Source organism: Camelus bactrianus, chromosome 12, assembly GCF_048773025.1.
Source record: "Camelus bactrianus isolate YW-2024 breed Bactrian camel chromosome 12, ASM4877302v1, whole genome shotgun sequence".
Lineage (NCBI taxonomy): Eukaryota > Metazoa > Chordata > Mammalia > Artiodactyla > Camelidae > Camelus > Camelus bactrianus.
The window spans coordinates 24682176-24826354 of record NC_133550.1 but is presented as its reverse complement, the minus strand read 5'-3'; the positions used below and the strand labels follow the sequence as shown (position 1 = coordinate 24826354).

The 144179-nt window shown below is 41.5% G+C and overlaps 1 protein-coding gene and 1 pseudogene across 15 annotated transcripts; one reads left to right on the top strand and one right to left on the bottom strand.

Annotated features, from left to right (window-relative positions):
- The first annotated feature begins 81270 nt into the window (after window positions 1-81270).
- Window positions 81271-112856, top strand: LOC105081366 (transport and Golgi organization protein 1 homolog). Of its 15 annotated transcripts, none has more exons than XM_074375052.1 (17): window positions 81271-81615; window positions 84398-84520; window positions 84949-85077; window positions 86283-86424; window positions 88212-88352; window positions 95702-95833; window positions 96711-96732; window positions 98222-98310; window positions 98765-98842; window positions 100715-100787; window positions 102839-102965; window positions 104365-104463; window positions 105164-105224; window positions 105337-105372; window positions 105448-105515; window positions 105637-105731; window positions 108522-112856. In XM_074375052.1, the coding sequence occupies exons 9-17, from the start codon at window positions 98813-98815 to the stop codon at window positions 108761-108763; spliced, it is 831 nt and encodes a 276-aa protein (XP_074231153.1). In that variant the 5' UTR covers window positions 81271-81615; window positions 84398-84520; window positions 84949-85077; window positions 86283-86424; window positions 88212-88352; window positions 95702-95833; window positions 96711-96732; window positions 98222-98310; window positions 98765-98812; the 3' UTR covers window positions 108764-112856. The 15 variants fall into 15 exon arrangements, 14 of the variants coding, with proteins under 14 accessions (XP_074231153.1, XP_074231157.1, XP_074231155.1 ...); XM_074375056.1 differs by having other exon boundaries at window positions 105337-105515; window positions 108600-108641; window positions 110226-112856; XM_074375054.1 differs by having other exon boundaries at window positions 105337-105515; window positions 108522-108641; window positions 110226-112856.
- A 12889-nt stretch (window positions 112857-125745) lies between these two features.
- LOC105081368 (calponin-2-like) lies at window positions 125746-131188 on the bottom strand (annotated as a pseudogene).
- Between the last annotated feature and the right edge of the window lie 12991 nt (window positions 131189-144179).

Sequence of the window (144179 nt, the reverse complement as noted above, 5' to 3'; positions counted from 1 at the left end):
AGAGGATGATTCTTGAGCAAATCTGATGAATGTCTACCAGTTTAAGAAAGGGCACTTCAGGAAACGGGCATGGAGATACGAGACAGTATGGCATGGGCTAAAAGCTGTAAGTAATTTAAGCAAGGGATGGTGGTGACATGAATTAAAGCAATTGTAATACAGATGCAGAGGAGGGGATCCATTCAGGAAACAGGGACCTAGGACCAGCATCCTTGATGATGATGAAACTGGGGAGAAAGGGGAGAGGGGAAAGGAGCAGGTTTGGAGTGGGATGGGGAAGAAAATGAGTTCCAGTTTCAGCATGCAGAGTTTAGATATCTGCGGAAGTCACTACAAGCAGTAGACAGTTCGATACTTAAGCCTATGTGTGCAGCTGGCAGTTTGATACAACCTAGGCTCTTACCTTCAGAGAGGGAAATCTAAGACCAGAAGAGCACATGAGATTGCTGAGGAGAGCACATGCAGAAGAAGCAGCAAAGAACCAAGAACACAGCTCAGGGTCGCAGAGAAGAGGCAAAGGAGGAGGAGCCCAGGAGGACTGTCAAAGGGAGCAGGAAGAAGTTGCATAACCAGGAGTGAGTAGCTGATGAAAGTCAAGGACAAAGAGTTTGAAAGAAAGAAATCAAGAGTGAAAATTGCAGGAGAGTAGTCCAAGGTTAAGGACAGCAAAATAATCACTGGGTTTGGCAAGACGAGTGCCATCGGGCTGACTCTCACTTGGGCAGGGAGGATTCCGAGGGGTGATGGGGTGAAGCTCAACTTGCAGAGAACTGATGCATGAAAAGCAGGTGAGGAAGAGGAGACAGTGAGTGTGGGACGACCCTTAAAGAAGCCGAATGAGAGGCGAAGAAAATAAGGAGGGTAACCTTGGAGGTGAGCAGGGAAAAGAAATGATGGTATCATGGTCACAGGAAAAATAAGAAGATAGCAGAGTTATGAGCACGTTGGCAACTGGGGAAAAGAAGCCACTAAAACAAACCAAAAAAAAGGAAAACAAAGGGTTGCTCCTAAAAAATGAGCTCCTTGGTGCCTTGGATTGTGTCTTTTTCTTTTCTTCTCCCTGAGTCTCAGCACAGTGCCTGGCACACAAGTATCCAAGGTCTGCTGAATGAATACATAGTGAGTAAATGATGAAGCAACATCCCAGAGGAAACCAGCAGAAAGTCCTCAAGGGACTCATGTGAAAACTGACCTTGAACATGAAAAAAGACACCACATCCTCTGAAACAGAAAGATCTGAAGGAAGAATAGATTTCTACATCAGAGCTTTTTCACATTGGCAGATTAATTTGTGGACTGGCAAATGCAAATGTTTCAAATCTGCTAACTGAGTTACTGCTTTATTTACTGTTTCAGCACCTCCTGCATTGGACATTTTCACAAAGGCAAAAATTTATTCTTTCTGGCCTTCTGAGCTATATTTCTATCATACTACTCCTTCAAAGACATTAAGACCCTTAAGAATATAAAACTGGACTTTTTAAGCTTATTTTTTTAAGATAATGAAGCAGTTTGGGATTTACAACAAAGCTGAGGGAAAGGGAGAGACTTCCCATATATCCCTTGCTCTCACCCACATACAGCCTCTCCCATTATCAGCATCACCCACCAGGATGGTGCATTTTTTACCAAGGATGAACCTACACTGATACATCATATTCACGAGTCCATAGTTTATTTTAGGGTTCACTCTTGGTGTTGTACTTTCTATGAGTTGGAACACGTATCCATCATTGTAATGTCTTACAGATTATTTTCAGCTAAAAATCCTCTGTGATCTGCCTATTAATCCCTCCCTATCTCCAACCCTGGCAACCACTGGTCTTTTTTATTGTCTCCATAGTTTTCCAAAATGCCATATACTGGGAATCATAGAGCGTGTAGCTTTTTCAGATTGACTTCTTTCACTTGGAAATACGCATTTGCATTTCCTCCATGTCTTTTCATGGTTTGACATCTTGACTTCTAATTCTTGGCAACACTAAATGCAGTGTCTGGTATATTGAAGGTATTCAATAAATGCTTGTTGAATTTATTAGCATAAAATTATTAGAGTCAGAGGCAATGTACTTGTATTTGTTTCAAAATGCTGGGTAAAATTGACTTTATTCTATATGGTTAAGGTTTAAAGAACTTCAAACATTAAGACTATTTTTAGGTTTGACAGTCGGGAAGATATTCATCAAAATAGCTGAGATATGACTACCTGACAAATTAGACCCACATTTGCCTTCAAAATGGTCACTAAATGAACTGAAAATGCTCTTTTTATTATTATTTTTATTGAAGTACAGTCAGTTACAACGTATCAATTTCTGGTGTTCAGCACAATGTCCCAGTCATGCATATACAAGAAAAAAAAGAGGACACTAATGAAAATGGTTCCTGAAAACACATCCATCCTGGTCCTCTTTCAAGTGCTCCACTGTTAGCATTCAGGCCATGGTACCAAGAAGGAAAATGTTTTCAACTTTCTCAAACCCCTTACCGTTCCCAGGTCATGCCATTCCTCCCTGCCCTTCCATCTCTGCCTGGAACTCTCTTCCATCTGTATTCACCTGGCTCACTTCTACTCATCCTCCAAGATCCAGTTCAAATGCCAATTCAGTTATAAAGCCTTTCCCAGCCCTGTGTTTCACAGTTATTAATACTTTATTATGACACTAACCTGCTGTATTGTAGTTATTAATGAGATGAGTTCAGCCAGGCATACCTTCTCATGTTTATGTCCCCAACACCTGTTACACACTGTGGCTTGGTTCCAAGATGGAAGCCGTGGAGGTGGTGAAAAGTGGTTGAGTTCAGGTTATATTTTGAACACAGAGCCAATGGGATTTGGTGATATTAACTGGATGTAGTATGTAAAAGGCGGCGGGCCAAGGCTGGCACTAAGACTTTTGCCCTGAGCAACTGGAAGTATGAAGTTTCCCTTATCTGATATGGAGAAGACTATGGGAGGAGAAGGCATTCCATTTTAACCTCAGATGCCTGAAGTACGGGTCAGGCCACTCAAGATAGCTGTCCTCTTGCTCTCTGCACGTCCCCTGCTGACCAGCCCGGGCTTCATTCACATGGTTATCCAATCCTCTTAATTATCTGACTTAATTAGTTCCTGATAACTGGTGAGCCCACCTGACATCAATTCCCCCTCTAAATGGTAGCCTTCTTCTCCCCCGAGTGGTAAGTAGCGAAGACCACTGCCATGTGCTGCCACACACGGAGGGGTGTCGTTCCAGGACCCTTTATGTAAGGCCACCCTGTCCAATAAACCACTGATGTCTCTGTCACTGTTTCCAGACTCTTCCTTTGATCTCGAGGCAAGGCAACTACAAGGCAAGGTGTGGCCCGACACCTGAGAAGCCCCCAACTGAAGAGGCTGCGGAAGCAACTGGCTACATAAAGTGGAGTCTCAAGGGGAAGGTCTGCGGCATATAAACTTGGGAATCATTGGTATATAAATGCTATTTAAAGCCAGGAGAGTAGATGAAATCTCCAAGGGATGAGTATAAAAAAAACAAAGAAGAGGTCCAAGGAATGCCAACTTGGGAATGCCAACTCCAACACGGGCACTCCAACATCCACAAGGAACGACGAGTACAGGAGGAGGGGAAACTGGGGGAGCTGGGAATGCAGTGCTCGCTGTCCTGAAAGCTAAATGGAGAAACTGTTTCAAGAAGGAGAGAGTGATCACAGTCAAGGAGGTTCCTTGGATTTGAGTGGAGGTCACTGGCAACTTTGATAGAAAGGTTCTGGCAGAACAGTGGGAGTAAACAGGCAGTGGAGGAAGGACAAATGAAAACAGGAGAAGAGGCCTCAGGGACAGCACGTGTGGACAACTCTTTAAAGGAGTTTTGCTGTTCAGGGGAGCAGAGAAAGGACACCGTAGCTAACGGGGAATCACCAAAGGTTTTGTTTGGTTTTGACTGTTGTTTTTAAGATGGGAGCAGTTACAGATTGTTTCCTGTTAGTAAGAATGATCTACGAGAGAGGGGGAAATGGGTGATGCATCAGAAAGAACCTGACTGAGGTTCTGACTAATTACTGGATAAATAAGAAGCAATGTCTTCGAGGAACCGAGGATTGATGGGATTTAGGAGACAAGCAGAGGGACTGGCAAAAACAGGAGGAATACAGTAACTTAACAGGAGAAAGAGCAGAAAGGTGCAGGTTGGCAGGGGACATTCACTTCTAATTTCTCCTAATTACTTAGTAAAATAGGAAGCAGAGTCATCAGATGCAAGTGAAGAGCTGAAGGAGGTGACGGAAGCGTGAGAGGGGAGAAATGTGAACATAATTGTCTAGAACAGTGTTTCTTAAACTTTTTTTAAGCACAAAGTACATTTTATAACCTAACCCAGCACACATGTGTGTGTATATATATATATATATATATATATATATATATACATACACACAGCAGTTTCCCCTTATCCTCAGTTTCACTTACCCTGCTTACCCAAGGTCAGCTGTGGTCTGAAAATATTTAAATGGAAAATTCCAGAAATAAACAATTTGTAAGTTTTAAATTATGTGCCGTCCTGTGTCAGGTGATGAAATTTTGTACCATCCTGCTCCCTCCCGCCTGGGGCGAGAATCATCCCTTTGTCCACCTCGCCTGCTAGTCACTTAGCCTTCTCTGCTATCAGATCAACTGTTTCAGTAACAGTGCTTCAGTTCAAGTCACCCTTACTTTACTTAATAACATCCCCAAAGCACAAGAGCAGCGGAGCTGGCAATTCGGATGTGCCAAAGAGAAGCCATAAAGTGCTTCCTCTGAGTGAAAAGGTGAAAGTACTCGGTTTAATGAAGAAAAGTAAAATTGTAAAAGTAAAAATGCTGAGGTTGCCAAGATCTGAGAGAAGAACACATCTATCTGCGAAGCTGTGAAGAAGGAAAAGGAAATTTGGCTAGTTTTGCTGTTGCACCTCAAACTGCTTGGTAAGTGCTTAAAATGGAAAAGGCACTCAATTTGTACAAGATATTCTGAGAGGGAGAGGTCACATTCACATAACTTTTATTACAGCATATTGTTATAACTGTTCTATTTTATTGTTAGTGTTGTTAATTTCTCACTGCACCTAATTTATAAATTAAACTTTATCATCGTTATGCATGCGTGGAAAAAAACATGGTAAATATAGGGTTTGGTACTATCCATGGTGTCAGGCATTCACTGGGGGTCTTGGAGCACATTCCCACAATAAGGGAGGGACTACTGGATCCAAATAACTGAAACGAGAGTTTCATGAAATAATATTTACCCTAATTGCATGCTGTGAACTCCAGTCAGTTCGACTCTGCTCTCACCTGTCTAGTTCTTTTAATGCACGACTTGAAAAACAAGGACCTAGAAAACTGGAAGAAGGACTAGAGAGATGAAGGAGAGGTGCCAGGCAGCAAGGACGGTCCACTTGAGGTTTGTGGTGATAAATTTTACATGAGCCCAGTAGTCATGGTTGGGGGTTTTTATCCAGTCACGTTCAGCTGCAAGGAGGCAGCCAGGGAGCAGAATCAGCTTTAACTAGGATTGGGGTTTTCCTGGCACCTGTGATGAAGGATGAAGTAAGGGCATCTAGGTGGGTTATTATAATGTCAAAGTGTGGACTCCAGGCTGTAATATGCAGTTAAGACGGAGAGTGAGAGAAGGAAAGGTGGCCAGTCAAAGGACTAAAGGTCTGGTGGGAACAGGGCATCAGAGAGAGTGAGCTAGAGAAACAGGATGTGGTGGTGGGAAAGTGGGTGCCTGAAACTGAGATAAAGGTAGGAAAGTAGCTTTTGGTTTTAAATGCAAGGGCAAGGGTATGACCGTGGGAGGGAATGAGGTGAGGAAAAGAATAAGATCCCTGGAGAAAAGGAGGTTAAGGAACCAAGAGTAGAGAGCGTTGAAAGGATCATTTATCTGGATACTGAAATAACCAAAAACTGTCACAGGAATTTTAAGAAGAAAATGGCAGTGAGCCAGGAGCTAAAAATATTAGAGAGATGAGGAGGAGGGACCGGAAAGAGCTGACTACAGTAAGCAGAGGTTGTGGAATGGTCTGATGGCAAGGACCTCAAAGCTGGGTTTTTGGGAGCTGGAAGGGAGCATGGTCAGAGGTGGCACAGAAGAGCTGCCCCTCCAGGGCAGGGGTAAGGAGAGTGCGGAGGGAGAGCAGCATGAGAGAGAGGATCAGAAGGCATAGTCCTCACGCAAGAGCCAAGTTTCCACTGAGCAAAAACATAAAAAGAATGACATCCACGTTTTGCAGATGACAGTTCTTGAGTTTGGGAGCACAGGGAAGGTCCCCAAAGTGGAAAGAGGAGAGGAATGGGCCTGGTTAGCAGATGTACGGGGTCATACGAGCATCCAGAAACAGACTTAAGAAAGAAAACTTTAAAAGCAATGACACTCTGCCATTTGCAATAACATGGATGGACCTAGAGAATATTATGCTTAGGGAAATAAGTCAGAGAAAGACAAATACTGTATTTTATCACTTATGTGCAGAATCTAAAAAAATAATACAAATGAATGTATACAGCAAAACAGAAACAGACTCGGATATAGAAAATAAACTAGTCGTTACCAGCGGGGAGAGGGAACGGGGGGGGCAAGAAAGGAGTAGAGGATTACGAGGTACAAACTACTATGTATAAAACAAATAAGCAACAGGGATATATTGTACAGCACAGGGAATGGTGGCCATTATCTTGTAATGACTTTTTTTTTGAAGTACAGTCAGTTACAATGTCTCAATTTCTGGTGTACAGCACAATGTCCCAGTCATGCGTACACATACATATATTCCATATATTCATTTTCAAATTCTTTTTCATTAAAGGTTATCTTGTAATGACTTTTAACGTAGTGCAACCTGTTAAAATACTGAATCACTCTGCTGTACACCTGAAACTAACATTGTAAATCAACTATACTTCGATAAAAAAGAAAACTAAATAAAGCTAATAATTTAATTCAAATACACTGCGTTTACACGAATGCTGGGCCTTTTAACTAAGCAATAGGGAAAACTTCTTTGATTATGCTTTCCTTTAGAAGATGTCAGCGTAGTCAACATTCATATTTCATTCTTTAACCACCATTTGACCTCTCATTTTCTTTCAGATTTTTCTCATTCTTTAACATTCTTAGCTTTTTTAACTCAGAAATAAATGCAATAAATTTAACAATCAAGTTGAATTTCCTAGAGAAGACAAACTTTTCACCTGACATTAACTCAAGAACCAAATGATTTAAATTTTCTATTAGAAAGTTGTTAATCAAACACAAATAAATTCCGAACTAAAAAGGCTGAAGTTGGTGCCAATTAATATACTTCAAAGAAAATCTAAACTTATTAAGAGTTCCTGCGGAACCATCTAAAATTCACCCAAGGACATGGAAGCATTCATCAAACAATTTTTCAATTCTTGCTTTTTTTGCCCTATGCTGCCATCAAATTACAACATAGGCTCCACCCACTGGACAGTTTATGTTACTGTAATAATACCCTTTAACATTGGCCAATAGAGGTTTTTGTTCATTCACTATTATTATTCATTAGTAAATTTATTGCTTGTCTTCTATAGACCCTTTTCAAGTGTAATCGTAATAAACTACTATAATAATAGTAAACACAAAAATGTAATAGTAATAAATTCAATAGTAAAGACCAAAATTTTCTGTCTTCATGAAGCTTATATTTTAGTGTATAAGCATAACATTTCTTATTTTGTTCACTACAATAAAATACAGGAATCTGTGTAATAGGTATCCTGGATAAGGCTGAATGGTAAGACTTTGGAAACTTGATGAATAAAAGCCAAAAAAAAAAAAAAAAAGTCTTTCAATTAAAAGTTACCAACTTTTTTTTTCTGGAGGGAAAAAACATAAATTCACCTTTAAGGCAGTGTGTTCTCTATGGCAATAAAAATTCATATCCTGTGTATTCACTGTCCCCCTGCATTCTTTTTATACAGTTTTATGAATCTGCTATATGTCCATCATTTACAAATTTTTAGTTGTTCTCACTTTGCAAGAATGACATCATGCTGTATGTGGCAGAGGGATGGCCTCCTTTTTCATTTCATATTATATTGCTAAAACTCTTCACAGTGCAAGTGTACACAGTTCATTTACCCACTCTTCCACTGTCAGGCATTTCCAGGCCTTTCCTATTGTAAATAGTACTTCTGTCATCACACGGCCCACGTCCCCAGGTGCATGTGTGTTAGAGATTGGCTTAGCCATATTCCTAGAGTGGAACTCCTGGGTCATGGACTATGCAAATGTTCAACATTTTGAGATCATGATAAGCTGTTGTTTAGAGTGACAGCAACAAATTACACTCCCTCCAGAAATTTATTATGGACCATTTAAAGCTAAATCCTAACACTTGATGTTTCCAAATTTTTCAATTTGGGGCAGTTGAATGAATGGATACAAAATGGTGCCTCATTGTGTGGTCTTGACCAGCACCATGAATGACGTCAAATGTGTCATCACAGCTTTACTGGCCACAAGTCCATGTTTGCCCATGTCCACCCCCCCCCCCACAATTCGTATGTTGTGTCATTTATACTTTTCTTTTTATTTGTAGCAGTTCCTGGTGGACTCTTTTAGTTCTTTTTTAAAGCAATTTAATCTTACAGGGAAGTTGAGAGAACAATACAAAGCGTGTTTTTGTATCCTCTTCACCCATTCCACAGCTGGTAACACTCGATCACATGTGCCTCATCGTTCCCATTCTCTTGTCTCCCCCTCTCTCTTCCTGCGTGTGTGTGTGATAGTTTTCTCTGAACCATTTCAGAGAGCAAGTTTGAAACATGACACCCCATTATTCACCAATACTGTAGTATGTATTTCCTAAAAACAAAGATAGTCTCCTACATAGCCAAATATAATCATGGAAATCAAGAGAGCAGCACTGATGTATTACTACTGCACGCTCCGTTCAAATTTTGCAAACTGTCCCAACAGTTTCTTCCCTGGTCCTGGATTCCTGGGTGTAATCCAGGATCACATGGTCTGTCATTGTTGTGTCTCTGGAGTCTCCAATCCGGAAGAGTTCCTTGGCCTTTTGTCTTGCATGACCTTGACACTTTTGAAAAATACAGGCCAGTTACTTTGTAGGAAGTCTCTTGTTTTGGGGTTTCCTCATTAATACCTTTTTATGTCATGCATTCTTGCCCAGAATACCGCAGAAGTGATTCTGTGTCCCCAGAACATCCTTTATGGAGACACACAATGCTGATTTATCTCACTACTGGTAAATTAGCTTTTGTTAACTGGATAATTTGGTGTCTGCCCAAGTTCTCTACCATAAAGCTATGCAATAAGTATTTTAAGCTTATTAATTAGCACCTAATTAATTAGCATTTGGGGGTAGTTTAATCCTATGTAAATGTCTACCCGGTGTCCAACCCCATGCAGCTATCTCACTGTCTTAATCATAGCTTCACACTGAGTTCTGATACCTGGTACTTCAGAAATATCTGGGCCATTTTTCACCCTTTTGTCTTCCATATAAATTGTGAAAACAGCCTAGCAATTTCCATGATTTTGACTGCACTTGTTTGAATCTATAATTCAAGTTCGGGAGAACTGGTATCTTTATGGATTTGTCTTTCTTCCCATAAACATGATACATCTCTCCATTTATTCAGTTTCTTATTTATATCCCTAAACAAAGTTTTACAATTTTCTTTATGGTGGTCTTCTTGGAGAAATTCCTAGGGCAATTGAACAACTGGTTTCAAGAGATGTAGAGCTGAGACTTGGGACAGAAAGAAAGGTATGAAAGCGTAATCTTAGCCTTGGACTGAAATTGAATCTAGACTGAACTGGGCTTGGTTCAATCAACTTGAAGTGGATATTGTAGTTGCATCTACACATAATGAGTGTCTGAGATTGATGGTGAAATGTGTCTGACTTTAGTTACTTTGAATGGAGTTGGAGCCTCCACCACTTCCTCCCCCTCTCTTCTCCTGCCCTGTGACAGTGTTCAGCCTTCCCTCTGGAGAAGTCAGTAGCAGCGAGAGTGATTAAAGACACTGTTACGATCCAGGAGTAACCTGAGAAAGAAGAAGAACCTGGGGTCAGGATTCCATTACCATAAGTGAGGACTGTTGTTCTATGGGAGAGAACAGCAGCCCTGAGCAATGAGGACTGTGGAAGGAGACCACGAGGAGGAGCGCGGGAGGAGATATTCAGAAACCCAGGCGACATCCAGGAGGGAAGACCTAGGAGTAGGTACTCAGAAAGTGATGGACCACTGTTCCACAAACATCCCGCAGTCACCAGCATCCCCCCCACCCGTTGTACACTACAGCCAGAGGGGCGTCCCAGTCAGCAGGCAGCCATCCAGAAGGAGATCATAAGGCAAAACCCCCTGGTTTCTGACATCAAAGCCAGAGTGGCAAAATAGGATTTACGCAAGATGGAGAGACGGAGCCTTGCTAGTGAGTTGTAAACCCAGCAGTGGCCAGCCTGTGCGGTTTAACAGCCCAACGAGCTGCAAGAGCACAGCACCTAAGAGAGCACAGTCCTGCACGGGCCAGCACACGTGGTGCCTCATGACCTGGCTTGACTCAGGCATCACATTCAGAACCCTGGGGGAGTCAATGGGCACGTGGTCTCATGACACCCTCAGAGTGGGTCATCAGGAGTTTGCAGTCATTATTCCTGGCAAGAATTGTTCAGTAAAATTTAACGACTCAGCCATAAAAAATAAATAAAATAATGCCACTGGCAGCAACATGGATAGACCTGGAGATTGTCATTCTAAGTGAAGTAAGCCAGAAAGAGAAAAATAGCATATGATACCACCTATATCATAATCTAAAATAAAGACAAGTGAACTTATTTACAAAACAGAAACAGACACACAGACATAGACAACAAACTTATGTTTACCAATGGGGGAAGGCGGTGGGAAGGGATAGCCTGGGAGTTTGAGATTTGCAGACACTAACTACTATATATAAAACAGATAAACAACAAGGCCCTACTGTATAGTGCTGGGAACTATATCCAGTATCTTGTGGTAACCTATAATGAAAAAGAATATGAAAACAAATACATGTATGTATATGTACGACTGAACTATTATGCTGTACACCAGAAATTCACACAACATTGTAAACTGACTATACTTCAATTAAAATAAAAAAAAAAGATTTAACGAGCAGCTGCAAAAAAGATAACAAAGGTGTTGTCCTAGGCAAACCAAAATGCCTCACCAGGACTCGTGCCCTTTACGGAGAGCCATGAAGAGTCCCCATGCGCAGGGCCCAGCTTTCTCCAGAAAACAGTGCTGGTGATGCTCGCTCCCACAATTAAACTATCAAAGCTCAAAAATAATTCCTTTAGTGTGAAATTTTGAAAGTGTCGGTTTCTCACTATAGCCCTTAAGACACAGTAATGCATGCTTGTAATGTAAATTTTAATCAGTGTAACTTCCTGGTGAGCTTTTCAACGTAATTTAGCTGCAAAATGTACTCCCAGGTAACTAAATATATCGACCAATTATACAAGCCAATTACAGGCGGCTGCCTAAATTGATGATTTGGCTTTAGAGTGGTGCTTGGGTCATTTTCTGTGACAGAAATTAGATGCAGAACTAGTTTTCCATGGAGACAAGTTCACGATAGCTCTCCTATACAGCGCTGCCACAGTTACAATTCCATTTCGCTGGTAACTAACTTTGTGACCTGTGGAAGAACACAATATAATGTGTTTAGATTTAGAAACTGTCAGATATGTTTTTATTTAATTTAAGCTTCTCAAAAACAGCTGTCATAGGAAGGAATCAGTTAGAACAACTCTCCCAGCTGTCAGAAGTTAAACCAAGAGATCATAATGGGTGGAGGGGGGGGATAATTCAAGGCAAGAAAGGAAAAAATGGAAACGAAATCCCAGTGAATTCAGTCTGAGTAGTAAGAGATCTGAAATGACTGACAATAGGTCCATCTGATGAAATATTTCTACCTTCTAGTCTAGTCATATTTTATGACATTTTAACTATTATTTAAGCTACGTTTTACAAAATGTGACATCCATGAATGCAAAGAAATTAAGATCTGTATTTATAAACACATAAGAATGTATACACTTAACAGTTTTTGTCTCTTTGGACTGTGGTGAGAAAGTTCAGAATATTTCGCAGACAGTAATCTGACTTGAGACTCTTGTCTTTAGTTTAATAAATCCAGCTAATGACCTTGTAACTGCCCTCCTGCCGACCCCCACAAAGGCATTTAAAACATTTCAGGGCATATAAAATGTACTGTACTGAACCTGGATAAGTCTAGATAAACAAAGACTGCATCCTTTTCATTTATCTGAAAGCATTTTCCTTCCTAGTAGGAGGTGTATAATTTTGATTTCATTTATTCCATTTTCAAAGGCTTCCATTTGCTCCTCCCTGGAACAAACAAACCCAGCATACACATGCCCTGCGGACCTCTACCTTCCCTTGTACCCAGCACATTCTTTCTTCCACATGTGCCCTCTTGTGCAGCGAGGAAGGGCAGGGACAACCTGGGAGCAAAACCCAGCCTGCCGCCTCCCAGCCACGCAAGTTCCTCTCGGGAGAGCCATCTCAGAGTGCTTTGGTGGGTTTGAAATAATATGTGTACTGTGTTTCCTAATAATACTCAGAATACTCACAATAATACTCAGAAAACTGAGCAATAACACTCATAATAATACTCAGAGTGTTGTAACTACTCATCACACGAGGGCTGTCTTCCATGAACAGATGCCGCCTCTCCCCCGCTACATTTGTTTCCTTCGCTAACTAAACAATTTGGCCACTCCTTCTGACATGCTGCTTTCATAACCCATTGACAGCTACTATGTGGCAAAATGAGCCATGAGGATCTTCGGTTTATTTTGAAGTTAGGAATTCTCTTTAATTTGCTTCTGATGTGACCTGAATTTTAATGCCGCCTCATTATGTGAAATGAGCACATGAAGGAAAAGGCATCTAGGAGGTCCCTGTAGGAGCACAGCCCTGAGATGCAGGGGCAGGGACTGGGAGAGGGGCCCTGGGGAGGGGAATGCCTGGGGGCCCTCAGGGGCTCTGACAGGGAAGAGCCCAGTCCCGTGACCAGAAGGAGGACTTGGGGGTCAGACAGTCTTGGGCTCCTTTCCTCGCTGTGCTCTCCCCACGCTTGACCCTGCCAGGTCACCTTCCTTCTCCAAGCCTCAGTCGTCTCACCCATAGACCTGATTAATAACGCCTCCCCCGTGGGGTCACTGTGAGGACTGGACGGGATAATACATACATCACACATTTAGCTGAGAGCAAACACTCAATAAAAGCTGGCGGCAGCAGTAGCAGTTGTGGTCTTCATTTCTAAGATGCTGAAGGATACAAGCCGTATTTTTTGTTTGCTTTGCTCAGTTCTTCCACTGAAACGTAGGTGATGGTGAGAATGGTGACATGCTGTCTGTGGGAGGCAGGCAAAGCCTGTATTCCGCACTGTGTGTTTGACACTGATGGACAGTACTCAGTTCTACGAGCAGGCAAGGGAAAACAAGCAGGATGGCTAAAGCACGTAAGACGTGCTGAACAAAGATGCTGAGGAAGCAGGTGGCCTGTGAGACATGAGCAGAATTCACAAGGTGTGTGTTTAAGAACAGATAACTAGCCATCAGGAAGATGTGCTAAAGAGAGAATGAATGAAACATATGGTCTTTAAACAGACGGAACACTCGGAGTGGTTACTTATGTAGGGAAAATGATGGAAGGACCAAATCATAAAGTACAAATCTGGTCCCCTTCAGATGGACACACATCATCTCTCAGCTGACCAGCCACTGGAGCCGCACTCCAACTTTGCCTGCGCTCTGCCCAGGAGAGATCTGACAGCTGTCCAGCAAACTAACTGGTGAGCTCCAGCTGTGGCCAGGCATCCTTGCCTCCATGTCAACAGACATGTGTTGTCTCCAGACACTTTGAGCTTGCTAAGTCCCCTTGTTATAACTCAGTTCTGGTCTTTGCAACCACATCACCATTAGGGAAAAACTGATGCAACAGAGAGAGCATGGGAAGAGGGAAAAGGGAGAGAGGGAGGAGGGAAGGAAAGAGAGAGGACCTAGAAACAGTTGTGTAACACAGGATTCAGGGCTGTGGTCCTTCGGCTCCATCCTAAGTATGTCAACCTCCCCTCTACCTCTTTTCCTTTGCTACTCAATGTATGTTTTCTGTCCATCCAATAAACCACGTGATAGTAGACTCTTAACTTAGCCTGTGGGACTTTCTGTTCTATGACCTCTGGATGGCTTGCCTGGCGTGTACTTGAAGGCCACCACTGCATCAGGGCAATTTCCCATAGGATATATTTTCCCTTGGCACCACAATTTCTTTTGAGAAAAGAGCTGGTTGATATTCTTCTACAAGCCCATCAAATTGGTATTATTTTGCACCAGAGAGCAATAAAAGCTTCCCCCACCTCCACATTTTTCTGGGAAAAGCTGATCTGATCCCTTGTCAATGTCTGAAGAACTAGTAATTTTGCACGAAATTGCCGCCTTTCCTTCCAGGAGACTGTTTCCGGCTACATTCCCTGCTGTTATCTGATCCCCTTTTATTTTATCATCATGGAGTTTTGGATTCTGTGGGGTTTTTTTTTTTTCTAACTAATTGTCAGCACTCCAGGTGTCGCTATTACCCTGACTAGGCTGGAGACACAGCCACGCCAGGAAAAGCAGCAGAAACCCAAGCTCACACGGACAGTGGCCACAGCCAGCACCAAAATCACCCCCTTCCAGCTACATTCTTTTTTCTTTTCCTTTCTTTCCTTTCCTCCCTTCCTCCCTCTCTCCTTTCCTTCCTCTTTTCCTTTTCTCTCTCTTTCTTCTTTCTCAGCTTCTTTCATTTTTTACCCACAGCCTACTTTTCCCATCTCAGGAACCACACACGAGTCCATTTGGGGCTCTACTCTGAATTATTTCTCTGCTCTAAAAATTAAGGTTTTGTTCACTATACCCAACTTGCCTCCTGGGCGTCCCAGAAAATGAGATCTCCCCTGGGAGAGTCCTCAGTCCTTTGTGCACAGAAGCCCCTGGCCGACCCCCATTACTAATGAGCCAGGTATGTTAATACTCATCTGAATCCCACTGATAGACAAGTCTTACACTCAAGCACCAGCCTCTTGCTACATGTACATGAAATGATGCCGTAACACCCAGGGCAAGCCTTGTGAAACGGTACATCTATTTGGGGGAGGAATCAGGGGACTTTTCATCATCTTCCCTCTGTGTCTTCTGTGGTCCTTCTCCCGGCCCCTGCAGACGCTGCGCACCATCTGTGCTTCCTTCAAATGAGCCTGAAAGTGTCAGGTTCTTCAGGGTGAAATATCTGCAGATGTTGAAAAGCAAATAAAAAGAAAAGAAAAAGAGAAACCCTTCTCTTGCTAATACTACCAGGCAGAAAAGTGCGAGGGAGGAAGCCCCATTACTCCACAACTAAGCTGAAGTGTAAAGAACCAATGTTTTTGTTTCTTGCATAAATGCAAAGCCATAGAATCAAGCTTTAGACTTCCTTTCATCCCCTGCATCGCCAAGCAAGCAAGCAACCCATCAACAAGCAAACAAACTGGCCCACAATCCAGGGCATTTGCTGGCTCAGGAAACTGAAAAGTCCACCGGAAGGCAGGCAGTGGACCTGGTTTCATCAGGGCTCTGGCTCCGTTCTCGCCAGCCTCCCTGAGTCCCCTCCCTTCTTCACCCTGACTTCATCTTCAGACCAGCTCTCTCGTAGTGCCTAGACGGCTGCCTGCAGAACCAGAACTGCCTGTTTCCTTGTCCACACTGGGAAGAGTAAGACTGTCGCTCAGGACGTAAGTGCTGAGCTTCACACAGACTGGACCACCCTCTGGCCAGGATGAAAATCATGCACTGACTGGCTTACATCCCAGGGATCTCTCGACCAGGCCCTGTGGCGCGGAAGATGAGATGACCCTGCCAGTGACAAGCAGCTGGAGGGAGGTGTCCGTTGCGCCAAAACTGCGGGGCTGCTTCACAACAGAGAAAACAGTGGTCTCCCGGAGCAAAACTGGTACCGTTAGAAGGATGGAAGAAAGAGAACTGATGCTGCACAGACACCAAAGCATGTGGACTGTGCCCACAACGTGGAATCCTCCGCAGCATATAGTGCTCCATATATCCCAGATGAATGTATTGTTTTATGAGATTTTATCAACTAATTTCCTCTAAGTCCACTATTTGCTTACTGACAGTTAATGTGACTGAAAGTCGCTCATCTCCTGTTGCCTCATGGCAGCATTCAACATTTTAAGATGATAAGATGGAGTCATTTCAGAAAGACCAACACAATTCTGCCTGCTGCTCCTTAAATGCAAACTGTTGATGATGATTATTTAATGTTTCAGTTTAACTGCTGGCTGTTGGACTCAGACATGCCATTCGCTTAAGCACAAGGTGTTTCGGCAGTCTCGTCTTCAATATCTTTCTTGCTTCACCTGATTTTCCCACTGTGTTCCTATTAGAGTTAATTTCTTGCTGTGACGCAGCCTTCCAAAATTCAAGTCCACTTCTGACTGTTTTCCACATTTCAAGCATACTTTTCTGACAGGATCAAGCAGAATCAGAACTTGGTGGGTGTGGCTTTGTATTGTTTTATTATCATTCAACAAATCTTCCCCAGCACCTTTTCCCCTCTGGGGGCTCTGGTGTAGCTTTGGCCAGCTCCCAGTCAGAGGGGCTCAGTATTTTCATCTGCAGTGTTACCTTCTGCTGAGTGGAATGCATGGCTAGGACAAAAGACCTGCAACTTGAATGCTACTTTCTTGACTAATTCATTATGTTTACCCAGAGGAAAACATTTTCCAGAGAGCACTCTGCTAACCTTTAGGGTGTGGTTGTGCTTCAGTAGGAAAAGGAGTGTGAGTTTACAATTGGATACATGGCTAGAACCAGCTTTCTCTAAGGTAACCAAAGGTTTATGGTTGCCCTTGCAACCAAGACCTGCCTGAGCACTGACTCCTGACTGGAGCTGTCTGCACATCTCAGTTTCTTAAGGGAGCTGAGGTGAGGGGGTAGAAGATGAAGTGAGTGTGTTAAAATGTACCCAGGTTTTGATCAGGGGGTGGAAGGTAAAAGAAACAGAGACAATCACCTTTGAGAGAGGAGGCAAGTGCAGGCTACTCACAGCCCCAAGAGGAGGGGCATGCCAGGCAGCACAGGGCCACGTGGGCCAACACCACAGTCAGTCAAGAGGCAGAAGGAGCGACGGGAAAGCATGGCCCACCACTGTCCTTTCTACAGGAAGGAAGGGGTGGGCAAGGCAGGGTAGGCAAGTTTGGATGGTTTAATCATTTCAATGGGCTCTGGCCTGTAGAGTGGTCTCCAGTGGTGGGAACCGGCCCTGAGGTGGTTTAGGGCAGGGGAAACACTGGCTGGGTGTGAGCCAGTCACAGGAAGGGGATGGTTGGTGATACGGCCTTTGGACTGACTGGCTTGTGTGCGGAAGTCTCACAGGCAGGTTGTTCACTCTATCTGTAGGAATTAGCTAGCCCTGCAAGGGGGCAGTCTCTCCGGGATTAGCAAGACCCCAAGATGTTACAGCATCATAACATACAAAAAACAAAGACCATGATTAACACAACGAGGTGAAGGGAGAAGACGTTAACACTCGCGTGGATCATGTGAGAACCAGGGCCAGCATCGCACACGCGGATCATGGGACAAATGTGTCCTGGCTCACTGCTGGGCCTTCATAACATCCTTCCCATCAGCCTGGCTGTTCACCACCGCCCTGCACTCTGTCTTCTGCAGCAGGCCCTTCTCACAAAGTATGTCTCTTCACACCCAACCTAAAGCTCATGCGTGTGGAGGTTTTTCCAAAGTGGTCTGACCTGGAAAGCAATGGGTCTCGTGAAGGTAACTTCGCTGTCTTCCTCCATCTTTCTGCAGTTGTACTGGACTGAGATAAACGAGAGCAAAAAAGCCTCATCAGCCACTGACGAGCACGAGGAAACTCTCTCTGCCCCAGTGATGTGAATGGAATAAAATGGGGATACTCAGCCCTCTCCCTCATCCTTGTTTTCCATCACCAGGTCCTGTGGATTTTAGCCTATAAATATTGTTTTAAATCGGCCTCCTGCTCCCCATCACCCCTGCTGCCCCAGCCCTAGGTTGGGTCTTCATTATCTTTCACCTAGACTAGAGCGCTAACCTCGTAAGTGGTCTTCCTGCCTCTAGTCTTGTTTCCCTCAAATGCACTCTCCACACAGCTGAAGAAATTGTTTAAAATGTCAATCCAGCTATGGACTCCCATGGCTAAACCCCTTCAATGGCTCCCTTGTCTGAAGCAGAAGTTCTTAGACTCTTCAATTTGCAGGATAATTTTTTTAATATTAGAAATTTCCATGAAGATGCCAAATTTACATTTAGCTAAGGAAGGACAACTTAAAAAAAAAACCCATCTTCTACAAGCTACTATATATAAAGTAGATAAACAACAAGGTCCTACTGTATAGCACAGGGAACTATATCCAATATTTGGCAATAACCTGTAATGAAAAAGAATATGTACGTATATGCATAACTGAATCACTTTGCTGTACACGAGAAACTAACACAACACTGTAAATCGACTGTACTTCAATAAAAAAATAAATTTAAAAAACATCTTCTATCAAAACCCTTTCATAAAAGAGAAGCTCATTTAGAACTACACACATTTGTGCACCCAGTGTGGTCTCAGAAACATTGTCAGTATCTTCCATCAAGTAAGTATAACTTTGTGAAACACCGTCTGCACATCCCCAAAGAAGTAGAACTGCTGCCTCCCATTGGCTGCAGTCTACATGGTATACCAGGCCTCTGGTGAGCTGGCCCCTGGCTGCTGTTCTAGCCTCATCTTTCCCAGGCCAAGCTCCAGCAGCTCCTCATCGCTCAGAGCTCACCGCCCTGGCCCAGCACCCCTGGGCCGTGTCCCACCTTCCCCTTGCTCAAGCTGCCTCTGTGGACTGTGCCTGGACTGCAGCCTCCCACAGCTGTGTGTCCTGCAGCACTCAGAAAAAGAGCTCCATCCTCCACAACCACTTTCTCATTCCTTACACACTCGTGTCCCCATCGCTAGAGATGAGTTTAAATAAGCCAGTAATGCCCTGTGCAAATCAGTCACCTTTATCCTTAGCACACCCATCTACATGGTGCCCTGCAAGTCACCTGCCTGTTCGCCTCTTCCTTCCACTAGGTGGCAGTTCTCCGGGCCAGTAGTCAGGGCTGGTGTGCTTTTATTTTTCTGTCAACAGCATCTAGCACAGTGACTAGACCCAACAAGGGCATTCAAAAATGTGCACTGACTGAAGAGGCACATGAATAGATAGCTATGTTTCAGAGGAATATGTGATGACAAGAAATCTAATCATGCAGCCATTTTTAGTTCTTCAGAAGAAAGATCATGTACAAATTAAGTTTTATTGGGCATTTACTTTGGCCTTCTTTAGGTAGGTGGAATCCCCTCACCAAATTAGGACAACCATCTTGGTTCCCCCCTTACACACATCTTATTTTATTAGTTCAAAAGGTCAGTCAATTATCTGCCCATTCCCTAATCCACACATATCTTGCCACTTGGAAACATCTGAGGATGGGGAAGTTGTGCATATTGTTGTAAGACTATCACAGCCAAAAAAAAAAAGAGACAGATGCTAAACATGTATTTTGTTGCAGTGATAACGCACGCCTTAGTGTAATGCTTATTCCCTGAAGACAGTGTCTTTAAAAATAATTAGCTGGCCACAGGATAATTATGATACCCTTGGTGGTAGTAGCTGTTAACACATGCATGGGCTGTTTTAACTGTTAAAACATCCCATGTTAAAGCACTGCTGGGAATCAGCTTGAGTCTGGCTCGCAGCTCCAATGTGAAACTAGGGGTTTCCAACCCTGCAAAGGTGTCAGAGTGAGCCAACTGCACCTAAAGAGTATTTAACCTTAGTTTTTCTAGTTCTTAGTTGCTCAATTTCCTCACAAATATGAGGGTGCATGTGGGTAAATGACTGAAAATGAGGGCTCTGGAATCAGGTTGAGTTTTAAACCTGTATCCTTCATTTGCTGGCCAAGTGACCTTGAGAAATTTACTTAAACTGTATCTTCTTCGGAAGTCTTATCTAGAAAATGAGGACAAATTAGTACATAATTCGTAAGGTTGTTATAGGATTAAATTATATAATCTATCTAGAGTGCTTGGCTCTCAAATATATTGCTTTTTCACTTTCTCTTTTTTCCTGCCTCTCCATGTGGAACTCCAGCCCCGTGAATCCTACCTACCAGAAACAAATGTTCTGAAATTGCCCAGTTTCTTCCCTCTGCTCCAGCTCCCTGATAATGTACCCCGTCCCCTCATCACAGCCTCCCACCAGGCAGCATTGCCATAGCTTCCAGGCACCGTCACTCACCAGTGTCACACTGGAGCCCCTTTGGTGCCGAAGCTGATTTGGGAGAATGACAAGAAGGACCAAGACATTAGTCGTGGCACCCTATGGCCTAACAGAGATTTGTGACCCAGCTCTTTCAGATTTCACTGGTGATACAGCATCACCACCACTCCAGTCCCACTGCATCCCATTGAGGCCCTAAAGACTAAGAAACCAATGACACACAGCGCACAAAATTACCCCTCACTTCTGCCTTTCTAGGTCGAGCTAGAGGACCAAAAGGAAGACTCGCTTCCAGGAGATTCTCTAGTCCCTCAAAAAAAAAAAAAAAAAAAAAAGGACATCTGGAAACTACAAATTTTCTGGACATACCCAACAAGCCTGAACCCAACTGCTGGTGAACACAGACAGCTTCACTCGAGAGGGGGCTCTTCCCCTTGATAGAAGGACACCCCACGCCAAACTCCCTCAAAGTACTAAGCAGCTCCTTCTTTTCAAAGAATTATAGTAATGACATACTGGAAGCGTCTAAGTTGGTAGTTTGGAAATCAAATTCACTTTCCCAACGGAACAGTGATGGAAGAGCAGATTACCACCTCTCGTATTCTGAGTCCTCAGTGAGTGCTCCAACCGTCTGGGCCAGGCTTCTTGGTGGAAAGGGAGGCAGAAGAGCAAGTGGAAGAGAAGGTAAGAAATCCAGCCTCCCAGCCTGTGAGTATTATTCCTTCCGGGAGAACCCCAGCCCTGGACCGCTTGCGGATTTCCTTCCACCGCCTTGTTTCTGGCTCAGTCTAGTCCCCTCCACTCACTGCACAGCCCCCACCTGTCTCAGCATCTCCCCTCCTCCAGGGGGAGAACAAGTGCAGCTCCATTCTCAGGTTTCCCACAGCTTTTTACTGTTACTCATATTGAGGAAACTGGGGGAAAAGGTAAAGGTTCAGTGTGCTTTTAAAGATCACAGTCCAGTTTGCCACTGACATTCCCCCGAGAGTCAGGGAACACAGGTCTAAATCCTTTTCTCATAAAGACAACTCTGTCATTATTATTTTTCTCACAAACTTTGTCCACCTCCCTCTGGACCTTCATTAGCCTGGCCTTTCCAAGCTCCTTTTTTTTTTTTTTAACCTAAATAGAAATATAAGATAAGACTAAGATAAAGGAAAATTAATCTTAAATTTCAGAGGAAAATCTCAAACAATGATTCTACGCGTATCTTCCTTTATCACAGTATTTCCTTACAGAAGTTATAGGAGCCCTGTGAGACAGTGCCAAACAAGGTCTCTGGCAGAGGTGAAAGGCAGCGCTGTAAGTGGAGCTTGATGAGTTTGGTGTTACTATTTATTATTTCTGCTGCAGCTACAACTGTCAGCAATGATGGTGATGATGGTAATATTTCCCATTGCCCTCGCTGTCACTGCCTATGCTTCCAGGACTGCTGGTGCCTGGCTGCTGCCAGTGTTGCTGCTGTCACTGGCGTCACCTCCAGAGATACCAGGTTGGCAGGCACGTCCACTACACCCAAGGTCCCCTAGTTTGGGGGCACTGCCACTGTGATGGGCTTGTGAGGGAGATGGGCGAGGGGAGTGGGGAAGGACCCAGGGTCAGGGGTGTCTCCTCTGTATCCGGAGTTGTCAGGATCACAGGCACTGCTGCCATGGCCAGGGATGCTGGAGTCTCAGGCACCACGGTGGCTGAGGAACCAGGGTTGTGAGCCTGGCCAGCACAATTGCCTGGTTCCCTGTGGCCACGGGTGCTGCTGTGGCTAGGAGCTCAAAGCCACATGTGCCTCCTCCTCTGCTGCTGGTAGTTCTCTGGTTCCATGGCTGGGGGCCAGGAGTGCAGACACTGCCTCCACTGTTCCCCCAGTTCTGCCTCCTCTAGAGCTCCAACCCACTTATCTTCAGAGGTACAGGTATGTGGGTCTCTCTGGCATCCTGGTGTGCTGGAATACCTTGGTTGAGGAACCTTTGTTGAGTTATGAATGTTTAACTAGCTGTGGACTGAATCAGAGAGACAGAGGGAGTGTGTCTTGCTGCCATGATGCCGGTGGTCCCTACATCTACCATGTTTCAACCACTAATCCGACAAGAAGTTTTACAAGCTCATGTCGCTTAGTCCTTACTGTAATACTATTAACTATGAATCTGTAAGGGCAAAAATGGGCCTAAAGAAGTTAAACAACTTTTTCAAGGCCACACAGCTTGTAAGCAGTGAAACTGGGATTTAAATCCACATCTCTGATTCCAAAGCCCCTATTTTTTCATCCACAAAAAAGAGGTTTAATTGGATAATCTCTGCGGTTCCTAGAGATCAAAATTTCAGGGAATCTAGGGGTGGAATAAAGGATTATCTCTGCAGGCCTGGGTTGTCCAAATCCTGCACATTCCAGAGAAAAGTTTCCTTCCTAAGAGATAATCTCTAAGACTTTGGAATATCCTGCCCAAGAAGCATATCCCTGTTTGTCTGGGGCCTTGGGCCACTCCAGATAGTTTATGCTAACAATGTTATTTATAGTGGGCCATGTGCCATGTGGTATCCACTTGACCTCTGGAGGGGCTGGAGACCAAGTAAATAAGGTCACCCACGGGGGCCATCAGCCAGGCCAATGTGACCAACCTCCAATAAAAATGACGGAACGGACACCAGGTTTGGTTGGGCTTCCCTGGCAGAAAACACTCCATGTGTGCTGTGACATGTCACTGCAGAGAGAATTAAACACTGTCTGTGTGACTCTGCTTTGGAGAGGTCATTCAGACACTCACGTCTGGCCTCTCCTGGACTCTGCATTATGAGTCTTTCACATTTGCTACTTTCCCTCTGTATGCCTTTGCTGTAACAAACCATACGGGTGAGTACGACAGCCCTTCTGAGTTCTGTGAGTCCTTCTAGCTAATTATTTAACCTGAAAGTGGTCTTAGGGATCACCAACCATATCATCACTATTCTCAATTATTTGTTGTCAACTCAGTACTACTGCTTTTCTGCAATCCAGAGGAGAACCCAAGAGTGACATTTCTCAAAGTTACTTTCCTCCTTATGATAATGAGGGTTTGCCAATGTGAGACATTTTCATTCAACTTGGAGAGCAGAAGAGAAAGAGAGCCATTATTTGGCAGAAGTACTTGCAGTCAGACGCACAGACCAGGGGTCAGCAAACTTATACTGTGAAGGGCTGGATAGTAAATATTTTCATCTTTGTAGGCCATACATTTTCTGTCACAAGTACTAAACTCTGCCATTGCAATGCAAAAGTAGCCATAAACAATATATAAACAAGTGGGTGTAGCTGTGTTCCAATAAACCTTTACTTAAGGACATTGAAATTGAATCCTATATAATCATCACATGACACAAAATATTCTGCTTTGGGCTTTTTTTTTTTTTTTTTGACGATTTAAAAGAATAAATCTATTCTTAGCCCACACACTGTACAAAAACAGGTTTTTCCCATCACCATAGTTTGCCAACCCCTCACCTAGGGAGTCAGCAGACACAGGATTCACAGTGGTGTCTTAGTGAGTTCTTAAGACTCACCACTTCAGTGTTTCAAGGATGGGACTCTCAGAAATGGCTTTTCTGATTCTGATCCCCTAGCCTTTCAGATGATGTGTAGTTCTTTAATTTCCTCTTTTAAAACCCTTCATGCTTGAAATATACAAAATGAATTCTGCTTTAATGACCAAACTCTGGCTCTTAGAACATTTAGTACTGGCTCAGTTTCAGTAAAACAGAACCTCAAAGAAGAGAATCTGGGATGTGTTCCAAGATCTGAATGGATTTAAAGGAAGTAATAACCTCACTGCTAGTACGAAGTAAGACTTCTTGGTGCCTAGCATGGAGTGGCAAAATGATTCCTTAAATTTTCACTCCTAGTTGCCTGGAATTAAGTGTCTAAGGAAAACTAAGTGTTGAAAGACTTCATGACTACGCAACAGACTGTTCTAGTGGGAACTCTGACAACAAGGACTATGGAGTTGAGTACATAACACTGTAACTTACAGAAGGCAAGCTTCTAAATTCTCAAGAAGTCAAAGAACCAAAGAGCCTTTATGATTGTCCTGAAAGAATCTTTTATTTCCTGTAGCTACAGGGTTGAGATATTTGAAAATCAGAACCAAAACGTGATCCTATAGTTGGCTGGATAACAAAGAAAGTTGAACTCATAGTGAACTTTGTCGAGCCTCTTTTGTAAGAGTGTTGACTGGAGGGGAAAAGGGCCATGAGAACTGGGATAGGGCACTTGGGGAGCTTCCGAAGGAGAGAAGAGGCCGTTACTCTCTACCGGCAGTTGCAGGCAGACACTGAGCAGACGGCAGATGAGAAGCACCCAGCAGTGCCTCTCCCGCCCTCGAGAACCACCCACTTCGACGGTGCTCACTGAGATTGTTGGCAATGGGCTTCTCGACCTGCCCTTGATCCCATCTGACAAGCAGGGAACCTCTAATTCCCTATATTCTGATACAAAGAGCAACTTCTGTTTGCTTGAATGAACACTGACTAATATCAAGATTAAACATCAGTTATCCAAAATATTAGAAAATCTGTTATTATGCCATTTCTCAGCAATGCTAAACAAGACGACGGTGCAAACATGAAAACATAAGCGATGTTCCAAAGACAGGTAGGAGCTTGGGGATGTCGGTGAGTGTTCCCAGTCATGGGTACCATATAACACGTCAGGACCCATGTATGTTTCCCAGACAGATACTGAGCAAGGAAATTTTCTCTGAATTAAGAGATTTTGAGTCTTTTTATTATTGTAGCTCAAGATTCTGTCTCAATGCCTAGCACACCTGAGCATTGAATAAATAAAACTTATTTAGCATTGGGATTTGCCTGAGCAGAATGAATCCCTCCCTGCCCAGTTGTTATTACCACTTTAATAGTCAACAATTAATATTATCAGCAATACTCAACAATATAGCACTATTATGTTAAGAGTCCCAAAGTTGGCCTGTCTCACAAAGATCTTCAGATGGGGTCATGGATTTGTTGATTTTGTTTGTTCTAAAGCAAACCAACTTTCACCTCCTATTTGCAAATTTGCATCTTTCTAAACAAGGGAATTTTAGAACTTGGATGTATTCAATGAAACTATGACTTGTTTTCCAAAACTTATGTGAATGTATTTTAGAATAAGAACACCCTATTTCTACTGCCAAGATTATTTTCCTTGCTTTAAACATAATATGCTGTGATTTCAACCTAAATAGATTTTTAAGGAAAGCATACTTTCCCACAGAATTTAGCTTTCTGTCTGAAAATCTCTGAAGAGACTTCTATTGAATATTTTAAAATTACAACTGTAAAACTGCTGTATGAAGGATATTTCTGTAACATATTTTGGGTTATAAAGTTATTTTACACACATATAATAAAAGCCTCTCCTTCTGGCATGTTTCTTCATCTAGTGGGTAATATTTAGGGGGCTTTTGATGCTAATAAAGTTCAAGAAAGAATACATAAAAGAAGAATACTTTATCAATCAATGTTTTGGACATATAAATATAAACATTTTATGGAAATTAACTAGCAAACTTATGAACTACTGGCCAATAGAGCACTTAGAAAATGTTCGATAAATTAATGGAAAAAGCAGTATCAATGTAACATGTCTGAAAAGTAAATAAATAAAACCAAAACCCAAATTTTATCTGTTTATTTCTTTCTGAAGGCAGCACTGACCATTTCATCTCAACATTCTGGATTTACTTCCATTGACAGTAGGGACTTTGAGCATAGGGACCTGAGTTCAGTGTAAGCAAAGCCTTCAACTAGTATTCTTTCAATGAATGTAGCATGAATGGGTAGATAATTTTTTTACATTTTATTTTACCTTTTTTTCTTCCTCAATTTTATTTGTCAATTATACCTCAATAAAACTGAAAAATAAAATAAAATATAGATTTCCTTGTGGGGGAAAAAAAAACCTTTCAAAGGCTTGTTTCCTTATGACTGACCTCTGCCTACATCTTCAGTCTCATTTTGTGTCACCACCCCCTCATTCATAATCACTCTCCTGCTGTGCTGCTGAGGAAGATGAGAGAGAGATTCAGGATCCAGTCTGAGGACATTTGATAGCTTTAAGGCTATGGCCTGGCCAGACAGGAAGAACTGAGAGGAAGCAGGCAATAAATAGATTAATTAAATTCAATCAACTGGTGAAGTAACCTAGAATGGGATTTTCAAACTCAAATCAGACAGAATTAGATAATGTTCAGAGTGAATCTGGGACATCGTATTCTGAGAACACATTGCCTGGAGGGCATGGAATTGAAAAGAAAAAAATCTCACAGTGGTCAGTAGCAAGGAGAGAATCAAACCTTAGACCAAGACAAAATTCTCCAGCCAATCAGAAGCCTCAGTTGCTGGGATTTTTTTGCCTCAATTTGCTTGAGAGGATAAGCTCCATATTCTTGGAATAAGGGCCACCATATGCAATTTTACTGGGTGTGCACCACCCACTCTGGAGTCTACCTCTTACATAGTAGTTGTGAATGTTGCCCCACAGTTGTTCAGGGAACCACCTAGGCAGCCATTAGTAGCAGTCTTCATGAGTAAGTATATTTTACCTCCAAATAGAATATTAAAACTTTTTGTGTTAGGTTCAAGAATAAAAATTTGTAATCAGTGGTTTGGTCTTGGTATCGTTACTATTTAAAGCATTTGTAACACTGAAGAGAATTTGGCATATTAGAAGATTTAAAGATTAGATCTGCAAATCAGTAGGAAACATCTAGCTCGGGAAAGTCTGAGAAAAGTTTTAATACAGAGACCACTAAAAGGTGTAAACAGTACTCTGAAGTTTGTGACAGTGGCAATTACCTCTCAAGGCCGGAAGGACAGGAAGAGGGGGTCATTACCAGAACCCAGAGGCAGAGAGGACTGTATCGTATTGTGATCTTAAGCTCAATCATTCTGTTGGTCCCTCCTGACTTCCATTCCATCAGCCCTTTCAAGGATTTTATTCCCTGTGTTATATCTCTTTTCACTTAAAATACCGAGATTGGTGACTATTCCCTGCACTACAACTGGACTGGCACAGATACCCCATGCAGTTGCGGGGACTGGACTTTCAAGGACAGAAATGTGGAATTGGTTATCTGATCTGATTGGACTGCAGACAGGGATTATCTAAAGACTGGAAAATGAGGCACTTGTAGTTTATGCATTAGCAAAATGACAGCTTAAATTATCACCTGTGATGGCTTAGAATGGAGTACCTGTTGCAGGCAAAGCTTTATGAGACTGCTTAGCAGTTCAAGTGGGAGTGGGTAATACAACAACTGTCCTGAAGAGCTTGGAAATTTTTCACTTTTATTTTAAAACATGGTCAGAAAACCAGTAGTCTCCTTTGATTGGTCTAAACAAATCTCCTATACCTTTAAACCATAAGGCTCATGTACCTGAAAATCAGAATATGACCCTGAAGAGCACAGAATTAAGATATAAGTTTAATTCAGAGGGAAAAAAATCTAACCTTACACCTAAAGGAACTAGAAAAAGAAAAACAAATGAAGCCCAAGGCCAGTAGAAGAAAGGAAATAATAAAGATCAGAAAATAAATGAAATAGAGACTAAAAAGACAACAGAAAAAAATGAGTAAAACAAAGAGCTGCTTCTTTGAAAAGATAAAATTGACAAACTTTTAACTAAACTCACTAATAAAAAAAGAGATAAGGCTCCAATAAAATCAGAAACAAAAAAAGGAGAAATAACAAGGGATAGCACAGAAATACAAAGGATTATAGCAGAGTATTATTAGCGGCCAGATGCCAACAAATTGAACAACCCAGAAGAAATGGACAAATTCTTAGAATCATATAACCTTCTAAGACTGAATCAGGAAGAAAGAGAAAATCTGAACAGACCAGCCTGTGGTGAGGAGATTGAAGCAGCTATCAAAAATCCTCCCAATAAACCACAGTCCAGGACCAGGTGACTTTACAGGTGATTTCTACCAAACAAAGAAGATTTAATACCTAACCTTCTCAAACTCTTCCAAAAAACTGAAGAGGAAGGAAGGCTACCTAACTTATCTTAAGAGGCCAGCATAACCCTGATACCAAAACCCGACCAAACAATACATACAACAAAAATCATTGGCCAATATCTCTGATGAACACAGATATAAAAATTCTCAATAGAATATCAGCAAAGTGAATAGAACAATACATTAAAAGAATTACATACCATCATCGCGTAGGATTTATTCCAGGGATGCAAAGATGGTTCAACATCTGCAAACCAATCAGTGTGATGCATTATATGAACAAAAAGAGGTATAAAAATCATATGATCGCCTCAATAGATGCATAAAAAACATGTGACAAGATTCAACACCCCCTTATTATAAAAATTCTCAATAAAATGGGTACAGAAGAAATGTACCTCGACATAAGACCATGTATGACAAAATCACATCCAATATCATACTCAGCGGTGAAAAACTGAAAGCTATCTCTCTAAAAGAAGGAACAAGACTCTCACCTGTTATTCCACATAGCATTGGAAGTCCTAGCCAGAGGAATTAGGCAAGAAAAGGGAGTGAAAGACATCATATTGGAAAGGAAGAAGTAAAACTATTATGATTTGCAGATGACATGATTTTATATATAGGAAACCCTAAGACACCACCAAAAAACTATTAGAAATAATGATCAAATATAGTAAAGTTTCAGGGTACAAAATCACATACAAAAATCTGTTGTGTTTCTATACGCTAACAATGAGCTAGCAGAAAGAAAATTTTAAAATCTTTTCAATTACAATTACAACAAAAGGAACAAAATACCTAGGAATAAATATAATCAAGGAGGTGAAAGGACCTATACACAGAAAATTACAAGACATTGTTGAAAGAAACTGAAGAAGACACAAATAAATGGAAAACTATTCCATACTCAGGGGTTGGAAAAATGGACATTGTTAAAATGTCATATTACCTAAAGAAATCTACAGATTCAATGCAATCCCTATCAAAATCCCACTGACATTTTTCTCAGAAATATAACCCCAAAAATCTAAAATTTATATGGAACCACAAAAGACCCTAAATGGCCAAAGCAATCCAGAGACAAAAGAACAAAGCTCGAAGTATCACATTCCCTGATTCCAGATTACACCAAAGTGACTGCAATCAGAACAGCGTGGTGTTGCCAGAAGAACAGACACACACAGATCAACAGAACAGAAGTGAAAGCCCAGAAATAAACCCACACATACATGGACAATTAATTTACAACACAGGAACAAAGAACAGATGATGGAGAAAGAATAATTTCTTCAACAAATGATGTTGGGAAAATGGGGCAGCCACACTCCCAAAAACGAAACCAGAGCACCTGCCTCATGACAAACACAAAAACGGATTAAACTCAACTCAAAATGGATTAAAGACTTGAAGACCTGAAACCATAAAACTCCTACATAAAACATAGGCAGTGCATCACTTAACATCAGTCTTAGCAATATCTTTCTGGATATCTCTCCTTAGGCAAAAGAAACAAAAGCAAAAATAAACAAATGGGACTATGTCAACCTAAAAAGCTGCTGCACAGCAAAGGAAACCTTAACAGATTGAAAGGACAACCTACTAAATGGGAGAAGATATTTGCAAATTGTGTATCCAATAAGGGGTTAATATCCAAAAGATATAAAGAAACTCATACAACTCAACAACAATAGTAAAAGAACAAATAACCCAAGTGAAAAATGGACCAAGTACTGGAATAGACATTTTTCTGAAGACATAGAGATGACCAACAGGCACGTGAAAAGATGTTCAACATCACTAATTATTAGAGAAATGTAAGTCAAAACCACAGTAAGATATCAGCTCATGCCTGTCAGAACCGTTATTACCAAAAAGGCAAGAAATAACAAGTGCTGGCAAGGATGTGGAGAAAATTAGAAGACAAACCCAAAATTTGGGCAAGACTAAACTAAAACCCTAGGGATGCACACTCAGGTACTAAAGCTCTATAGAAACACAAAGATGTGATTACTATAAAAATCAGCATAGCAGATGCTTTCATGGGGAGGCCGGGGTTGTGATCAGAATGAGGAACATGGATTTACTGAATGAGTGTCTGGGACAGTGATGTCCTGACCTGAAATGGTGATTAGAAAGGTGCTTACTTTATAATAATTGTTTAAGCTATAAATGTATTCTGTGCAATTTTGGGCATTTGTGTTTTATTCTACAATTTCAAAAACTTAATAATAAGATAGACATATGGTCATTGACATGGGAAGAGTCATTTATTCAGCCAGTAACTCTTCATTGATCTCACTCTCTGAGCTAGGCACAAATTCTCTGCCTTCTTGGAGCTTACTTTCTAGTGACAGACGTAAACAGGTAAGTAGATAACATGAAGGCTAAGTCCTGTGGGAAAAATGACGCAGATAAGGAGGCTGGAGCGTGATGGAGGCTAATGTTTTAGAGAAAGAAAGTCACCTGGGACTCCCATCTGAGTGGCATTTGAGCAGAGATCTGATGGAGAAAGGAGAGTTGTCAGAGGTGGAAGAATATTCCAAGGCAATGGGGACAGCACGGCTCTGAGCGGGAGTGTGATGAGCAGGGAGGCCAGTGCAGTTAGACAAGAGCAAATGAGGGGAAAAGACAGGAGGTGAGGTCCAGAGATTCCCTGAGGCCAGATCTTATGTGGCCTTAAGGATAACTTTTTAGTTCTGAATGCAGATTTCAAAGCAGTACAAATCCATTTTTAGAGGTATGGTGCAATCCATTTTTAAAGTGTATACTTACTTATATGAAACAAAACATTAAAAAAAATAACATCACCATCTCAACTTCATTATTGCTGATTCCCCTTCTAGTAAATTGACAGATGAGTGGCATTAACATAGCACAAGCTTCTTGTGCACAGAAAAAGGATGACTACATTTTAGGCTACCAACGGCATCTGCTAAGATGTCCAAGCAATCCCCCAGCTAGCTCCAGCATGCAGAGAACAGGGCCACCTTCAGACCACTCCCTAAATCCAGTGTCTTTAGCCATGGACTTTTTTTGAAAGCTAACTCTGCCGGAAAAATACCTTGGTTGGGGCTAATTCATTTCTCTTATCTGTATATTCAGTGGAACCACATGTAAATTATAACAGATGAGATTTGGGGTAAAAACTAGAAGATCTTGATGAAATATGGTATAAAACATAAGGAGAGAAATTACTAAAGCAGCTTTTGCAATAATTTCTTTTAAGTTTTAAGAGTAAAATTGACCTCAGGCAATTTAGCCATTTAACAATTGTCAGTTTTCCTTTGATGACTCTTGATGCCTTCAAAGATTAGAAGCAAGTGAGACCTATAGGTCTCCTTCATGACCTCGCTACCAGGTATACCAGGGTGAAAACAAAATTTGGACCAAGTTCTACTCCACATACAAACATTTTTTGCCAGATTCTTATACCCTCTTCACACAGAAGCTAAGATTCCTCTATAGTATCTTCTAGCCAACCACATATCTCATACACCATCAATTCTCCAACGAAACGTTATTTCATATATTTCTTTTGCTAATTAACAAACTCTAATGCAGATTTAGATGGTAGCAATTGAAGTGCTCTAAAGTCAGTCATTTCTCTAATGTGGATTCCTGGATAGTCTTTCAAATGCTAATTAACCACTCATGGAGTGTGGGCTTCTGATTAAATACTTCCCATATTCTAATCACTCCCATGCTGTAGGTTAAACTGGCACACACTTTGGCATTACTCTGACTTACACACTGAAGCATTTTTAAATGAATTACCATTGATTTAACAGAACCTAGCCCAGGCTGATTCTGCTTGGGAAAAGGAAGACTGAGTATTTTGACATCTTGTGGTCTCCCTCTTCTTGGCCAATGATTCTTGAACGCTTTACAGTATATACTTAGGCTGCTTTCAGAGAGAGATTTATACTGTCGTTATATGCAGTGTACTAAAAATAGCAGTTTTTAGGTTTGGCCACCAGAGGTCAGTAAACCTCTGCTTATTCAATATTTCCCATTTGACATCTTTTTTTAGAACAAAGAGAGCTATGAATTAATTTACATTCTGCATGGGAAAGTTTATCTCAATCTTTGAAGAATTAAAAGAAATAACAATTTTCCAAAGAAATCGAAAAAGTCCTTGACCCACAGGCAGAAAAGACTCTTTCTTTCCCACTTTATCCGCCATCTTATGTATAGCTCAAAATGAAAGATTCTGCTTAAATTCTGAGTAATCCTGGATTTAAAGCACAGATTCAACTATCATCATTTCCATTTGCAGGGGGGAAAAAAGAGGAAAATTCAAATTAAAGCTTTTAAGAGAATGTAGATTTCTAAGCTAAAATGTAGTTCCTATTATTTGTATACTTAAGTTCTCAACTTTTAATTATTTTTAACTTCACAGTGATTTTGAAGTATGTAGGGAGGTATTATTATCTCAGTTTTACAGGCTAAGAAAATAATACACAGCAGTGTAACCAGCCTGAGGTCCAAAATCTGGTGTATAACCCAGAACTCTCAATATATTTACCTTCTCTAAACCCCAATCACAGACTACCTTATATCTTTATTACCCCACACATGTGCTTATTTATGTCTTTCTCCACAGTGACAATGACATTGTAAGCTCCTTTGGGGCAGGAATCCAGCCCCTTCTCAATCACCCCACGATGACTTGAAAGTTAATCAAGAAACTGAATTTGTTAACTAAATAACTAAACTGAATTTGCCTGGTCTCTGTGTCTTCCCATAAACTCTGTAGGACACACACACACAACGGTGGGCAACGGCTCCAAACTGGAGATATCCCTGGTTGTGTTGTAAGTCCGAATAACATCAGAGAAACCATGTATTCAATTCTAGACATAGCAGGTATTTTTATTCACTAGGGCAGATCTTCAAACTAATTGACTTTGTATCCCAGCAGTAAAAATATATAGGCACACAAACCTAATATACAGATACACATATTTATAAATTATAAGTATAAATTATAATTATAAATATATAATTATATGTTATAATAAATATAAACTATACAAATTATAAATATGCATGTATGTTAATATTTATTTACATTTTAAAACATACTCAAATACAAAAATAAATATTATGAAACAAAGATGAAATAAAAATATGTTTAGGTGATTGTATATTTTATTTCCTTTATAAGGGCACAAAAATATTTTTTGGTCTCTCTAAATATTATTATAATAATTTTATAATACCAATATGATTTGAACTCTTACCTCCATGATTATAATTATTTATAAATTACAATATTTAGGAACATTTCAAAACACACAAACAAGAATAGAATTTTTAAATGACTGAAAGACATGATAAAATACTTTAAATGATTCCACATCTTTTTAGCATCCTCAAAACAACTTTATGTTCTCACATTCTTTTTTCCCTCAGAATACTGCAATTCAAAGGTTTGAGTTTATCTGGGTACTTGGTTTTAACAGTTAAAGAAGTAACCCCATAAAAACATGCTTTTGCATCCATTCATATGTTAAATAATGTGCTTAATAATTTTGCATTTTACTATGTAAGATTATATTATCATGTTTTTTTATCTCATAATGTGAAAAAAAGTTCACACTAATAGAAACCATCTGCACTACCATTTTCTCATAGATGACTTATGCTTGCACAGAAGTATTACCTCAGTTTCTTTGAAAGAATCTCTTTAATCCGCTGGTCCTTTGGGGCAGATTAACTTCCTTAAGTGATATAAAATCACTCCTAACTCCCCTGTAGTGTCATGTGTCACAACGCACTCAAAGGGAAGGAAGGGGTGAGACAGCCACTTGTGTGTGAGCCTCTTCCTGTGGACACCTACTGTACTCTAAAGGTACCTCACCGTCCTCCAGTTTGTGACCCTAAGACATGTGAACTGAATCAAGTGACCATCAATCTATACACTGAGTATTCTGAAAGCTTAAATTCCTTCTTACAATTTTAGGAAAACCCGAGGTAGAAAGTCACTGTATTTGTTTTCTATTGCTGAATAACAACAGTACCACACACCTAGTGGCTTAAAACAACATGCACTGATTATCTCACACTTTCTGAGATAGGAGTCTGGGCATGGCTTAGCTTAGGGTCCCCTGGTTGGGGTCCTCCAAGGCTGCAACCAAGTTATTGGTCAGGGCTGGGTTCTCATCTGGAGGTTTGGCTGTGGGAGGATCCTCCTCCCCACTCACATGGTTGTCAGCATTCTGGGTCCCTGTGATTGTAGGACTGAGAGCTGCCGGGCTTTGCTGGCTGTTGGCCAGAGGCTGCTCTCAGGTCCTAGGGCCTGCCCAGAGTTTCATGCCACATGGGTTCCTCAACATGGCTACTTCCTTCCTCACAGCCAGCTAGGGAGAGAGAGAACCCAGCAAGACCAGAGCCACAGATTTATGCAAAGCAATCACATGATCACTAACTCATAATCATGCACCTCCATCACCTTTGCCCCAACATTTAGAAGCAAGTCACAGGTGCCCCCCAAACTCAAGAGGAGACGAAAGACACAAGAGAGTGGATACTGACCAGGAGGTGGGGATCATAGGACCACCTTCAGAGTCTGCCTTGCCACCTCACTATTTACTGTCAAAGGGGGAAAGATGCAAAAATAAATGCTGAAAATACCTAGTTCTTTTAACGAGCTTAAGCGTCATATCTACATCTCCTCAAAACAGTTACCAACTGAAGCAACTTTCAATTATATACACCTTAAAAGGCTAGCGTTTCACAGTGTTTTCAGAGTAGGGTCTTCTGTTGGCATCTGAGCACAACCCTCTATGTTCTCTGTGCTGTATTTCCTGGAACCCTTACCAACAGGATTCTGAGTTAAAGCTCATCAATGGGAGGCATTCAGTTAAGGTTTGGCAGGCAGAAGGGAGGCAGAACCATCCTTACTGCCATGCAGGCTGGGCAGATATTGTGACCATGAGGCTTCGCAGCAGCCTCCAAGCATTTTCTTTGTGCTCCTGGCAGAGAAGACCGTCCCAAGTTCTTTCCTGCAATTCCTGCAACCTCCTCACTCTCTGAAAGATCCTGACACACCTGAGCTTTAATGTCAGCATTCCTTACCTTCTCTTCTGCTGTCCTTTTTGTAACATCTAATCACCTGAATTCACACCCTTCCTCCTTGAATCTACACAGTAACTTCTGTTTTCCTGACTGAACCGTGACTCTACAAAGGGTTCAAGACCCTTTTGAAGGACCATCATGTCGAATCCTGCTTGACTTCCTCTCTGACCCAGACATAAATATTGTCATCAGTTTAGTGTTTGTCCTGCTAGATCACAGACAGACAGACAGACACACACACACACACACACCCACAAATATCTGGTAAAATTTTGTATGTTTTTCTAACACATTACTGTATTGTATTGTGAATGTTCTGGTCATCTATTGGTGGTAACAAGCCACACAAAAACTTACTAGTGGAAAACAACTAACATTTATTATTCTCCTAATTCTGTGAGTCAGAAATTAGGGCAGGGCATAGCAGGGATGGCTACCCTTGCTTCACATGTCTGGGGCCTCAGCCAGGGTGGCTCAAAAGGCTAGGGATGGCTGGGACGGCTTGACTGGGCCACATGTGCAGCCCCTTGGTTTTTCTCTACACGCCATCTGCTGGGACTGTGATGTCCAAGATGGCAGCTTCACATACGTACATCTGTTGCCTCGGATGAGATGGCTAGAATGGGTGAAATAGTGAGGGCTGGGGCATCTTCCCCGCTCCACACACACCATTTTCATGACAACTGCACTTCTTACACAGCAGATGACTTCTCCCAGGGCAAGCATTATATTAACTAGGTCCAAAAGGCCCAGGAGGGAGCTGCATAGCTTCTTACAACGTAACCCCAGAAGTCCCAGAATCACCTCTGCCATTTTCTACTGGTTAAGCAAGTTACTAAGACTAACCCAGATTCAAAGGGAGGGCAGGAAGAGACACAGTGTCTTGCTGGAGGAATGGCCTGTGCACACAGAGGGAAGAATTGATGGCACTACCTTGGATACAAGTTCCCACAGTGCATTCTGTAACTAGGTTCTCACTCAGTACCAAGTCTTGGCAAGCTACCCAAGTTAGTCCATATAGATCTATTTCATTTTTTCCAAGTGCTGCATAACATTGACTAAGACTATATGCAATTTATTTAGATTTTATAGACATTTACAGACATTTGATGGTTTCCATTTTTTTAATTTTAAAATTATTCCTGAATATACTTATTCTTGTTTATATGCCAGTATTTCTCAGGTTAACACTGAGAGGTGAAATTACACTTTCAGCATCGTAAAGTATAAACATGCAATAGATACAATCAACTTGCCCCCCTAAACTGGCTCATCTAGTCTGTACTCCCCCCATAAATGTCTGACGGTACCACTTCCTTGCAGTCACTTTATACTATCAATTTTTTAAAATATGGGCCAATTTGATAGATGAAAAGTGATATCTCTTATTCATTTTTATTGTTCTGATATGATGAGTGCCTAATCACCACTGGGTTTGTTCTTCTATTGTGATTTGCCTGTCCGTTTCTTTGGCCCATTCTTCCACTGTGATTTCTCTTACTTCTAGCTATTTATAGAAAATTATGTCTAATCTGGATTCTCATCCTCCCTCTCTTACCCATTCAGAGAAGGCTGTAATGGAAGTCAGGACCCTGGCGACATGACTGGAGCTCAAAAGAAGAAGAAGCTCAGAGCTCTGAAGCTCAGGGTCTTGAGTCACTGCATCGACTCCATCATTTAGCCGGGAGTTGTATTCCAGAATCCCAGATTCTCCAGGCGAAATCCCTTCCTTCAAATTACAGATTATACCTTTGACAGTGTATCTTAAAGTGTGGTTCTCAACAGATGTTCTCAAAATCACCTGGGTGCCTGTGAAAAAGATTCCTGAGCAATGCCCCAGGTCAGCGTCACCAGAAGTTCATGGAAGAGCTCCCAGGAATCTGCATTTTTAACTAGCTACTTACTGCAAGTCACCACTAATGTTTGAAGAGCACTGCTTTAAGCCCAGGTCAGAAAGTTATTCTAAGAGTGGAGGGGAGGGAGAGGTAGCATACTACGCCACCTCCTGGTTTGCTATGGGAAGGAGAAAGACAACCACATTATCCTGGAATCTCAGAGAACACCTAACTCAGGGGTTCTTAAACCTGCTTGGTGTCAGCATTACCTGCAGAGATTCACCATCAGTTAAGTCAGAATCGCTGGACTCTGGGTCCAACAACAGCATTTGTAAAAGGCTATGTTCTATGTCATACACCCTGAGTCAAGAACCACTAGTCTAATTAGAACCCTTCACTTTTCAGAAAAGGCAACTCAGGCCAAGTGAGCTTACATCCTTTGTCTAGGGTGTCCCAGACACTAGTGGCCAAGACCTTAGCTGTCCTGACTGCATGACCAGAGCTCTATTATTTAACAGTTCCTCAGGAAGGGCTGATTTCAGTGGGAAAGGATTAATGTTGGAAGTACTTTGAGAGTAGTGTTTTCACAATACTGGTGAATGTTCTTTTCTGAAAATCAATTCTGTACATAGGTCTGCATTTCTATAAGAACAGGAAGGGAAATCTGCCAGACCTCTGACCGCAGCAGCACCATGGCAGGAAGCACGGCTAGCATCACACATGAAGCTCTTCCCATTACCTGCCTGCTCCCTAAGTGGCTATAAAAACCAAGCACTGCACATCTACACATGAGGAACCAATCAGGACTTGAATATCTGTATTTTGTTACCATCTCAAACTAGCATGTTCTCAGAGACAGGAAGTAATATAAAATGGGGTCAAGTATTACAGTTTTCATTCATCCTTACTCAAGTTTTCATTTTTCACTTACTCTTTCCCCTGTGTTCTTGTTTATGTCACAAGATACCCTAAAAATGCCCTGCATAGCTGAGGCGGATATGCCTAGGTTTGGAGGGAGGAGTCTAGGTTCTAAACCTTACTGTGCTCTAGTTGTGGCATACAAGAAAATTCTTTTAATGTCCCCATCTTTTTTTATCCTGCAAGATGGATGAGATAATCCATGCTCTGTTTATCTCACAGGATCATAATGAGATAAGAACTGACAAGGCAGTTTACAAACATAAGCATCGTAGACATATGATCTATACCATCATGACGTTCTTGTAACAAGGCAGACGTAAGCGTCATGCAAGTCCACTGGAAACCACATCCAAAGGAGCTTCCTGAAATTATATCCCTCCGGTGTGTTGTGTTTCACCCCCTAAGTTGCCCCAAAGGCATGATTGCAGAGAGGCTACACGAAACTAGAAAAGTGAAATTCTCAAAGCAAATACAAATAAAGAGTTAAAAAGTTCTTTTTGTTGTCTGCTAATTCCATGTCTAAATAATAACCACTTCTTTCTTAAATTCTATGCCTTTGTCCCACATTTTAACAGCCTAAATTTTTCTCTAACTCTTCACTAATGATCCCTTTTAGTTTTGTTTCAACTGTCTTTCTCAACACACACACACACACACACACAACATTGTCCAAAAGGAAATGCAGAATGACAAAAAAAGTCAATGTCTAAAGCACTCATTTTTAAATGTTTTAACTGGATAACAAAATAGCATTTTTCAAATAGGATGATATCCTACATGTGGCAAGAACTCTTGTGGGTATTTTTCTTGTTTGGGGGGAACAGGAAGGAAGAGTACATATCTTCATTGATTAGGAAAGTAGTCTGAGCTCACAGTAAATGGGAAGAAACCATGTAAAAAAGACAATACCACTTATCCAGAGATAATCATATTCAACGTGTGCATTATTTTCTTCCAGTCTCTCTTCTATATAAGTAGACAAATACACTGGCGTATGTCTCAAAATTGAGATGAAATTGTGCCTATTTTTTGGTACTCCTTATTCTGATTTAACATTTTATCACGAATACTGTTTCTATCCTTTTTGCTTGTTTCTATCCTTATTTTTCATAATCATAATTTTTAATGGTTTTATGTTACTCCATTGTATAGAAAAACCATAGCATAATTTTCTATTCTCTTATAACAATAGAGAATAAATGCATTAGATGCATTAACATAGTAATAACAATTATTTATTGAACATAGGTGATGCCTGTAATTGTGGCAATAACTTTATATACATTTTTCCTTATAATAGATTTTATTTTTTTTCAGCAGTTTTAGGTTTATACCAAAACTGAGAGGAAAGATATAAAGATTTTGCAAATATATGCTGCCTCTGAGCATGCATAGAGACCCCCCGCTGTCAACTCCTCCAGAGAGGTACCTTTGTTACAGCTGATGAACCTAAACTGACACGTCATAATCACCCAAAGTCCATAGTCACTCTTGGTGTTGTATATTTTATAAGTTTGGACAAATGTATAATGACATGTATCCACCATTATAATTTCATACAGAGTAGTTTCACTGCTCTAAAAATCCTCTGTGCTCCACCTACTCATCTCTCCCTTCCCCTAACCCCACAACCACTGATCTTTTTACTGTCTCTATAGTTTTGCCTTTTTCAGAATGTCATATAGTTGGAATCATACAGTATGAAGCCTCTTCAGATTGACTTCTTTCACTTAATAATAGGCATTTAACTTTCCTCCATGTCTTTTCATGGCTTGATAGCTCATTTCTTTTTGGCACTGAATAGTGTCTGGATGTATCACAGTGTATTGATTCATTCATCTACTGACTGCATCTTGGTTGCTTCCAAGTTTTGTCAATTATGAATAAGCTGCTATAAATATTCACATGTAGCTTTCTGTGTGAACATGTTTCCAGCTTCTCTGGGTAAATAACAAGGCGCACAACTGCTGGATCACATGGCAGGAAACCACCCAACTGTCTTCCAAAGTGGCCGGACCATTTTGCATTCCCACTAGCAATCAGTGAGAGTTCCTGCTGCTCCACATACTTGCCAGCATTTGAAGTTCCAAATTTGAGCCATTCTAATAAGTATAAAGTGGTATCCCACTGTTGTTTTAATTTGTATTCTTCCTAAAGATGTTGAGGTGTCAAGGATCTTTCACATGCTTATTTGCTGTCTGAGTATCTCCTTTGGCGAGGTGTCTGTTAAGATCTTCGGCCCATTTTTTAATTTAGTTGTTTGGTTTCTTATTATTGTGTTTTAAAAGTTCTTTGTATATTTTGAATAACAGCCCTTCATCAGATGTGTCCTTTGCAAATATTTTTTTTTTCCCAGTCTGGCTTTTCTTCTCGTTCTCTTGACATTACCTTTCACAGAATGAAAGTTTTTCATTTTAGTGAAGCCCAGCTTATCAAGTATTTCTGTCGCTGATTGTACCTTTGGTGTTGTATCTAAAAAGTTACTGCCAAACCCAAACTCATCTATGTTTTCTCCTAGATTATCTTCTAGGAGTTTTATCATTTTTTCTCTGATATTCACTGTGAGAACCAGGTCAAATCCCTGAAAGTAAAGCTCACAAACGTTCAGGGTCCCTCTAGTTGGGGGGCTCCCCTGGAGTTTTTAACTCCCAAAATTTTCACAGAAGAATTTCCAGCAATTCATCAATTATAGTTCAGGTTTTCCCACCCTGGCCCTGGTCCCCTCAGGATTTTCTGCTTGTGGGGTTCTGCTCCCATAAGTTGTGATTCTCTGCATTCATCTCTCTGTCTCTCCAGTTTTAGAGGCAGTGGTTTGCTCTGTGACCTTGCTTTTCTTACAGCTCTAAGAACTATTGATTTTTTGGCTTGATTGGCTTTTCCTTTGTTGTTAGGACAGAATGGTGACTTCTAAGCTTCTTATATACTTGATTGGACGCAGGAAGTCCTAAACATTCATATATGATCTTTTTATTCCCACAGCTAGGTTGAATCATATGAAATATCCATTGTTTGATGAGTTTTGACACACAAAAATGGCAATTTCATATGATTTACCTTCATAGATATTACCATTATATACGAATACAATTTAGAGGCTAGGTAGCTAGTTACCTGCCCACATACCACAGCATGGGAAAAAGCTACGATGTGAACCCACAGCTGTCTGATACCAAAGTCTTAACTACTGCTACTTGACAAATTATTAAATTGGGGTTGTTATATTTATTTTAAAAAATCACCTCCCTCTGTTTCTGTGAACACGCCTCCCTTCAATTAAAATAATGTTGCTTTTACTTCTTTATATTATATAATACCCTGATGATCAACAAGATGCATTCTTTCCTATTCACTTGTCTAACCTACTTTTTAAAAATCTACCCTAATTAAATGCATGAAACTACTTCAAAGACCAGCCATGGAAACATCACAGAGCACTTCACTTTCCGTAGGTTCAAGATGTGCCTTCTTTATTCTTTTATTCTCTGACCTAACATTTCAGACTACCCTCTTCAGGTCAGTTATTTTTACTATAATAATGGTATGGAATTGGGCATATTTCCACGCAGTCTTCATACGTGCAGACAAGACCAGAAAAAGAAAACTCACTTATCAAGCATGTATAATATGCCACTCGCAATGGAAAAAAACAATCACGTTATATTTTATTTTCACTGTTATCTCATGGAGTAGAAAATCACTACCTCTATCTTATTGATGAGGAAATAGAAAGCTCAATATATTAATTAACTTGTTTTTCAACAGAGAGGGACAGAGCTAGGATTTTAATCCTCGTTAAAGACCTGGGCAGGTATTGATTTTGTAAAAAGTTGGACAGAAATATTCATGTTTGGAGGCAGACAGAAACCAAACCATGCATGCTGAGTTTCTATCATCTAAATACATCTTAAATGTCCTGAATTCTCTCTCAGATGCTTCTCTGTCAGCACAGTAAAATGTCTTCTAAATGAACTCCACACATTTCTGGCTGGGTTTCCCTATTTACCAGTTCTCTTGCTAGACTGTGTAACTTTAGGCAAGCCACTTAATTCACTGAACCTTGACTTCTTTACCTAAAAAATTAAGTTCACTTAAGTTTTAAGATTCTAAAAGTCTATGTGTAAGACAAAGAAGATTCACTATCCATTAGACAAAAGGAAACAAGCATAACTACCCTAGTAGTTTGTAAATTACAGAAATTTCTCATGCTAAGAAAAATCTGAGACTGACTGAGCACAACTGACTGCAACATCATCTGACAATATATAAGGTCAAAGTAAAATAAGATGAAACTTGTAATACAGAATTGAAAAAATATGTAATGTCTCTATAAGGAAACTATTGACTATATCAGCTGTTTTTGCTATTGTTGGTGAGTAGTTTGTTCTCACTGTTGTTTTGGGTTTTGGGGGAGAGAAGTGGTTTTTTTTTTTGTTTGAGGCATACTTTGTTCTCATTTGGGGAGGGGGGTAAGTGTTCTGTATCAAAGAAAGAGCACTGACCTTGGAGGTAAATAAACCTAAGTTCTAGAATCAGATTCAGCCCGTTTCTTAGTCTCATGAGAAACCTATTTTGTTTGATGTGCTTTTAAAAACAACAAAAAATTACCTAGAAGGAGCGGAGAAATTCCTAGAAACATACAACCTACCAAGACTGAATCATGAAGAAATAGAACATCTGGGTAGACCAGCTCCTAGAAGGGAGATTGAATCAGTAATCAAAAAACCTCCCTACAAACTGAAATCCAGGACCAGATGGCTTCACTGGTAAATTCAACCAAACATTTAAAGAATAATTAGTATCAATCCTTCTCAAACTTTTCCCAAAAACTGAAGAAGAGGGAACACTTCCAAACTCATTTTACATGGCCAGCATTACCCTGATACCAAAGCCAGACAAAGAATCTACAAGAAAAGGAAATTTGTTTCTGATGTTTCTGATGAACTTAGGTACAAAAATCTTCAACACAGTATTGACAAAGTGAGCTCAACAGTACAGGATCATACAACATGATCAAGTGGGATTTATTCCTGGGATGTACAGATAATTCAGCCTATACAAATCAACAAATGTGATAAATGTGATTAGGAAAATCAAGGCTAAAAATCATATATCATCTCAATAGATGAATAAGAAGCATTTGACAAAATTTAACATATATTCAAAAATACTCTCAACAAAATGGGTTGGCGGGAACACACCTCAACATAATAAAGGCCATGTATGACAAGTCCACAGCTAACATCATCCCCAACAGAGAAAAGATAAAACCTTTTTCTCTAAGATCAGGAGCAAGACAAGGATGCCCACTTTCCTCACTTTTATTCACATAGTATTGGAAGTCTTTGCTAGAGCAATCAGGTAAAAAAATAAATACATAAAAGGCATCCAAATCTGAAAGAAAGGAGTAAAACTGTCTCTATTTGCAGATGATATGATTACATATACAGAACGCTACAAACTCTGCCAAAAAACACCCCAAAACTCTTAGAACAAACAAACAAGTTCACCAAAGTTGCAGGATACAAAATCAATATACAAAAATTAATTGCATTTCTAATAATGAACCATGAGAAAGAGAAATCAGGAAAATGATCCCAATAGCAACTGCAAAGAATAAAATACCTATGAATAAATTTAAACAAGGAGGTAAAAGAACTGTAAACTGAAAATTGTAAGACGTTAATGAAAGAAATTGGAGAAGACTCAAAGAAATGGAAAGATATCCCATGTTTGTGGATCAGAAGATTCAGTATTTTTTAAATGTCCATACTACACAAAGTGATATACAGCGTGATTCCTTTGAAATGTTAATGGCATTCCTCACAGAAATAGAACAATCCTAAAACATGTTTGGAACTACAAAAGATCCTGATTAACCAAAGCAACCTTGAGCAAGAAGAACAAAGCTGGAGGTATCACATTTCTTGATATCAAACTATATTATAAATGAATAGCAATCAAAACATTATGGTACAGGCATAAAAACAGACACATATATCAATGGAACAGAATAGAGAACCCAGAAATAAGCCCATGCATATATTCTCTATAAATTTTTTTACAAAGGAGACAAGAATAACAATGGGGAAAGGACAGTCTCTTCAATGGTGTTGGGAAAACTGGATATCCGCATGCAAAAAGAATGAAACTGGACCCCTATCTTACACCATAAACAAAAATCAACTCAAAATAGATTAAAGACTTGAACTGAATCTGAGACCTAAAACTGTAAAAACCCCAGAAGAAAGCATAGGGGATAAACTCAATATCATTCTAGGCAATGACTTTTGGATTTGACACCAAAAACAAAGGCAACAAAAGCAAAAATAAACAAGTGGGACTCTATCACACTAAAAATCTTCTGTACAGCAAAGGAAACCATCAACAAAATCAAAAGGCAACTTATAGAATGGGAGAAAACATTTGCACACCACATAGCCAATAAGGTGTTAATACCCAAAATATATAAGGAACTCTCATATCTCAACAGCTAAAAAAACAAATTTTAAAATGGTCAAAGGACCTTGATAGACATTTTTCCAAAGAAGACTTACAAATGGCCAACAGATACATGAAAAGGTACTCAACATGACTAATCATCACAGAAACACAAATCAAAACCACAGTGAGATATCACTTGACACCTGTTAGAATGGCTAATTATCAAAAGGACGAGAGACAACAAACACTGACAAGGATGTGGAAAAAGAGAACCTTCATGCACTGTTGGTGGGAATATAAGCTGGTAGAAACAGTATGGGAAACAGTATGGAGGTTCCTCAAGAATTATAAGTAGAAAAAAAAGTAGAATTACCATATGATCCAGCAATCTCACTTCAAGGTATATACCCAAGGAAAATAAAGTCATTCTCTCAAAAGAGATAGTGGTATTCCAATGTTCACTGCAGCATTATTCACAATAGCCAAGATATGGAAACAACCTAAGTAGCTGTTAATTGATGATTGGTTAAAAAAAATGTATATATACACAATGGAATATTATTCAGCCATAAAAAGGAAATCCTGCCATTTGGCACAACATGGATGAACCTGGAAGCGATTCTGTTAAATGAAATAAACCAGACAGAAAAGGACAAATACTGCATGCCATCACTTACATGTGGAGCCAAAAAGAAAAGTTGAATTTAAGAAGAGAGTAGAACTGTATTTGCCAGGGGTTAGGGGTGGAAGAAATGAGGAGATGTTGGTCAAAATGTATAAATTTTTAGTTATAAAATAAGTAAGGCCTGAAGATCTAATGTTTAATACAATGACTCTAGTTGATAATACTGTATTGTAAAATTGAAATTTGCTGAGAGAATAGAACTTAAATGTTCTCACCAAAAAAAAAAAAAACAACAACAAAAAAAACAAAACCCAACAGTGTTAACTATGTGAGGTGATAAACGTGTTAATGTACTTGATTATGGGAACCCCTTCACAACATATAGATAGAGCAAATCATTATATTGTGTACTTTAAATATATTACAATTTTATTCATAAACGTTACCTCAATAAAGCTAAGAAAATGTATATATATATATAAATGAATATATTATATGAATATGTTCTTTTAACAGAAAGTCTCTGGAGTTGCCATTTAATTAGCTACTTACTTCTCTGATGGCTCTGGGAGAATAAAATTTAAGAGGCACACCTTTACAAAGCAGCTCAGAATCGGCTTGTTTTATTATGCTTTTTGTATCAGAGCACAGTACTTTATAAAGAATCTGTTTCTATGTTTGCAAGACTCCTATTTTTCTCTAAAATATCAAAATGCTGTGGATATCCAGGAAAACTATCTTCCCACCATTAAAAAGGAGAGGAGGGGAGTAAGAGTCTCCCGTTGCACATAAACCTTCCCTCAGAAGAGCCTCGAGCTAACTCCACCATCACAGCTACCTAGCCATTGATAGAAATGAGGCCACCCTAGGCTGGAAAATAATGGAAAAGAGGGTTGAAAAAGATGGAAAACACAACCCACTTTCATCTTAGGATGGCTAGAATAGTGCCTCTTAAATAAAGGAGTATGTGTTACAAAAGGGATGTAGCTATTGAGTATTTGATCTCTTAACCTTCTGACATTTCATATTGGAAAAACAAAATTGATGCCACGGGTGTGAGGCTCGGCTAACTCAGAGTCGTAATGATGTGGAGCAACATGAAAACTGTGGAGGATTTATTGGCAGGAAGTAACAGAATAAAAAAGAATATGGCAATATTTTAAAGGGACAGTTCTTAAAAGAGTAAGATTGAATGGGCCTCCTATCATGGTGGGGCTGGCTAAATCCCCTGCACAGTCACTACAACAAGTTGCCATAGAAAAGCTGACTTTCTTTCTTTTTGGATGAGTGTATTCATGTTCAGCCTGCATTTAATCAACATAACTGACATATAACCAAATAATATTCAGGGGCTTCTAAGAATAAGAAAGAAATTTATAGAGAAGGATCCTTGGAAAACCACTCTAACAGAGAGAACATTTTATTAGCATATTTCCAAACAGCATCTGGTGGCTTAAAAGGAAACAGACATGGTTTATGGACAGTAATACCTGCCCATCTCCAATGAGAGGCATCCAGGAAATTACTTTTTTGTTTGACAGGTAACGCTGTTTCTGTCATAAGGATCCCCATTGGTGAACAAACTTTAGGAGAGCTCATAAAAGATAATGAAAAAGTATATTAATTTTTAACATCTGCATTTGAACCATCTTAAGACTGGCTAACAGACTGCAATCTGCAAGGCAGGTTACATAAGTAACAGGGCACCTGAAGGAGCATCCAAGTGTCAAAACTGCAGAGAAACAAAATGCTTCTGAAAGGAATCAAAGAAGGCTTTTCAGGGACCCCTTCACATGAACTGCTTGCTTCACAGGGAGCAGTACCGTCTAGTGGAAAGGGCGTGGTGGTCATTGGAATCCCGCAGACCTGGGTACACGTTCTGGTTCTGCGACCTAATCACTGCTTAATTTCTTTGAACTTTTGTTTCCTCTTCTGTAAAATGGGGATAATATACCTATTCTATAGGGTGGTTATATTAACTGAGGTAGAACTGTAAAAAAAAAAAAATTAATGGAACAGAAACCTAAATTAAATAGAGTGGGGAGACCAGCAGGGGGAGCTCTCACACCCTGTGATGACAGCAGAGCCCAACAGAAAGCACCCACTCCTCGTTCCTGGCAAGGACTCAGCCAATGAAAAGCCATGGACTCTGTTTACTACAGAGCGCCCAACTTCCCTTTTCCCTCTACGAATTCTTCTCCTTCCCTTACCGGGGAGATCATGTAAGTGGCTCATCACAGTTGCAAATCTCAAACTGCAATTCTCTGATGATCTCCCTCTTTGCTGGAGAAATATCTGACAGTCTATTTATTCTAGGTCAACATAATCACGGATAAAGTACCTAAGGTATAGTCCGTGCCCAGTAAACATTACTATTACAATTAGAGGCAAGAAATTCCAGCTCAAATGTTTCATGAGTCTGTAAGCACTTTCGGTGATCACTTAGCGGATCACCATCCTCTTCTAGAGAAAGCTGAGGTCCAGAGAGGTTTAGAGACTTGGCCCTACCACACCTGAGCCTCAGTGGTGCTCAAACGGCCTCTCAAAGCCCAGCAGTTCCACAAAGTCTGCTCAGGAACTGCCCAGAGCGTGACGAGAGGGGACAAAGAGGAAGTACTGTGAACCTCCTGTCCCACCGCAACACAGCCACTCCACTTTTGTTCCTTTTATACGGTGGATGTTCATGTAAATGTTCACGTGAAGGCAGAGTATCACAGCCAAAGAGATGTTAGAGGAACTGTTGCACTGGGCTGCCGGCCTGTTCGAAAAACCTAAGTGAACACTTGATATAAAAGAGGGAAGCGTGTGTCCCATTCCAGAGCCATGGGTCCCGGGAGAGCTTGTGTCACTGTGTGGTGGTGGTAACATCTGTCCCAGCAGAGGCTGTGAGGGGCCCTTCCATGCCCAACAATGTGCTGCAGGCACACGTGTGCGCACGCACACACACACACACACACACAGAGCACTCTAAGGCTGCATCAGCGCCACAATCACTCAGAACACACCTGTCTCCACTGACATTAATCAGGGACATGGGCACCAAGAACTTACCTGCCAGGGTCAGAGGACACTAACACTCGGGTGGGGTGGGGGGTCTCAGAGACATAAGACAGCTAGAGGAAATAAAGAGCTGAGACCTGAGTAGTCTCCCCGCTGAGCCTGGATCCTCTGTGAAACAAGCCTGGGAGGGAGATCTCAGGAAAAACTTGATTCTTAAATTGTACCAGCTAGTGTGGCCCAAGCCAGGTTTTGAACAAAGCTAATAGTCTGAAAGTTAAATAGTAACTTCCTCTTTACTGTCTTAGTCAGGGTTCTCCAGAGAAACAGAACCAATTGGACACACAGCGAGGGAGATTTATTTTTAAAAATTGGTTAATGAGAATGTGAAGGCTGGCAAGTCCAGAAGTTGCTGGGCAGACCTGCAGGCTGGAAATCCCAGAAAGAGCTGATGTTGCATCTTGAGTCCAAAGGCAGTCTGGAGGCAGAACTCCCTTCTCAGAGGACCTCAGTCTTTTAAGTAATTGGATGAGCTCTGCCCACGTTATGGAGAATAATCTGCATTACTCAGTATCTACACATTTAATGTTAATCACAGCTAAAAAAACAGTCGCAGGAACACCTGAACTGGACCAAACAACAGGGCACTCCAGCCTAGCCAAGTTGACAGTAAAATTAACCACCACATTCGCCATGTGAAGCCGGGAGACACCTGATTTGGGGTAGATTTGTGTGCTTTTTTAATGTTATTTACCTGTGCATGCTGGGTTTGTTTGTTTCTTTGTTTGTGGGCCTTGTCCACACCTGTTAAGGTAGCATTTGAATTACCCCCAGTTAGCTGCTACCACATAAACAGACCATCCTGAAACTTAGTGGCTAAAAGCACCAATTGTTAATTTCACTCACAATTCTGTGGGTCAGCACTCTAGCTGTGCTCAGCTGGGCTCAGCTGGGCAGCTCTAGTCTTGGGTGGATTTATTCCTGCGTCTGTGGTCAGGTGCTGGGTCAGTCAAGTGCCCCATGGGCAGGGATGGTCCATCTCTGCTCCACGTGGTCACTCATCCCCCATCAGGCTAACTCAGGCTTGTTCACCCAGAGGACACAGGGGTCCTTACATACACCAGAAGCATGCAAAGGCCTCTTGAGGCCCCAGCTAGCAAGGGCTGGAGAAATAGGGCTACCTCTTGACTGGAGATGCTGCAAAGTGGCATTGCAGAGGGCACAGCTGTAGGAATAATTGTAGCCACTTTTGTGAACAAACAATCTCCCAGAGCTCCCCTCAAATACAGAATCAACTAGCCCCTCAATGCCCAACACATAATGTAAGGTCAATGACTGTGCTCTCCCTTTCCAGTCCTTTTGGTCATTGTTCTGAAAGCAATTCAAATTTTCAAAAATACAGGCAGACTATTGTTGACCTGAAAGGTGCAGACTGCCAGATATTTCTCTAGCAAAGAGGGGTTTATTCAAGATCAGCAGAGAATTGCAATTTGAGACTTGCCACCATGGTGAGCCACATCAAGTTATGCCCCCAGCAAGGGAAGAAGACCTTTGTAGAGGGGAAAAGGAGGTTGGGCATCTGTAGTAAATAAGGAGTCCATGGCTTTTCCCTGGCTGAGTCCTTGCCAGGAAAGAAGAGGAGTCCTCCTTCCTTCTGTTGGGCACTGCTATCATCACAGGCTGTCATGCTCCCTTCCATCCCCCTGCTGGTCTCCTCACTCATTTAACTGAGGTTTCTGTTTATTAATGTTTAACACTCTTATTTCTGATTCAGACCTTTACCCTGTGGTGTTTTCTCCACTGGGAATCCTAGAAGGGTGGGAGTGGAAAAGAAAATGAAAGAACCTTAGTCTATACCGACCCCACTACCCTACAGCACTCGTTGGAGATGTTCTATAAAGATGAATACTTCCCTTTTAAAGAACAGAGATTCTTAAATTTAGTCATTCCTAGGCAGCTGAGTGCCTTGTAAACAACTGTTGCCATTTATCTAATATTTCTCAACTTTACTTCTTTATTGTCCCCACCCTGAGCCTTTCTAACCAATACCCTCATGAAATTTTACTACTACAGATATACTGTACACCTGTGCTTTACACATAAAAAGAACAGGGTATTTTTTGGTCCCAAGTTTCGCCCCACTGGGAATGAGATGGCCCTTGTTAGGAATGCGTGCTCGAAGTTCTCACAACAGTTACTTCTCCAGTCCCGACCATCCCCTCCCTCCCTCCTGTGTCCTGAACTCAGGCCACCATTTGCCTATACTCAGCTTTAATCATAAGTCAGGGGCTACTGACACCAGTGATTCTGTCTTCACATGACAAATACTAAAAAAGAGGAAGACAGAAGAAAAAGTCAACTGGAATTTCCTAATAAGGCCTTCACTGACAAGGATAAGTCAAAGGGGAAAAAAATCACCAGTTATGACTGAAGACTGAACCACTCTCCAGAACCATCAAACCCCAAACCAAAATCCATGCCCACCCTTGGGGATACTCAAGATACAAACTGCAAAGGAAATGGCCTTCAGACCAATACTGTTCTATGTTCTCCTGCTCTTTCTTATTTTGTGTGTGTGTGTGTGTGTGCATGTGTGTGTGCCAGAGTGTGTTCATTACGAAGCAATTAAAGCCTAAATTAGATATTAGTTGGTATTTCCTCCTGACATGTGTTTAGAATCCTTCAGGTATCTTTTGCTTTGCTAAGTTCACTCAATACTATGTTCTAGTCAATCTATTTCCAGAAGCAATGTTTTTGTTGATCTCCAAACTGATTAATTTTTTATTACCTTGCTAAATGTCTAAACCTGAGTGTTTAGGAAACAGCATACTGAACAAAACTTGTGCTAAATTTGCACTTGACAGTAATCAAGAAAATCTAGTACTTGTATGAGTATATTTGAACATACAATTATGTCACGGCATAATAAAAAAAAATCTAACTATAGATAATTCATATGCCCATACTCTGATTTTTCTTAATAAAGCAATTAAAGCAATTTCCCAGAATAAATTACAAGGAAATTCTTTGAAGATGTGTTCTTTTTGGAAGGTATGATCATCTATTTTATGTTAGACGTTATTTTCTCTTATTCTGGCATTTTAAATTGAATTAAATGATTTGCTGAATTTTCCCCAAGACAGGTATTGTTAGGAATTAAATTTAAAGAACAATGACAGAGGTAGATTCAGTCAATGCGAGCTATATCCTGCGCCACTACATAAGCTGATTCTCTGTCCCTCCAAAGACTGGGAGAATTCTGAACTGAGGGCCTGAGATTTCATGGTTAAGCAGGATCAGGTTAACTGCTCTGAACTTTCTGAAGCATGAGGTTCTCAGTTTGCTTCCCTTGCTGTTTGGGCCAGTGTGTAAGCAAGGTGCTTGGTGCATCCGTTGTAAAGTCTGAGCTTCACTGGGCTTTAACTAATGACTGATTGGGGATCAAAACTGGTTTTAACTTTAGTTGTTTAAAAAAGGAAGGAAGAAGAAAAGTAAACGGGACAAGGAACCAGCACCCACATCACAGATAGGAATGGAATTTGCTATCACATTTCTAGAGGGCAGGTGTCAATATACCTCAAAAGCCTAATCTGTGCATCTGTGCATGCCCTCTGACCCAGAAAAATGGACTTCTAGAAATGTATTCTAAAGAACAAACAATGAATGTGCCTGAATACTTACTATAAGGATAATAACTGCAGTGTTGTTTATAATGATTTACTTTATCATAAGCCCCTAACTATCCTACTACAGGGAAATAGTTAAATAGACCGGGGTGGATCCAAACATTTCCATACAAAAGCAGGTAACAAAACTAGATTAAAATATCAATTTTAAGTGAAATTATCCAGTCACAAAAAGATAAATACTATATGATTCCACTTATATGAATACCTAGAGTAGTCAAATTCATAGATGTAGAAGGTAGTTGTGGTTGCCAGGGGCTGAGAGAGGAGACAAAGGGGAATTACTGTTTCATGGGGACAGAGTTTCAGTTAGGAAAGATGAAAAAAATTCTGGAGATTGGTTTTACAACAATGTGAATGCAATTAACACTGCTGAGCTGTACACTTAAAGATAGTCAAAATGGTAAATTTTATAGTATGCATTTTTTACCACAATTCAAAAGTTTTGTATCTTGAAGATGGTATGATGAGGAGTATAATTTTCTTCATTTTGTCTGCATTTTCTAAATATTTTCTATAAGCATGTTCTGCTTATAATAAAGGGGGGACCTAATTATATGGGAAAAAAGAAAACCCATTCTATCTTTAGTTAATATTATTTTTCATGGTTAATAATTTTGTGTGATAATGAAGAAGGATTTTGGTCACTGACCCTGCTGAATATATTTTCTTTACCTAAAATGTACTTCCTGCCACATACCCCCGTATTTGTCTACAAAAGACATACATGCACTTCAAGACTCAATTTGAGTCAACCTTCCTAAGAAAGCTTCCTATATGACCTCAGTGAGAATTCATTCCCATTCTCATAGCATCTGTAATAATAATAATAATACTTAATGTTATTAGGTGCTTAATATGTAACTAGCACTGAGATTAAGGTATTATTTCACCTCCTAGTAATGACATTTAAGTAGGTATTATCATCCCCATTATACAGATGAGAAAGCAGAGGAAAAGACACAAAATACCTTGAATTGTAAAAGAAATTACAATCCACCTCTATCTGCTCCAGAACCCACATCCCTGCCCTGCCTCTCATAACTTGCAAGGCTACGAAGGATGCTGTGCTGGCTTCACTCACTTTCTGAAACAGAGTTTTCAACACGATGTCTAGCAGGACAAGATTTCTGAAATATTATTTATTTTTTCCTTTCTCCCATCCCATTTGTAGAGATGCTCAGTTCTGAGCTCCCGGCCCCTGGGGAGAGATACAATAGATCCAAAAGTAGAACTCGGATGAAGAGACTTCCTGACTGCGACTTCTGACCACTCCAGATAGACTAGATGTTGCAACAGGCTTCATGAACGGGAACAGGCCTTCTCTCCATCAGCGCCCCATACTCCCAACCACCCATTCTTTAGAAAAGGCACTGAGGAAGAAGGAGCATCAGGAGAAGGGGGAGCAGACAACTCAGTGGGTATCTGCGAGAGGGACACAACATCTCACATCCCAGGTTGGACTTGGGGTCAGTGAGGGATTCTGGTGCCTATCTGGGGAGATATGGATCACAGAGAACTTCAGAAAAATTACTGTGCCCCAGAGGGCTGTAAATACCTCAATTATAGCACTAAAGGAGAGAGAGGCTTGAGTCTGAAGGGACCACAAAAGGAAAGGCTTCTCAGGGGTGACCAACATGCAACCAAGCCCATCCCTTGGGCTGGGCAACCAGGGAAAGGGCCCAGGCCTCGTACTAGAAGGGAGTCCAGGTCTCATTAAAATCCACTGTTATTGAATATTGTCTGGGAGTCGCTTCAAAATAGTCTCCTGTAGAAGGGATATAGGTGAAATAAACACTTATGATTGCTGCCACTGGGTGATGCATACTTGGGGTTCACTGTCCTCTATTTTTGCATACATTTAAAGTTTTTCATAATTTTTTAAATGTTAACTTTGAAATTCCTGCCTTTAATTGTATCTCAAAGGTCTTAGAAATACCAGCAATGAAGCTTCTAATTGCAATCACCTTGAACTTGTCTGACCCACACTGGCCGAGGTGCCCCAGACCCTACAATCCTCCAAGGAAGGCCCTGCCCAGATCAGTGCAAGGACTGGTACAACAAGGGATGTTTCATTGGTGCCTGCATGATATGGAGAATTCAGTGCCTCTCCTTTCTCTCCTGCCAGTGCCTTGAGCCTTACTCCATAAGCCCCTACAACTTGTTAGATACACCCCTAGAAGGCAGGAACCACAAACTGACTGAGGTTGCATTTCTACACAATAGAAGCAGAGTTAAAGGGAAATAAAGTTATCTTTCTTATACCTGAGCCTGTGCTTTGAAATTCTTACTTGCTAAAATATTTTCAAGGTGATAAAACACACTGCCACTGCATAGTAAGCTAGCCAATGTCTGATTCCATTGGTTCCAATCAAATATATGTTTAAAAGTATATATGTGCTATACTTTACATACAAAGCTGAAGTGGTTGACCTATCATCCAAAGGGGTTTGGCATTAGTAGGGATTCCTCGTTCCTGCAAAAATTCTTTTGGGTTTAAACTCCACCGAACAAAAGCCATTTGGTAATGATGCTCGTCCCACCTTTGTCATCGGACTATTCTCTAAATTAGCTTACACTTTGAAGCCTTACTTGCAAAGCTGTCTGACAAAATCTGTTGATAACTTAGCAGTTTGAATTTAAGCACTCAGTAGATTGTGAAAATGAAAGAACGAGATTGGTTTTCAGCTCTATACTTTAAAAGATGCACGGGTCATTTTTGTCTGGGCATCCCAGATTGTAAAAACCTGACTTCTCCTGATGTAACTCAGGACTACACTAACTATCCCATGAAGGAGGTCTTTCCAGGGCAGCCTGAGGCAACAGGGCACATACTCAGGGTCTGCAGCTGCTGTTGTACCTACTAAGACCCACTGGAAGAAAAGCTGCTTTTCCTAACAGGATGAGGACTGACGGTCTTCCTGGTTTCCTTGGATACCCACCAGGAACCAAGACACTGTGCGCAGGTGCTGATATCTTATGGTAAGAAACCATAAACTTCTACTCCTGCTGCTAAATTTCCCCTTTCCTCCCTGCTAAATCTAGGGAGGATAAGAGGCAGCACTAAAGTTTGCTTTTGTTTCACTCATAATTTGTGAATCTGTACACTTGGTCTAAGGTTTACTATTTTTATAAGAGGGAGCTGCTCCTGGTCTCACTCTTGGACTCTGCCCAAACACAACCAGACTGAATTGTGACGCTGGTAATGGTCACGGGTTGCACCCAAACACGTGTAACTTTATTTACTTTATTCTCCGTATGACCATAGATTGTATTTACAAGATGGCCAGCCTAGGTTGGGACTGTCATATTTTACAAATGAACAAATAAAGCTGACTGATAATATGGTTTTGTGGCTCTCTAGCTCTGTGACGCTTGATAGGTTTCTTTTTTTTTTCTATTGAGGTATAGTCAGTTTACAATATTGTGTTATTCCTTGATAGGTTTTTATCAGTCTGGGCTTTGGTTTCTCCATAGGTGAAGTGGATATGATACTATTCACATTATAAATGTATTTAGAGTACTTAACAGTGTCTAGCATATAGTAAGTGTTCAGTAAATGCTAACTCTAATAAACAAACATGCCCAGAAAACTAAAGGCACCAAACCAAATTAAAAACCCCACATCTAGGGACATGTTCAAAAACCAAAACCAAACCCTCTCAGATGGAGGAATACCATATTCTTTGTGTTATTTCTAACTAACACAGTATAAGGGAGCCCTGGAGGGAGCAGAACAGGGAGCTGCAGCTGGCGTGAAAGCTGAAGGTCAGGACAAGTTGAGCACTTTAACAAGGCCCAGCCCAGAAGATGTACTCAAGTTTTATGAAAATTGAAAGAACGCCAAAAATACTGAATGGGACTGATGTGCAATGTCTGTGTGTGCATATGTGTGTGTTAAGCTGAAATGAGTTGTATACTATTCTAACTCCTTTAATATACAGTCAGCCGTCCATGTCTGCAGGTTCTGTACTGGAGGATTCAATCAAGCCCAGATAGAAAGTATTAGGGGAAAAAAATTCCATAAAGTTCCAAAACTCAAAACTTGAATTTGCCCCATGGGCAACTATTCATTTACATAGCATTTACATTGTGCTACAACTATTTCCATAGCGCTTACTTTGTGTAAATTCTTATAAGTAATCTAAAGATGATTTGAAGTATACAGGAGGATGTGCAGGAGTTGTTTGCAAACACTACGTCATTTTAGACAAGAGGCTTGTGCATCCGTGGATTTTGGTATCCATGGGGGGGCTCCACTCCCCCACAGATACCCAGGGAAGACTGTGTAACACAACCAACCTTCATTTAAAACCCCTTTCAACATCAACATCCTTGAAGAGTGGGAGCAGGATACAAACCCTTGGAGTGAAACACTTGGACTCACACAGCCAAGCCTTGCCCCAGTGTTTTGCCTTATAGCTCTTACTAAGTTGGAAGCTCCCAAACCTGGCCCTATTCATCCAGCAAAATGAATAACAAGGTGAGAACTTAGCCCACACCTCACTAATGCAAGAAGACACAAATGACCTGGCCACCCTCTGCAACTCTGCTGGTGCCCTTGGTTGCTTTTGCTCTGAAGGTCAATGGCATTGCCTTCTAGACATATAGCATGACACGAGAAGACCTCGAGCACAGAACAGCAGGCAAAGAATTTATTTTCTGCCTGAAAGAAGCACAGGGCCCCTCTTCCCCAATCATTTTTTATCAGCCAGCAAAAAGCTACACTCTTTTTCTCCAAAGAAGAAAAGGAGCTATTGAATTCCTACCTGTGCCTTTCATATGGAAATGATCGAGGTATTCTGCTTTCTTTAAAAGTTTCTGGTTGGAGTATCTGGAATCTCTTCTCTATCAATAACTGAATAGCATACGTCTGACCTGTCTTTTCACTCAAAACTAAGTCCTATTTGCCAGTTTCCACTGATGCTCAAAATGTACCAGTCCTCCAATTTCAGTTGGAAAAAAAAGTGGATGGGGACAAGTGTTCATCAAACAAAGACATTTTTATTTCATTTTAAGTGTGCATCCTGGTGCTATAGTGTTGGTAACAATTATCGTTATGGAAAAAAAAATCTTATTTGAAGAATAAATAATACATTAGTTTACTCTGTGGCCAGTTACTTCGTATAGTGAATTTCTGATTGACAGAGCAGGTTCTGGTGTCAATCCCTGGTCCCGCACTACATGCCAGTGCATGTCATTAGGTGAGACTCTGCTAGTGAGTTCCAGATTCCCCACCTGTAAAGGGGGGTCTTGGTGATGAAGAGTGCTCTTAACACATAAGGTTCAACTGAGGATTAAACGAGATCACCATGTACATGGCTTAACACAATGTCTGCAAAATTTGATGCTGGATATATATTAGCTATTATGATTCATCATTTGAGAAAACTTACCTCCCAAATTCGGGTTGTTTTTCTTTTCCAGGTAAATCTAATATAGGTGCTTTGAGATGCTTGTGTGTTCCCTCTATTCAGACTTCTCTTTTGTTGATAACATGTTCTGCCTCCAAAATCATAGCCTTTATCATTACCAAAGGTGTGGTTTATCTATGGGTTTTGTACAATAATTGGTAAAATAGGACCCTTAATGACTATAATACTATAACGAAATAAATTTCCTTGTTATCTGGAAAAAATATTTGTTTCTGTCCATGTAACTTAAAACTTTTTTGAGATAAATCAGTTTGTTTTCATTTCTAAATACTTAGAGTATGCCTAAGATGGTTGGAAAGTATACAGATTTGAGTCATGCAGATCTGGATTTAAATCCCATGCTTATAAATTACCTTACCTATAAATAATCTAGAATTTGAGAGACATAACTGTCATATTTCTTCAAGTGAGGGTGGTAAGACCGAAATAAAGATCTCAATTTTAGAGAGTTATGGTTCTTTTTTAACTTCCAAAATGAAATACAGATCTATCTAGAAGTAGAAATTGGGCAGAAAATGATTCCAAAAACATCAGAAAACAAAAGGGTAACATGCCCCAAAGTGAAAAGAAATTATATGGAATCGTTTAGATTTTAAGCACATTCTGAATATGAATGAATAATTTAGTGGCAAAAATATGAATACATGAATAAATGAGCTCTTCCTATCCCTTATGTCAGCAAAGGGATAGTTCCCAAACTTCCTTTCCATGTGCTCTGAAAACTGTAACATATGAGACGCTAGCCTTACTGTGACATTTTCAGTGCTGATGAAGAAGCCAAGAAAAAGAAAGAAAGCAAGTAAGCAAACAAGTAAATTAAATGACTGCTTGAGTTATCAGGAGGCTCCACACTCACGAATGAGATTAGTGCCCTTATAAACGAGGCTCAGGGGGGCGCCCTGACCCCCGTTCACCACGTGAGGATACAACGGAACAACCTTCACCAGCCCCTGACCATGCTGGCACTCTGATCTTGGACCTCCCAGCCTCCAAGAAAGACCCAGTCTCTGGTATTTTGTTACAGCAGCCCAAATGGACATACCATAAGTAGTCTTCTGTATCTGGTGCATTTCTTTTAGCATGCTGCTTTCAAGAACCTACATGTGGTCACGTGTGTCAGTACTTTACATCTTTTTATGGCTGAATAGTATTCTGTTAAATAGGTATGCCTCCATTTTGTTGATCCATTTACCAGTTGATGGACATTCAGGCATTACCAGCTCAGGGCTATTACAAATAATACTGCCATGCATGTTCACATAGCAGTGCATGCATAGACACGTTTTCATTTCCCTCGGGTAGGCATCTAGGAGTAGACTGGCTGGATTATATGGCAGATGTGTGTTTAATTTTTAAAGAAACTGCTGAACTTTTCTCAGTGGTTGTACCATTTTGTATTTCTGGGCTGACTTATAATTCAGCATATTTTAACTATATAGATCCACCCTTTATTTGTCTGTATTTATTTGTTTGTTTATAAAGTAAATTCTAAAACAGTATCTTTGTTCTGCATTCTGCAGTTTTTCTGAGAGTCTGCTTCTTAGTCTCTCTCTCTCTCTCTCACACACACACACACACACACATACATACCAGAGCCAAGTAAAATCCCTTAAGCATCTCTGCCCTTGATCTGGGGTCTCAGAGGCTGAATGAGCAGTGGGGAAACCAACAATATATTGGATTTAACCATGAGTATAATTGATTATTTTCACCTACATGATTAGCTTCCTTTTCAAAATCAGCTCTAGGACAGAAAACAAAACCTCCTTCTGGATAAACAAAATAATTAACAAATCTACATGAAAATGGAAGATGGCCTGAAGCAGTTTGGTCTTAGTGACCCTTAAAATGAAAAGAGAGGGGTGATCTTTTCAAGGAGATAGAAAACAGAACAACAAAAGAATTTTGCTGCAGCAGAAAATACATACTAAATACACATTCTACTGTTTTAGAAAATGCCTGCATAACTGATTATCAGTCCCCTGCAAAACCTTGCAGGCTCTTCAGGGAGATATGAAAAAGAATGTTTTACCAACAAGCATTCCCCCCAAAGCAATAAATTCCTTACGCTTTAAGAAATGTGTGTGTCTGTATATAATGATTTCAACCATAGTCCCTTATAAGAAGAAGCTTTTTCCCTGGGGGAAAAAAAAGGTAAAAGGGGGAGATATAAGTCAATCTCACAAATTTAATTTTAACTCAATCTGCAAGGTTGACTTGTTACACCATAAAATAAAAAACTAGATGGGAACAATAGAAGGAAAAATGAGTTTTAAAAAGAATTAGCAAGTTTGCTTTCTTTACCAGGAGGGGAAGTGGGGGGGCGGGGATAAATTGGGAGTTCAGGATTTGCAGATACCAACTACTGTATATAAATACAGATAAACAGCAAAGACCTACTGTAGAGCACAGGGAACTATATTCAATACCTTGTAATAGCCTATAGTGAAAAAGAATATGAAAAGGAGTATATATATGCATATATATGTACAACTGAGTCACTGTGCTGTATACCAGAAATTAACACCACATTGTAAACCGATTATATTTCAATTTTTAAAAAACACTTTAAAAAAAAAGAATTAGCAAAATTGACACCCTGTCTCATTTTCTTACTTCACCCTTAGTCTGTTCTTTACTTTGAGTTCTAGTTCAGAAGAATCCTTGCTTTGTGTTACTTAAAAAAAAAAAAAAGAACCACTGTCTTCCTTAAGCCAACAGTCATGTATGCTAATAAATATTGCTTTTGCTAATAAGAGGATTTAATATTACCCTAAATTTTCAGTTCTTATCCAGGAACAAAAAATGCCTGTCTTTTCTTGTTTGTTATATTTAAAACAGTCATTTAAATTATTACGGAAATAACATTAACAGCCTAATAGCATAAGATTTATCCACAATAGGAAAACTACCCTGAAAAATGTCCTTGGTGTGCATTTTAGGGATGGTGACTAAACGTCCTCTCACTTGCTTTAGGCCATTTGCTCTTTGTCAGCAGGGAGACATAACTTGCATCAGTGGAACACGTGCTCTGGGTTGCCTACGAATAGGATGGGTTTGACCTGACCCAGCTCTACTCACCAAGCTCTTGGGACCAGTATCAGGTATTTACAGAATTCAATCACTATTTCCTTGTAATTTTATAGACATTACCAACAAAGAAGTCAAACTTTTTATTTATAATTGTATGTATTATACCTGGAAATTCTTCTGAATTCAGATCAGATTTAAGGCAGTATTTGGAAATTTGTTTGAGGGCACTTGTCACTCCCTCAGCTATCTTTTCTCAGAACATACCCATGTTTGTAGCTGCTGTGGCCTTATTATTGCCTCTGGACCTCACCAGATGCCAGTCCCACCCCATCTCCCGATTATTGAATCACTTGACTAAGAGAAGTTAAGAGAAGTTAATCCATCAGCTGAACAGTAACCACATGATTTCCTCTCTGGAGACTTTGAACCAAGAGGCAAAATGACTCTTGGTAAATGGTACTAAGATCTAGCATGAAAACTCAGGCAGAAACAAAGCCAGAGAAAGTAAAATAAAACAGACAGAGAAATCAGAGATGAGAGACCAAACAGAGAAGAAAAAGTTCAAAGGGAGAGAGAATTTATCTAATTCTGACATTGTAATTCTCCTTTCCAGTTTACAGAAGGTTTGGCTATACTTTATTAGCAGATTAGCAGACCTTAGATGACTTTAAGGTTGTTCATCAAGTTCTTGTGAAATGGGAATATTAATCAAAGCAACTTGAATTTTTTTCTCCTGCTTCCCTCTTACATGTTATTTGGGATGGGAGAGTTTTTTCCCTACTCCTATTTGAAATTTCTTTTTTTGCTCATAAAACATTACACCCTGTGATCATTTAAATAGTGAAGAATAGTCTCAAATCTTTTTATTTATAAGGTCCCGTTCCATGCTAGGGACAAAGCTTCTAATTTCCCTCAAAATTACAGCTATTTCCTTACGGGAGGACGATTCTTCACGGGTCTCCCATGTTTCTCCATATCTGCTAGAGAGGCGCTAACTTTCCTTTGTTCTGTACCATTTTTCAAGGATCTCTGTATAGTGAACAGCCTTAGACAGAGATCGTGTCTTCCTCAGGAGGAAAGAACTGACTGCTTGCTGCCCAGCATGAGAAAGATAACACCTCCCTCTGGAGAAAAGGGCAGGCATGTTTACTGCTCATTAAAAAAAATCTGTGTTCCCTAAGTTTAGGGTTCCTCTCCCACAGCAGAATCCACTGTGTGTGCAGGTGTAACCTGGCCCTCTTTGCATTGTGGGAACTGACAGTCAGGGAACCAGCTTAAAAATACCACTGCTGTGAGTAAAAAACTGTTCTTTGACTCTGGCGCAAGAGTCTTCTGTCTTCTACCAGCCTCCATGAAACATAGCAAGCTAACTTGCAAATAGGGTGAACTTTCAGACCCTTTACAGTTCTTGACATTTCCTTCCCTCTAGGTAGGAAGTTCTACCCAGGGAAAGGTGTAATAGTTGCCTTTTCTTCACTTCTCACCACTCTTTCACTCACTAGCTACTTTCTGGTTCCTAAAGGGCCAAGAGAGTCGTCAGTGAGAGGATGGAGAGGCAACAGAAAAGGAGGTTCTTACTTATCACTGTCCAAAGCAAGTTTCTCCTTCTATGGAAGCCTGATAAATGTTTGCATTACCTGGATGGGTTCTTTAAAGAACCCATTGTGAGGCATCTCTTGCAGAAGATCTTCTAACTCAGATGAATGGATCTTTCAACAGGATAACACATGATTTCTATCACAGCCCCAAAGTATCCTGTGGTCCTTCTTCAGCCTCCATCTGCTGCAATCCCATCTCCCACTCTAATGGCCCTACTGAAATAACCTAATCCAACATCACACTGCCTCTCTGATACATAGGGTCCACTTACGAGCCTCAGGAGGCACCCGTGCACCTTTGCCCTGGCAAGTCTGGGGTGTGTAGACTAACCCCAAAGCAACCACCTCTCAGTGTTCCATGTCCTCCATATACTCTCTCAGTCAATCATGTTTAAATCACCTTTCCTGGGCTTGAAGGGAGAATCAGACACCACACACCTCTGCCCTTTGAAGGAAGCAGGGGACAAAGCACACAGCATAACTTAAAGAAATCTTTTCATAAATTCTGGCTCCTTAATCTTCAAGACTTTAACCCTTTATAGCCTCCAGTGTTTGGCATTTCCATTTTAATGTACTATCATTCTTACAATAACTGACCTCTTTACTTGCACCAGTTTTAGTGGATTTCTGAGAAGCAAACAAACCCTTAAAGAACAGATCAACGATGATAATTTAATATCTTTATTTCTGTCTCCCCAAACAATAGGATTTATTTTGAGATGACACCCCAGGTACTTTAGCATGGACTCTCATGTGGTTTTGCTTCATTTTATGAAATGGTATGTTGATAAAAAGTTATTTACCTACTATAAATAAGAAAATGTGTAAGTTTTATGCCAACAAATTAGAGAGCCTAGATAAAAAGGATAAATTTGTAGAAAGACACCAACTATCAAAACTAACTCAAGAAGAAAGTCTGAATTGACCTTTAACAAGTAAGGTGATTAAACTCACCAGAAATAAAAGCTCAGGACAAACTGGCTTCACTGGTGAACTCTACCAAACTTTTAAAGAGTAATTAAAGTAAGCAATACTTTACAAATTCTTCCAAAAACAGGAGAGGGAACACTTCCCAACTCATTTTATGAGGCCAGGATTACCCTGATACCAAAATCAGAGACATCACAAGAGACAAAAACCACAGACCAATATCCCCTACGAATATAAATAAATAAATCCTTAACAAATCCAGCAAATTGAATCCAGCAACAGAGCAAAAGAAGTATATACCAAGACTGTATTAGGCATGTCTTTTTATCCTTATGCTTTGAAATCTGAGACCCTGCTGACTCTGGAGAGACTGTCCCTCCCAGAGCAGCCAAATCCTAGAGACAATAAACAGCTCATCTGCTCATGCTCCTTTCCTATGCAAACCTACCAATTCAGAGCCCATCTCAACCATCTCCTTTATCAGGCTCTCATAGGGTTCTCACAGTCTGTGCCACTATCCCCCTACACCAAATGTCCAGGGCCAGGTACCAGACAACTAGAGACAGCCCCTATACCCCAGAGCCCACTGAAATTATTCAAACTAGCCAGCCCTAGACCTGCTTCCCCTTTCCTTCCCATGGAAACCACAATAAAGATACTTGCCCCCATTTTCCCTCGCTTCCTCTATCTCCTGACTGACCATGGTGTGTCCTCTGTATGCACCTTTCACCCTACACAGCATAAATGTGTCCCCTCTTCTTGGGAACTGTGAGTAATAAACTATCTTTTCAATGGAAACTGTTTCCTGATCTTTTGGCCTCAACGCCCCTGAATAATAATAAAACCTACACTTTAAAACAATAATCAAGTAGAATTTATCCCAGGAAAGTAAGATTGGTTCAATAAACAAAAATCAATCAATGTAACACACCATTTTCTTTAAAGTGAGCTGACCATAAAGTTTATGTGGAAATGCAAAGGACTTAGAATAGCCAAGACAATGCTACAAAAGAAGAACAAAGTGGAAAAAACTCACACTATCTGATTTCAAGACTTTCTTTAAAACTACAATAATCAAGATAGTATGGTATCGACATAACAATGAACAGATAGATCAAAGGACCAGAATAAAGAATTCAACATGACCCAGATTTTATGGTCAATTGATTTTCAATAAAGGCAATTCAATGGAGAAAGAAAAATCTTTTCAACAAATGATATTGGAACAAATCAATACCCATGTGGAAAAAAACTGAATCTCTACACACTCACATTCAGTACACAAAAATAATTAGAGATGGAAAACAGACCCCACGCACAAGCTAAAACTAAAAAACTTTTACTATAAAACATAACAAAAGATCACTGCAAATCTAACATACATATATTTTTTATATAGGACATAAAAGTCTGAACCATTCAAAAAAATTGAAAAAAAAAATACTTCTCAAAGTTAAAAAAAAGTTCTGCTCTTCAAAAGACACTACAAAGAAAATGAAGTCAAGACACAGACAAAGTAAATATTTGCAATGTGTCTACAAAGGTCTTATATTCAGAATATATAAAGTATTCTTACAACTCAGTAATAATAAAAGTAGCAATCCAATCTTTTAAAAATGGGCAAAAGATTTGAACAGACCCCTCAGCAAAGATTACATTCAAATGTCAAGTAATTACATCAAAAGGTGCTTAACATAATTAGTCATCAAAGAAATGAAAATTAAAATGAACATAAGAGACTACTCAATTACAATGGTTAAAATTTAAAAGACTGATAACCCCAAGTGTTGACAAATGTGCAAAGCAATCATAACTCTAATACACTAATGATGGAAACGCTGACTGGTATAGCCACTTTGGAAAATAGTTAGGCATTTCCTTACAAAGTTAACATACACTGACTATGTGATGCAGCAATTCCACTTCTAGATATTCATCCAAGAAAACTGGAAGCATATGTTCATACAAAGACTTAGACATAAATGTTCATAGCAGCCTTATTTAAAATAGCCAGAAACTAGAAACAACCCAGATATTCATCAATAGGTGAACTACGGTATATTCATACAATAGGATACTATTTAGCAATAACAAGGAACATGTTACTAGTGTGTACAATAATATATATAAATCTCACAGACATTATGCTAAGTGAAAGAAGCCAGACACAAGAGTACATACTTTATGTCCCTCTTCAAGTGAAACTGTTAGAAGGACAAATCTACATGATTAAAAGCAGATCAGCCTGAGGTGGGGATGAGAAGTGGGGATTGAATGAAAAGGATATAAGGGGTAATAGGAATGTTTTGTATTTTGGGGTTTTGGGTGTTCTTTTATTTCAACTGGGGTGGTAGTTATATGCATGGATATACTTGTCAGATTTCACCTGAAAATACGTGTGTTTTACTGTACATAAATTATACTGCAGTAAAGTTGGTATGTGAGATACTGTACACCCACTCAAGTGGCTTCAGTTAAAAAGACTGTAAGGATGTAACCTGCAGCAGGTGTTAATGGGGAGAAGACACTGCTGATGGAGTGTTAAATGGCACAGACACTTTGGGAAATTGTTCATCAGTTTCTTATAAAGTTAAGCAGATGCCTATCTTATGACCCAGAAGGAATTCCTGAGTATTTTCTCAAGAGAGACAAAAACACGTGACCACACAGACACCTGCACATGAATGTCCACAGCAGCTTTAAACATGAGAGCAACAAACTGAAACAACCCATATGTCATTCAACATGTGGAAGGATAAACAAGTGTGGTACCTCCACACAGTGAGACATTGCTCAGCAACAGAAAGGAACAAACCGATAAATGGAGCAACACAGATGACTCCCCACACGGAGCAAAGGAAGCCTTACGGCACAAAAAGTACATACCATATCATTCCACTTACGTAAAATTCAAAAATAAGCACCACTAACTCTATGACGCTGAAAATCAAAACAATTCTTACCTTTGTGGTGAGGATTCACTGGCAGAGGCACAAGGGAACCTTCTGAGGTGATGGCCATGTTCCATATCTTGATGGGGGTTTAAGATCTGTCCTTTTCACAATAAGTAAATTATATCTCACTTAAAAAAATCCAAAAACCTCAGCCATGAAACTTTCCTATCCTTTCCAGTCTCTTTCATAATCCAATCTTCAGGAAGCACATAGGAAAATACCTGGAAAAAAAAAAAAAAAAAGAAGTAAAAAAACACTTGTTCTTGGTTGGAAAGACAATAACATATGAAAATTATCACTTGTACAAATAATATTAAGTTGAATACATTTTCAATTAAAATCTCAACAGAGTTTTGTTATGGTTATTTCAGTCTGATTTCAGAATTGAATAAAATGGATTTAAACTTTATATGGAAGGATAATGCCCAAGAAAAATAAGGGAAAATACAAAAAGATGGCCAGCGAAGGGGATTTTCAGAATACATTATAAAATCATTATAATCTAAACAATACAGCATCAGCACAGAAACTGACAAACAGATCAGTGGCACCAGCTAGAATTTATTTCCCAGCCTCCCTGGTAGTTGGGAGTGGCCATGCATTTATAAGCTCAGGCTTATAAAATGAGCATGGGAATACTGTTTACCACCTCCACGCTTGATCCATAAAAATTTTACATGCCTGACTCCCTACGCACATTTCCACTTCTGGCTAACTGGAATAGTGATGACTACCCAGGCAGGCTTAGATACCTCATGTTGAAGATAGGGAGGCCATAGGTAGAAGTCAGGGTCCCTGAATTACTGCTTGGAAGAGGAAACTCAGAAGAGTTTCCACTCAGAAGCATCCACATTGGACATATTAGCCAAAAGAAAACAATTTTTTGTAATATTAAGCCCCTGAGCTTGGGGGTATATACATGTATAGCAATTAGTGATAAATATACAAATTCAATTCAGAATAAAGAGTCAAATATAAAATTAATTTTGGCTATTTAAGTATCTAGTCACTGATGAGAGATAAAATTAGACCCTGATATCATACATAGTAATAAATTGCAGGTGGGTTAAAGAGTTTTTTTTCAAAAAGAAAAAAGAAGACACTAGTGAACTTACCTACAAAACAGAAACAGACTCACAGACATAGTAAACCTACTTATGATTACTGGGGTGGGGCAAGGAGGTGGAAAGGGATAAATTAGGAGTTTGAGATTTGCAAATATTAATTACTGTTTATAAAATGGATAAAAAACAAATTTCTTCTGTATAGCACAGAGAACTATACTCAATACCTTGTAGTAACCCACAATGAAAAAGACTATGAAAGTGAATATATGTACGTGTATGTATGGTTGAAACATTATGCTGAATACCAGAAATTGACACATTGTAACTGATTATATACTTCAATTTTCTTTAAAAAAGAAGGGGTTTTTTTTCCAAAAAATAAGACAAATCTTAAGAACTCTTGATGAATACATATACAAATGGTTACCTTTTAACCATGCCTGGAAACTCTGAAGCTATTTTAATTGCAGTCATCTAAAAACCAATATAAACATTTTAAAATTGTAACATTATAGAGCCTGGAGACTGGGTCATAAAAGGCACCGCAACTTCCTCCTCTCTTTCTCTGGGATCTCTCACTTTGAAGGAGGCTGGATGCCTCAGTGTGAGTGGCCCTCGAGGAGGCCCACGTGGTAAGGAACTGATGACTTCTGTCCATGGCCAGTCCACATATGGTAGTCCCTCCCTTGTTCAAGTCTTCAATTTCCACATTTTCAGATACCCATGGTCAACTGTTGTCCAAAAACATTAACAGAAAATTCCAGAAATAAACAATTCATTTACAAGCCGACCCGAGGAGCTTGATGAAATCTCGTGCCGTCCTGCTCCTACCCATCCTGGACATGAATCATCCCTTTGTCCAGCGTGTCGTGCTCGTTAGTCACTTAGGAGCCATCTCCATAATCAGATCCCAGTGCTTATGCTTAATAACCCTTATTTGATTTAACAATGGCCCCAAAAGGCAAGAGTAGTGATGCTGGCAACTCAGATCTGCCAAAGAGAAGCGGTAAAATGCTTCCTTTAAATGAAAAGGAGAAAGTTCTTGGCTTAAGAAAAGGAAAAAAAAAAAAAAAGAACCATGTGCTGATCTTCTATTTGTGAAATTGTGAAGAAGGAATAAAAAATTCATGCTGGTTTTGCTGTCGTACCTCAAACTGCAAAAGTTACAGCCACAGTGCATGGCAAAGGTTCAGTTAAGATGGAAAAGGCATTAAATTTATAAGATATTTTGAGAAACAGATCACATTCACTTAATTTTATTACAGTGTATTATTATAATTGTTCTACTTTATTATTAATTATGTTGTTAAACTCTTACTGCACCTAGCTGATAAAATTAAACTTTATTATAGGTATGTATGTATAGGAAAAAACATAGTACATATAAAGTTTGGTACTATCTGGAGTTTCAGGCATCCACTGGAGTCTTGGAACATATCCCCTGTGGATGAGGGGGGACCGCTGTATATGTATATAAGAAGTGACAGACACTCTTCTAAGAGCTCTACACATATTAGTTCATTTACTTCTCATAACTCTTTGATGTAGGTTTTATGATCTTGATTTACAGATAAGAAAATTTATGAAACTTCCTCAAGGTCACGCAGCTTGTAAGTGGTGGTGCTGGGATAAGAACAAATATTGCCTCATACATTCCTGGTCTTAATTACACACATTATTAGGTTACCAATATGATTTGGAGGTGGGAGCAGAGGACTAGAGGGCTGGAAGGTGGAAGGAGGAAGAAGCTAAATGCATGTAGGAAAAAAATGACTGAATGAAGAAAACAATTTTACAATATCATCACATTTATACATCTGTAAAATTAGCATATGTATGTAAAACCATTTTTGATAAAAAGAAAATTAAGTACTATAAGAAAATATATTGGAACCTTTAAAAATTGGTTTCTCCCACACTAAGAGAAAACTGTCTTAATTATAACTAATTCAGTTATAATTATATATATATATATAACTATAACGGTAGTTCCTACTTTTATTAATATTTCATTCAGTCAACAAATATTTAATGAGCACCTACTATATGCCAGGCAGTATAACAGATGCTGGGCTAAACGGTGAGTAAGATATAGCCTCGATCTACTCAAGGCATGGACAGTAGCAAGAGATGGAGATCACCAAATTTGCCATATAATGAAAATTGCGCGGCCCTCCACACACCTGTAACCTCATCAGGACAGACATTTGTTTTCAAGTCACACAAAAAAAATAATAATAATGTGTACATTGATATCTGTGAATCAAGTATGCTAGCCACTCACCACTGCTAACTTTCCTCAATTCCTCCTACTAAACCTTTCTAGGCAGCTAGGTTCAACTGTACTAGACTGTACTACAGGTGTACCTAGCTAGCATTAACCCCACAGGCTCCAGTGAACATAAAACCTAAACCAAAAGGGAATAAAAACAAGAAGAAAATAATACTTGATTTGTAAGTCTTTTTGCGATTTCTCAGGTTCAGTCCATGATCAGAGCTTTGGCCATAGCAGTAAAAAAAGAAGTCATATATACATATTTACATCTCCTTTGATCCAGGATTTAAGTTAAGTGGTTTGGATTTATACACAGAGGCTAAACCCATAAGTGCACAAATCTATGCTGATCCTATTTGGATGGAGACCTTCTGCAGTGTCATTTATCAGGGTTCACACAGGGATTGGTCAGAGACTTTCTTCAGAACCACTCTTCAAATTACTTTATACATTGAAGCCGATTATACTAACAAAGTATTTGCTGAATGAGTGTCTCAGAATACTAAATGCTGTCTTTGCAAAAACCCTGGCAATTATAATCCCTTTGTGGAAGCCAAAAATCTGCCAAGCAAGGGTGCATTTGATTATTAGAGACTCACTGGAACAAACTGCTTGTATTCATTCCTATTTCATAAACTGCCTTAAAAACAGGCATGGAATCATGTTCTAGGGTTGTTTTTTTTTTTTTTCTATGAAAGTACATTAAGGCAAAATAAGGTCATGAAGTGCCTCAGTGCAGAACAAGCAAGAGAGAAACAAGAGACTGAGGATCGCTGGGCAGGGCATTTTCTCTCTTCAATTTTATATTTCTGGGCAATATTGCAAATGAGCCAACTAGAGAAAGAAGGTATAGAACTTTCCACTGAAGCAGCTCCTAGGGCATTGACTGGCATGGCATATTTAATCTTTTTTTTCTTTTTTGAATAAAATGACTGGTTTGCCAACTGCTTCTCCTACCACTTACCATAGTTCTCTTGACAATCCAGTCACATGGTTTCTTTTTGCTGGTCCTGTCCCTATCTACCTCAGGGCCTTTGCACTTGCAGACCTCACCAAGAATCCATCCCTGATTTTCTCCCAGTTCTCTACTCCTACTTCACGTTTGAAAGAGTCCTTCCCTGGCTACTTTCTCTGAAAGAATCCCACCCTCCAGATTTACATCCTTTCCCTTTCGCCTGCTCTGCTTCCTACAGCAGGCCCCCTCTCTGTGGTTCTCGTCTTCATTTCTTTTTGACTTGTTTATTGCCTGTGTCTCTCCCTGTAGGAGGTGAGCTCCGTGAGAGCAGAGCCTTGCCTGGTTGAGTCGCTCACCACTCTATTCCTGGTGCCTCACACTGTGCCAGGCACGTGATAAGACACTCAACCAGTATTTGTCAAATCAATGAAGGCACGAATGAGGACACAGAGACTGCTCATGCCTGTCTAGCTCCGGTGAGATACTCTCATTGGATTTTCTTTGCAAATCCACTGAAATATTTAATGTAGACTCAGAAATCATCCTTTTTTTTTTTTAATTAGGTGACTACATCCTGCTGGGTTTTGCCACTTGAATATCACCAGGCCCACAGCCATTTTGTGCCCCAGTGCCAGAAAATGGAAATTAATCTGAATTTATAAAAATAAGTATGATTTAAATAAGAGGGAATAAGGGAGGGTATAAAGAAGATGGTCACTGAGAATGTGATGAATGGAAGCCCATGTCTTGCAACAGGATGAAGAGGAGAGAGAGAGAGAAAGAAAAAGTTGGGGAAGAGAGGCAGTGAGAGAGAGACAGAGAGAAAGATGTTTCAGTCTCAGGCTTCAAATTACAAAAGGATGCTAAAAGCACCCCTTCACAAGTACACGCTCCCCAACACCTCCAGCCATTGAGCTGAAAAACGATTAATTTGAGACTACTTGAGAGGCTGAAATGTCAGTGGTTACCATTGCCTGACTACTGAAGTGTATTTGGAATTGTTAAGAGATGGAATCATTCTCAGTAGGAGTCCTACTGAAATGCAGTAATGTTGTTTCATACTTTTCAGATTCTTCATGTTTTTAAGAGTCTCAGACAATCTTTCACAACCCAGTGCCTCATTCTGATGTTGGTGTCTTCTAGAATCCAGCCCTACACCTGGTCTGTCTTTTCCTCTGTGGTTGCTCTGTCCCTCCATTCTCTTAAGGGTTACCTCAAACAGTTCCCCATAAAAGTAAACCAGACATTCTCACCTCTTCCTTTTAAAAGATATTTATGGTTTATCAAATAAATATGTGTATATAGTTTTAATTCATAGGCGGTATCAGAGGGACCATAACAAGAAATAGCAGCGCCCTGCCTCACACCTTCCCACCCGAGTGCTGCTCTGCTCACTAACAACTTAACTGCCCATTTCTGAACCATAATAATAGAACTTCAGAAGATGTGTATATATATATATATGTGTGTGTGTGTGTGTGTGTATTCATACATACACAATGGAATATTACTCAGCCTTGAGAAAAAAGGAAATCCTGCCTTTCCATGGATGGACTTGAAAGGCATTATGCTACATGAAATAAGACAGGCAGAGAAAGACAAATGCTACATGGTATCACTAACATGTAGAATCTAAAAAGAAAAAAAAAAAAAAAGTCAAATTCTTAGAAACGGAGAGTAAAAAGAGGTTGCCGGGGCTGGGGCTGGGGCTGGGGGAAATAGGGAGACAATGGTAAGAGAGTTCAAACTTTCAGCTCTGCAGTGAACAAGGTCTAAGGAGCTAATGCAAACCATGGTGACCACAGTTGATGACACTGGACTGTATAACTGAAATTTGCTAAGAGAGTACAACTTAAATGTTCTCACCAAAAAACAAAAGAAAAACAAAAACCCAGGACTCCAAGTTCCCACCACATCTCCCACCTACCACTGTTTCTCCTATTACTCTGGATAAGCTTGGATGAGGCCAGGCCCCAGTCTGTGCACCAGACCCTGTCCCCTTTCACTGCTCAATAACAACAACCCTCTCTCTCCTGCAGCATCCATTTTTCCCCTCTCTACCAAAACATTCCTGTTAGCACATAAACACGCCATTAATCTTTCCACCTAAAAAAATTGAAACTTATTTTGACCCCGTCTGCTACCTCCAAGTTCCACTGCTTTTCTCTTTTTTGGTCACACACACCCATAAAAAACACCAGAAACAGTTGTCCATACTCACTGTCTCCCATTCTCTCCTCCTGCCTCTCTTGAACCCAAATGCAGCCAGACTTTCACACAATCCACTCCACTGAAATTGCTCTCATCAGCTTAACAAGGACAATCTGATGCCACATTCCTCTCCTAAATTGACCTGGCAGCAGTGTTCAGCACAGCTGATCGCTCTCCTTCTGGAAATACTGTCTTCACTTGGCTTCCAGAACACCACACTCCTCTGGTTTCTTCTCCTCCCTCTCGGTCCTTTCCTTCTCAATCTCTTGCTCTTCGTCTGACATTTCAGTGTTGGAGTTCCTTTAGGTCCAGTCCCTAGACCTCCCATTTTACCTGCCTGCATGCATTTCCTGCATAATCCCATACAAGGCTTTAAGTCCATCTATGCATTGATGACTGCCAAATTTTTATCTCCAACCCAAACCTGTTCCCTTAAACTCCAGACTCATCTCTAGCCAACCGTCTACTTGGTATCTTCACGAGACAAACTCAATTCATTCAAACCTGACTTCCTGACTTTCCCCGGCACCTTGTCTTCCAGCATCTGCTCCCCATCTCACTCACTGGCCCCCTATTCTTCCAGCTGCTCAGACAATAACCACAGAGTCACCATTAAATTCTTTTCTACATCTGAAATCAAATCCATCAATAACCCTTGTAAGATTTACCTTCTAATTACATCCAGAATTCAGCCATGTCTCACCATGCTCACTGTCACCGCCTAAATTAGTTCAACAGCCTCCTACCTAGAGTCTCCCCATCAATAGCCTCCCACACTTCTGTCCTTTTCCCTTCCAGTTTAGTCTTAACAGAGAGGCCCTTTTAAAGCACCAAGCAGGTCACGATATTCTCGTGTTTGCAGCCCTCCAAGGGCATCTCCTCTCACACAGTGCAAACCAAAGTCCTCACTAAACCATTAAAGCCCTTTCGTCTAGCCCTCCAGGGCCTCCCTGCGTCACCTGCTTCTCCTCCCATCCATCTACTTAAGCTTCTTCAACCATGCTGGCCTTCCTGAACTTCTGTACAGCCCAGACATGATCTCACCTTGGTGTCTTTGTATTTACCACTTCCTCTGCTCTGACTGCCCCTCCCCAAACATCCACAGGGCTAGTTGCCTTACTTCTTGCAAGCTCTGTGCAGGTATTTTCTGTGAGGCTTTCCCTGGCTATGCTATCCAAAAGTTCAGTTTTCCCTTCTGACACGTCCTCTTACCTTTGGCTGCTTTATTAATTTTTTTCCTTGCCACTTATCTAACATACTAAATACTTTACTTTGTTCTCATGTTTCTTGTAGGTTTTTCTGATTAAAATGTAAGCTCCCTCATAGCAGGGATTCTCTGATTTGGATTCCTGCTGCTTCTCAGGCATACTGAACAGTGCCTGTACACAGGAACTCAATCTTGGTCAGAGTCATACATTACAGTTCTCTATTTGATAGACTGAAAAACTGGTGCACACACAAGAAAACAAATGTTGCCCAAGGTAAATGGCAAAGCCTGAATTGGAACATGAGTCCTGACTCCCAAGGCTGAGCTTTTTCCATTTTGCCAAGATATTTTCCACCATTATATTTAGACTTTTCTACATAAATGTCACTTGACAATGGAAGAAATCAGCTCCAGTTAGAAGATGAGCAACACTTTCCCCTCTGATTGGTTCTGTTCATACATTTAAATTGTTGCTTCATATTTGTACAATTACATGAAAACAAACACACACAAAGATGATCACCACAACAGAGCAGAAATTGGAAAATCCTGAACATTCACCAATAGAAGACTGGTTAAATAAATTACGTTATATTCATGCAGTGGAATACTTCTGCAGACACAAAAAAGATCGAAGTAAATCTATAAGTACTGATTTGGCAATCATATCTCCAAGGTATATTACATGTGCTAACAATTTCTTATCCACAATTCCAAAATCCAAAACACACACTGGAAACTAAAAGTTTTGTAATTTAACTGGGGGCAAAACCTCACCAGTCCTAAACTCACTTGACAGCAAATATTTACCTGTCTTGAAGTGAAGATATGTACAGTCTCACTTGGTGTGCATAGAATATTCATACTTTCCAGTGCAAAATCCATTTATTGTGTTTAATTATGGGGTGCCGCCTCAGACCAGCTGTATTATGTGAAATTTGGTGTAAGCACTATATCAGTACTCTAAAATCCAAAAGACTCTGAGTTCCTAAACTCAACTGGCCCCAAAGCTCCCAACAAGGAATTACAGCCTACACGAAGTGAACACACAAGATGCAGAAGAGTGTCTGTGGAATGAACCAATTTGCAGAATTTAAAAAAGACACATACACTGGTTTACGCCTGGAAATTCTGAAATGAGTATGTCTTTTTCATAAAGAAAGAATTGACATTGATTATTTCTAAGGATCGGAACAGAAGGAAGTGCTGAACATCTATCATCACAGAAACCAGCTCATCTCCTAGGGCCTGGGGCAGCAGGAGGGAGCTTCGGGGTTTCTCCCTGCAGGGCTGCCATGAGATGATTTGACTACAAGCACCTTGTGTCCCTGTGTGTTTCAACTAAAGATCTCAGGCTCTAGCAACAGAAGCTGATGGACCCATCTTCAGTCACATCCCCTGTGGGTGGGGGCAGGGTGGAGAGGTGGGAGGAAGTCTCCTTCGACTGGTGGTGCAGTTGGTACCTCCCTGAAGGAGGCAGTGATAAGGCTCTTATACAAGGGAGAGGAATGACCTGGTGGGCAGACAACGAAAACAAAAGTAACACAGTAAACACAGGAGGTGGGACCTGACCTGAATACATACCTATCACCAGCTACTTGCCTGTGAGTCACTGGGTAAACTTCTTAATCCTTCTGGGCTTTGCTTTCTCACTGACGAGGAAGAGAGATCTCCACGCTCTAACAGTTTGCTGCTGGACTAGACACAAGGTCTCTTAGACTTGAAAATGCATACAAACCACCTAGGGATCTTGTTAAAAATACAGATTCTGTCTCAGCAGGTCTGGAGTGGTTTGCACAAGCTCCCAGGTGATGCTGAAGGTGCTGGTCAATTAGACCACACTTTCAGCAGCAAAGCCGCCAGAGGACTGTGCTGTGGCTTGCAGGTGATGAGACACTAAACCCAAGTGAGCAAAATTGGAGCTCTGAAGGATCTACTTTATAGTAATGATACTCGGTTCAAAACTTCCTTTGTGGCCCAGTTTATTGCAAATATTGAAAGTAGGGACAGCACCACTAACGGGGTTTGTCCTTTGTGAAAGCAAGCAACTTTCATTTCATCATGATTCTAATCATTAAACAATAAACCAAGAATTTGTCCACTTAATAATACTCTGAAGCATAACCTAAGAGCTTTACCATCAACCATATTAGGTACTTAAGAAACAAATGATTCTAACTTTTGCATAGAGCTAATACAAAAGATAATCACTTTTCAAGGTTTTCATAATTAATATAAGATTCAGAGAATTTTTTTGAGCTATGGACCAAGCCATCCTCCAATCATACCAGGATATTAACCAACAGAATTTAGCTTGGGAGGTCTCTGGGAAAGGCCTAGGTTTTCATTTATGGCTGTGTAGAGTCAAGTACACAGATGGGTTTCAATAAATAATCAAATATAATGGAAATGGGGGGCTCTGAGTTGAGTACAAGTCCTAAAGGGATCGCAATGAGTTTATTTAAGGTTTTGCCTGCATTAGGAAGTCAAATCCCCCTCTGATAGGCTTGATGTTGTTTAGTCTACATTAGGTATAATTTTAGAAGTCAAGTACTCTCATGTCAGACAGTTTCCTTTTAGACCAGAAACCACATCAGAAACCCGAACTGACTGTGACATTAATTACCCCCCAATCAAACATTTCCGTCCTCTGCCGGCTTCCTTGATTCTGTGTCCTCTCACTGGCAGGACCCTGGCATGCCTGGGGAACACAGGAAGCTGGGAGAGCCAAATAAGATAATCACGTGCGAATTATTGAATAGGATGGTGTCCTGGACATTTCCAGTTATAATTCACCTTTCACACACAAAGCAGTTGACATTTTATTAAAATCCTCAAAAGGCAGCATTTTGTCCCAAGTGGACAGCTTAAAATCTCAGGTGCTGTAGAACACTAGACAGGGAGAGCTAAAAATAACTATAAGGACGGGGCTTCTAAGTAGTAAGAAACAAAAATAAAAACAAATGAATAAATATTTAATGTGACAAATGGTCACAAGGGACATCTGGAAGCACTCAGTCCAAAAGGCAAGTTTTTCCCGTCAAACCCTCGGTCACTGGTTATGGCAGGTGTTTCCAGAAGGCTTTCAAGGTAGCCAGAGCAACACAGCGGAGTCCGCCGGAGAAGCGGTGCCCCTCCAGCAGGTGAAAAGTGGAGGGGCACTGAAGGTCTCCTCACCTGACTTTCAAGAATATATTTGTTAATCCTAATCCCAGTGCTGTGCGTCACGTCCCCAGAATTTACTCATCTTCTCTCTGGAAGTTTGTGCCCTTTGACTAACCTCTCGCCATTTCTCCCATTTCTCCCACCCCTCCCCCAGCCCCTGGTAACCACCATTCTACCCTTTGTTTCTATGTGTTCGGCTTTTATCTTACAGGCAGCAGAGAAGGCAGCAGCTTGGTAAAGTCGCCTCCGCTGGTAACACGATAAAATTGTCCGAAAGCAGCTGGGACCCTGACGGCTGGCTGGAGTCTGCGCAGGGCTGACTTGCTTGCGCCGTTGGTGACCTTTGACCTAATTTGCATTGCACATGTTTCATACCAACTTCCACGGAAGGTGCACGTGACCCTTTAAGGATGAAGCTCTGTTTGCGCCTGCGCATAAGAATGCATCGCGCTCTCAAACTTTGCAACCAACCGATTTTTTTCCCCTTTTCTTCACCGCCCCCAAACTCTTAAGTGTTAAACTACCCACCTCACCTTGCTGTCAGGGAGACAGATTTGAGCCCTGCCGCCTGTCTCCTTGCTGGTGGACTTCAGAATAAAGCTTTTCGTTTCTCAAAAGCTGGTGCCTTAGTACTGGCTTCTATGCGCCCCAGGCAGTGAGAGCTTTGTTCAGTAACAACAGGGTATTTGTCTTTGACTTCCTTCACTTAGCATGATGACCTCCAGGTCCATGTTGTCACAAAGGCGGGATTTCCTTCTTTCTCGTGGCTTAATAATATTCCATTGTATATGAATACTATTCTGTTATCCATTCATCTGAAAGTCATCAAGAAAGTAGATCTAAAACAGCATGATATTGGTACAAAAACAGACATATGGACCAGTGGAACAGAATAGAGAGACCAGAAATGAACCCACAAACTTTTGTTCAACTAATCTTTGACAAAGGAGGCAAGAATATACAATGGAATAAAGACAGTCTCTTCAGCAAATAGTGTTGGGAAAACTGGACAGCAGCATGTAAATGAATGAAGCTAGAACACTCCCTTATGCCATACACAAAAATAAACTGAAAATGGATCTAAGACTTAAACATAAGACAAGATACAATAAACCTCCTAGAAGAAAATATAGGCAAAACATTATCTGACATACATCTCAAAAATGTTTTCCTAGGGCAGTCTACCCAAGCAATAGAAATAAAAGCAAAAATTAACAAATGGGACCTAACTAAGCTTACAAGCTTCTACACAGCAAAGGAAACCATAAGTAAAACAAAACGACAACCTATGGAATGGGAGAAAATTTTTGCAAATGAAACCAACAAAGGCTTGATCTCCAGAATATTTAAGCAGCTCATACGACTTAATAAGAAAAAAACAAACAACCCAATCCAAAAATGGTTAGAAAACCTAAACAAGCAATTTTCCAAGGAAGAAATACAAATGATCAATAGGCACATGAAAAAATGCTCAATATCACTAATTATGAGAGAAATGCAACTCAAAACTACAATGATGTATCACCTCACACCAGTCAGAATGGCTATCATTCAAAAGTCCACAAATGACAAATGCTGGAGAGGCTGTGGAGAAAAGGGAACCCTCCTACACTGCTGGTGGAAATTCAGTTTGGTGCAGCCACTGTGGAAAACAGTATGGAGATTCCTCAAAAGACTAGGAATAGACTTACCATATGACCCAGGAATCCCACTCCTGGGCATATATCCAGAAGGAACCCTACTTCAAAAAGACACCTGCACCCCAATGTTCATAGCGGCATTACTTACAATAGCCAAGACATGGAAAGAGCCTAAATGTCCATCAACAGCTGACTGGATAAAGAAGCTGTGGTATATTTAGACAATGGAATACTATTCAGCCATAAAAACCGACAACATAACACAATTTGCAGCAACATGGATGTTCCTGGAGAATGTCATTCTAAGTAAAGTAAGCCAGAAAGAGAAAGAAATATACCATATGAGATCATTCATATGTGAAATCTAAAAAAAAAAAAAAAAAAAGACCATAAATACAAAACAGAAACAGACTCATAGACATAGAACACAAACTTGTGGTTGCCAAGATGGATGGGTGTGGGAAGGGATAGACTAGGAGTTCAAAATTTGTAGATACTGACAGGCATATGTAGAATAGATAAACAAAATTATACTGTATAGCACAGGGAAATATATACAAGATCTTGTGGTAGCTCACAGCGAAAAAAAATGTGACAATGAATATATGTATGTTCATGTATAACTGAAAAATTGTGCTCTACACTGGAATTTGACACAACATTGTAAAATGACTATAACTCAATAAAAAATGTTTAAAAAAAGAAAGTAGATCTTTTTTTTTAAGTTTCTTCTGTATAGCACAAGGAACTATGTTCAATATCTTGTAATAACTTCTAACGGAAAAAATATGGAAATTAATATACGTATGTATATGCATGACTGGAATATTGTGCTGTACACCAGAGATTGACACATTGTAACTGACTATACTTCAGTTTTAAAAAATAAATAAATAAAAAAGAAAGTAGACCTTAAGTGTTCTCACCACACACACACACACACACACACACACACACACACACACACACACACACAAGGTCATTATGTAATGTAATGTGATAGAGGTGTTAGCTCACACTATAGTGTGTTGGTTCGAAAACTCAGAAGTTCCCCGAATCAAATCTGAAACTGGCCCCCATATATGGATGGCAAGGAGAGACAGAAGGAAGAGGCAGACCACTCCAGACTGGTACAAAGCAGGTTTAACAAGCAAGGGAACTTACACACGAGGCTTGTCTTGGGCGGTCTCAAGATGAGGAGATCTCCATACCCACCCGCCAGAATCTTAAAGGTTTCTGTAGAGGCCTTACCAGGATTTAGTTGCATATTCAGTACACGTGACCTCAACAACACATTATTTTCTAAAGGCTGCACCCTTGAAAATGTCTCCTACTGTGGGTACGGTGGACAGAAGATACATTCCAAGGACAAGGGAGGGGGTGACGAGACTTCGATGCCTGGGTGCAGCTCATGGGTCAAAAGGCAGTGACGTCGTCTTGATTACCTCCTACAACACAGTGGTAATCATCTTGTAATACACAAGTGTGTGCCTTAAGCTTACACAATGTACTATGTCAATTATAGCTCAATGAAGCTGGAAAAAAAGTTTTAAATCGAATATATAAACAAATATACACACATTCTACAACCTGTAATTTCCATCTCCATATAGATTCTTTTCTGTAAACTGGAGGAAACTGAACACATCTGCATAAGGGAATGTGTACAAGGAAGTTTACTGAAGCTTTCTTTATAAAATATGGAAATTATCCTTATTGCCAATAAACAGAAGATGGATGACAATCTAAGGCATATTCATGTAATGGGAAGCTATTTAGTAGATAAAATTTACGACATACAGCCACAAGAATATGTGTAGAGAAATCTTTAAAACAATACTGGGGGGAAAAAGCTTCCTGCTATGGTAAACTGAAAACATCAATTCCCTGCCACATCTCATGGCCTTTCTCTCGCCTTTTGAAACAGCCGACATTCTACGCGGTGTGTATCTCTCTAAATAAATCTGCCTTAGTAAACAAATATAAATAAATAAATTCCCTATATTGATGAAACACATAGATGTAGTGAATGGGGTAAAAACATTGGTGGAAATGTTGCCGGTAGATGCAACCGGTGTTCCAAGTTCTTGTCCCGTCCCAGAAAGAATTCAGAGACGAGATGCAGTGGTTAAAAAAGTAAAGTGAGGATTTATTAAAGGATGGATAGTACACTCTCAAGGGTCAGGCAGGCTCAGGTGAGCAGCTGCCCTGTTTCTTTGGCAAATTAGCTACATAGGGTGTAAAAATGAATGGGCGGAATATTATTGGGGAGGGAACGGTTTGGGGTCGCATTCTCTGATTATTGTCCCAACTCCACCTTCCCAAAGGGCGAAGGGATTTTTGTCTTTAGTCAGGCTTGGAAGTGTCATGGCATCAGTGCATGATGGGTACTCTTAATCTGCCAGGCTAATTTTATTGAAATGAAGGCATAATGAGCAAAAGGTTACATTCGGACACTGGAAATTCCTACCTTTTCTTAACTTTCTTTGTTCATTATCAGCCCAAAGGTTCCTGCTTTTCTTTCTCCGTCCAGGGACCCCTGGTGCTTACATAACGTGTCGTTTCCAGCATTTGGCCTGTGCCCCTCCTTTCTGCCCAATTCCTGCCATTTGGTCTGTGTCCCCCTTTCTCTGCTCATATCTAGCTATCTGCCTGCTCTAACAGGGCAGCAAGTACTCCGGGAATTTTCTCCTGAACCCTTCAGTCTGCCAGCCCAGAGGCCCTCCATGCTGCCTCAGCTCCAACCTGCCAGAGCTCCTAGCACCTTGGGGCCTTATGGCTGGCTCCTGCGCACTGGGCGCCCCTGAGGCACTGCGCTCAGGGGGCGGGGGGCAGGTAGCGGCATCCTTGGGTGTCTGGAGAATCCGGCTTTCCCCGCCTTACCGGCGTCCCCCACACAACAGTTTGTGGGCTGGAAAGTGCGAGCGCTCCCAAGACAGAGTCTGCCAAGTGTGCGGGGCGGCCAGGGTGAATGCGAGTGCCTGGGTAACGGACTGGAGGCCTGACGCTCTCCCACGCGCGAGCCCCGCCCCTGTACAGACTTCCTCTCGCGCTGGCGTCCCCGTCTATGCGCCGTGCTCCGTGCCTCCCCGTGAGCCCAGTGCTTAGGCGCCAGGCATAAAGCCAGAAGGTACAGGGAACCCCAGCAGGTCAGAGTGGCAGCAGCGGTGAGTATCTCTGGGCTGGCTGACTGATGTAGGATCCGGCCATGTCCTTGGGCATCTGCTGAACTGGAGCGCCCCTCTCCAGGATGTCTACACTGAGGAAGGCGCGAGTCATCGGGCCAAAATGGCGCGAGGACTCCGTTAGGTGCGCGGGAGCCGTTGGGGGTTGAAGGGTGGGGGAGTGCTGCACCACTGGACGGACAGCTGGGGCACCGGAGGGCGGCTGGGTTGGGGGCGGGGAACCCGGGTCAGCCTTGCGCGTGGACCCTGCACCCGGATGCGGGAGCGAGCACCAAGCAAAGCTCCGCAGAGAGGACCCGCGGAGACCCGGGAGGGGCGCCGGCCAGCGAGGGGCTGGGCGCCCCGCTCAAGTTAGTCACCTCGAGGGGGTGGGGGCGGCAGCAAACTGCACCCTGTCTCTGTGTCCAGCGCCGGCCTGTAAGCCGACAGCCCCTGGGAATGGATGGAAGGCGCCGGGAGCCTGGGCTGCGTGCAGGGGGCACAGAGTGCCCTGAGGGTGGGGGGCGCGGCTGGGTGGAGGGAGGGGTCACTCCTGCTGGGTGCACCTTCCGCCTCAACCAGGGGTCTGACTGACCGCCCCGGTAATGCAGCCAGGGGCTCTCAAAGTGGAAGGGGAGTACGGAGGCTTTTTCAGGGGTGGTTGCTGAGTGAGACTCAGGATCCAGTAAGGAGCCTCCCCTGGCAGCAGCGGCTGTTTCCTTTCTGGGCTGGCTGGCCAAGGGTAGCATGAAGATGTAATTATTACAGTCTTCCCAGAGATGGGTGGGGGCGGCAGGCATGGTGGCCCCTGCCTGGCCAGGTGTGTGCCCGTGCTCCTGGCCCCCTGGTTGGGAGTGCTGCAGCGGAGAGACATGAAGCAGAGTACATGTGATCCAGGAGGGGCGGGAAAAGAGTCCGAGGTAGAGAGGGGCGGCAGGGCGCAGAGCCCAGGCTCTGCGGTTTTGCAGGGGGAGAGCACAGGAGAATAAGCCTGGAGGGGCGACTCGTGTCAGAAACTCAGGAGCGGCTCCCTTGGCGCTCGCTCTCCTCCTAGAAGTGTTCTGGCTGACAGCCTCTCGCTTCCCCCGTGAATGGCGATTTGGCGCGTCTCCGGATTCGGACTTTTCTGAGCGACTGGCTTCTATGGAGCAAAAATAAACTGATCTGCAGGGATTCCTTCCTGTGATTAATGCTGCCAGTTCAGGCTGTTGGTGGTTTCTGAGCCAGAAATGTAAAGCACCTGCTTTTTCTGTCATCCATGGAGTTCAGACAATGGCTTTCCTGAGGGGCCTTAGCCCCTGGGGTCTTGGGGCTTTGTTCACAGTAGCCGTGCATCCTGGTGAACAGTGTGTGTGATTGGAACTCACAGGCCTGGTAACCTGTGACTTCAAGAGGACTCTTATTTGCAGATGTGCATTAATTGTATTAGTTACTAGAAAATCCTCTGGCATCTCAGCATGGCCTGAAGAAGCCCAAGAGCCTCAACCAAAAGGAGTCTTTGACTCCCTCAATGCTGACACCACAGAACGCTTTCCCCTTTTCCACACCTTGGAAGGAACAGCATTTGGATTTGAGGTTAATGTACATTAAAAACAGCATTTTCATTTTACTTCCTTTATATTATCTGCAGAAGATAATAGGTAACCAAAGCAAAAAATGGTGACATGATGAAAACATGGTCATTTTTGGCAGGTCAAATTGTTACTCTGGTGTTTTTAAAAAGTCATTAATCAGGATTTTCCAGTAGGCAAACTATCTGGTGCAGGCAGCTGGGTGACTCACAGATGTGGCTCTGATAGTAATTGTAGACTGTGTGACTTTCTCATGGCTTGGGAGGGAATGACTTAGAATGTTTCATACCCCACATCTGGCAGCATGACCAGCAGGCTGTGGGGAATACTCTGTCTAGGCGCAGCTGGGCTGGGAGGGCTATAGACCTACTGAACCGGAAGTACTAAACACTCCTATCCTGGAGCACACTGCCCCTTTCCCACACCACCTCGAGTACTGTCCGAGGTCAGGAGTTCCACATGTGAGACCTTCATTCTCCCTGATCACCTGTCAAGGGAGATGGCTTTGTGTCTGTGAGCCCCTCCTGCCCCTTGTGGCCTCCCCTCACTAATTTCCTCTGCTCTTGGTGAAGAAGTCGATAAGCATTGAATGACTTACCCCAGTGATCAGGGTTAGCTTCAAGAGAACAGTGAATTCTTTATCAGTTCATATAAAGTGATGACATAATTGGAGGTTTCTCACCACAAAGATACTTTCTGAAATATGATGTCTAAGTCAGCTTTCAATGCTGTTAATCATTTTCTCCCTTTCCTTCCAAAGAGCTTTGAACTTACAGTGAAATAAACATGGATTTATTTAGCAATGTTTTTGTGAGCTTTAGGTTTCCTGAGTTGTAAATGAATTAATAACAAACTTTATTTTTATGAAGTTCAGATTACTTTGCATGACTTCTCCCCCTAAGATCTTAATTGTCTTTAATATCCTTACTGGACTTATCTGTCTCTGGTCTTGGAGAAAGGTGCTTATTACTTTCTAGGATAGCACAGACAAATAAACAAACTATGCTCTGGGGACAAAATACCTTGTGGAGGGTTGAGACATGACCCAGATGATCACAGACATTTTTTCCCTTATTCACTACTGCAGATATTTGTGGGTGCCTGCTACAGGGATCCTGCTGTGTTCTAGGGTTCCCGGGACCCCTCAGTAAACCTGGGCTTCAGGTGTGCTGGGCTGTTAGGATCATATGTGATGTGCTTTCTGTGCATTTCAGAACCTCTGACTACTGTGAGGAACCTCAGAGCGTATGACCCTGCCACCAACACTTTGAACATTCTCTGGGACCGTGCGGAGGGAAATCCTCGTCAGTACAAGCTCTTCTATGCACCACCAGCAGGTAGTCTGGAGGAACTGGTCATTTTTTCCTGTAGAGAAAAGTGCATGTTTCAGCTGTAGATTGCAAAGTGGAGACTGAGTTAATCAGCTTACAGTAGTGCTGAGTAAGTTCATGTTCCTTCAGTAGAACTTGACTGAGCGTAGTTGGTTGGTGCCTTAGAGCCTGGGTGATGGGGGCTTTTGGAGGATTGGGGCTGGGGAATTGAATCATTCCAGGGACTTTTCAAGAAGGAGCTAGGATGTGTGCAGAGAATTCTTCATCAGCTCTTACAATAGTTTGTATGGGGGCACATCCTTAGGTCCCAGGATTGCAGAACCTGCTTCTTGACTTGGTCTTGAGTTAATATTTTGAGTATTTTATTGTTTGAAGTATTATTTCTTGCACAAGTTTTTCAAATCAAGTACTTTACATTTTATTAAAATCTTTAGGTGCAATCCCCGGGAATTTCAATTATGCTATTCTTAGGAATCTGCAGCCAGATACCACACACACCGTTACAGTAGTTCCTGTTTATCCTGAGGGCGTTGGAGGGCATACATCAGACACTGGAAGGACATGTAAGTAAGAAGGCAGGAAAATTTAGCTTTTTCATGATGCATTTTGCTTTTCAGTATACAGGCCATATAGGCCCATTAAAGAAAATTTGAGAATTTCATGATGGAATAAAAATGTAACAATTACCCATAGTTTACCTCCCAACTGCCATCAGTTGTTAATATTTTGGTGTATGAGATAAAAAATGTATAATGACATTCTTCTGAAATGATAACTTCAGGATTTGTAGGTGTGTATACAGTTATCAGTGTTCTTTTTCACTGACAAATGTTCATGAGCTTTGCTTTGTGCTTGACAAACTTGTGTGAAGCAGTGTTTTGTCACTGGCTTTCAGTGTCAGTTGTTGAAATCTGTTCATCACGTTACTTGACAGCACATTTCTCTGTTTGCCAATAAAGTGCTTTTTGGCACTGAAAATCTGTGTGCTTTCATTTGCTATTAACATCTTCAGAAACCAGTTTATAGTGGTTTTATAATTCTTTGTAGTGTTTAAAGGCTTTGGTGCATACCTCTAAATATTTTTTTGGCTTAAAAATATACGTACTGATGGCTAAAAGAAAGCAGGTGTGGATGACTTCTTTTGACAAAAGATTAGTGGTCTAGAAAAATGATGTTATTGGCTAAACTGGAGTTTGGGGTTAATACATGGATTTAATTTGTATGTCTTTCTAAGTCCTTATTGGGGCAGTTATTTGAGAACTGAGTGTATCTTTAACTTCTCCCTGTGTTTGCCTTTTCTTTTAATCACACAAGACTCAGTATCTGTTTGTTGAATGAGAAGAAATGAATGATTGAAACCAGCTAACCTAGCTGCCTGGATTAGATGGGCATCCTCGGTGTTGTCAGTTTTCATTTAGAGGCAGAAATGATAGAATCCTCTTGTCTATCTCTCTGTGACCTGTGTTTGAAAGCTGAAGCTTTTCCAGTTTCTTGCCCTTGTCCTTTGTTCTTTTATGGCCAACGCAGTATTAGTACTTTTACTCCCTTGTTTTTATTGGCACCAACTTAGCTTCTGTATAGGCCAAGGCCCTAGTTGGCTAAGTTTGGCTAAATATGGATTTGGAGAGTTTTTGTGTGTAGATAATTCAAAGTTTAAGGAGGACAGTATTATATCCTACTACAGAGTGGAATTTGAGACGAAGTGATAACAAAAGTTCAACATGTATAAATAGACATAAAAAATATGTGTTGGCTTTTCTTTCCTCAGTGGTGAGAGGACTGGCCAGAAATGTCCAAGTGTACAATCTGATGCCAAACAGCATGGATGTTCGCTGGGAATCTGCCCCGGACCGGTGCAGCAGTACCGTGTTCTGTGTTCTCACCTGGCTGGCATGAGACCCTCGGAACCTGTAAGTACTGTTGTCAGCTGAGAGCTCAGCAGAAGAATTTTGCAGATTTTGTGGTGCCTCTTGCTGTAGTTGCTGGCACAGGACAGTAGATGAGTTGGTGTGGCACTGGGTCACATGCACACTCATTTCCTGATGAACTTAGTCTTATGTTTGTGTCATGCTTGGCAGCCTGTGAGAATGCAGGCCATGAACATGCCTGCGTACAATGCTTAAGTGATTGCTTTTGATGAATTAAGTCATAAGAGTATTAACTGTAGGGTTAGTAAGCAAAAATGAATTTGGGGAAAATGCAAATTAGCTGTATGAGTTAAAAAAAACCAGTAGTAAATGCAAATCATTCATAGACCTTGTCAATATGGGCTTTTATTATAACACACACCTCTTTGTTAGGAAGCTACCTGAAAGTTTGCCTGCATTATCTCTTAACAGAGTGCTCATCTATCTTAGTATTATTCCATTTTCTAAGTAGATTAATAATATAGAGAGCAGAAATTACCAATGTGAGTAGGGAGAGTATCAGAGCACCTGAGGGAAAGCAAGTTTACAAGACTTTACAAAAAGCAGCAAGGACCATGCACAAAGATAAACACATGATAAGCATGTCTGAGTGTTGATTTGCATCCTTGTGTGTGGCAGGACGTGTTCAGACAACACTGCCCTTATCCATCGCATGGAGGAGCTCTCTATTTTATTAGAAAATCTCTCCTCGAGAAGTGTATCTTATGTGTCTCTAACATTCGGGGTGCTTTTTTACTATTGTAAGCCCTGGATGTTGTAGTTGAGAGCTTCCCCAAGGGACCTAAATGGGAGGTTGTTGAAGTTGCTAAGCGTCAAGTGTGAGTTCACATTTGTGTGGGAGAGGGAATTCCCAAGGGTAAACTGCATCTAATGCTGTGGCTTGGGCAGATGTCATGAGGTAGCACAGAGGTTGGCTTCTGCTGTGTCTGGGCTCAGCCCTTTACTATAAATGTTATTATGCTGACTAACAGAAGACTCGGTAAGCATTTGGCATGTCCTCCCCTCCAGATTTTGGTGCCAGGAAACACCCACATGGGGCACTTGGAGTGGCTGATTCCAGACACATCTTTTTCTGTGAACGTCATTGCCCTCCACTCAGATAGAGAGGGGAATCCCAGCCCCACCCAGGGCCAAACACATGAGGCTGAAATCCTTTCAACCCAGGTCCCTTGTGACTCAGTGAGGAAGGCTGGGCAGGTGGGTGGTGAGGGAGGGGTGCTGAGAGCTGCCTCCACCTTGTGCAGGTGAGGGGAGGCCTGGCGCCCACTTCTGCCTGGGTTTCCCACGTTCACATTCAGGCTGAAGGCCCTCTGGGCTGAGTGAGTGTCATTGGGCCATTTTCTCATCTGGGACCTGGGTTAAGGAGAGGTTTCTTCCTTTCTCCTGCCCTGCCATGAGTCTTCTCACCAACTGGGCACTTTTGAAACATGAAGGCTCGGCCTCTGTGTTTCATTAAACAGGAAGCGGTCAGAGTAGTTAAAATCCCTTTCTCTCCCAGTCTGCACATTTAGGTTCCAACCTAGTCTCTGTCCCGGGAAGCGCAGCACATAACCGTAGCTCTGAATGGAGCACTTTCTACTGCTTATGGGTCCACGTGAGAAAGGTAGGAGATGCGGATTTTATCACAAGGAAGGAAACACCCCAGAGAGTGGTGAAACCCCTGGGTGCATGACTCTGACCTGCTTACAGTTCTTTCATACCCCTCCCTCCACCCCATGTCCACCATGCTTACAGACAGGCCACTGACTCTATTGTGTTGATTTATTTAGGACCATGAAGTGGACTGAGGAATCTGAGTCTTTGGGGAGACAACCAACAGCATCTCCACACCCTGGGATCACACTGATGGGCCATTTCAGCAGTACAGGATCACTTTTTCTCCCACCATTGGTGACCCAGTCAGTGAATATGTGAGTCTGATACTCATTCGTTTGAGCATTTTGTAACCTCTTGCCTGGTTGGAGGGTGAAATTAAGCTTTCTTCTTTAGGAAGTGCTGTGATGACAGTTGAGCCCTCCCCTCTTATCTGGCAGTCTTAAAGTCTCTCCTGTGTGACTCTTGTGTGACAGTCTAATTTTATATGACTTTCTCTGACCTGGCCAATCAGAATCCTCCCCAGCTTGCGGGTGGTGACTTGGGGCTGTGCATGGCAGTGCAGTGAAGTTCTAAGCCCCACATCAGGCTCTCCAGCCTGGGGTTCTGGCATTGGAAATAGGAGGAGACCCCAGGACATCTAGTTTTGAAGGCTAGCAGGGCTTAGCTCTAGGAGCCCCAAAGGACTGGGGGAGACAGAGACTTCATTCTCCTTGGAAGCATACACACAATCTCATGTGCACCAGATCCAGTTTGTCATGGACGAATGCAGTGCATCCATTTATAGTTCATAAAGTTATTTATATTTTAAATAAAAAGTACTCATATGTATGATGGATTTTATATTTTTACTTTTATTTACCTTGGTGCCCGACTTAATGATATTAGAAGACCCATTTCCTGAGACAAAGTTGACTAGCTGTTAGGAGTCAGGATCACTCATGAACACATCCTCACCCTGTTTGTCCTGACTGATGTGTGACCTCATGTCATTGGAAGAGGAATTTTCCAAGATAAAACCAACAATCTTCCTAAAAACCTCAGGAAACAGGTCACAGGATGGGCTCCAGGTGGAATCCCTTTCCAAGGTAGAGCTTGGTTCAAGGTAAAGTTACAGCATTCACCAGCCCTGAGACCCTTAGGCGATTCACATCCCCTCTGTCTTCTCACTCATAAAATGGGTTATTGAGAATGTTGCATAATTGGAAAACTGCACTTTGAATTTGATCAGTTGGCACATTTTATTGCTCAATGTGAGACCTCAATACCTTTGATCTGATGTTAATTTGTAATTTATCAGGGGTCCCGGCTCCTGAGAGTTGGAGGGAATTTTTGTTGACATTAGGAGGAGACCCCGTATCCTTGAAGCCTGCTCACCCTGGACGGGATTCAGTCCCTCCAGGCTGGGGGATCCTGGGGCCAGCAAAGCGCCTGAAGCCCGGCTGTGAGACCAGGAAGGCCCAGCAGTGCGGTTGGAAACCAGCACCGCTGGGTCTGTGAGGAGTCGGGGTCAACTCCCCACAGGGCAGGATCTGGAGTTTCCTCCCAAAGGGCAGCCCACTCTCCTGGAAGTCAGCCCTGACAGGGACAGACATAGAGGCTGGGACCAGCAGTCCCAAGAAAAATGGGACTTTCCAAGTATGGTGACCCCTGGGGAGCTCAGCTCCAGGGAGATCAGAGCCTCATAGTGGGAGGGATTGTGATGCCAGGATTCCTGCCTTTACTGCCCCCTCCACTCTCAGCCCCTTCCCAGAGTCGCTCCACCCTGGCCCTTTGTCCCCACCATGCACCCTGGCTCCCTCTTTCCTTCTTGCCTCATCTTGTCTCTGCTTATCCCTATCCAGTCCCCCTCTGTCTCCTCCTGTCACTCTCTAGGATTTGAGCCCCACCTCTCTCTCTCAATCACTCACACACTGTCCCTCTCCCTGCCTGTCTCTTTCTCTGTCTCTCCCCTAGGCCCTCAGGCCCTGGGCTCTGGTCCAGCCCTGTCCAGGGCCACAGGGCCCGACCTCTCCCAGCCCTCCCACCCTCACTGCTGCGTTGTGGCCCCGGCCCTGCTCACAGTGGAGGACCCAGTTACAGAGGCTGCTCATGCTGGTATTTACTGCTGCACCACTGTTCCCCCTCCTCCTGGGCAGCACAGCCCCACCTTGACCTGTTGGTGGCCCAGCCTGGACCCCAGCGCTGCTGCAGGGCTGGCTGCCTCCCCCAGCTGGAAGGAGGGAGGGGCCTGTGGGCTTAGGGGGCTACTGGGGATTGGACTGAGGGACCTGTGAGGAGCCAGATATTTTCACCCAACTCCTCTATGTGAATGGCAGAGTCCCAAACCACTGACTGTCCCCTGTCCGTTTCTCACTAAGAAAATTATGGGCAGATTATGGGAGCTCCTGAGACAGGAGGGAGCTGCTGCCCTCAGTCCCCCTCAGAGTTTGCCTGGAATCGGGGCTCCTGGGGGCAGCTGGCAGGGCCGGGCCGGGGCACAAAGCCTGGACTAGTGCGGGTCCCTCTCACTGGATTCTCACAGCCACTCCTGGCACCTCATCCTTTCCTCACCGTCAGCAGTTGCCCACTTCACGAGGACAGATATGAGGGTCTCTCTGACCCTTGGGACTAGCAGGCCCTGCGTGCTCAGTATTTCTTGATTGAATGAACACAACCACCCCCCATATCTAGACACCAAATCTTCCCACCACTCCAGAAGGATTTCTCAGGCCCCCTCACAGCCAATGCTACCCCAAAGCATAACTTTGCTCCTGCCCCACCCGGGTAGTTTCTGCCTCTTTGGACCTGTTTGTACATGAGTCACCCAAGTGCAATGTAGGTGGTGTGACAATATGTAATTATATTTTATAGTTATATATATTTTTGGCCATAATAATAGGGTTTATTTTCATGTATGTATCATGTACCTAAGGTTAATGTGTCATCTACTGGTGTACTACAGATAAGGATGGCCATATAGGTGTGGCAATGTGGTTAAGATGGTTTGCTGTTAAGATCTTCTCCATCTTGTGAACGCTGTGTCTGCCTTTTGTATGAAGTGCTGAGCGAGGCGGAGTGAAGACCTCCCACTCTGCTTGTGTAATTGATTCCTCTTTGTTCTGTCATTCTTTACATGTTTTTCAGCCACTGCCCAAGGGAAACCCTGGGAATTTGGAGAAGGAAGGAGCACCCAGAAGTAGGGGGCAGGGGACCAGGGTTGGGAAGGACAAGAAAGCATAAGGTCGGAAAAGTTTGCATTGAGGACCCAGGGTTGGATGGCAGTTGGTGGTGGGGGATCAGGTAGGGGGGGCCCATTCTAAAAGTGAGGTCACCCAGAATGTCCACTGTGAGGTGCCAGCGGTGAAGGCAGGTGACTGGTTGAAAGAGAGTATAAAGCATCATCCCCTCCAACTGCTCCTGAGAGTCCGTTTGACCTGCTTACCGGCTGACCTACTGACCTGACTGAACCCTCCTTCCTCCCCTCAAGAGCTTGATTGACCTTCATCCTTTCTGTGCCCCCTTCTTCTCCTACTAAGTGCCCAACCCCTCTTCCTGTCACACTCCCTCCCCAGTCCCATCCCCAACCCCTCCCCTCCCCCCTGCTCCCCTACCCCTTCCTTCTTCCCCTCCCCTCCCACCCTTCCTCCTGCATGGGGACCTGAGGGCCCCTGAGAGGACCAGGACATGGAGGGGATGAGGTCCCACTTGCTGGGGTATCCCACATCTGTGAGTAACCCATACCTCATGAGCTGTGAGTAAACATCGGGCGTCAGGGGCTTCCTCCTTTTCCCTGGGCTCTTTCACGCTGTGGTTAAGTAACTGCTTTCTCATGGGGTCCTTGATGGGAACTCATCATTGGTGAAGACTGAGGCCCTCAGGACAGGTTTCTTGACCAGCCTGAAGTAGCCCTGGCCACCGGCGTCCTCATCAAGATCTGGGTCCTGTCAGGACCTCTTGGGCCAAACACAGCACGGTTGACGGGATGAAACCTGAAATTGTTACTTTATTGCAGCAAAGAAGGAAGTGTGAATATACTAAAAGCCATTGAGTTGTATGTCTAAAATGGGGGGATGTGTTAATTATATCTCAATAAAGCTGTTTTTTAAAAAGTGAGCAACTCTTATTTACTAGAAGTCATAGTTAGACTGGCTCCTGGAAAGCTTGTGAAGATCCTGCTTCAAGCTGTACACATTTGGGGTCCAGCCCCTGTGCAGTGTGTGTTCCTTGGAGCACACTCTTCCTAGTGGTGAAGCTCGGCAGCCCTGGGAGCAGTGGGATCTAAGCATTGGGTTTGTGCTAGTCTGTTAAACAGTGAAATGTCATTTGTGCTCTGTGCTTTCCGGTTTGTTAACATCTAACAACTGTTTTTTTTCTCTTTGAAGTGTATTCTTTCCAGAAATTTTAATGTAATGAAAATATTCAATAGCCCTATAATTTAAAAAATATTTTTATTGAAGTATAGTTAGTTTACAATGTTGTGTCAATTTCTGGTATACAACAGAATGCTTCAGTCATATAGGAACATACATATATTCATTTTCATATTCCTTTTTACCATAAATTACTACAAGATATTGAATATAGTTCCCTGTGCTCTACAGTATAAGCTAGTTGTTCATCTACTTTATATAGATAAGTATCCATGAATCTCAAACTCCCAAGTTTTCCCTACTCACCCCTTTCCACCCCTGGTAACCATAAGTTTGTTTTCTATGTCTGTGAGTCTGTTTTTGTTTTGTAAATAAGTTCATTTGTCTTTTTTTTTTTTTTTGATTCCACATATAAGTGATATCATATGGTATTTTTTCTTTTGCTTTCTGACTTACTTCACTTAGAATGACATTCTCCAGGTCCATCCATGTTGGTATAAATGGCATCATTTTATTATTTTTTATGGCCAAGTAGTATTCCATTGCATGAATATGCCACAGCTTCTTTATCCTGTCATCTGTCAATGGACACATAGGTTGTTTTCATGTCTTTGCTATTATAAATCATGCTGCTATGAACATTGGGGTGCAGGTGTCTCTTTGAATTAAGGTTCCCTCTGGATATATGCCCAAGAGTGGGATTGCTTGATCATATGTTAAGTCTATATTTAGTCTTTTGACAAATCTCCATACTATTTTCCATAATGGCTGCACCAAACTACATTCCTACCAGCAGTGTAGGAGGATTCCCTTTTCTCCACACCCTCTTCAGCATTTACTGTTTGTGGACTTTTGAATGATGGCCCTTCTGACTGGTGTAAGGTGATACCTCATTGTAGTTTTGATTTTCATTTCTCTCATAATTAGTGATATTGAGCATTTTTTCATGTGTCTATTGGCCATTTGTATGTCTTCCTTGGAGAATTGCTTGTTTAGGTCTTCTGCCCATTTTTGGATTGGCTTGTTTGTTTTTTTTCTTATTCAGTTGTGTGACCTATTTATATATTCTGGCAATTAAGCCCATGTCAGTCTCATCTTTTGCAAATATTTTCTCCCATTCCATAGGTTGTCTTTTTGTTTTGCTTATTATTTCCTTTACTATGCAAAAGCTTCCAAGTTTAATTAAGTTCCATATGTTTATTTTTGCTTTTATTTCTATCAGACTTCTAGCAAATTCTGGGTCACCCCTTTCCTTCTCATCTTGGAGGCTGCCCCCAGGGACTCTGTGTCCAACTAGGTTGATGGGAGCCTTGAGAGCCCAGTCAATGTGAAAGTCAGTGGCAACAACCTGCTGGGATATTTATAATGGGGAAATGCCTAGGAGTGACATGACCAGGAGGTGGACGAGTTGTCCTCCCTTTAGTGAAGTGTCCATGTGCAGAGAGTTGATTTCCCCAAAGCAGAGAGTGTCCTTTATGTCCTTAGAATTGTCCAAATATAAAGAAAATTCAGGTACATACTGTGAAATTTTCACTCTGTCAGGAAAAAGCACCTCCACACCCAAGAAAAAGAGACTGAGAACACCTCATGGATTAAAGTGGGTTTGTTCTGATGGGCAAGCACCAGATTCTTAGGGTTATTTTTCTTAGGAAAAATCAAGTGTCAGGAACAACCTTTGCACTGAGGCAGAATCATGCCATATGAATCCTCCAACTCAAGAGGAATCTATTCTGTTTCTTTTGAGCCTACTAAGGAGGACATTTCTAGGTAATCTTTGTTGGAATTTTTTTCCCTCAAAGGGAATGAGGCTGAGTTCTCATAGGTTAGTTAAGCCCTCTTTCCCTACCACATCTTTGAGCATTTGGATAAACTAACTTGTCCTCCTCCACCATTGCTCATGGCCACTGACTGTCAGAACCTGGGTTCATTGGCCCTGGTGGATACAGTCTAGGTAGGAGTCAGCTACTTATGTCAGCATTTAGACAGTGCCGTGTGTAACAAGCATACCCATGACAGACGGTGTTTTACCAGTTAGTGACCAGATGGTGTTTGTCTTTTTGTGCCTTTGATCTGCATGTCTGTCCTTTGTGCCGAGAGCCACTGCTCTCTCAGACAGCAGCTACACAAAGACCGTGCATGTTTCCCACCAGCACACATTTTACTGACCTCAACTGTGAGAGCTGACAACAACAATGTTACCAATTTCAGACGCTGCTTTCTAGAGAGGTTTTATTTGCACAAAACTGAAGCTTGATGTCTTGATGTTGAATTAGTACAAATTGCATTGTGCATTTATTCCCTCCTGCAATACTTAGAAATCTAGTTTTGACAAAACTATGTGTTTGTCTTTTGTTTTGGTGACCATACATTCCAGAAATACTAATTAGCTCTCATGGTTGCTGTTAATTGACGTAGGTGCAACACTATGAAATATGCATGTGAATTATTTGTACTGACTGTTTTGAATCCTGTTTTTACGTAACTTCATTCTCATAGTTTTAATCATTATACAAGACTGCTGAATTATACAAATCCTTATATATTTCAGAAGTCTGACATTAGGTGCTCTGGTTCAGAGTCAAAGTGAACATTGAAAGAAAACCTCCATGGTTTTTAGAAAGTTGGGCTAAAATAAATTATAATTAATTTTTGTTGGAATAGTAACTTTGGTATTATGATAACAGTAGCTGATCCACGTTCTCAGTCATGTCCAATCTATAAACGTAAAGGTATATCTCTCTGTGTATTAATCTCAGTTTTATTTTAACACATTTTCATTGCTATTTTCCCATACATTTTGGGTATATTTTTGGAGATATTTCATAGGAGTTTATTCAGTTACTTCATGAACATACAATAGAAGATGAAGGCTTCCCATCCCCTGTAGGCTTGTGCTTGCTTATTTTCAGTTTCAAGTTGGCTTCTACATTCATAAGTTAAGTTCTTTAACTATTTTTAAGATATTTGCAATGTGTCCGTCAGCAAAATCAAAACTCTAACATTTTGTGGATCAGGCTTTTTTGTATAGCTTTAGTGTGGTGTATTTACTTGTAATATCAGCACCTTTCCAATGAGTACAGTTTGTTGATATTTGACGTATGTGTGCAGCAATGAAACTTATCTCCAAACAAAGGCAGTAAACATACCCACAGTCCCAAGAGCTTCCTCCTGCTCCATTTGAACTCAAGTGTCCCTTCTCTCCTCTCTGAGGAGATACTTGAGGGGTGTGGTTTAGGGTTTCTAAAGAGGATTCTTTGTGACAGATATACTGTGAGTGTCTCTGAGATTCCTCATTATCTCCAATATTATTTCAGGTCGTCCACACTCTGATTCTCCTTTCCCATCCTGGGCCTGATGTTCATGGAATTCTGCAGGGTGCTACTGTTCTTACTGCCTGCTGGAGAATTTTTGCTTTCCTGGTGTTCATCTGGAGGACCGTCCTTGCTGTGAGTATTACTAAAGTACCTTACACGGTCCTTTTAATCACACCTGCCAGGAATTTTTATAGTCACTGGACATTTTATTTGCATGCCTAGGCCAGAATCCAGAAGTCCAGACCTTTTCTTTGTTTCCTTTTATGTTACTAACTTGAACAGAAGTTAGTTAAGTGGAAATTTTGCTTCTTGAAAATGGTAGCTGTCTTTCCTGCTGTTGCTTGTGCTTTTGTTACAGCCATTGCCCACTATCATTCTCATCTGATGTCTCATTTCATGTCCCCCCCTTTTTTAGTGGTCTTGAAAAATCTGAGGAACTCACATGTTACAGTTGTTTATCAATTCAGTCAACTCTGTATAAGATTTCCAAACAACTTTCATTGAATGATAGGGGTGTATCTTAGTATAAAGATTTTCCCTTTATTTTTCTTTTAGTTTCTCCTCTCTCTCTCTCTCTGACATTTATACAACAATCCAGGTTCTGGACTACAGTATGGATGTTTGGTTTGACAAAAACAAATTAGACAAATGATGCATTAGTGTATTTATGACAATATATTATGAAAGTAAAATAGTTCACTGTAATCAAACATAAATATGCATTATGAAAATTAAGTAGATTTGTGTTTATTTAATAGAATGTAAAGAGATCTTTTGTTCTAAAGTAAATTATTTACTTTTGTGCTCTCTATCAGAAATGGTGAGTGAAAGATCATGCCTTAAGTAGGAAATTCTGATTTTTCCTGATTTTTTAATTATATGAATCATTATGCTGAACCAAAGTGATACTTGTAATTTCAATGGATTACTCTTCTTATATTTTATTAGAAACTATATATTTACTAATTACATGTTTTGACATCAAATTTAATGTTTCTTCCTCTCCTAGGAAAAGCCTCAAAAGTATCAAGGTAAGATATTCGGGTCTAGTTTTCTTTGTAATATTTTCTCAATACTGGGATTTGATGTGGGTTTTAATTCAACTAAGAGCAAACACAGTGACTTCTGATGTCTAACTGACTTCATAACTCTTGAAAGTTTTACTCCTGGGGATGGTGTATAAATGACACCGTGGAGGAAGTTGGCATCTATTGAGTTAAGAGACCAGGAGGGTCACAGGAGTAGGGAGACTAGGATGAGTTTAATTTTGTATAGAAACCTTTAGGAAGTAGGTGATGAGAAGAGTCTTAACATTTGGAGTGAGTACCTGACATGACCTGGCTCTTGGTGAAAACTAAAGGTGCTGAAACACTACTTGAGCCTATCAGGACTCTCCAGGCTTAGGGAGGGATGCAGATGTAGCCAGCTGGTGTGTGTCACAGCCGAAGGGAAACCATGGACTGTGACTCAGAAGTGAAGGGAGCCATTCATGCCAGCGGGGACTTCATGAAAGTGATTCAGCCTGAGGACACAGCTTTCTTCACAGACCCTGCTGACTGAGTGGGGCTGTGTGCGGCAGGCACAGTGGCTGCCTGGCGCTCAGCAGGCCCTCGAATGCTGGTGTTGGTCACAACGGATGCAGAAGTGCTGGTGTTGAGAAGAGGGATCTCAGCATCAGAGCTTCCACACTGGGCAGAGAGAAGATGCATGTGTGCTGTGTGGTCAGATGAGAGAATTAAATGCCTGAGAGAGGAGTCTGGAATTGAGGGCTGCATTCTAGAGCTTTACATGTGGGCTTCTCTGTGACTGGGTGCTTTTTGTGTGCTGTTTTCCTGAAGCAGTGATGGGAACATTCTCTTCCTGGCAATGGAAAACTTGTCATTTAGGTACTGTGCATTATCCAGGTCCTCCAGTGACATTGTACCAAGTGTTTAATCCCAATGACCTTGTCCTTCAGGGCCCCAAGCATGTTTTTCATGAAAGATGATCCACCAGGCAGCAGGAAGACATTGGAGGCCTGTGCAGGTCCAATCAGGAGACATTTTGAACTTGCCTTCTGTGGTGCTGCCAATAGGGCCTGGATGTGGGATGAACCTGCATGGAATAAGGGTTTTTTTGTTTGTTTGTTTTTTAAACAGGGACACGTTTACTTACCTTAATAATTGGAGGAGAGAATGTTAAGGGGATAGGATGCTTGGTTTTTCTATTTCATCTCTGGTGATGTCAAAAGTATTTGAATTGAATTTTCTAAGAATGGTGCTTATAGCTGGGAGAGAACTTAGGAGAAGACTTTTTATTGTGTTTCTGCATCTTTGAAAATAATTGAACTAGGAGTCTCAGTGATCTCACATTTAAAATGCCACTGACTAAAATTTGCTTTCTTTAGGCACAATAGTAAAGCTAAAAAGTTAATTACACTCATAGTGCCAGCCAGGTTTGTCTCTGCCACTAATCTATTGGGATAATTCAATTCTACTGGGTTTTCCTACCAATATGAGAAATTGCTTTATCTCCTTTTAGTTACTATAAAGCACATAACTGAGAAGATCAATAATTTAAAGAATGAAAACAGAGAACTTGCAGAAAATATATCCACTTGGGAGCAGAAGGTATCATTGTCCTTTTGATATTTTTTGTGACTTCACCTTCAATCCCTTCCCCCTCTGGTAGTTCAGTTATCTGGCTCTCTTTTCTTTCATCCCACTGTCCTGTCCCATATTTTCTATAAGAGATCTAGATTCAAAGCAAGTGTCCTAGATAAAAAACAAATTTCTTCTGTAGAGCATAGGGAACTCTACTTGATATCTTATAGTAACCTATAATGAAAAATAATGTGAAGACAAATATAGGTACATATATGTGTGTGACTGAATCATTATACTGTATACCAGAAATTGACACACTGTAACTGATTATACTTCAATAAAAAAATAAATAAAGCAAGTGTCATAGATGTAAAGCACTACTTTCTATATTAGTGGGAGGGGTTACACACAAGATAGGTTAAACTAGCAGTGTAATTAATAATTGTAATTCTGTTTCCTTTATTGCATATTTGCATAGACAAATGATTCAAAGAAATGCTTAGAGGAGACCATTAGGCAGAAGAAGATGTTCTCTGACGAAGCACTTAAGTTTAAGGTACAAACATCTTCTTTTCCTAGATTACATTCTGAAAACAGAAATGAAAGTAGTGAGTAATTGTTACTGATTCAATATGTTTTTGTTGAAGGAGAACATCAAAACCATGGAGAGGGTTAATGAATATTTGAATTACTTCATTCAAATTGTTCAAGTGAAACTGCAGTCAGCAAGGGATCAGAATGCCAAGCGTCAGTGCTCAGTTAAGAGTTTGGCTGCCACGTTGACCATGATTGGGTTTCTGAGGCTTTTTGTGCACTGGATAAGCTGAGAGCTCCAGCTCCTCTTGCTTTTGGGCACAGTAGACTGTGGGAGCTTGGGAGCTGAACCTCCCTATGAACAATGATCCAGAATTTCACGGACTAAGACCTCCGTGACTTTTTTCTATGGAAATATGTCTTATTTTCACAACCTAGGGGGTTTTCTCACCACTCACACTGCCCTCCAAGATACATAGAAAATGCCAGGAAATACCTGAGAGGTCAAGGAAGTTATCTAGCTGAGTTGTACAGCCCTTGCTCTGTTGATGTTAAACAGAATTTTCCATGTGAATTTGGGGAAACTTTCTTTATATTCCACTAGGAACACTCATTTATGAGCTCTTTGACATGAGCAGTTTCCCACCCTTGCTTTCCCCTTGTCACCCAGGCATGTCTTCCATTGTCCAGTGAGGAGGAAGTTTGTGGAAGCCAGGCAGTATTTGTGCCTGAAGGCCTGTCTTTGTTCTGCATTTTTTATGGGCTTGACATTTGTCCTGGGGCCAACCTGGATCAGCTGCCATCACAGGAAACTTAGGGGTGGCTGTGGATACAGGCTGAGAAGGGACAGGATTCCAGATGGGATGAAGAGAAGCGACTGCCCATCAGAACAAACCAAGACTTGCTGGAAGAGATTGACAGGCTGGCAATGAACGAGGACCAGCTGAAGAAGGAAATGCAAGACACAAAGGGTCAGAACTAGCTGTTTGGAGTCCCATTGCTAGAACCTGAAGTAAGAGACCCTGTCTGCTGTAAACTCTCAACTGGATCAGACACTGCCTTTGACCCCAAGCCAAAATTCATGGAACGTCCCAGATGCTTTCAAGCATGTGTAAGGGGATGTATGACACTTGTTTTCTTTTATTTTTAAAATTTGTATGTTCAGAATCCTTTCACTGCCTTAATATCTTGTAGAGAGAATGCTCACCAAAGTCTTTGGACATGTACCAGAGCTAATATATTTATTTTCTGTGGTTTGTTTTGCACTTAATGAAATAATTTATTTTTGAAAAAAAAGTTACACTTTTTAAGCATATCACCCTGAGTTTTCATTGAAATCTTAGTACATGCTTTGTTTCTATCCTGTATGAAGATACCAGAAAAAGGAACATCTCCTCAGAACTTGAAAGATGCTGTTTCAATGAACTCTTCAGGAATCTCAGAGATAAGTGCCTCCAGTTGCAACAGGATTTCCACTGTACACATTAGCTTTCACAAGGAACAACAATTTCACGTCTTAGAAAACTAAATGTTGATAACTATTCAAATTATTTTTCTTAGGAATTTAGTCATCAATGAGAATGTTTTAGGTTGAAATTGCTCTTAATAAAGCTCATGTCCATGAAGCCAAAATGAAATCTGAAGAAATGCATGTACAGGAGGATGTTCTGCTCAGCAGCAAGAAGAAGAGAGTAAGAAATGTTACTGACCCCCAGAGATACTTACATCAGAGAACTGAACATCACTTTGTCAATGTTTCATTGTACTGTGATGCACATAAATCAGATGACCCGTCTTAGCTGTTTCCAAATGTATGATCCTTCTTGTGTTAAGTACATTCACATTGCTGTGGATCATTACTTTTTGAACATGTTTTCTCACATCTGTCTTACAGCCAGGCATTTTGAATGCAAGATCTGAGGATTCGATGCAGAGAGCCGTGAATACTGAGGAATGTAACCTGGAAGGTATGTTGCTTGTTGGGAAGAAAACCTCACATGTCAGCTTCCTGGGAGATGTTAATGGCCTCTGTTCTAGACCCTCGAATGAAATAAATATCATAATAAAGAGAGTCAAGTTTTTTTTGTTTGTTTTCCAGTGCATATAACAGTTATCTTTACACTATACTATAGTCTATTAAAGTGAGCAATACCGCTATGTCTAAAAACCCCAATGTTGATAACTTAATTAAAATATACTTTATTACTAAAAACTACTAGCCATCATCTGAGCCTTCAGTGAGGTGTTATCTTTTTGTTGGTGGATGGCCTTGAATTGATGTTGGTGGCTTCTGACCAATCATTGTGGCAGTTGCTGAAGATTGGTGTGGCTTTTGCAATTTCTTAACATAAGACCACAGTGAATTTTGTCACAGGATTAACTCTTCCTTTCAGGAACAATTCCTCTGTAGCAGGCAATGCTATTTGATACATTTTACACACAGTAGAACTTCTTTCAAACTGGAGTCAATCCTCTCAAACCCTGCAGTAGTTTATCAGCCAAGTTCATGCACTCTTGTAAGTCCTTTGTTATTGCAACATTTTTCACAGCATCTTCACCAGTAGATTCCATCTCGAGAAAACAATCTCTTTGCTCGTCCATAAGAAGCCGTTCCTCATTTGTGCACAATTTATCATGAGATTGCAGCCATTCTGTCACGTCTTCAGGCTCCAATTCCAACTCTAGTTCTTTTGCTATTTTCAGCACATCTGCATTTCCCTTTTGCACTGAAGTCTTGAGCCCCTCAAAGTCACACATTGAGATTGGACTCAGTTCATTCCAGACCATGGTTCATGTTGATATTTTGACTTCTTCCCATGAATCACAAATGTTCTTAATGGCATTTAAAGTGGTGAATCCTTCTCAGAAAGTTTTCCATTTATTTGCCCAGACCCATCAGTGGTATCACTATCTGTGGCAGCTAAAGCCTTCCAAAATGTATTTCTTAAATAATAAGAATTGAAAGTCATAATTACTCCTGATCCATGGGCTGCAGAATGGATGTCATGTTAAGCATGGAAACGGCACTCATCTCATACGTCTCCATCAGAGCTCCTGGGTGACTGGGTGCATTAACCAAGAGCAATAATATTTTGAAAGAAGTGTTTTGGGTTTTTGCTTGTTTGTTTGTTTGTTTTTCTGAGCAGTAGGTCTCAACAGTGGGCTAAAATATTCATGTTGTAAACAGATGTGCTGTCATCCAGGCCTTGTTCCATATATAGAGCACAGAGTAGATTTCCCATAATTCGCATGGGACATAGGATTTTCAGACTGTTACATGAGCATTGGCTTCAACTTACTGTCACCAGCTGCATTAGCCCCTAACAAGAGAATCAGCCTGTCCATTGAAGCTTTGATGCCAGGTGCTGAATTCTCTCCAGCTATGAAAGTGCTGGATGGCCTCCTCTTCCAATTTTCTGCATTGAAAGTCTGTTGTTTAGTGTAGCCACCTTCATTAATTGTCTTAGCTTGATCTCCTGGATAACTTGCAGCAGCTCCTGGATTAGCTCTTCCTGCCTTACCTCGCACATGTATGCAATGGAGATGGAATCTTGCCTTAAACTTCATGGGCCAACCCCTACTGGCTTCAGATTTTTCTTTTGTAGCCTCTTCCTCTCTCTCAGGGTTTGCAGAATTGCTGAGAATTAGGGACTTCCGCTGGATTAGGCTTTGCCTTAAAGGAATGTCATGCCTATTTTAATTAAAATGATAATGAAATATTTCAAGAATTACCAAAATGTGACACAGAGATAAGAAATGAGCGAATGCTGTCAGAAAAAAAGTGTTACCGATAAAATTTCTGGACTCAGGGTTGCTACAAATCTTTAATTTGTTTTAAAAAAATGCATTACCATGAAGGGCAATAAAATGAGACATGCCTGTAGTAAAAATGAGTTTGCACTGGGAAGGCAAAAAGTGGATTCCTGCCTTCAGGATTCTCTCCTTTCTCCACTCCCCACCAGATCCAACCTCTTGAGTGCACATGTACACACACAAGACAATTGTTTTATATTTACAGAACTTGAAGGTAAAGTGGAAGACCACCGTGCTGCATCGGGATCTGTGAAACTGGGAGAGGAAGCGAAATTCCAAAGACTGGAGCAAAGAATACACTTCCTTAAAGAAATTGCTGGACAGTTAAATAGGTACATTGAAGAGTAAGACGTTCCCATGTTAATTATGACAGATAATGTCATGTAAATGAATGTGTGGAATTACATAGATATAATGTTTCAGGATACTTACCACCATATTTTCTTTACCATATTCAATCAGTTCAGATTTGTGTTTACTTTTCTGCCTTGATTTCTGTAATCTGCTTCTGTTCATTCTAACTGGTTACCAGAATTCTTGTTTGTATTTAGTTTGAGATCTTAGTGGGTTCTTGGACCAGATTTAATCACTTCATTATCTGGATCCCCCAGATCCATTTTTATTGTCCTTAGGTTTCAACCGCATCATATTGTCAATGACCTGCCATGCGTCTATCATTTTTATTAAATTCTAGACATTGGGTATAAAATAGAGAAAATTTGAGGCCTAGAGTGAGGTTAACTTGCTGCAGAGAAGATGGGCATTACAGCTGGCAGGTGATCAGGGAGCCAGCAGTGCTGCATCCTGTCAACCCAGTTAGTTACCAGTTACCAACTGAGATCAGTCAGCGTAGTCAGCCCTCTTGAGGCCAGTGTGTCTCCTGTCCACCTTTATTCCTGGCATGTAACTCTCATGGAACCCAGCTAAGGTCTGTGGGTCTCTCTAGGGATCACCTGCACTGATGGACCGTGAGCTCCAGCTGTCTGACTGCGGTGCCCGTGGTGGGGTAGGGAGTGGGTGTGGCACAAGCTGCTGGACTGCTCTGCATCTCAGTAGTTTCCTCTGCAGTTAACGGATGACCCTTGGGGAAGGTGGACCCAGTCCTGGGCTTCCTTCTTCTCCATCTTGGCCTCATTTTCCTTCCTGGCTTGTTAGCAGTTTGGTAATTGTGGAGGTCATAATTTGTCCAGAGTTTTCTGTCATTCTCAGGGGGAGGTCATGGACTTCACACCCATTAACCCACATTCAAAAACAAACATTTTCTTATACTTCCTAAAGAATCAGGTTTTCCCCCAAGCTTCAGCTGAAATCAGGGCTCTCCATGGGAGAAATCAAACAGGTCATGAATGCTTGCTTCATCCTAATGTGTTTGGTTGTGATGACTTGGTCAGGCCTTGTTTCCCACATTGGAACACAGTGAGCTCACGCTGTCCCAGTCACAGAAGACTGGGCCTGGGAGGGCACAGAGTGCATCTCACATGGGCTTTTCATGTGTTTACTTTATGTCCAAATGAACAGGGATGGAGACGCTGAAGAGAAGCCCAAATACCAAACACTTGCCAGAGGCCTGAGTTTAATTTTTGATCTCTATTAGTGGGGGCCTTTAATTCCTTCCTCTGTATTTGTCAGTCTGTGCATTTATGGGGAAGGGTGAAAGGAACATTGAATTCTTCCCTTCCAATTTCTGGGATGGAAAACTGGCAGAATTTCAGAGTGTCTTTCCCCTCTCAGGAAGCTGGACATGAAAAGATGTGAGCTGGTGGAAAAGAAGCAGCTATTAGCAGTAGAAGAGAAGTTGAAATTGGGTGAAGAAGAGACACAAAAGTACAAGTGAGTTCAGCTCCTGAACACCTGTGGCTCAGAAAACCCCTGATGGATTTTTAAAAAACTTTTCTCAAACGTTTAGACACAATATCATACACAGACCAAAACAAATGTTCAGAAGTCATTTGTATAGATACTTCACACAGGAAAAAAATGTTAAATTTTACACATGTTAAGTTAAAGTTTTAACTTGAAAAAGTATTAAGTGACTAAGAATTCCCTGATCCCCAGTGCTGGCCAGCCTGTGTGGAAAGAAGGTTCACAGAGATGTTTCTGAAGGTGCCATAAATTACTATCAACCTTAGGAAAGCGGTTTGGTGTAACATCAGTCACATCAATACGCATGACCGCACCACTGGAGAGACCCACTTGTTGTGAGCCTGAGAAACAGGATAAGGATGCAAGGAAAAGACGAATCAGACTTGATGGTGAAAGAGACTCAGTACAGGATAAATTAGGGAAACGCTGAGGACGGGAAAGGAAATTATGCCAGGCAGAACCTGGCAGGCATTAAGTAATAATGAAGGAAGGAATTAATGCAGCAACAGCTTTGAACCTACTGCGCATTTATGGTCATATGAAATGTGTCTTGTACGAGTAGATAATGTGTGTAAGTGTGTAGTTTGGATAATGTGGACTTGGGCAGGCTATTTAAAATCATACCCAGCATTGTGTTTTATCTGATGAAATAATTTGTAACTCATAGGAGAAGACTTGAAGAATGCCAAAGGCAAATGCAGGAAGCAGAGATCGCCTGGAGACACCAGGTAACCTGCCTTCCTCCTGACACACTGAGTCCTTAGCACATGATGCAGACAGTTATTGTTGCCCTGAGAATCCCTAGCCGTGGGGTGTTTCTTGATGTGTTGAATTTTTCAGATCGCTTTTGCTGAGAAGAAGGCCCAAGACAACTGGGTAAGAATTTGTTTCCTTCCTTCCCTTTGTGCACAGTTGGCCACAACTGAGCATCGATGTGTTTTTCTCCTACAGCTCAGGGCTCAGGCGTTGGAGAGGGAAAATGCTGAGATGAGAAGGGAAGTCGCCTACCTGAAACAAAGGTACAGAATTTTGACACATTTTTAAGGGTGTTTTGAGATTTTTAAGGATTGGTTGTTTCGTGTCTAGTAGAGGAGTTGGTGATGTAATTCTTACTGAAGCCATTCTTTCTCTATCTTTAAGACTGGAAGCAATCTCCAGACAGAGGCAGGCAGAGGAATACATGAGGCAGGAGGCCATCCTAGGAGGACCATACGGGCTGCACCCTCCACTGACATGTAAGGAGCACACTGTGAAGTGCAGCAGCTTCATTTCTGCTGCAAAAGCCGCCCAGTGGGCTCCTTGTCCCCGTGGGTAATTGTTAGGTTTCCTGGACACCGTACCATACACTCACTGCAGAGAACAGGGTCTCAGTTGGTTGACAAGATGCCGTTTTCTTCACATGCCGCCAGCCAGCAGGGCTCTGTCTCCTGTGAACGGTGGAGCTCATGCCCCTCCAGGGACTGTGGGCTGCCCTGCAGCCTCTTGGTTGGTTTGGTTGGTTGCTGTGTGCTAGAAGACATGAGCGTCAGAACCCTCTTCCCATCTGGAGACAATGTTGAAGGCTGAATTCTCCTGTTATTTCAGAAAAATAACATGCACAACATTTTAGAATGAAGGCAGTATGTCCTGATGAGAAAAAAGTTTCTTCATTTGCCTTGGTGGATAAATATTCTGTTCAAGATCTGCTTTAAGACAGCAGGCATCTCTTCACTAATTTTGCAGGTCCTTTCATTCTTATAAAAAATGTTGCACAGTGATCTAGAGTAGCCACTTAGTGATATTACTATGCAATCTCACTCTTCTAGAGTTGTACTTGTAACCCTAAAATCTTCCAACGGAGTCTCCATAGAATTCACCAGTCTTTTGCCGATTATTACAGCATTAGTCTTTCTAAGGCTGCTGCTTTCATAAATACTTACGTGACACCTGGCCACTTATACAAGACATGTTCTGTCAGACAGAAGGATTTCAACAGTTTACCAACAGGCGGAGGAGAAATAGGTGGAGCTCATGGTCAGGGTTTGTTGATATTCTTCCTATGAAAGACTCTCCTTATTTTAATTTTTAACCTATGGTTTAACTGTGGTTTCACCTGAAGTGTATTGTGAGTCCCCTGTGTTAGTGTTGATTTCCAGGGATTTGAGCCCTGAGCTCCCATCCAGGTTGATTAGTTATGAAAACACCTGAACCAGGGCTCTGTGGTGTCCTCCTCAGGGGTCAGGGGTCCAGTCCCCCCTCGCCCTCGGGGGTCACCTGAGACACGAGGGAGACCCGCGGCCTCTGTGAAGAGACCGGGGAGTGGGCGGGAGTGTGAGCTCCTGGAGGAAGGCATGAGGGTTTGTGCTTCCTCCACACAGTCTGTCAGAGAGAACAAAGCTTCAACACTGCTCGGCTGTGATCAGACGCAGGACCTGGGGCAGGACCTGGTGCTGCCCCTGTGAGGAACGGCAGCTCCTTCCCTACTGAGGAGGCCGAGGAGCCCCGGCTAAATGATCTTTTTCCAGTTGTGTTCCAGGTGTCATTTTGTGCTGGAGCTATCTCTGGAAATACCTGGTTTCTTTTCAAAAACCCTCTCCTGGCCTTGCCTCCCGATTGTCTGTTCTGTGATGTGTCCACCGCGTCATGACTTTTAAATTCAAACTCTTCCCCAGGAGCGAGGGCCCCCCCCTTCAGGCCATCGCCTCTGGTGGTGCCTACAAAAGACGTGAGGGAGGGCTTAGAGGCTGAGGACCGCAGACTCTGATAGTGTGTTTCTCGAAATAGCATGAGGAGGGTGAGCCCTCACTCCACACTGACTCCTCCTGGTGCAGCTGACTCTTTCCTGACCCCCTTCACTTGGGCTTGCTCCTGGGTCACAGACTATTATCATCATCATTATTTTACTCCTTTCCTGGTTCAGGTCAGGTGATTCTTCTGGTTTAGAATGTCCATTCTAATTTTCATAATTGAAAAATGAGAAAAGCCCTCCCTCCAACTTTATGCCGTGTGCTTTGTGCAACTTTGAATCTTCCTGGATGTAGTAAGTGTCACAACCCACCACTGTCTTTTCTCTTAGGTAAATGTGTCTTCCATGCTCCCTCCAGCTGTACTCTTGGTAGAAAAGCCTGAATCTCAGAGATGTTGTATTTGTGGTAGGAAATATATGCTGGAAGTGAAACAGCCCTCAGTGAAAATGCCTAACTCCCTGCAGGGCTGATTCCCACCACAGTCCTCATGTTGTGTTCCTGTAAGCAGGGTTGGTGCTGCCCTGGAAGCCGTCAGAGCTGCTCCTTTATCTCATCACACATCGTGGGATTTTACACATGAGCTAAAATCACTTTTGTATTAGTGGTGGAATTTAGACTTCCCACTTTGCTTTTCCGTAGGACAAATTTAGTCTGCGTTTCCTAGTGAACTTAAAATTCTGACTTACCTGTGAATAAAGATGAATGTAGCGGAGCCTGACTACCTTCTGAGGACAGCATTGTCCCCTCAGAAGCACTTTGCCAGCTCCCCCGCAGGACTCCAGGATGCCCAGCTCCTCAGAGCTCTTTGCGCCCAGGGGCAGCTCCTCCAGGGAGGAGAAGAGCCCTTTGTCAGGAGGGAAGCAAAGGAGGGCTGATCAGGGTCCTGCAGGCAGAGCGAGCACCCAGGCGCGGCTCTAATTCCGCATGTGGAGCATGGGGCTCTTCACGTCCTTTCCTTCTCTGTGTTCTTAGTCCACGAAAAGCAAGCTTCCATGGAACTGGGGAAGGTGGCAGGGAGGGGGTCCTGCACAGAGAGGCCGCCTGTCGGGAAGGTGCTATTGTGTCAGTTTGCTGGAACCTCTGTTCATCCTCCTCTGGGGCAGGACCCTTGCCTTCCTCCACTTACAGACACAGGCGGTGACGTGTGGTGACAGTGTTTTATCCCCGTGGCCTCCTGTGCAGCCCAGGCTGCAGGCAGGCCCCAGAGGGGTGGGCTGAGTGTGTGGGACGGTGCTGCTCCCTGGGAACCTGGTGGAGGGGACGGTGCCAGGTGCTGATAACTGCTGCGTGGGGTTTCAGCTTTGGTTGATGTTGGTGCTTTTGTCTGTCATCCGACACACCTCTCCCTTCTGTTCTGCGGATCAATACGTATGCAAGTGGGGCCTCAGGAACAGCCACAGCCACCAGTTTCTCTACCTGGTAAGATGAAAGCATATTCCTCTGTTCCCTTGCTGAGTCTTTGCAGAAGAAGGGGAGGTGTCACTCCAGGGCTTTGCAGTGCCCGGGAAAACCTGACTGAGGACATTGTAACATTCCTCTAGTTTCTTAGCACATTTGATGGACTGTGTCATTTCCCCATCCTAATCTGGGAATCAGGTGTCTCATGTAGGGGAAAAAAATGGCCTTCTGACAGAAGGCAGAAATGTCAGTTCTGTACATGTGCCTTCAATATAGACCTCGTTCTGGGCTCTGGGAGGGATGAAGCGCACCCCGAACTTCAAGGGCTTAAGATGTTCCTTCAAGGGATGGAGGTGAGAGAGAGGGAGACAGAGACACTCATAACAGACAGCTTGTCATCACCATAACAGACATGCCAGTACAGGGCCCCGGAGTACAAAAGTGGGACACGTGAGCCACCCAGGAGTATACAGGAGGGTGTGGAGGGGAAGGAAAAAATTGAGGGGGTGCCCAGTGGGGGGTTGTTGGATTCACTTAGATGGATCTGGAAGGCCATTCCGGGCAGGACGGGCAGTTGGGGTGGGACGTGTGAAGGCAGCATGAGGGCCTCACAGAGCCATGTGTGTGTTCAGGGGACTCAGTGTTTCCGTGCAGGGATCCCCATCAGAACCCACTGCTGCCAGAAATCCCTTGGTTCACAATGTCATATAAAGATGACTGTTTCTCTTAGATTTCTGAAAGTTCTGGATCTGGGTGAAAGAAAGCTCTGGATATCAGAGAAACTGAAACTTAACTTGGTTTACTCAGGATATTTTGTGTGGCTGAAGGTTATTTTTGCCCCAGTGATTTGAAAAGTGCAGGCAGGATTTAGATCAGCTGAGCAGCTGCCTCGGTCTTCAGCGTGAGGTAGGTTCTTTGGGGGAAGTCAGGGGTGATCAGGGGACCCCCCTGCAGGACCCCTCTCCCCACACCCCTGCTCCCTCTAGTCACCACCCCGACTGTCAGCTTGGCGTCTGCCACGTTTATGTCACAATATCTGATTTCTGATTCTTTGCTTGAATTCCTACAGTTCAGCCCCTAACACCAAGACTCAGTGGGACTTCCACAGAGTCTCGGCTTTGTTGTCCGTGAACCAAGGGTAATATTGGTTTCTGATGTCATTGTGAGGAAGATCGGGTCAAGAACACATATTATTTTGCAAAATGACTGGGACATATCTCTCACTCAGCATTCTCATAGTTTAAAAGAAAACGTCTGCACACAGAATCATCAAACGATATCCCGGGAAGTACATCAACTTAAACTAAAGATAAAAAAGCTCAGGCCCAGAGTTTACCATTCTCTGCTTTAAAGATAAGGTGAAGAGTCCCTTTCTTCTATTAAAACTCACGCCCTACTAGTTAAAAAAGGAAATATAAGAATGAGAATGTGCACATTCCGCGATCTGTGTCTGAGATGTGAAAACAATTATTTTCATTATATATAGACATGGACATGCACACATGAACTACAGTGTCCATCAGAGGCCATACGTACATTTGAGAGGACAAAATTGGAAAAAAATAAGATCCCATTAAAATAAATAAAACTCTCTTTCTCTTACAGCACAGTCAGTATGAAATTTGAAGAGGACCCTGAGCTGCGGCAGTGATACATTTAGAGTAGATGTCAGAGGTTCATTATGGCCCAAATGTCTCCCTGCTCCATCCTGCCCCCTCTGACATTGTCTCTCCTATTGTCACCCCAGTGAACCTGTCACAGGTCTCTCTCTGTGTCAGTGTCTGCATCCTGGAGTACCAGTGGTCACACCCTCTCAAGGGCTCACAGTATGATTCATGGGCGCACAATTCACAAACCAGCAGAAGCTAGGGTGATGGGACAGATAGATGCAAGGTTACCCCTTTGGGGCAGCAGTGACTGCAGGGGGGCCCAGGAGATCCTTCTGAGGCGGTGGACACAGCCTATGTCTAGATCCAGTGACGATTGTTTCTTCAGTCTATAAACACTCACTTGGGCATGTGAAGCCTGTCGGTCACAGGGGCGCCTGGTCATGAGATAGATGACCAGAATGCAGTGGCCATGTCTCATGGTGAGGAATGGGCAATGTGCAGGAGTGGCCGTGGGAGTCCAGCGAGAGGGCCCCGCGTTAACCCAGTCTTGTGCCCCTGCCCCACGTGTCAGCTGCCCCAGCCGCCCCATTTCCAGGCAGACTCTGAGGGGGACTGAAGGCAGCAGTTTTCTTAGTAAGTCCCGTGAGCTGCCTTAATCCTGTGACAATTTCCTTATTGTGAAATGAGCAAGGCAGGGGTCAGTGGTTGGGACACCAGCACTGCCAAGGAGAAGGTGTTGGGTAGAAAAATCTGGCTCCCTTCTGGCCTCCCACACCACTCCCTTCTGCCCCAGCTGCCCCTGGAGCCTGCGGGGCCCTCCCTCCTTCCAGGTTGGGGAGGTGGCCAGCCCTGCAGCAGTGCTGGGGTCCAGGCTGGGTCACCAGCAGGTCAAGGTGGGACTGTGCTGCCCAGGAAGAGGGGAACAGCAGTGCAGCAGTAAAGGCCAGCATGAGCAGCCTCTGTAACCGGATCCTCCACTGTGAGCAGGGCCGGGGCCACAACGCAGCAGTGCAGGTGGGAGGGCCGGGAGAGGGGGGGGCCCTGTGGTCCTGGACAGGGCTGGACCGGAGCCCAGGGCTTGAGGGCCTAGGGGAGAGAGAGAGAAAGAGACAAGCAGGGAGAGAGACAGTGCATGAGTGACTGAGAGGGAGAGGAGGGGGTCAAATCCTAGAGAGTGACAGGAGGTGATAGAGGGGGACTGGGTAGGGAGAAGCAGAGACAAGATGAGGCAAGAAGGAAAGAGGGAGCCAACCCAGGGTGCATGGTGGGGATGAAAGGCCAGGGTGGAGCGACTCTGGGAAGGGGGCTTGGCCCAACCTTCACCAAGTCCCACAGCTGCCACTATCAGGGCCCCAGGGACCAGCAGCCCAGCCTGACAGGCACCATCAGCCCTCAGGACGGGGCTGAGAGCCGCGCCCACTGGCCACTGGCCACTTCCTGGTAAGGAGGACCAGGAGGGCTCCCCCCAGCACCACAGCGGCGCCATCTGTAGCTTCAAAAAGACCCTGTGAGCAGGCACCATCCCGTCCCCATTTCACAGCCAGCCGACTTGGCCCTGTCTGCAGGGCTATTCACTTTCCTGATGCTTCTTTCCCAGTCAGGCCGGTGCCCCTGTCCTGAGAAGGGAGCCTGTGACAGGCCCGCAGGCCTGGGTCCCACCTGACTGCCCTCCTGTGCTGGGTGACCTGGGCGGGTCTCTTCCCCTCCCTGGGCCTCTACTGTATGACCGACAGCCCTTCTCCCCAGCTTTCAGGGAAGTGGGACCCCAGCAGGCCCACCGCTCCTGGCCTCCCAGGCCCCTGGGCGAGCATGGGGTGAACTCTGGCTCTCGTGGGAACTCCTCTATGTGTGGGGTGATGGCCCACGTGTGCTTATCATTTTTTATGGGGTCACATCCTGCTATTTCCATCTAGAATGGGACTATCTACCCCGGAGCCTGAAATTTGGTTTTCCAGATTTTTCTAAATTGGCCCTTGTACAAAAGAGCCGCTCCCCTGGCCAGGATGACAAACCCAGTCCTGGTGAGGAGGCCTTGGCCCTTCCTACTCCCCTCACCTCACTGCTGCTGGTCACCCCCAAACTCCAGAGACATGCCCACCCCCTGGAATTCCCTGCTCCCCCTCCCCATGCCAAGCCCAGCCCCTCTCTCCCCACCTTGGAGGCCCTGCCTCCTGAGGGAAATTGTGGGGCTAGTAGGGTCAGGACTCCAAGCCCTGTATCACAGCAGGGGGCACCCCCGCTGAGTCGTGAGAGGCCTGGAGGCGAGGGTGGGGCTCTGAGCCCCAAGATGGGCTGTGTATCCTTCATCAGGTCACAGCCTCTCAGCCCAGCATCATAACCTCACATAGCCTTCTGGACCCACATGGCCGGGATGTCACTCACTCACACACTCAGGCTCCAGCCCCTCTCCCCACCCCCATGCAGGCACTTACAAGGCACACATGCACATACAGGGACATGTACACACATATGCACGGGGATACACACATACAGGGACACACACACACAGACACTAGTACACACACAAGGACACAAACACAGGCTCACCTGCCCAGCTGCCAGGATGCCACTTTTTCATTATCTTACATGTGACTGCTTTAATAAAATTCTTTAATTAATACATGAATATTCAAATGTAAATGCTGGAGAAGGTGTGGAGAAAAGGAACCCTTGTACACTGCTGGTGGGAATGTAGTTTGGTGCAGCCATTATGGAAAACGGCACAGATTCCTCAAAAAACTAATAACAGGTTTACCATATGATCCAACAATCCCACTCCAGGGCATATATCCAGAGGGAACCTTAATTCAAAAAGATACATGCACCCCAATGTTCATAGCAGCACTATTTACAATAGCCAAGACATGGAAACAGCCTAAATGTGCATCGACAGATGACTGGATAAAGCAGCTGTGGTATATTTATACAATGGAATACTACTCAGCCATAAAAATGATGAAATAATGCCATTTGCAGCAACATAGATAGCCCTGGAGAATGTCATTCTAAGTCAAGTAAGTCAGAAAGAGAAAGTAAAATACCATATGATATCACTCATATGTGGAATCTAAAAGGAAAAAAAAGACAAATGACTTATGTGTAAAACAGAAACAGACTCACAGACATAGAAAAGAAACTTATGGTTACCACTGGGGAAGTGGGTGGAAAGGGATAAATTGGGAGTTTGAGATTTGCAGATACTGACTGGTATATGTAAACAGAAAATAAGTTTATACTGTATAGCACAGGGAACTATATTCAATATCTTGTAGCTTATGGTGAAAAGGAATATGAAAATGAATATATGTATACTTATGTATGACTGAATCACTATGCCGTACACCAGAAATTGACACAACAATGTGAACTGACTATACTTCAATTTAAAAAAAGTGAATATTTAAAGCAACCCTTGAGAGAAATGGCTCAATCTCACCAAAGGCAGGAAAATGCAGAGAGACTACAGGGAGAGGGAGAGAGAGATGGTACTGAGAGGCTGGGGGATCAGGAGGGCAGCTGCAGAGGGGCTGCCAGGTGGGGTAGAGGCAGAGGAAAGGGGACAGTTGCTCTGGCCCAAGAAACACTTGCCAGCCAGATGTGTGACGTGACCTTGTGGCATTTGGACAGGCCGGGAGGAGGCAGGACTGAAAATGGGCCACGGGCTGGCCTGGGCCTCCTGCTGGCTTCCAGCTGAGCTGGGGATAGAGGGACACGTATGACCCAGCCTCCCCTAGCCAGTGTAAGGGGCAGAGCTCCCTGGGCATGGGCTCAGCTGGCGAGATCTGGGGCTTGGCACTTGCCTGGCTCAGCTATGTGTCTTCTGAATGACTGCTGGACCTCCCTGGTCTGTGTGCCATCCCACCCTGACACAAATGTGTACACGCATGCACGCACCCTCCCAGTAGAGTGCCTTGCAGGAGATGCCCCAGGAGAGACCACCAGGTGACACGAGCTGGCTCCACCCTCTGTCTCCCCCTTACAAGCTGTGTGATCCTGGCCACTGCCTTAACCTCTCTGTGTTTCATTCCACTAAGTAAGTATTAATCCAGGGCCTGCAGTGTGCTGGGTTTCATCAGCCAGCAGGGCGAAGTCCCTTGCCCTGTTGAGGGGGTACATCCCGGCAGACCAGAGGATAAGTACACAGGAAATTATCCGGTTGTTCACAGGCAATGCCATGTGGAAAGAGAAAAAGAGACGAAATGCAGTGAGAGCATAGCTGGGGCTGCCGCCACTTGAAGCAGCATGGTCAGGGGGTCAGGGCGGCCAGGGCAGGAGCAAGCTGAGGGAGGGAGCCCTGTGGGTGTGTAGAGAAGAGTGTTCCAGCCCAGGGAACAGCCCATGCAAAGGCCCTGAGCAGGTGGCCGCCTCGCTAGGGAGCCATCTCCCGGGCTGCTGGGAGGAATAAACTGGTTGACAGGCGGTGCTTCCTGCACAAAGGAGACACTCGGGCTGCTGTCACCACCACCAAGATGAGTTTTACTCCCAAGGTCTCAGAGCATCAAGGCCTTCGGGGTCCAGAGCACGCGTACAGGGGTCTGAGCTGCCTCTGGGCCTGGGCAACCCCGTCCTGCCTCCCAGCCAAGTTCCCCACATCACACTGTGGCAGCTCGAGCCCATGGGCCCTGCAAGCTGTCTTTCCCCAAGGCCCCCAGCCCTGCCACACAGCCTCGACCTGCACTTTGTCACAAGTGCTGAAATTGGCCTACACACACACTCACACACACGCACAGTGTATGGGAGTACCTACCATGCACATGCACACAAGAACCCGATGCGCACATGCACATACTGAGACACACGCAGGTGTGACCATGTGAACACACATGCCCCATGCACTGCACACATGCACACACACCCCGTGCGCACACAACACCTGCTGGCAATGCACGTGTGAACGTGCGCACACACATGCCATATACACGCACATGCACAGTCCTTGTACACGTGGATGCATGATCACAGACATGCTTGCACAACACACAGCACACGTCCACGCACATGGATGCAGGAGCACAAGTATGTGCACGCACACAGAGCACAGATCTGCCTGCCTTCTTCCACCATCACTCCCCAGCATTTCTGTTCTCAGAATCTCTGCGCATGGACACAGTATCCAACCCCGTCTCCCAACCTCCCTCCTCCTGCCCCAGCCCTCTAGATTCCCTACCTGATAATGAACAAAGATACCAGTGCAGTGTCATCAGCAACATCGCTTAGAAACACTTTCACCCCAGTTCTCATTCCTCATGACAGTCAAGGAAAAAGATGTTTTTACTTTTTCCATTTTAAAGATAAGGAGTCTGAGGGGTGGAAGAGCTGATGGGATGGGCCCCTGGGACACTCAGTGCGTGTGGGTCAAGCTAGTATTTGAACCTGACCTGGTCCTATCCTGGGGCACCAGGTCCAGAGCTCCCTTCTCCAATGATATTCCCGAAGGATAACCCATGGGCCTCTCATACCCAAGTCCCACTCTGACCTCCGGATCTTCCTCCCCAGCCCGTTCCTCCAGCTGCTTCCTCACCTTGGCTGACGTCCTCAGTTCCAGCTCCCCAGCCTGGGCCTCCCCAATACCTGTGGGGTTTCCCTCTCCTCTCTCTCCAGGACAACTGGGGTGAGGGAGGTTGACAGAGAGAGTGTGGGCTGGGCGGGCCTAGGGCCACCACCAGCTGCATCTCAAGTGCCAGGCTGGGCAGGGTGGAGATAGGACAAGCCAGACCTGCAGCCTAGGCTGAGCTCCAGGGAGGAGGCTGAGCCAGCAACTGGGAACAGAACTGTGGGGCCCCTCGGCCTGGACAGGCTGGGACTGAGGGACAGCAAATTGGGGCACATCTGCATGTGTGTGTGTGTGGAGGCATGGGAGTGAGGGAGTGTGTGCACAGGCAGCAGTGAGTCGTATTGTGTGTGTAAGTCTGTGCACTTGTGCACTTGCTGCTGTTGAGGGGAAACCTTTCTAAAGGTGCCCCGGGTGAGGGGGGACCGGACAGTCAGGGTTTGGGCCGGGAGCAGGGACAGCAGGTGATGGAGGTCACTCTCTCACGTGCCCCAGCTGGCTCGGGGCACCGGCTCTAGGGGGTGGGCCCTGGGCTTGGAGGGGCCCCCTCTGCCCCAGCCAGGTTTGGATCCGTGACTTGGCCAGGCCACTTGGGTCATCTGCAGAGTTCCGAGGCCCCCGCTTGCCAGCACCTCAGGACCTCTGACTGCAGCCGTTCCTCCGCCGGGTCTCAGGTGAGAGTCGGCATGCCCAGAACTGGCAACAGCTGGGAGGGGGTGGGGACAGCCGGGGTTTCATTGCACCGTCTACTACAGCCTCTGAGCTTCTGGCAACCACCAGCCCTGGAGGCTTCTCTGGGACCCACGGTCATCCAGCAGGGCCCTGAGGGCCTTGGGAAACCCATCTGCGCCCTAAGTGAGCCCTCGAGGATGCCCACAGACCCCATGGGCATGGAGGTGGGTGGTGGGATCAGCAGAAACATAATGGAGAGGCACGAGGGGGTGGGGGGTGTCAGGGGAGATGGGGGTGAGGGTCAGGTGGTGTTGGGGGTGAGATGGGTGGTGAGATGGTGGGGAGTGGGTGATGGTGGGCAATGGTGGGAGTGGGGGACAGGGCAATAGTGGGGAATGGGATGGGGGTGAGATGGTGGGAGGTGAGATGGTGTTGGGGGTGAGAGGGTGTCAGGCTAGGGCAATGGTGGGGTGGGGAGTGATGGTGTGGTGGCAGTGGTAGGGAGTGAGCCAGGTGCCCCTGCCACACATGGAATGCTTCCATTTGTCTAAAGCACTTACAAGACAAATGCAGTTTGCTTGTGGAGGCATAGAACATTTTAGAAGGACAACTGGGACCCATTTACAGCAGGACCTGGGGCCTGGGGTGGGAAGGAGACCCCCTTTGCACTCAAGCCCCTTGCTGCTGCTCTCATCACATGTCACTTTTCAATTAGTAGAGATGAAATAGGGAAAAAAGGAGAGAGTGGAGGCAGTGCAGGCCATCAGGAACCCCTTAGTGTGCTTCGGGCTCTATCCGGGAGCTCCAGTCCTCCCCTACCCTGTGAGGCAGGAGGAGAAGGCAGTGCAGGGAAGGCTCTGTGTGGTCCCATGGCAGAAGGAGGTCTGGACCCAGGGTTCACATCCAGCTGAGTCCACAGGTCCTAGGGCCTCCCTGTGGGGGCAGGGGTCTTGTGCCTGTGTCCCCTGTATCTGTGCCCAGGATGAGGTGGGGACTCAGAGTTCCAGCTGAAGCTCTTCCTGCCTGAGGCCTTGCTTTTCCAACAACTATAAATGGGCAGTGGGTAGGAAGAGGGGTTCTTGGTGCCCTGCAGCCCCGGTGTCCTCAGAGAGACCTCATGTCCTGGGACATGAGCGCCCATCACCGGGCCCAGATTCCAGGACAGTGCACAGCTGCAATCTGTTCTGTGCATCCTTGCTTTTGTGGGATATGTGTGCTGTGTTGTGAGTCTGTTCACAGTGAACACTGATGGAGATCGTGAGTGGTGATAGGCTAGGGGCCATTCTGTGATGGTGAGTGAAGTCTGGAGTCCAGTGCAGGTGCGGGTGGGGGCAGCCCTGGGCCACTCAGTGTGTACCCTGCTGCAGGAGCAACCACCATCTCTTTGGTATGTCCATCAGGCCAAGTCACCACCCTCTCCATGGCCCCCACCATTCCCAGGACATTGCCTGAGGCCTACAGGGCTCTGTAGTCTGGCCTGGTTCCCTCTGAACCCCTGGATGGTTCTGCCATTCACCTCCTCTCCAGCTTCTGTCTATGCCTCACATCTGTAGTCTCACCTGCCACAGGGCCTTTGTTTGGCTGCTCCCCCCACTGAGACTCTCCTCACCCTCACCACCAACCCTCTTTGGTGGGCCCCAGCTTAGCTGCCATTTCCCTATGCAGGGCTCTCAGGGAGCCCCACCTCTGGGCTCCTGCAGGCCACTGTCTTCCACCTCCAGGGCCCATTCACTGAGCCAATCAGGGACTCTTTCCGTTTGTATTCCCACCAGCCTTCGCACTGGGTCGGGGCATGCCCTCTGCCTCTCCCATGCTGCATCCCAGGGCAGTGTGTACACACAGGCACCCACATGTTCAGTCTGTGGGTGCACGCTGGCTGTGCACAAGGATGTGGGGCCGTGTGTTTACCCATAATCTCAGCTCTGTCCAATGGCGCAGTTGCAGCCACGGAGGCTGGAGGCCAGAAGGTTCCAGAGGACAATGGCATAGGGTGGGTTTGCTGGTGGATGGGGTTAACAAAACCCTCCAGGTTTAGGGCCTTGGTGGGGGAGGGTTAGAGCTTTGCTCCCAGGTACTCACTTCTTGCACACAGCCAAACACAGACCTGCCACAGGTAAAACGTGGTTTGACTAAATACTGCCTTCAGGGGTGCACATTCACACAAGCCCTGCTCCACGCCACGCACACACGTGGCAGTTTGCATGCCTGCCTGCCCACCCATGCTGGCAACCTGCCTGCCGGACACGCACTTGCCACATGGCACACCTGTACACAAATACGCCTTGCTCTCACCTATACATGGCGAGTGTGGGGAGAAATGGGGGATGGCTCTTCGGCCCTGGCTGGGGAGCTCAGGGACTGATGAGAGGGCTGGGGTGGTCGGGGCTGCCAAGGATGGGGCGGGAGCCTGGGCTGAGGAGGAGATGGAAGGTGCGGACAGGCAGCCGGTGTCCTGGGCGCCCTCTTGCAACAGAATGAGGCAGCTCGCCGCCCTCTGCCACCGCAGCCCAGGTAGGAGCTGGTCCCAATGCATCTGTGGGTATGTTACCGAGTCCAAACTCTCTCTGCTTGCGGCACGACAGGCCAATAAATCGGGAGATGAGGTGTTGGGTCAAGGAATAGTGACTTTATTCAGAAAACCAGCAGACTGAGAGGATGGCAGGCTAATGTCTTTGAGAACCATCTCACCCAAGTCAGAATTCAGGCTCCTTTTATACTAAAAAGGCGAAGGTGTGTGGTTGGTTGTTGCAAACTTCTTGGTGTAAGAATTCTTTGTTCTTTGAGCTGTCCACCTGGGTCAGATCATGGAGCCCCTGTAAAACCTCCAACAAAACAAATGTTATTTTCCATTCTTCAACTTGTTATCTTTATATAGTACAAAAGTATTAACATCCTTAAAGGCCAGAGCCTTGAGAATAGGCTCTCCGGTATATTTCAGGCTAAAGGCAACATTCTTTTGCAGAAGGTGAAGAGCTAGTAAGACTGAGCCTAGAAAACTAGGGCTCAGGGTAAAGCCAAAGAAACAGATCTAATATGGAGTCAGATTTGTTCTTTTCTGTTACATAATGATGATTACAAATTTGAAAACTCATACAGCATTGTATCGGTCACTATTTTAAGTGCTTTATCCACGTTATCATGTTTATCCCTCAATAATAACTATGTGATCAGTACTGTTGTTATATTTCCACTCTACACGAGGAAACTGAGTAGAGTTTAAATATTTCCGCCCAGGATAACAAGATAACAGGCTGAGCTGGGATTCAACCTTAGGCAATTGTTAACTACCAGCTGGTCCCCTGGTGGGGAGGGTGGAAGGAAGAGCCCAAAGTCTACCTGCAAATTTGTAGTGTTTTAGAAAGAAAAATGACCATAGAGAATGCGGTTATACTCCTGTTTTTGTAGATCAGAAAAATGAGGCCCACACTAATTTTGGCTCTTTCAGAAGCAGGCAATCTTCCATCTGCCATTGTGCTTTCCATTTCTGTTTTGTGGTGGTGCCTCAAAGTGATACATATGCATGAGTACTTACGAATTTAAGAGAGGAAACAAAGAAAATAACTCAGCATTGGAGTATTTGGCTAAATGAATTCACATTGAAATAAAGACCTTTGGTTTAACTAGAATGATTCCAGATACTGAAAGAAGGAGAGTAACTCTTTGAAAATTGATCCTTAGTTTCTCCAAAGAGATTCCTATTTGGAAGCAGACTTGACTACACCTGGCATACTTTGGAATTTTTTTTTTTTTAATTTGACTGGAAAAGCTTAGTCTTTAAAAAAATCTATAAATATATATTCTAGATACTTTTTAAGTTTTGATTTTTTTTAAGATACTATTCTGTAAAATGGAGAGGTTTTTGACTTCTAAAATTATATTGTGGGTTCATGTCATTTAAAAGTAAATTTTAGGTAAACCTATTCTTTATAAGAAAAAAGATACGCTTTTTTTTCCCCTGTTTAAAAAGTTTCTTCAAATATCATGGTTCCATTTTATTTGTAAATAAATTCATGTTTTATAATATTTTATAATTTATTGTATCTATTTAACATATTTTCTTATTCTGAACTGGGTACTAGTGTCTTTTTCTTTCACTCACTCTACTAGTGGCCATTTTTACTGTCAGCCACACACTCGATCCTATACTGTATCAGTCTTCCTGAAATAGTAGAAGTGAATAATAACTTTAAGTGTCTGCAAGAAGTGCCCAGCATTATTTTATTCTCATAATAGTGGAAGGCAGTTAAATTACTGGCTGATCATCTTGAACATGTGGAAGCTTGGGTTTCTTTCTTAGTCCAGGTTTGTAAGAAGCCCAAAGTATTTTCCTAACACTTGTAACTTGGCAGGACTCAAATCCCAGATTTCGATCCCTTGCAGTGAGGAGAGGAAACCCCCGCTCTGTGTTTTCAGACTGCCAGCGCTCGCTTTCTGCAGGGCTTCTTGGGAGCTTCCCCTGCTTATATCACGACTCAGAGGTCAGCGGAGGGGTTTGCACACAGACCCGGGCCTTCCTCCTCTGTGACTTTTCCTTCCTAGGGTTTCCCTTCTTCATTTACAGCTAGGCTGGCAGTCCTAAATTCCACGTTCTCACGTGTCAAGCAGTGATTCCACAGCTTTCTGGCTAGGGGGTGCCCTCGGGGGAAAAGTCGTATAAATGTGGATCTCACCCAGTGAACTTGCAGTGATCAAATCCTGTCCGGTTCCTGCCTATTTTGTTTGCTCTTCAGCCCCTTCAAGTAGTTTTTTTTTTCCCTATTTAAGTTAGTGAATCTGCAGAAGAGTTAATACAGTATAAAATTTCCTCATCTATTACTGGCCTAGGAACCTTATGTATACGTATACATATACACGTATAGTTGTCACGTATTTTGTGTGGTCATGTATTTTGTATGTATAAGGAAGATTGTTTTACTACTTTTGCTTTGAATAACTAAAAAGAAGAGTTCCTGAAAGTAGCACATTCCAGGCAGAATAAAGGGGCATGAATAGAAAACTGCACAGTAAAGCTATCACACACTTACGCAGTAGGAAACAGTAACAGTGGATAACATTTATGGAGTGTTTGCTATATGCTAGGCACTAGTCCAGTTGTTAAATATGGATTAATTTATTTAAGCCTCATAATAACTCTATAAGGCAAATACTATTATTCTTCCCATTTTATTGATGAGAAAAGTGAGGCACAGGGCATGGAAACCATTTGCAAACTTAGGTAGTATGGCTCCAGGACCTGGCCCCTCAAATAGGGGACTATGCTAACTCCCTTTAACATCCTCTGCTTCAAAGGAGCTGAGGTGAGTATTAGGTAGAAAATAGATAGAAAAAGAACAATGTTCTGCTACAGGCAGTGAGAGCAAGGAGAACACACATCCCACACACAGACCCTCTGGGAAGTGGGGCTGGAGAGAAGCAGCTCTTGTTGGAGAGAGGATAACCCGTTTCTGTTAAAACAAAAAGATAAAGGGAATCTCTTTGTGCTCACTCACCCCCTTAAATCCAGTTGTAGAAGGGGCAAGGACATTCCTAATTAGGAACATTGAGGGTTTGAGTGGCCAGCCTGAAATGTTTGGCCTGAAAGGTTTTGAACACAAGAGAGGGGAAGTCTTCTCAGGAGAAACGTTTCTTGAGGGGAAGCAGGTACCATATCAGTCTCCTCAGTAGGTACTGTTATGTGGCATTTTTATACTCGTTTCTCTTACAACCAGTCAGTCTCTAAAAATATGGTGAAAGAAGAATATTTAGATGAAGAAACCTGGCCTGACTTGAAATGTTGGCTCCTAGTAACTCCTCTGTACGTGTTTGGTCTTGGGACAGGATGACCAAACATACTGAAAAATTTCAGAGGCATAAGGAGGCCTTGGCCGAGGGAGAGCCACAGAAAGGGGAGACCTTTCTGATAGAAGAGAGAAATTTTTAATTAACCCCACCTAGAAATTGATGTCTTGGTCTTAGGATTTTGTCCCTTTTTGAGATGCAGGGAAAAGTAACATATTAAGGCTGATCAGCCATTAGCATCATAGTATCATATGAGAATATTTATGTGTTTCCTCCAACCCACCAACCACCACCTCCCCCTACTTCTACCTCATTGCCTGGCTACATATGTGCAAGTATTTCTGGGGAAGATAAGCATGAGAATTTTAGGAACATTGCTAGGAAAAGAAGGACAAAAAAATGAAATAGGAAGACTGAAGATAGAGAAAAGGTCAAAAAGAAAAGGCAGCCTGGAGAGGAATCATTTCTTCATTACTGATGACTCTCAGAAATCACTTTCTCCTTGGAAATATTTCATAAGAAGACATTTCTTATGGAACGCATACAGAATACTAATATACAAAGAAAGAAGAATGTAATAGGATGTGAATTGAAAGACCATGCTTGCACAATAAAAATTTAGAGTGATGTTAATATTTTAATGGGGATAATAACTGTGCTGCACAAATTTTAATCCCTTTTTGCTCATCTTGTTCTCAAAATGCACTATCCTAAATTTCACTCAAGGTGGCAATCTTGGACATCTTTTCCAGTTGTTAGTCTAACAGAAGTTTTCTACCATTTCATTTACCTTTATAATGTCACAAATACTATTGATTTTTTCATTGTTTTTCTTTGAAAGACATTCTTTGAACATGTTTAGCTCTTAAGCAAATATATTTGTTTATTTTTGTCATGGAGTATTTTGAAAAAGTGACCAGTGGAAACAAATCAGATAATTACAACTGCATCTCATTTCCCATTATTAAGAATATGTGGAAAACTTTATATTTTCTACTTTTTTTTTCATTTGGAATGCCAGTCAAACCTGAAACTTAAAAATAGTTTCTATTCCTGTGAAATGTGTTATGTATATATAATGACAAAAGAATTCCCCATAGCTTCTGTTGGCCATTAGGTTAAGAAGTCAGCCATTCTCTAACAGCTTTGCTAGAGAGCAGGTTTCTTGATAAGAAAAGAAAGCAAAATAATTGTATTTGCAATGCTCTGTGAGTGACATAGGAAGTGAATTTTTAAGTAGTCATTCATTTTAGCTAAAATAAATGCAATTTATAATTTTTTGCAAGTCTCCAAATGGTTTTCACTTGTATATTGCATGACTGGTTGTGTAGCTTTTCATGTGTTTGAATTCTGTGTACCTAGAAAGCTGATCAGCTATATAGGGGTTTTTTGTTTTTCATAATGCTTGATATTATAGTAGATCTTTCCTTATGTTAGTTTTTCCATATATGTGTGTACATATACAGGTAAGGAATATACATGCAAACATATATCCATTGTGTGTGTATATTTGTATATATATGCATATTGTGTATGTACTTACATAAAAAATTTTATGGAGGTTGATCATCCAGTGATATTTCTCAGTCTTAAATAATTCAGTTTGGAAGTCATTAACGTATTAGCTATAAATCTCTAGCTATAATTTGTTATTTTCTTAATAAATTCCCAGTTAAATATTTATTATTAAAAATATAAGGATTAGTATAATTTTCCTTTTTTCCTAATTCAGTTTTCCTCTAACAGGAGCAAATTCTTATCAGTTGAATTTGAAATAATGGTAGTTTTTGAAATAAAAGTAGTTCATTATGAGAAATAATTGGCAAGCATCTAAAAAGAAAAATTGCCAGAGTGGCCAAGATGATGGTGTAGAAGGATGCTCATATCTCACCCTCTCCCATGAATACACATAGACATCCACGGATCCATCCAGCCAATCTGAGCACCCACTGAACTTTGACAGAACATTGCCTTCTTCAAAAGACAAAATTCATCACAAATCTGTTAGGAGAAAAGGAAAAAGAAAGAAGAAAAAGGAAATTAGAGTGGGACCAGTCCCATGGGGAGGGAGCAAAGGAGGAATAACGCTCCTACTCTGGGTCTCCCGCTCTCTAATGCTGAGGTCAGTGGGACGGGGGTGGGGGTGGGGGGGACTTCGAGGCTTGGATCTGTACGGAATAGCCCTTGACCAACAGAACTAAGTTAAATGGGCACAAAGTTTCCTCGCTACCCCCAGCCCTAGATGCAAACTGGCAGCGATGGGATGGGACAGGCTGTCCAAGCCGGGCGGAGAACTCAGGCCGGCTGTACAGGGGGAAACTTCAGGGGACTGCAGTGTGCTGTGCGCATGGCTGGGAGGGTGTACAGAAAAGAACAGCCTGGGTCCCCCATAAAATAAATAAAAAGAAGCAAAGCAACACTGCTGGCGTGCCCTGGGGGGAGCACCACCATAGCCTTTGTCTCCTCAGACTTCCGGTGCCACTGCTGGTACATCTTCGGGAGAAGAGAGGTGGGGCTCAGCCACAGCCACCATATTCGTGCCTGGCTCCCAGGCAGGGGCGGGGTTGAAACCTGAATCCTTACCCAGGGTCTCTACAACCTCATAGATGACGGGACTGAAATTTATTTATAGAAGGGACCATTCTGCTCTGGTGCCTGTGCCTCTAAGACAAACGAGCAAGGAGCAGAGTTTTGGCATACAGTGGGGGCAAGGGCTGGTGCAGCTGTTTTCGGGGAGCCTGCTTACCGGGCACGGACTCAGCACTGGAAGTGGCACTGTCCAGGGGTGCGAGCTGCCCACGTACCTCACGTGGACACGGCACTGGGAACACTGAATGGGGGCTCGACCCGAGGGCCTCTGTAATGAGTGAGCGGAGTTTGAGCTTGTGCAGCGAGGCGAGGACATGAACCACCACAACCACAGAACAGAAACGAGGCCCCGATCAATAGCCAGGGCAGCCTCTGGCCAACACAACACCGGCCACACCACCAACCAAAGGGATAATAGCCAAAAGGCACTGAAGGAAGACTTGGCAACCATCCATACTTAAAACAGACCTCGCGCCAAAATTATTAGGAGCTTACAGTCTATATGGGAATATATTCTCTTTTTTCCCCTCTTTTTCCTTTTTTGTTTTCTTTTTTAATTTTTAATTTTAATTTTTAATTTTTTAGCCTTTTTACTTTTAATTTAAAAATTTCTTTTCTACTTTTTAATTAAAAATATTTTTAACTTGTTTTTTTCTGTTTTGTTCTGTTATTTGTGGTATTGTTTTTAAATCCTTTTTTCTTTTTAAAACTTTTGAAAAAAATTTTAAAAAATTTTAAATTTGCTTTTATCTTAATTTTTTCATTTATTTTATTTTAATTTGCTTTTTAAGTTTTTCCTCTTTTTAAACTTTAAAATAATTCTTAATTAAACATTTTTTTCATGTGTTGTTGTTGGGCTGTAGTTGTTTTGTTTTGTTTTTTGCTTTTCAGTTTTCTGCTTTTTTTTTTTTTTTCCCAGAACTCACTGTCCTGTCTGGGCCTCAGTGTCCCCAGAGGCCCCTGGGAGGGGCCAGGGTTGCTGGTCGGAGGGTCCTAGGGAAATCCAGTACTTTATGAGGCTTAAAATATTTGGGGACTGTGGCCTGGCCTTCACCTAGGGAACCTTCTCCCTTCAGCACCCCTCCACCATCCCCCACACTGTTCCCCTGGAAAAAAAGTACTTTCAAAACTACCTGAAAGTTTTGTGGGTACAGAAACCACAAACTGATTAGCAGAGGAAAGGGAAAAGTGGAAGAAGCAACCGGAAACCATTTGGGGCCTGTCCCCCTCCAGGCCAAGGTTTCTTCTCCCATGGCAGCTGCTTGGCCCAAAGTCTGCTAGGAAACTGCTACCTGGAGCACTCAGACATGTAAGGAAACAACACAAAAACACAGAAAAACCAGAAAACCCAGATGGGGCAATGATGTGGGGAGATTGCTTGCCTGGGCACCTCAGAAGCCCGCCTCCTCCTGGTAGTAGTAGGGGTATTCTGGGGCCTCCCTTGGGCTGGGGCAGTCACCAGCAGCCAATGGCACTCCAGAATTGGGCCTTGCGACAGAATTTGGGGTCATATAACTGTCGGCCCAGGCTGAAGACCTGGCCACTCTGGTTGGCGCCCTGCATGTAGCCCATCTGCAGGGACATGGAGGAATTGTCACGTTTGTCCGTCCCCAGCTTGGTGTCATATATGTGCTGCTGGGTCCCTGGAGCCATCATGCCCACTGGGCTGGCACACTTGTTTGTGCTCATCTGGAGGCTGATGGTTGAGTGGTCCAAGGGTGGCTGGATATGGTTCTTGGGGTCATACCGACACCTCCAGGTGCCATAAACTGTCATGCCCGACTGGCTGGCACATTTGTTGGTGCCCATCTGCAGCCCGATGACGCACTGGCCCGCCTCCAAGGTGGCATTGTTGAAGTTCCGCTCCTGCTTCCCTGAGTATTTGACACCAATGTCCACACCACCCTGCAGCCCCTTCTTCTTCGCCTTCTGGCCAGGGTGAGAAAAGACACCTGCACCTGTGTCATGCTCCTACCCTTTCGAACAGGTAGTTGGCCTCGAACAGGTCCATGGGGTCATGCTGTAGCTGACCATGGCCTTGATGAAGTTGGAGAGGCTTTCTAGCTGGCACTAGTTCTGCATGGAGCAGTTGATCTTGGGGACTGAGCCTGGCTGCAGCTTATTCATGAGTGTGCACAAGATAAGCCCATCCTTTAGACTCTTCTGGAAGTCAGGGCCTGTGAAGAGGCCGGTGAGTCCCTCAATCCAGCTGAGGAGTTCTGCCTCCTTCTGAGGGTCAGATTTGGACAGGAGCCAGTTCTTGACCTCCTCAGAGAGTCCATAGGAGTGTCCCTTATTGAACTGCATGGAGCTCATGGCTGGCAGGCATGGTGGGCATGGGACAAAATGGGACCAGTCCTTTTTTTTTTTTTTTAGACTCTTAGATTTTTAGATTTAAAAAATGAACTTATTTAACAAGAGAAACAGACTCACAAACATAGAAAACAAATTTATGGTTAGGAAAGGGAAAAGAGGGAGTGTGGTGGGATAAATTGGGAGCTCGGAATTCTTAGATACTAACTACTATCTATAAAATAGATAAACAACAAGGTCCTACTGTATAACACAGGGAATTACATTCATTACCTTGCAATGGCCTATAATGAAAAATAATATGAAAAGGAATATATATATGTACTATTTATATATATATGAATCACTATGCTGTGCACCAGAAATTAACACAACATTGTAAATCAACAATACTTCAATAAAAAAAGAAAGTTTTCCAACATACCCAAAATTCCTAGAAGAAAAACAGTAAATTTAAAGTAAAAAGAATATTTTGAAATAAGCTCATCATCCTTAATAGCCCAAATTGAGACCATACCTTCCAAATGAAAATTTTGTCTAGCCATTATGATTTGCTTTGCTTGCTCCAGATATATTTTTGTATCACAAATTATATACGGATTGAATGTTTGTATGTCCCCACTTCCAATTCACTCAAGTGTGGGTGTATTTAGAGAGGGGACCTATAAGGCAATATTTAGGGTTAAATGAGGTCATAAGATGCCCTAATCTGATAGGCTTGTTGACCTCAATAAAAAGAGACACCAGAGAGCTTGCTCCTTCCACACACACTGAGGAAAGGCCATGTGAGGACACAGAGAGAAGGTGGCTGTCTGCGTGCCAGGAAGGCCTCATCAGAAACCAAACGGTCCAGAACCTTGGTCTTAAGACTTAGTCTCCAGAACTGTGAGAAAGTAAATTTCTATTGTTTCATACCTACCCAGTTTATGGTACTTTGTTATGGCAGTCTGAGGAGACTAAGACATATAATCTATAACATTTGCAGTTAATATTTCCCACCACTCTTTTTTTTAATTAAGGTGTAATTGACATACATTATGTTAGTTTTTAGATGTGCAAAGTAATAATTTGATATTTTTATATATTGTGAAATGATCACCACAATAAATCTAGTTAATATCTGTCACCACATGCAATTATATATATATTTTTCTTATTACCACAACACACATTCTTGTTTTGCTGGCTAAATAGTAAATCAGGGGAACAGAAACTGATTCACCTCCCTTGTTCATTTGCTTAAGCTTGTATTACTTAGAAGTAGTAAGCATTTAAATTTCTTGAGTAACATGCCATTTTTAATAAGTAAATCAAAGTTTCTTTCCTTTTTTTCTCTTTTTATGTATGTTCTTTTGGCAGATTTAATATTGTATTCCTCATCTATTTTAATTATTATAGAAATTAGTGGGAATGTCTATGGCAGTGTGAGAACATCTCTGCCCTTGCTATTTACTAATATTTGGCTATTCCTCTTATCCCTGCTTATCCAGAGTGAGAAGTTAGAAATTCATATTACTCCAAACATAGACCATAGGCAGTGAAATATTAACAATTTTGTGTTCATGGTCCTTGTTAAGATTTTAATGAAAACTAATATCTTTTTACAATAATGGACAAGGGCAAATATATGTATAATTTTATGTGCTCATGGACATCTTGAAGCCCATTCAAAGACTGTCCTGGGTGTTCTTGAATCCCAAGTTAAGAACCTCTATTCTAGGTAATGTAATTAATTCTGTTCATCACCCTAGGTAGGACTTAACCTGAGCTGTCTCGAAAGACTTGGCAGAAGAGAGGTGGTGGGGAGTCACATAATCTGAAATAGCATTTCAATTTCAACATCAATACTTCTTAGGATAAGTGTGAGTTTCTGATATTGTAAATTTTATAGTACTGAGTAAACTAAGAATTTTGTAAGCTCCCTAAAATGGCCTGCAGCTTTCCTGATGGAATTGGCCAAGTAGGTTGCCTGTGATATTTATAAAATCATGTGGGGAATATTTCAAGGCCTGATCACAGACTACACATTAAAATGAGTCATGATGGTGACCTATACTTTGAGCCATGGAGGCAAACAGCCTCAAGGGAAGTCAGAGCTTCTGAAAAGCAGCTTGTACATTCTAATACATGTTATGTTATCCTAATAGAAGTAAGGGAAGAGGAGTGATCAGAGGACTTCTTGAGTTGCATCTCCAACTACGGGAAGACTGTCTCAAATTCTGGTAGGGAGGGATTTTATTTTTCTCATCTTCATGGGCACAACTTACACAGCATTAAAGCTGGAGACCCCTGCTGTACCATGACTTTCCCACTAACTCCGCAAGGGAAGATGAGAAAGCTTATGGTATTTAGTCTCACTTTTTTTTTTCAACTAACCATACAAACTCGAATTTATTACGACTTTAGTTTGAATGTAACAAACCAATCCATATGAAAAAGAATAATAATTGAAAATTCTTTCAATGGTACTTCAATTACAGTGAAAGGTCCTAAAGAAGTCCCTCAGTAACCCTCTTTATTATTAGATACTAAAAAGCAAACCCAAACAAAATGATACTTTTCTGTTACTGAAGGGATGCTCTGATGGGCAAAAAAATGCATAATGCACAGTATGGATAATAATGCTGCGTGTTTATTGATCATCAAGATATTACTACTCCTTTCAGAAGTTCATCTGATACCAATGCTTTGTAAGTGTGGTATCAGAGGTACCAAATGTTGATGATGCTCTGTGGGTGACAATGTGCTGAGGACACCTTTGATATGTAGGACAAAAGTTTTAAATGCATTCAGAATCGTGGTAAAATATACATTTTTTTTTACAGAGATCAAGGATCTTCTGCTAAATCTTCAGAAATAACAACTTTGATGCTGCACAAGCTGTATTTTCTCATGTGACTGCAACAGAAATCTCAGTTTCTCCTGAGTCCTGTGATATTTATGAATGCAAATAAGAACAGAACTTTCTTTCCTTAATTGCATCTGGTAAATGGTCAGAATGATAGATTGGAAATGTTCTTAGTCAATAAATTCCTTAGACAGAGCCAAACACCATTACATACCACCATTAAACTGTCACTTCCACTTGCCACATATACAATCACCATGACTGTCATTCCTTCCACCACTAAGAAATACTTAAGATCTTCTCTCTATTCATATGTCTTTACTTCCTAGCCTCATTTTTTTCAATAAATATTTGTTGATAGATATCCTTTGGGATTTTACAGTCATGCCAGTTTTGAGATATTCCACCTGTTACTTCGGGCCAGAAATAAAATGATACGTTTCAGAATATTTTCTAAAAGTCCTTGTGAGATTGGCTTGGTGACTGATCAAAAGCAATTTGACACTGTCAAAATTGGTTTGACACTGGTTTTGAATCCTGGTTCTGCTAATTGCATGGCCTAAACAATGGAAGATTTCTGAAACTATGTTTTCATATTTGCAAAAATGGGAGTGATAATGTTTGCAATACCTTTCTCAAAGAATTACTGTATTGACAAAAATCAAGTAACATGTGTGAAGGTACCTGGTAAACTAAAAAGATGCTTTTTAAATAATAATAATATTGTTATTATTTCCATAGATCATAACTCCTTATTTCCATTGACAAAGATTGAATTTACATCTGCCATTTGAGGCATTTTATGTTTGTACAATAGCACAAAAAGTTTCTTTTTACTTTATACTATGTGTCTTTATCTCCATGTAATTTAGCAGAAAAGCAGTGGCTAAAGCAGTCCTTGGTCTAGGGTATGGAACAAATCAGCGGAAAATCTAGGCTTAGAATAAGGCTGCTCTTTAGAGTATATATAGTAACTGTTCACTTTCAATATTTAAAAATTATTATCATATTTCATCAATCAAAATTGACCATTTAAATGAACATTTTTATCTGACCCAGGACTCAGATATTTAAAAATCTTGGTGGGTTATTATCTCTTTGTTTTCTTTCTTTGTTCTTTTGGTCAACATTTTTGGCAGAAATTCAGTTAATTTTAATAATTACTTGGTAGACATGTGTGCCTTTCTGGGTCTCAGGTCTATTATCTATGAACCGAGATTAATACTAATATTTACTTCATAGGTTTCCTGTAAAGATTCAAAGAAGTAATGGAATTAAAATGTTCAGAACTCTCCCAAGGACAAGTAAATACTGATAAAATATTATTTCTTTTGCTTTAGTATCAATCATTCATTCAGAAAATTGGCTTATCACTTGCTATGTGCAAACTGCTGTTCTATGGGTGTAGAATATAAAAATTAATACAATGGACAAGATTCCAGCTCTCATGGAGTATATATTCTAGTTTGAGGAGAGGAGAGACAGATAATAATCAATAAGCATAAAAACAAAGAGAATATGATATTGCTATGGGAAAAGTGTAGAGAAGGGGGAGGGCAATTTATGAGTGCCTCATCAGGAATGAGGGGAATTAGCAAATTTAAACAGAGTAGTCAGAGGGGGAAGGGTATAGCTCAAAGTGGTAGAGCACATGATTAGCATGCATGAGGTCCTGGGTTCAATTCCCAGTACCTCCTCTTAAAAAGTAAATAAATAAACCTAAGTATCTCCCTCCCCCACAAAACAAAATAAGTAAATAAACAGAGTAGTCAGCCTAATGGAGAAAATACAAACAAGGAACAATTTGAAGAAATGCGCTAGCCAAAACACATTTGGTGGAAGAATGTTCTAGATGGAGTGCACAGCCAGTGCAAAGGCCCTAAAAGCCTGTCACATGGAAGAATTTAAAGAGCTCAATGTGACTAGAGTAGAGTGAGTTGTGAGAACAGTGGCAGGGGATGAAGTCAGGGAGAGAACTGAAGACAGACCGTGTAAATCCCTGAAAAGACCTGCACTTTGGAGCAACCGCAAGGTTTCAAGAAAAGGAATAATGCCACCAGGCTTATGTTTTTAACCAGATCACATTGCCTGTTATGTTGAGGACATGCCCCAGGTAGGTGAAGGCAGACACAGGGAGATAAGTTACAAAGCAATCAGAACATCTAATGATGGAAGCTTGGACCAGGAGAGAGCAGCAGGAATGGTGATGAATGTTTAGGTTGTAGATAGATCCTGAAGGTAGAGCCAATAGGATCACCTTACAGAAAATAATTCTTACAATGCCTTACTTCAATTTTTATGCCACCGAAAGCTCCAAGAAGTGATCAGAGACACAAAGATTTTGAAGTTTCCTAAGAAAGGTGGGAATTAACTATAAAGATTAGTTTCAGGTCTCTACAAACAGATTCTATATTGAAAAAAGATTACCATAAAAGAAGGTTTGATTATTTTATGAAGGCTAGAGGGTACTATCATCAAATATTGATTTTATGACCCACAACTTATGCTATTCCCAGAGAGACAAAGCAGAATGTAGGTGCAAACACAAGAAAAGAGGGAAGGGTCTATAGAGCTGAGGCCGTAGATTCTTGGTTTAACTGTAGAATGTAGGAGTAAGCTACTTGGTTGTGAATTCTGTTCTGCTACTTACTAGCTGGAATTCCTTCATATGTAAAATGGAGGTGGTGATAAATTTGGTAAAGAACTCACAAGGTTGTTATAAGGATTAATGAATTATTTTAAGGAAAGGGCTTAGAGTAGTGCCTAGCAGTTAGTGTTATGTAAGTGTTAGGTGTTATGTTTGTCTGGTGGCAGGGCTGGGTTCTCTGTTCTGGTTAGCTCTCGTTGCCATTTTACGGTTCCATGACTCAGCGAGTTTGCAAAAGTGTATGTTTGTTAAGATGTGGGTGATCAGACTGTGAAGGACTGATTCAACTTCAAAAGACTCAAATCAATTCTATTCATAAACCAAAATAACCAATTAATTATTTTCTCTGAAACAGATGCCAAAGGGACCAAATAGACATGTCAGCAAGGACAAAATTCTCTTCCAGAATTTTTATTCCTCCATAGTGATCAAAAAGTAAAGTTAGCTTCTCTTTGAATCATTAAACATTCTTCCTGTATTCTGTTTTTCTCTTTATCTGTTTTAGACCCACCCGGATTTTTTTGTTTTCCTTTGGAGTGCTCCTAAGCATTTATTTTTCTCAATGCAATTAAAAATTTTTATTATGTAATCCACAGGGTTCTTCTGGATTTGGCATTGCTTTGGAAGTTTCAATTATTTTCCTGGGCCAAGAGGAACTCTGTTGAGAAGATAAAATATAGGATTTTAGCAATAATGTTATTCCCTTGGGTGGTGTAAGTAACTAAATTATGTTGCAGGAAAACACATCATTAACTTTTAATAACAGTATTTTCTGGAACAGGAACTCTGGTACACCAAGTTAATGTACTTTAAAATAAATTTAAAACAAAGATATGTGTATACATGCACACTAATAAAATTATGGGGAGTCATTGTAAAAGAAAAATCATTATAAAAGAAAAGCGAGCACCCCAAAGTAAAATTGATTATATTTCTTAGATCATGTTATTAGTACAATTTGAAATAGTGTTCATTGGATCTGATGTTCTGATCCAGTTCCATAAGTTACTCAAAGGTGTAATGTTTGTTTTAAAGACACCACACTCATATCTTACCAATTGTTGGAAATATACAATGTTAGTAACAAAATATTCTTCACACCAATACAGCAGGAAGAATATAGTTTATTATTGGGGAAGCATTGTCAGATTTACATACATGTAGGTTACTATGAAAATGACTACAAACTCTGTACAGAATTGTACAAAAATCTGTAAAGTAGAAGAAAGAACAATAAGAATGTATCTCCCTGAGAGATAAATGGATGTACCTTGGGATTGTCTCCTGTAAAGCCCATGAAAAAATAGTGAATTAAATTTGGAAGTGTGTTTTTACAGGTTCAAAGATCAGAAAGGCCCATGGCCTTGCATTATAAAATCAGAAGTTCAGGCCTCTGATTGGGCCTATTATGTTTATAAGGAGATGCTCTAAGGAGGAGAGGATAGGAAGGCAGCTGCCTTCTTCCTTTTTATCAAAGATAATTTCATCATGTTACCCTTACATGATTCAAAAGAACAACTTTAATAATATTTATTAAGAAACTGAATACCTGAGGGGACTCTATGTAAATATGTATGTATGTATATATATATGTGTATTTATGTACCTTTCTGTCTCTAGTTCTTTTTTCTGCTCATTACTGACTTTAATGACTGGATCAGGAGAAATAAATATAACTAACTTTACAGAGTTTTAATATGAGCAGTGAATATATGGCTAAAATCCCTTTCCATATATTTGAAAGTCATCTGTATGGTGATATCAACTATACCATCTACTGATTAAATTAGGCTCAAAAAAGAATATATATGTGATACCACTTAATTTGTGCAAGAATGACTTAAAATGAAAATTAAAACAAAGTCCTCAACAATTCTTTCCTAAAAGTGTGCTTAAAATTAAAGTTTTGAAATATTAGAATGAAGTAGCAGAATTATCATTATATACATATGGTATGATATTACTGAATACCTGGGAAATCTAGGATAGTTTAATAGGGTAATGAATCACTACTCAAAAATGACCAATTTTTATTAATTAAAAATAACCAGTTAGAAATTTTAATAGAAATGATGAAAAATGCTACTTAAAACAGAAGAACAACTTACTCAACAAATGCATACAAAAACATATGTAGGCCTTATGAGGGAAATATTAAGATCTATTCAGGGGCATCAATATTTGTATAAGGGAGAACTAACTATAACTTATTCTTGGCAAGGAGGGCTCAACACTGTAAAGATAGGACTTAATCCCTAAGTGCAATAAAATTTCAGTGAAAACACCAAAAAAAATTTTTTTGACTAGACAAAGTGTTTCTACAGTTCATCCAGAAATATATATTTATGAGAAGTCAGGAAATTCTGAAAAAGTGAGAAACTTGTGAGTCTTTCACTCTTTTATAATAAAATACACAGTGAAGTCTCAGAAATTAAAGTAATGTGGTACTACAATAGACATAGATGAGATAATCAGTGGAGCAGGCTTTAAATATAAAAAGCAGTAGATTTAAATGTAAATTAAAACCAAAATTATAGGAAAAATGTATGATGAATTTTTAAGGTAGAATGAAATAAAGAATGTCTATCCAACATATCACTAAAGCCAGATAATATTGGTAGACTTAATTACAAAATATGTCAAAAAATACACCTTTAATAAAATTGCAAGACAAATTCTGAATTGAGAGAAAATAATATTTGCAGCATATCTGACAAAAGATTGATTAATATGCAAAGTGCTCTTATAAGTTGATAGAAAAAAGAACTCAGAAGACATTCAAGCAAATTGTGGGAAATGTAATCCTAATACTATATTAAAAATCAATTTCACTAATAGAGAAAAGAAAATAAATACAAAATTGATTATCTATATTCTGCTTACCTGATTAACCAAAATGTAATAATAAAAAATAGCAAAATGATATACAAAACCACTAAATTGTAAAATATCTTGTTGATAAGAATGTTAATACAAACTTTTGAAAAGTGATTTGGAAATATTCATGAAAATTTACATACACCATCATTCAGGAAATAATTTCAAAGAGATACTTAAAATGATTAAATATGTATAGTGTATGAATTTTTGTTGTTTTTAACAGTGAAATATTGCAAACAAGCTTAGTATTCATAAATAATGACTAGTTAAATAGCAATATTAACAATATTTTGTATTTTTGTATTTTAATTTATTTGAATAAATATATTTATCCTGGAATCCTGTGAAGAACATTTAAAGTGACGAGATATATCTGTATTGGTAGTGACATAAAAATAACTCTCTGATACATTGTTTAGCAAAAAAAAGTAACAATTTAGTATTTACAAAATAATCTCACTTACAAAAAATTTTATATGTGTGTGAGTGTAGATGTGTCTGAAGAGAGCCATTTTGAAAGATGAGAGATTTTAATATTTCTTCATTTAATTTTCTTTATTTCAATGATTATTTTTAAAAAATAAATTTAAAATTATAAATAATAATGCTTTAAATGTTTAAAGTTAATTAAGTTAAAAATTTATGTCCAATTGTATCCAGTATTGTTCAGAGTATGGACAGTGGTTACTTTATATGCTGCTTGAGGGAGTATAAACTCTTTTACAATTTTTGAGGCAATATGACAGTATACATCAAAAGTATTAAAGAAAATAAACAAATGGGACCTAATCAAACTTACAAGATTTTGCACGCAATGGAAACCATAAACAAAATTAAAAGACAACCAATGGAATGGGAGAAAATATTCACAAATAATGCAGACAAGGGCTTCATATCCAAAATATTACAAACAGCACATACAACTAAGTAACAAATAACAAACAATCCAATCAAAAACTGGGCAGAAGACATAAACAGACATTTCTCCAAAGAAAACATACAGATGGCCAACAGGCACATGAAAAGATGCTCAACATTGCTAATTATTAGAGAAATACAAATCAAAACTACAATGAGGTATCAGCTCACACCAGTCAGAACAGCCATCATCAACAAATCTACAAATAATAGATGCTGGAGAGGATGTACTGAAAAAGGAAAACTCCTGTGCTGTTGATGTGAATGTAAACTGGTGCAGCCACAATGGGGTGCAGCCACTATGGAGGACAGTATGGAGGTTCCTTAAAAAACTAAAAATATTCTTGACTCCTTTGTCATAGATTAATTGACCAAACATGCGTAGGTTTACTTCTAGACTTCCTATCCTGTTCCATTGATCTATGTATCTTTTTTGTGCAAGTACCACACTGTTTTGGTTACTGTAGCTTTGTAGTATAGTCTGAAGACAGAGAGCATTATTCCCCAGTTCTGTTCTTTTTTCTCAAGATTGTGTTGGCTATTCAGGATCTTCTGTGTTTCCATACAAATTTTAACATTTCTTGTTTCAGTTCTGGGAAAAATATCACTGATAATTTGATAGGGCTTGCACTGAATCTGTAGATTGCCATGGGTAGTATGGCTATTTTAACAATATTGATTCTTCCAATCCAAGAACAGCATATATCTTTCCATTTGTGTCATCTTCAATTTCTTTCATCAGGATCTTATAGTTTTCAGAGTACAGGTCTTTTGTCTCCCTAGGTAGGTTTGTTCCTAGGTATTTTATTATTTTTGATGTGATGGTAAATTAGGATTGTTTCCTTAATTTCTTTTTCTGATATTTTGTTGCTAGTGTATAGAAATGCAATTTATTTCTGTGTATTATTTTCATATCTTGCAATCTTAATGAATTCATTGATGAACTCTAGTAGTTTTCTGGTAGTGATTTTAAGATTTTCTAAGTATGATATCATGCCATCTGCAAACAGAATATACAATGGAGGAAAAACAGTCTCTTCAATAAGTGGTACTGGGAAATTGGACAGCTTAGTGTAAAACAATGAAACTAGAACATTCTCTAATACCACATACAAAAATAAACTCAAAATGGATTAAAGACCTAACTGTAAGACCATAAAATTCCTAGAGGAAAACATGGGCATAACACTCTTTGACATAAATTGCAGCAATATTTTTTTCAAACCAGCTCTATTAATGGAAATTAAAGCAAAAATAAACAAATGGGACCTCATTAAACTTAAAAGCTTTTGCACAGCTAAGGATACCATAAACAAGAAGACAACCCACAGAATGGGAGAAAATATTTGCAAATGATGTGACCGATAAGGGACTAATTTCCACAGTATACAAACAGCTCATACAGCTTAATATCAAAAAACAAACAACTCAATCAAAAAATGGGCAGAGGACCTAAAAAGACATTTCTCCAAAGAAGACATCCAGATGGCCAACAGGCACATGAAAAGATGCTCAATATTGCTAATTACCAGAGAAATGCAAATCAAAACTACACTTAACACCAATCAGAATAACCATCATTAAAAAGTCCACAGAAGATAAATGCTGGAGAGAGTGTAGAGAAAAGGGAACTCTCCTACAGTGTTGGTGGGAATGTAGTTTGGTGCAGCCATTGTGGAAAACAGTATGGAGATTCTTTAAAAAGATAAAAATAGAGTTATCCTGTGATCCAGCAATCTCATTCCTGGCCATGGATCCAGAGAAAGCTTAATTTGAAAAGATACATGCACCCCAATGTTCATATCAGCACTATTTACAATAGCCAAGACATGGAAACAACCTAAATGTCCATTGGTAGGTGAATGGATAAAGCAACTGTGGGGTGTATATATATATAATGGAATACCACTCAGCCATAAAAAAGAATGAGATGATGCCATTTGCAGCATCATAGATGGACCTAGAGATTATCATATTAAGTAAAATAAGTCAAACAAAGAAAGAAAAATATCATATGATGTCATATATGTGGAATCTAAAAAAAATGTGAATTTTATTTACAAACCAGAAATAAACTCATGGACATGGAAAACAAACTGTGGTTACCAGGGGGACGAACTTTGGTTACCAGGGGGGAAAAGAGGGAAGGGATAGATTTGGAGTTTGGGATTAATAAATACACATTACTATATACAAAATAGATAAGCATGGTACTGTATAGCATAGGGAATTATATTCAATTTCTTGTAATGAGCTGTAATGGAAAAGAATCTGAAAAAATATAAATACATATGTATGTATATATATAACTGAATAACTTTGCTATACACCTATCATTGTAAATTGACTACAATTCAATAAAAAAAATAAGAATTATAAAAAGAGACTACACTTTGATAAAAAAAGAAAATGGCGGGGAAAAAAGAAAGAAATCTATAATTTCACTATCCAGAAACAACCACTGTTATTTTTTCTGCCCTTTTCTTATATATAGTATTATGTAGTTAAATTTACTATATATAGAACTTGGTTACCATTATGATATAAGTATTTCCCCATATTTATAAACTCTACAAATCCTTATATATATGTGTGTGTGTATGTGTCTGTGTGTGTGTCTGTGTGTGTGTATGTGTTAATTAGAGTAGCATTATTTGTTATGATGAAAAATTATGAAGTTTGATGTATTTTAGATAGGGAATGGTTAAATAGATTATGTTCATCTTGTGGGATTTTGTAGGGCATTTAAAAATTAATGAAGTAGATCCATGTGTGGTGAGATGAAAAGATTGCCCAGAAATATTTACATGATTTACAGAGTAATATAAGTAGTGTGATAAAAAAAAAAAAACACTAAAAATAGAGTTACCATATGATCCAACAGTCCTACTCCTGGGCATATATTCAAAAAAAGACAAAAAGTTTAATTTGAAAAGATGCATGCACACCAATGTGCATAGCAGCACTATTTACTATAGCCCAAACATAGAAACAATCTAAATGTCTGTCTACAGATTAATGGATAAAGAAGATGTGGTGTATATACAAAGGAATATTACTCAACAATAAAAAAGAATGAAATAATGCCATTTGCAGCAACATAAATGGATGTAGCGGTTATCATACTAAGTGAAGTAAGACAGACACAGAAAGATAAACATCATATGGTATCAGTTATTTGTGGAATCTTAAAAAAAAAAGATATAAATGAACTTATTTACAAAATAGAAACAGACTCAGACATAGAAAACAATCCTGTGGTTATCAAAGGGGAAAGGGCAAGGAGGGATAAATTAGTAGTTTGGGATTAACAGATACAGACTATTTAAATATAGATCAATTAGAAATAGGACCTACTGAATAGCACAGGGTGCTAATTCAGTAACTTGTAATAACCTATAATGGAAAAGAATCTGAAAAAGAATATATATGTGTGTCTATATATGTATATGTATAACTGAATCACTATGCTACATACCTGAAAGTAACAAAATATTGTAAATCCACTATACTTCAATGAATTTTTTAAAATTATTAAAACATGTAAATTCTTGACCCAACAATTCCAAATCTAGGGATTTCTTTTGCAAATAGTCATCTGAAGCTGGTGCTGTCCCTATCATGAATGAGGTTTGAACAAAGTAGTGGCTGCAACTTTGAGACATGTTTTGCGCCAGGAAGTTCACCCGAGACCCTACCACATCTGTACTTAGCCCACTTCGTTTACTTTTCCCAGCCTGGCTTTTGGGTTTGCAGTTCCTGAGTTAAGGTACTTGCTAATCAACCCCCCAAAAAAGACAGTTCAATACCAGCTTTTCTACCTGCATGTCTGAGAATCACTGTACTTCTGTTTAGAAGGAGCTTTTTTTTTAAAAAAAAAATTATGCTTTTTTCTTGATCTCAGATCACTGACTTCTCCGTTGGTTTAATAATCTTATACTGCCTAAATCAATCAGATTTCCTTTTCAGTTTAGAGCCTGGAATTCTGAAGAGAAGAAATGAGTAGCTTCAGTGTTTAGTGTAACTCTCAGTTTATCAAATGTATTGCCTCTGCATGTGGTGAAAGTTCCTGGCTCTCATCATCAGATACTTTCCTAATTACTTTTTTCCAATTCAATTTGATTTGGCTGGAGACCAGATCTATTAACTCTCAATTTCATCAGGAGCTCCAGCAAAATTTTCAGTCTGCCACCGCTTCTCCTTAAAGTTATGAGTTTCTGTGCTGGGGATTTTTTCCCCTAAAATAATAACATAGCTCAATTTTTACTGGAAATCTGTCAGATTGCATTAAATAGTACTAGATTAAATTAGCAGTTTCCAATCCTCTTTCTCAAAGCTGTCACAGAGTAGAACCACACAATCTGTTCAGTTGGTTCTAGGGAAGATGTTTTGTCCTGACAAAAGTTTTTTTTTCCTTATTCCAGCCTGTCTGGAGATTGAAATTTTTCTTAGGAGGACTGTAAGAGGAACTTAAGGAGAAAGTTTCTTTTTTTTGTTGTTCACATCAGCAACCTCACTTTGTGTTTATTAGTTAGCCCACACTCCATGAGCTACCTGCCTAGTAGCTCAGCAAAACCAAAACTGTGATTTCTGAACAACAGGTTGCAAAATGGGAACTAATCCAGAGCTCTAGAAAATGAGATGCTTTTAAAAGAAACATGTAAACAATAGAAAGGTCTGATATTTAACCACCAGCCCTGTGAGTTGAGAATTAAACCTTCCAGTTTGATGATGCCCATAATGATGTTTTGAGGAACATCAGATTTACGGTAAAGAATTGGATTTAATGCTGAAGGGGAATTAGAGAAAGAAATAGCTTATTTAACACATAAGGAAACTATACAAAGGAAGTTAAGGAACATGCTAATAGACACACAGGTGGCTAATGGTAGAACCAGGGTAATAATACTAATCCTGTGAATTCGGGTCACCGTGTAAAGAGTGAATCCTGTAAAGCATAAAGCTCCTGTTTTTCAGGAGCCTAAAACCAAGAAGGGATCATGGGACATGCATGGTGCACACGGACAGGCACACCCTAGAACAAATGCCACGTGAAGACAACAGCCCTCTTTCATCTCAACAAACCTTAGCAGGAGTGTGTTAACTAACAAACTCTAATGTGTTCATCAGAAGTAACCAAGGGGAAAGACGACTAGGCCATTCAAAAGTAAGTGAAAAGCCAACAACTTTGGGAGAAATTTATTAGCAATACAAGTGATCACTAATTGTGAGGAAAGAGGAACAAAACAACAGATTCAGCATTTGAAAAATGACAGTTTCCGCTTGTTGAGACAGGTAAGTTTGAATGTGAAGCATCCCTACAGATCAGTCTGTGGGCTGAGGGGGGCCTTGAAAGAAGGCAAATTAAGTAAAAGAATGCGGAACACAACAAAAGAAAGGAACCCATCTACAGAGATGAGATCCAGATAAAGTACCTCCAGGATTCTCAGCTGAGGTATTTTGACATTATGAGCATAAAGATGTCCCATCTGATGAACAGAGTGTGTTAAGAGAGATATCCCAGTTGCATATTCTCTTCGTAATTCCAGAGAAGAGGCAGCAATGTGAGAACCGCCCCCCCCACGCCCCCCCATATGTAATAGGATCCTGCCATTCAAGTGGCGGGTGTAGGACAGAGTCCAGGTCTGGGGAAACAAGGTTGGTAAGAGGAACACAGTGCAGGTTCAGTCTTATAGGAGAATTAGGGTCCTGGGGAGAAGAATTAGATCAACTGTGAATACATCCTTTGACCATATGGATAGAGGTGGACGATGGACCAATTCTAAGGAGTTAATTAGGTGATAGACTGACAATCCAGTATTGGCTCACTGCGGAACAGGTTTTATGATCTTTATATGTACGTACACTGATATATATCACTGATAAAGTCTAGTTTACATGATAATTACAAGTATTAAATAAGATATCAAATGTAAAATGCTTCATGTAGTTACTAGTCCAAAACAGACCTTCAATAAATGTTAGATTGCTCTGAAATAAGGACACATATTGGTCTTCATTAGCCCTAAATTTTAATCAACATGTGCACATTTATCTATAATAGGTTATGTATACTTACTTCTATGTTGTTATTATTAATGTAAATGATGTAGTGAGATGTTTTAGCTCGTTGAGATACAAACATGAAATGATTTTACATATTTTAACTATGCAAAAATCTCTCTTTCTGGCTGAGTATTTATTCTCTCACTTAATAAAAAAGTTTGATGTGTTTGTCTTAAAGAAGGAGGTCAGAGTATGGGAAGGGAGGCGGGTTATAAAAAGTCCTGTGGGAGATCATTACTTTTCTTTACAAGCCCTTCTAAAAAAGATTTGAGGGATTACCCATGGTGGTTACCCATGTGCACATATTACTGTGTTTAAAAGGAAAAAAAAAAAATTGAATGGTGGCAACTCAGCCACCCTACTCCTGACATGCTGAGCACAAGGAGGGGCTATTAAAAATATTTAACAAATCTTATGGTACTCACTAGTCAATATATGAACCAATATAAACTAAATTTTAAAAATTTTTAATTATTTTCTAGGTGAGCTAAATTCTATATTATAAACACTGTATAAATTAATTTTATTGTATATGTGCTTGTCAATGGAAGTGTTTCAGTGTTTTAACACACCATAGTCCAGCCTGTGAACTACATCATTTGACCCTCATTCAGTTGCTTACTTAGCTTTTTTTCTTGCCAACTGCCTTCTCTACTCTGCTTTCCAGGCTCATCAAAATTGCTTGCATTTCCCTCAATGTGCCATACCTTTCTGCTTTTCTCATACCATTTCCTTTGCCCAGGATAGACTCAGTCTACGTTTCCTGCCTGGGAACTGTCTCATTACCTTTCAAAAGCTCTCGTGCCATTTTATTAATGAATGTAGTCCTGGCTGTTCAGCATTGAGATCTTGGTTTATTCTTATCTTTTTTTCATTGATAACTGAGTCTGTGATATGAAATGTCAGAACACTTCTAAAATAGTTATTGTAAAGCTGGAATCCATGTGCTCAAGCGCTTGAGCACCTTCAGTATGGTTGAGTCTTCACAGCTTGTGTCACGACATGGGTGGTCGTATCAAACACTTGCTCCTTGGTGTAATTTGAGTGTTAATGAATTCTTTGTAAAATATTCAGACAGGGACTTATACTGATCTCTTAACAAAATGTAGCAGATGCTAAGCCAACGTGCAGCCAATAAAACTTCCCTCCCTCTACAGTCTCTGCTGCATGCCCTGCCCCTAACCCCAAGCTGAAAGGATAAATGAGTAAGCAGAACATCTAAGGGACATATGCAAAAAAGCATGTTAAACAAGAGAAGGGTACCACTACTTTGGAAACACAAAGAGCTTCCTTTTTTCAGGAGAAAAAAAGAAATTGTTTTCAGAATGTGACTTATTTTCTGAACAAGATTCAAGCATCTTTGAAGCTAGAAATAAGACTTGTAAAGAAAGAGCAAACTCAGATCAGAAGGCAGGTCTGGGAGATCTGTGAAATGGTGCTAAATTCTCTGACAGGTAATAATTTAACAAATATGCTACTGAGATTTTCCGTGATGACGTTTGTAACACTTCTCCCCCGGGACCTCTTTCTACCAAATGACAAAATAAATATTTCCAATAGTTCTACAACTGCAACCATTTCTAAACATTTGTTTGGGAGTGCATATTAACAATCCTCGATTATACATAATAAAATGGAGGCCAAGCCAAATGGAAGTCTATATGCAAAACACATATTTCTACCATTT

Bases quoted from the DNA above. Each gene is read 5' to 3' on its own strand.
- LOC105081366 (XM_074375050.1), top strand. From the start codon at position 98,813: ATGTTCTCTGACGAAGCACTTAAGTTTAAG. The intron at 98,843-100,714 runs GTACAAACATCT...TCTGTCTTACAG, and splicing joins ACGAAGCACTTAAGTTTAAG to CCAGGCATTTTGAATGCAAG. The intron at 105,732-108,521 runs GTAAGGAGCACA...GTGGGGTTTCAG, and splicing joins GCTGCACCCTCCACTGACAT to CTTTGGTTGATGTTGGTGCT.